Below are 129,596 nucleotides of genomic sequence, written 5' to 3' on the forward strand. Positions count from 1 at the left end.
TGGGAGGCAGAGAATAGATGGGGGCGGGGCCAGTCAGAATTTTTACTATCGATTCTCCAAACTACTCAAAATGTCCACTACCAGAACTGGTCAGAACCTGCTGAAACCCACCTCTGGCTCCAACCCAAATGGACATCCTCCCCCTCGATTCCATAACTCACAATAGGACTGGCTCTTTTTTATGCCTCCTAATTGTACTAATCTGTCAATAATGGAACCTGGTCAGGTTATAATTACAATCAATCAGAATAAAGCTGGAAGGAACCTTAGAGTCTTCTAGTCCAACCCTCTGCTCAAGTAGGAGACCCTACTTAATTGTTCTCACTGTTAGGAAGTTTCTCCTTAATTCCAGGTTGCTTCCCTCCTTGATTAGTTTCCATTCGTTGTTTCTTCGTCTAGCCTTCTGGTGCTTTGAAAAATACAGGTAGTCTTTGACTTACAACACAATTGAGCCCAACATTTCTGTTGCTAAGTGAGACATCGGTTACATGAATTTTGCCCCATATTATGATCTTTCTTGTCACAGTTGTTAAGTGAATCACTGCACTTGTTAACTTAGTAATGATTGTTAAGTGAATCTAGCTTCTGCATTGACTTTGCTTCTCAGAAGGTGGCAAAAACTGTTCACAGGATTCCAGAACAGGGCAATCGTCATAAATATGAGTCAGTTGTCGAGCATCTGAACTTTGATCATGTGACCATGGGGATGCTGCAGCAATTGTAAGTGTGAAAAATGGTCATAAGTCATTTTTTTCAGTGCTGTTGTAATGCCAAACAGTCACTAAATGAACTGTTGTAAATTGAGGACTCCCTGTATTGAGGGTGGACGTGAGTTAACTATCTGCAAAGTTAGTTCAAGATAAACGGGTGCTTCATTCTAGGAAATGCTAACTCCAGGTTGGTTGTGGAAACGCCTTTCTCCCTTTTCTTAAGTATATGCCCACTGACCTTCCGCCTCAGAGAAGGATGCTGATGACCTTACATCACTACAGGTTGCTAAGCTTGGGAATTAATTGGCAGAGGCGGCTGCAGCAGCTAAAAAAATAATATGGTTGCTATGTCCATTTGAATTAAGCCCTATTTCCATGGTAGCTCTTCCGCACGACAGCTTTAATAGCCAGGATGGAGGGAGTTGAAGTGCAGTGGAACTGCAAAAGGGTTTCGTCCATCACTATGGCAATACAGGGTTAGTCTTGAGACCCGCCCACCCATCCCCGGAAGCTGGCCTTATGGACCGCAGAAATGGGACAGCATCTCCAAGCACTAAAGTAAGTAAATATAATGTGTCCAGAAGAGTAACTGAATCAAGAGGAGGTCCCAGGCTGGGTTACTCAGGAGGCAAGGAGTATTTTTCTCACTGTGAAACAGCTCACGACTTTTTCTTCACCAAAATGTTGATGGACAAAAGGGATCTTTGGGCAACGGAGGCTCAACACCCCACAAAGTGACTTGCTAGAACCAAGAGAGGAAGTCAGAAAAATCCCCAGGCAAGGAGAAACCCAGAGACCAGAAAGTTCATTGCTTCAAACGTCAGTTTCCAAAGGAGATGAAGTAACATTTTTCTTGACATAAAGCCACCAGAGAAAGCAGAATAACATCAAGAGGCAGAACAAGGAGAGCTGCCTTCTCTGTTAAGGGCGCACAAGGGTGTGGTGGGAAAAGAGACAGAGAAGAAAAGTGTTTGGCCCTCTTCATTTCTGGACCGTGGGGAGATTGATTTAACCACCGTCTCCTGGTTGGTGCTGAGAGTTGCCCCCATGCTGGATCACAGAAATAGGATGGATAGCTCCCAGAAGGAAAGGGTAAGGTCTTGTCTTTGTTTTCTCATTCTGGGAACTCCAGGGTAGAACTGAGTTTTGCCCTTTTTAAGGCCACTCGCCAAAAATTAATGTATTGCGGCATTCTTTAAATGGAGGGGGTTACAGTGCAAAGCCTTAACCAAATGCATCTAGGTTTGTTGCACGTAGTGCAACAGTCTAGGGTTAGACGCAGCAAAGAGGCAAGGGAGATTTTTGAGTCATTACAGGTAGTCCTGTAATTTACAACCACAATTGAGACCAGAATTTCCATCGCCAAGTAAGATGATTGTTAAGTGAATTGCATTTGATTTCATGACCTTTTGCCACGATTAGTAAGTGAATTCCTGTGGTCATTCAATGTATCATGTGGCTGTTAAGTGAATCCAGCTTCTTCCGTTGATGTTGCTGGTCAGAAGCAGGCTGGGAAGGTCGCAAATGGCGATCACATGACCGTGGGATGCTGCACCTGTCGTAAATACATGCCGGTTATCAAATATCTGAATTTTGGGCATCTGACCGTCGGGATGCTGTGACAGTCATAAGTGGGAGGATCAGTCATAGGTTACTTTTTTTCTATGCTGTTGTAACTTTGAACTGTCGCTAAATGAATGGATGTAAGAGGACTACTTGTACCCCACTTGATTGCATCTAATACTATGAGCAAACCTTCATTGTGGATAGCAAAAGAGGCAGGTCAGTGGGATAGGAGAAAAATTCCATCCATTTCATTTGAAAGAATAGGGAAACTTTATTCTCTAAATTCAGCTGGATAACTTTATCGGTAGCCAATTATATAACAGCGAATTAGAGATATCTTTTCAAAGTAAGGTACAGGCTACAGAGCTGTCTTTCCAAGTTTATTGAACTATTGATTGTTCTGAAGTTGAAATGAGCACCCCAAGAGCCCAAGGATTTTGCTAGCCTTGAAAATCCCCATTCCTTGATTTAAGAAGTGAGATTCTCCTTCAAGGCATTTTGCTGTTTTCCCCATATTTTTTACTGAGCTCCCAAAAAGGACTGCTTCCATTTTGACACATCCTTCTAGTTGTCTTGCAATACAATCAGTTTATAAGTGAGGCTGAAATATAGCGACATTTCTAATATCAATCAAGCCTGAAGGTGAACTTATGTTCAAGCAACAACCAATTATTCTTGTTCTCAAAAGATCCAGGGAAACCATCTAGGGATACTGCTGAAAAGTTGAATTGGAGGTAACTAAATTTCTTAGCCTCCATACATTGTAACCATACATAGAAGTAGTAGCACCATATGAAGATGTACTTATATATAAGCCACAAGGAAATGAATTGCCTAGTCCAGGAATAAGATTTCAGGAAACCAGAATTAGAAGCACACCAAGTTTCAGACCTTGCAGATATTTTGCACTTTTCTCAATGTAATTTTAATGCCAGAGTTTTAATATTTGTTGTATTTTGATTTGATATAGACAGGTTCCTTGAATCTGCATGAAATGGGTAAGCTAATTAAGCAGTCAGAAATCATAGCAGGAGCTGCTGGGTTTTTGCATAGATGTGTTCCTTACTCTCCCATAAGATCCATTGTGTCAGAACGGATTTAGTCTAAATGTCCACAGGATTTTTAAGGAATTTTGCTAGTGTGCAGTACACTTCCTTGATCTAGTAATAACTTATGATGTGGTTGCAGTAACACAGGAAGGATGGTGTAGCTTTTCACTTAGGTCAGCAAAATATATAATGTTAACTCAGAGCAATTTGCTCTTAAATTAGGTTACTGTGATATGACAAACGGTTTTAAAAAATACTTTTGCTTTTTATCTAAAGGCTAAACATTTAAAGAATGGGTTCTGGAATTGGGTATGTCTAACTTAATGAAAAGAAGGACCAGGAGTGACATGATAGCAGTGTTCTAGTATTTGAGGGGCTGCCACAAAGAAGAGGGGGGTCGACCTATTTTCCACCTGAAGGCAGGACAAGAAACAATGGATGGCAACTAATCAAGGAGAGGTCCAACTTAGAACTAACGAGGAATTTCCTGACAGAACAATTAATCACTGGATTGGCTTGCCTCCAGAAGTTGTGGGTGCTTCAGCACTGGGGGTTTTCAAGAAGAGACTGGACAACCATTTGTCTGAAATGATATAGGGTTTCCTGCAGGGGTGAAATGTAAAATTTGTTACTACCGGTTCTGTGGGCGTGGCTTGGTGGGTGGGTGGGGGTAATGTGACTGGGTGGGCGTGGCCAACTCTTTTTTTTAACTTTTCAAAGCATTTTTTCTAATGCTTTGAAAAGCCTCTGCCGATCTAGCAACTCAGCTGGGATCGTAAGAGAGGCATTTTAAAAAATATCTCACTGCCGATCAGGCCACTCAGCTGGGATCATCAGAGACTTTTCAAAGCATTTTTTTTACCACCTCTTCGGCCAAGAGGTTGCAGAAAAAAATGCTTTGAAAAGCCTCTGACGATCCCAGCTGAGCCGTGCGATCATCAGAGGCTTTTTTTTTACTTTTAAAAGCATTTTTTCTTTGGAAGAGGTTGTAGAAAAAATGCTTTTAAAAGTTTTTTAAAAAGCCTCTGATGATCGTGCGGCTTAGCTGGGATCGTCGTGTGGGGGGGGGGCGCAGGGATTTATGCTACCGGTTCTCTGAACCACCTGCCGCCATCACTACCGGATTGGGTGATCCGGTCCGAACCGGGAGCATTTCACCCCTGGTTTCCTGCCTAAGCAGAGGGTCGATTAGAAGACGTCCAAGGTCCCTCCAAGTCTGCTATTCTGTTATTCTGTTATCTTTAGAAGAGAGATAAATGGGATAAATTTATCCCATTTATCATGGGATAAATGTTCTGGCATTGCAGAAATAACTGACAAGCACCTTAAAAGAAGTATCCCACCTTCTCTCTGGCAAGATAGAAAAGCCTTTCCTTTAATGAGGTGTCCTGCTACCACTTACAGAAACCGTCTTTCTAATGTGGTTGCATCACAAGCTTCCTCATAGATTTTTGTTGCTCAGACTTGCCATGATTCAACTGGCAGCAATTTTATAGCAGGTTTTGCCAAAACAGGGACGCTGTAACTATCACTTTACCTTCTCAGTCAGCAAAATCCAACGTAGCTGAAGGACATCGCATTAGGAAAAGTTATTTTAGAGGAGATGACTCATGAGACTTTGCTACCCTTCTTGCAGAGGTTGGAAACCTTCTGCATGGGGAGCATCTGCTTAATTCCATATTATAATCTTTTTCCAAATACAGAGTTTTTGGCACAGCCAGTGCATGTTCTGGAATCATCTGGTTTCCCTGCTTTTTCATGGAATTACTTTGGTGACAAAACAGATATGGATATGAGATCTATCCTCTGGGGAGAAGTAATTTGTTGGTACAAATTTATGATAATATGAACAATTACTGTACTGCACATCATAAATTACTAAGGCTACCACTTTAAGAACACATATTTGGGGATAAGGCTGGCAGAGCACAACAGAACTTATTTTTGAGTGGATGTATGTAGGCCTGCATCATAAGTTTTTATGAACTGGATGACCACCTTATAAACATTGTATAACAAATCCTTCTCCTTTAAAAATAAGATACAGATTGGGTATGGAGTATACTGGCATAATTAGAGAGTGCTAAATTTTAATTTGCATGTAACATGCAAGAGGATTATTGTTGACAATGAAGAAGGGATTAAGTTGTGGAGTGATGGTAGGTTTGTTCCATATAATGCACATCAGCAGAGGGTGCTGCTCTACTATCCCACACCTCCAATTTCCCTTTTGTAAGGGACCAACAACCTAATCAAGGAACTACCAAGAAGAAAACAACACTCCCATCACTACTGACAGGCAAGTTACTTGTATATAAACAGAGAGCAAACCCCACTCTATTCTAGCACTGATGATGTTACCGAGTTGGGTAATGAAATGTCCGCAAGCAAACAACCAAACTCAGAAAGCACTAAGGACCCTGCAGTTCAACCCTGAGCTACAAATATTCTTTTCTATTAATTTACCTTTTCTACAATATTTCTTCATTAAGCAGAGAGGTTTTCCTTGGGGTAAAAGACACTCCTAAAATTTACCATCCAAATAAATACTAGGAATCTATTTGCCTTTGGCTACTTCCAGTAAAAACATCTGTACGGTCTAAGTTTTCTGAGGTGTGGTACCAGGAGCTCAGCCATTTCAACGTATTTCAATTTTTTCCTTGAATGGATGAATGTAGTTTCAGGGAAGTGGACTGACAAAGATACTTCAAACCAGGTGAAAACCAGGTGAATCCAGCCAAACACTTTGTTGTGGGAGCACACGGGACATTCACAAAGCAATGGGAGATTGGACATTTTCTAGGATGAGGGAAAGGAAGGGAGAAATAACAATGGGTCAAATGGCACTAGTTCTCAGCAAGGAGGGCATCCAGTGAAAATATTGATTTTGTAAAAAAAAATCAACTTTATTAAATTTCAAAGAGAGATAACACACAAAATGACAAAAAAGGAAAAACTGGGATAAAAGGGGTCAAAAAGGGAAAATATGTGACCAGAAAAAACATATATTATCTTCCCATTTTCTTCAGTTCAAATACAAATATATAATAAAATGATCTTTTAATGAAGAAATTTCTGAATGAAAACAAAACACAAAAGTATCTTATAAGAATATACAAATTAGACAATCAAAATGACATCAGAATTATGTAGTAACAAAATAACCTGTAAATTTAAACATAAACATACAAAATATATAATATATGTCTAATAATAATAAAATATACTATGTTTCTACAATAATCTGGACTTTATCAAAGTCTTGGGGATATCAAAAGTGGTTCATCATTTCCTACGTTTAGCCTAGGCAGGGACTCTCTTCATTAAACACAAGTTACACGTTTCTATCCAAGCCATTCCAGGCTATGATCATCTGAGTAGCTCTACAGCAGTCTAATGGCCTGAGCATCACACAGAATCTGGTTGAACCATCATATCAATTTCCCACAATGGCTTGGACTTAGGTTAAATTGGGGCATTGTGGGAAATTGAAATTCCCACTAGACCCAAAACACTCGGATGAGATTGAATGTTCCTTTTACCGTCCACTGCTATGTGTTGTTGTTATTGAACAGGCCTTTCAAATCCATTAATAAAGCAGGAGGAAAATCACAAACACAGTGTGGAAACTACATGTGTGTGTGAGAGAGAGAGAGAGTGGAGGGTGGGGACTGTAGTCTATTACCTTCCCATTCCCCACAGTATCTAATTTTGTAAATCACAAAGTCTTCTGTGATTTCTCATGCTATTTCCTCTTATCGATATTGTCTAAGCAAATACAGCTTACCAAGTGCAAGATTTCCAGTCAGGAAAATTAGATTTCATGTTTTACATTCTGATGAGTCTTCCTGCTTCAGCTCATTCCATCAGGATATTTCTGAGCAAACAAAACAAACCAAGACACAAGTTCAAAACGACTGGCTTGTATTCCACAGGTGAGTGCCAGACTCACTGAAAAAACATATACCGTTCATGCCACTGAGGTAATGCAGGATTTGTAGTTCACAGAGTTCTCAAATATGCATCTCCGACCTTCATATTGTTAGTCCAACACTTTCTGGGTACTGACATCAGCTGTTGCACTCTTGCTAAACTAATAGTTAAGTGGAACAGACCAGGTCTTTGGTCATTACATGATCTTCTAAATATTAACTCTATGGCAGGAATAACCATTCAACAGAGGAAGAGAAATCTGTCAAAAAAAAAAACCTTTTTGGATCCCATACAAGAAAAAGGAAATTCTAAGTTTGTATATAGTTTGTTCCATTGCCATAATACAGATGATTGCTTTCTTCCACGACCTTTCCCAAGTTAATTTTAATGTGAATTTGGGCCAGGTTTGTGCATGGAGAGAGAAAATAAACCAGAAAATACTTTTTGTACAAATCAGCAACTGGAAAACAAGATTGTTCATTGAAAAGGATTACAAAGAAAGAAGGAAGCTACATTCATATGACCCATGAATGTGCCTCAAGAAAGAAATCGTGATTTATAAATATCAGAAGCTGAGGGAAGGGGAGATATTATAAGAAGCTCAAGTGACTATCTGACAACAGCCACAGCATATGGAAGATTGTGATTAGAACGTAAGAGGATGAAATGAATGTAGAAATGAAATGGAAGATAAATGGAGATGTTATAAGTGAAATGAAGCGAAAGGGGAAATATGTAAAGGTCAGAATGAAAGTGGGTTGTTTTTTTGGAGCAGTTGATGCAGAGAAGTGAATTGACAAGTTCAGTTGGGAATGAAAGGGTTAAAATGATTGTTAGAAAGTTTGAACTCATATCACCTAGATGACTGGAATTCATAGGAGATTGATAGCTGCATAGTATGCTTTAGTGAATGGTGATAAGAAAAGAACTAGAGATGAGTTTCAGGAAAACTGCAAGGTTCCGAATGAATGAAATTCAGAAGCAAATGTTCCTGAAACTCATCTCTAGTTCTTTTCTTATCACCATTCACTAAAGCATACTATGCAGCTATCAATCTCCTATGAATTCCAGTCATCTAGGTGATATGAGTTCAAACTTTCTAACAATCATTTTAACCCTTTCATTCCCAACTGAACTTGTCAATTCACTTCTCTGCATCAACTGCTCCAAAAAAACAACCCACTTTCATTCTGACCTTTACATATTAGATCACATAAATGGAGAAACAGGAAAGAGACAAAAGAATAAAGAATAAGTACTTCTGCCATCTGCAGACTTGAGAATGAAGGAAGGAATGACAATTGTTTGGTGGCGAGTTATTTAGAAGAAAGTCTGTTCATTTTGAATCATAATTTAAGTATTTGTAAATCTCCTGAAGTTGTCATAGCAACTGTTCTGCAGAGAAATCTAACTAGATGTTCTTTCGCTTTTATTCTTATTCTCCATTTGAAAATGTTCATTTCCAATAACAACTTTATTCTTGCTTAAACTCTGAGCAAACACAATCTCCTTTTGGCTCACCTCGCAAGGTTGATTGCAGGCAATCATTATGTTTACACTTGTTAATAGAACCAGGGCCCCGGTGCCCTAGGAAAAAGACATTTGGATTTCCGGGCTTAATATTAATACTAACTTAATTATCTGAAGATATGCATAGACACACCAAACCTTAAATTCAGATTATTAAAATATAGTGTTCATGTACTGTAGCATGCTATGGCCACAATTACTTTTTTGTGGCGTAATGAAGGGATGTCAAACCTTGGCAACTTTTAAGACCTGTAAACTTTTAACTCCCAGAATTCCCCAGCCAGCATAGGGAAGTTAAAGTTGCCAAGGTTGGACACCCCTGGTTTAACATATGAGTCTGGTTGCATTAACAACGAAGGAGATGACATGAAACCTGGTTACTTGAACTACCACCTGCCTTCCCATAACATTTGTCCGGCAGTTTTGATCCTGCAGGGCTGGCACCCTCAGATTCCTTCATTTATAACATGTCATCTCTCAATGACATTGACCCTTGAAGTACACCTTCTCACTGGCAAGGTTCCTCCTGACAACTCTTTCCCTTCCCTTCCCTTCCCTTCCCTTCCCTTCCCTTCCCTTCCCTTCCCTTCCTTTCCCCTCCCTTCTCTTCCCTTCTTCTTGTTAGCCTCTACTCTGAATTTGTTTAGAAGAGCTATGAAGACCTGCTCCTTCACCCAGGTTTTTAGTGAGGGAAAGTGAGAACTCTCCTTTATCATGCTTGCCATCTTTTTTTCTTTATTTTTAAAAAAGTTTTATTATAATTTTTTTGATTATTATGAGCCACCCCATGTCTGTTCCTCAAGAAGAAGCAAATGGGAGAAAGGCTCAGTTGATGAATGAATCCATCCATCCTATTACTTTGCATGTACTGTACTCTATTTGTGTGACCTAAGTTGACCTAAGTTCCTGACATACAGTAAATTTCCTTTCCAATAGCAAGTATTGATTAAATAAATAGATAAATTAATGAACAGGATGGTAACACTGGATGAGCCTGAGTTCCAATTCAGAGTGATGTCCTTGTTCCCTTTTTGGCATTTCCTTGACTATTTACCAGAAGAAACCGGTCACAGAGAGAATGATGATGAAAGAGCAGCTGGTGATCTGCAAATAACTGGAATTAAACTAATCCAAGTGAAAATCCATTAACACATAAAGTGTCACAGTTGGTTGATTTCTCTCCAACCCAGCTACAGCTACGCAACCTGTAGAGAGAGGGAGAGAGAGGATTGCCCATTGCAACGTTCTGCCATGGTCCAGGAAAAGGTTGGCTCATTAGCTTGAAAAAATATGTGCAAGCCACACGTGAGCACTCAAAGAATGTGTTTGTCTCAGGAAGCAACTGTTACACATTGTGGGAAGTTTATAAGGGATTTACAGAAAATGCCAAATTACTGTGTGTTCCACATCTGCAGAAATACAAATAAAATCAAAATGAACGTAAGTGTTTGAGAATAATTACAAGACAAATTAGGCCTGGCCTAATTTTTCTCCCCTTTTTAAAATTTTAAATTGAAATTTTAATTGGTTTTAAATTTATTGGGATTTTAATTGTCGTGGGCCAATATTATTTAATTTGGTTTTAAATTGTTTTAACTTTTGTATTTCTGTATTTTATCTTGTGCCTGTTTATCACCGCCTCAGGGCGGTGGCCCTGAGTCCTTCGGGAGTAGGGTGGTATACAAATTTAATAAAACTAAAACTAAACTAAAACTAAATATCTTTACAAACCATGTAGAACTAGACCTTCAACAGAGATGTTACATATTTCACGATATATGAAATACAGGAAAGAAATCATCTAGAATTAATAGACACACTGACTCTCTTTTTAAGCAATGTATTTGCATTTACAAAACAATTTGCCCAATTCTTTCATCGTGGCATCTGCAATTTCTCTTTGTCTGAAATTTGTAAATGTAGCAGATTTCCTGGCATGTTCTGCTCTGAGTAATATATAAAAAGGAACAATGACAGGAGGTGTACGTGAAGGCTCTAGATGCGAAAAGAAATCAGTGGTGTGATAATTTTAGGGAGAAGACAAACAGGCACTAAAAAGAAATGATAGTGTTGTGCAAGTCTTTGCAATTCTCTTTCTCACGTGAGACTCTCTCAGCAAACCTATCACTGCTTAATTCCATAGCTACTGATTCAGTCCTGTCTTGTCTTGTATTGTCTTTTACATCCTCCCGTTAAAGAAGGACGTGTTCCATTAGAGGTTGTAAATAAAGGAAAATATTGCGCAGCTACAATCTCAAATAATCAATTGTGAGATACTTGCTTTTCAGCAGCACTCAAGGAAGATTGCATTAGCAAGAGGCCAAGAGAGCAAGCAGAGAAAAGAAAAAGCATATCAGCAAGACATTTTTTCCCCTGTTTGCTTAATCCTCCCTGCTACTGCCTTTCTTCATGACTCCTGCCTCATCGGGGCTGCTGGAAAAGGAATTAACCACTGCCAAATGAATGTTATCGAGGGAGTATCTCAGGCAAGTATCTTGAAGGAATGAATTTCATCAGGACAAGAAAGTGCTAAGAACAACAGAGTGCCTAACCATGAATACAGGTAGTCCTGCACTTAAGACCACAATTGAGCCCAAAATTTAGGTTGTTAAGTGAGACATTTGTTACGTGAACTTTGCCCCAATTTATAACCGTTCTTGCTAATCGTTGCAGTTGTTAAGTTAGTAACACAGTCATTCAGTGCATCTAGCTTCCCCATTGACTTTGCTTGTCAGAAGTTCACAGAAGCTCACAAAACAGGACCGGGGGCACTGCAACCACCATAAATATGAACCAGTTGCCAAACATCCGAATTTTGATCATATGGGGATGCCACAAAAGTCATGGGTGAAAAATGGTCATAAGTCACTTTTTTCAGTGCAAATGGTCACTAACGAACAGTTGTAAATCGAGAAGTACCTGTACATGATACTTGGGTATCATCATGTTGTGATTCTTAATTATTTAAACTGACATATGGGAGGAGATGCTACACTTGATCTTAGCCCAAAGGCCGAGAAGCTTACCTGGCAGGGGAGACACCATGATCATGTCGGAGGAGGAGATTTGAAACAAACAAAATGTGCAGCAGTATTTTGAAAAGAAGCAGACAGGTGTGAAGAGAATTGTTCTAAGGTACATCGGGAAGAACTTTGGTAATTCTGGGACAACGACACCTTTCATACAGAAAAGGTTAACTTGAAAAGATTTGGCGCAATGTATGGGTAGACGGTGTGCATGTAGTTCTCCCTCCTTCCCTTTTCCCCTCCTCAGCAACCCTGTGAGGTAGGTTGGGTTGAAAGAGATTGACGCTTAAGTCACTCAGTGAGCTCCCATGACTGAAGACATGTAATTTATTTTACACTGCAATGCAATATAAATGAGAATGTATTGATTTGTTGTAAACTGCTCAGAGTCCCTTAGGTGAGACGTGCAAATATAGAAATTTAATAAAATAAATTGCTAATAGATAAAACTGCAAGACTAGGATTGATTAATTGGTTGATTATGTACCATCCAGTCTTTTTCAGCTCCTGGCAAACACATAAGATACAGGTAGTCCTCAATTTACAACAGTTCATTTAGTAACTGTTTGAAGTTACAACGACAGTGACCATTTTTCACACTTACATTGCAGCATCCCTGTGGTTACATGATCAAAATTCAGAGGATTGGCAGCTGATTCATACTGCATTTACGAGGGTTGCAGTGTCCCTGGGTCATGTGATCCCCTTTTGTGATCTGATAAGCAAAGTCAATGGGAAACCAGATTCACTTAACAACCGTGTGACTAACTTAACACCTGCAGTGATTCACTTAACAACTCTGGCAAGAAAGGTCACAAAACTCACTTAGCAAAAATGTCTCACTTAGCAACAGAAATTTTGGACTCAATTGTGGTTGTAAGTCGAGAACTACCTATAGTCTTTTCCTTGATGAACTGTCCCTAACCTGGTCTTCATGCAACTATATTTACAAACAAGCAATATATTCTGCATTTCTAAACCCTACAATAATATTCAGATTTCATTGACAAAGGAAATGCAGTTAAATTTCAATTGATTCATTTTTTTCTGCCTTCAAACAGTTGTTTGCTTTTCCAAGTCTAAAATCAACTCTTGCTTAATGCCAGTGGCTAAGATCTTATAAGGAACTAAACTGTGCCTGGGTTAGAAATCACAATGCAGGGTGAGGTTTGAGGGGAGATTCTAACATATAGGTTAAGGTGACTTTCAATGTTGGAGGTCTCCTTTGGTCTCCTGTTTTCTCTCTTATCTATTTGAACAGTGCATGTAATTTAGAATTACTCTTTTTCATCAGGTAAATATTTTAGTGCAACATCCAGGTCTCTAGTCAACCATTAACTCCAAGACCTAGTTTCCAAACATCCAAACAATAAATCAGCTTCTAGCTTGAACCTTTCAGACAGTAATTCATAACTGTGGTTAGGTTTTTGTGGTTAGAAAGTTACCTTTACATAGACAACTAGCACACTAGCACAGGAATAACAGAGTTGGAAGGGACCTTGGAGGTCTTCTAGTCCAACCCCCTGCTCAGGCAGGAAACCTTATACCATTTCAGATAAATGGTTGTCCAATCTTCTTCAAAACTTCCAGTGTTGGAGCATTCACAACTTCTGGAGGCAAGTCATTCCACTGATTAATTGTTCTTACTGTCAGGAAATTCTTCCTTAGTTCTTGACTGACATCTTTTTTCCCCTAATTATGGGTCTATTTTATGATCAGCATTCCCACTATTACTGAAGTTCGAAAGATGAGTTTGGTTGTTCAAAAAGCACTACTCACGTTCCCCAAATGTCAGCTCTAATTGGCACTTAGACAGGAGATCTCATGCGACAATGGGAAGTTGAAAAAAACACCTTGGCAGGAGGCATTGGATATCTCCTAAAGATATGAATTTCCTTGGTCCTTGGCTATGGAAATAGGCCTAGGATATGTTAAGGTCTGGCTGTTCCCATACAAATTGAGCCATACTGGAAATAATTTTCAAGAGTCCTGTCCTAGGTCCTTCCTGTTGTAGAGGGAGAGAGGTAACCGTTGAAGCATGCAAATATCCCTTTCCTGCTAACTCATTCTGCTTCTTCTCTGTTGACATTGAGACAACAGATAAAAACGATGTTTTCCATCTAGTTTTGGGAACCTTGAGGTTGAGATAACATTTCATAATGATCTGATTCAGTCTAGGTTGTTTCTAGATAATGTATCTTTTTTCCTACTATTTTTTTTCAATTGCTAAAGAAGTACATAAAATTGGGAGAACATCAAAGTCTATCCAATCCCAACTCTTACAAATGCCCCATAATGTTAAATAGAAATCTTATCTAACACATGATATGACTTTTTTCCTCTATCTCCATGTATAACAAAAAAAAGTCCTCTATTTTTTATGCAATAGTTTTGGTTTATTCATGGGTTTGATATGTATGTGGATTTTTAAATATGTTCATTGCCTGGATTTTTTTTTTTAAGCTATGCATTTTTTTAAGATATGCAGCCTCAGTCATGGGGCTGATGTGTACAATCTTCATACTTCCAATAAATAAACTGAAGTATAAATAAAGGAAACTAGACATATTTATGCTATAGACTTTATAGAAAATGAATAGAACTTAATGTTCAAACTTCATAGTTTTGCGTAAAAAGAATTAAACCTTGACAAGTCACACTGTAAAGGGTAAAGAAATTAGACATAGATGAATACAAGTAGATACGAAAACTATCTATCTATCTATCTATCTATCTATCTATCTATCTATCTATCTATCTATCTATCTATCTATTTATAAAATTTATAGGCCGCCCATCTTACCTCAAGGTAACCCTGGGCGACATACAATCATAAATATAAACATAAAGATTTTGGAATGTTTGTGGAAAAATGTTTGTTAGCAGAATGGTGATATCAAGGACTCATGGTAGCACAGTGGTTAGATTGCAGTATTGCAGGCAAACACCGTTGACAGTATGGAGTTCGATCCTGACGAGCTCAAAGTTGACTCAGCCTTCCATCCTTCCGAGGTTGGTAAAATGAGGACCCAGATTGCTGGATCTGTAAACCACCCAGAGAATGTTGTAAAGCACTATAAAGTGGCATATAAGTCTAAGTGCTATTGCTATCTCAATGGCTGAACAATTGCTTTAGACGGGAAAAGTTCATGCCTGGCCACAATCTTCTTTATTCCTATATTGATTTATTTAAAGAGCCATAAACGTACCAATTCCTTGATTGTTTGAATGGGTTTCTACCTTGTGCTGAGTCATGGCTTGTTTCAACATTGTTGGAGGGGTTCACCCATAATGCTGAGGTATAAAAGCATGATTAACAATCCATGTTGCCCAGAACCACCTAGAAGCTGAAGCCCTTCAAAATCCCTAGGAGGCTAAAGGATGAGTTGTCTGGAATGCTATTTGCATCATTCTTGTTAATGTTGCAATAACGGATCTCCGTTTTCTGTGCTATGGTAATAGCTCTTTGGCTTCTGCCTGATGAATCTTTAATCTTTGGGGTCTAGAAACGTTGCCCCCAGATCTGGGTGACACTCAACCTGGAGCTTAAGCAAACAAAAGAAACAAGCGGCTGAGTTGCCTTGTCAGTTTCAAAGACCAGGTGGCTGATGTGTTACAGGAAGGGAACAGGTTCCAGTCTCTCTCTTGCAGCACAGACCCTCTTTCCTGCTCGGAGAATTTTGAAGACTATCACCATCAGTGATGAAGAAGAAAGAGTTTGAGACCTTGAGACTGGTAAGGAGGATGCTCTTTTCCCCCAAACCTTTTCTCTTTGGCTTTAGGAAATTATTCTAAGGAAACTGCCTTATTATTTCTAATTTCTGAGTATGTAATCAAGGAATGGAGGTGGTGGGATTTCAGTGAACACAGAGTGCATCCCTCCTCCTGAAGTCTGTTCCTCTTGCCTTCAGATCTGGATTTCTCTACTAATTTGGGGCCAATTTCCCTGGAGTTCAGTTGCAAGTGGGAGTGAAGCAGATGTTAAGGCTATCAGAACATGGACAACTGTTAGCTATATTCAAAGAAACTGAATAACCACAAAGCACAGGATGCTCTTAAGCATGGTGATATATAAAGAGGATTTTAGTGCTCTGGTGTACAAATCGTACACCATTTGTATGATTGAGGTGTACCACTGTACACTGGGTTTACTTATCATCCTGGTTTATTGAAGAAGAAGAGTAGAGTAGAGTAGAGTAGAGTAGAGTAGAGTAGAGTAGAGTAGAGTAGAGTAGAGTAGAGTAGAGTAGAGCTGAAAGGGACCTTGGAGGTCTTCTAGTCCAGCCCCCTGCTCAAGCAGGAGAACCTATACCATTTCAGAGAAGTGACTGTCCAGTCTCTTCTTAAAAACTTCCAGTGATGGAGTGCCCATGATTTCTGAAGGCAAGCTTTTCCACTGGTTAATTGTCCCCACTGTCAGGAAGTTTCTCCTTAATTCCAGGTTGCTTCTCTCTTTGATTAGTTTCCAACCATTGTTTCTTATTCTGCCCTCTGGTGCTTTGGAAAATAATTTGACCCCCTCTTCTTTGTGGCAGCCCCTCAAATATTAAAATACTGCTATCACCCCTAATTCTTTTCTTTAGACTAGCTAGACCCAACACCTGCAGCCATTCTTCATATGGTTTAGTCTCCAGATCTTTGATCATCTTAGTTGCTCTTCTCTGAACTTCTTCCAAAGTCTCAACATCTTCTTTGTAGTATGGTGACCAAAATTAGTTGCAGTATTCCAGGGTTTTGTAAAGTGATACTAATACTTCACGTGATCTTGATTCTATGCATCTGTTTATACAACCAAGGATTATATTAGCTTTTTTGGCTGCTGGTGCACACTGCTGGCTCATATTCAAGTGATCATCCACTAAGACTCCAAGATCCCTCTCACAGTTACTGTTTTTGAGCCAGATCTCGCCTAAGTGTATACTAAGTGCAGCTCTTATGGTTTATTAGCCAATTTGGGTTTATTAGGGTGGGATTATGCTTTGCAGTAAGCCTAAACAAAACTAACCAATGAGGGAACCAAGTAATTTTGTCATGTCAGTATCAGCCATTCAGTTCACAGTTGATGGCAAAACATCTCTTTCACACACTGCTTCATAAATGTCTGGAATCCTCTACTATGAGATGGTTTTTTACTGGTTTTGCTTTAGCATGTTACACATACCCCTGTGACTTATGGCTGAGTGTGATCTGTGCAAACACTCTGAACTGGGATTAACCAAGCAATGACTGGATGGCGAGGTTCTCAAACTTTCTTGATTCATAGTACACTTAGTGTCTCCCTAATTTTTTCCTAGAGCTCTTATCCCAAAACTGCAAACTATCTTGAGCTAGTAGTTCATGTTCTTATGGTAACCTTTGAGTTTGCTACAACACCCTGTGGGTATCTTGGCACACAGTTTGGGAACCATAGACTTAGTGCAAAATACAACCCCACCAAAATTATCTGTTTAGAATGCAATTCTTGTTAAAAGCTATGAATGAAAGCCATCTATTTTTCACTAGTTCTCCATATTCAATAGACAGGACACTTTCTCTCTCAGATGCTGGAACAAGCAGTAGTGGGTGAACTCCTGCTGCTTTCTGATGCCTCGTGGTTCTAAGATTTCTAGTGATACCTAACTGATCATGGCTGGAAACAGGATACTAGGGAGTGTGAAATGTGCCCAGCAAGTGGGCACATTTCTCCTGTGTGCCTACAATAGCATGAAAGACTTGGGCAAATGTCCTTTGTTTCTGAAACAAAGTCTCACCAATTCTATAGAAGAAATAGATATCCCTATGAACCAGCAAACTATTATATTTAACTAATGTAAACTGAGCTGTGGTGGCACAGTGGTTAGAGTGCAGTACTGCAGGCTACTTCTGCTGCCCGTCGGCTGCCTGGAATTTGGCAGTTCGAATCTCACCGGCTCAAGGTTGACCCAGCCTTCCATCCTTCCAAGGTCAGTAAAATGAGGATCCAGAGTGTTGGGGGCAATAGGCTGACTCTGTAAACTGCTTAGAAAGGGCTGGAAAGCATTGTGAAGCAGTATATAAGTCTAAGTGCTATTGCTATTGCTATTGCTAAACTATTTGTTGAATCAGTGTAATATTAGTGTACTATTACTTGAATCAACATCCCTAGTAGCATGGATTTAGAAACAGGTGCTATCATTACCCCATCACAGAGGTCAAGAAAGATCACAGTTTAATGATGCAATAGTATTCCAACCTGACTCCAGTCTTCTTTGGTTGTCCAAAGAATTCTGAAAGACAAATGTAAATATTTACAGTTTGTACTATAGTTAGGCTAGTTTTTGAAGGTTTTAAAGAGCAAACTGATCAATAAAATGCTCCCTTGTCTTAACCAGTAACTAAAAATAGAAATGTGGGAGGAAAGTGCAGACTATTTTGACTGTGTGATCATTATTTAATTAGCCATCATTCCATAAGTAAACTTACACAATCCAGTTTAAGCGGACCAAAAAGTCGGACAATGATTAAAAAATATATATTTGTGCATCTGAATTAGAATTCTAGAATTGTGGATTTATGAGTTATTCTTAATGTGTTTTTTTCACTTGACTAATCTTGGGAAGCAGCTGTAAATTGGAATCAGCAGACAAAAAGGAGAGAGGGTCCCCCCCCAAATACTCAAGAAATTTGAAATGGAGAAAAACACAACCTGATTTTCTCTCTTTTTAGATCATTTGTCAGTTTAGATATTTTGTTGCCAGTCATTTATTCATTTCATTGATACCGGGTCCTTTAGTGCTAAATGCTATCTAGAGCAGATAGCATTTAGCCTTTTTAAAAATTTCACAACAAGGGAAGCTAGCCACAATTGTAGAAGAAGACATGGGTTGCCTAATAAACTCTGTAGCCATGGGAGAATTGGAAGATAATTTCCCTGAAAAGCACATAGTTTAGAAAGCAATTTATCAGATGCAGATACAAAAAAGAGAAGAAGAGGAGATCAAGGTTATCCACTTTCAAAGTATAGTGTGCTTCTTCTTGAACCTTTCTTGCATTTCTCCTCTCATAGGTGGAACAGATCCTAACTGAATTCCAGCTACGGGAAGAAGATTTGAAGAAGGTGATGCGTCGGATGCAGAAGGAAATGGATCGAGGCTTAAAACTGGAGACGCACGAGGAGGCCTCGGTGAAGATGCTGCCCACATATGTACGGTCCACACCAGAAGGATCAGGTACTTGTTGGCTCATTAGAAATGGATGATGGGAGATGCAGTCTTAAACTCTTATTTTTTAAATCTCCATTGCATTGTCCAAAGACTATCCTGGAATTATAATCCTGGGCTAGAAATAAGGTAAAGGTACAGGTTCCCCTCGCACATATGTGCTAGTCGTTCCCGACTCTAGAGGGCGGGAGAGCCAGTGCTGTCCGAAGACATCTCTGTGGTCTTGTGGCCAGCATGACTAAATGCCAAAGGCGCACGGAACACCTGTTACCTTCCCACCAAAGTGGTCCCTATTCTAGCACTAGGGCTAGAAATAGAGGCATGCAAATATTAGTCATCATCATATTGAAATGCCCATTAAATCAATCATGGGGTTCTTCTGGAGGCAATGATCCAGGTTGCAAAGGTTGCAAAGGTTCCAAAGACATAAATTGACATGGTGTCACACTCTGGGGTTACAGAAGTTGGAGATTTCCTATCTTTGGATCTTGGAGGTACCAATTTCCGAGTGATGCTGGTCAAAGTGGGAGATGATGAGGAAGGGCAATGGAAGGTGAAGACAAAACATCAAATGTACTCCATTCCAGAAGATGCCATGACAGGAACTGCTGAAATGGTGAGTTGATCATCAAGACAAAAGGAACCAAATGAGAGGTGGGCTGGATTTCACAACATGACAAACTTTTAAATTTATATGCCGCCCCTCTCACCGATAAGGCACCTCTGCATAGCAACTCAACAGAGACATAATCTATGGAACTTTATATATTGATCAAATGCCAAAAAAAGCTTCAAGTTCCTACAACTACTAGAAAGTCAGTGTGGTGTAGTGATTAAAGTGAATGAACTAATACAGGGAAGATCCAAATTCATGTTTCCCTCCAGTCATGGAAACTCACTGGGTTCCCTTGAGTTAGTTTCTTTTGATCAATTTAATTTACCTCATGGTTTGGTTGCTGTACCAATAAAATAAAGAGGTGCTCATTGAAGCCATGTTTAAGTCAACAGTTAAGCCAAAGTTGTGTAGAAGACAGTGTTTTAGCAGCTTTTACATATTATGAAAATAGCAAAATTATCAAAGTCCTACCCAGTTGTTGGAAGGATGAGGGTGCCTTGCTCTCACCCTAGGATGTTGTGTTTTGCTCATTGTCAAAGAACTTGAGTTCTTGAATAAGCATTTTGCAAAAAGTGAAAGAAAATGTTCACTAAAGGACAATAGAATATTTGTGTCTCTCCCTCAGCTCTTTGATTATATTTCGGAATGCATCTCCGACTTCCTGGACAAACATCAAATGAAGCACAAAAAGCTGCCTCTGGGCTTTACATTTTCCTTCCCGGTTCGACATGAAGACATTGACAAGGTGAGATTTGAAACGAGGGATTTTGAATGCTTTCTGCTTTTGACTGCATGACTTTCTCAATGGAGCTGATGAATCATTCATAATCATACATCCCTAAACTACTGGAGGGTGCGATGTTCCTTCTGTCTCTATATGAGGGAAGCTTGGGAGAAAATATGCTAAATCAGAAAACAACCAAATAAGTTAAACTCAATCCCTTTGTGCTATGGAAGCTCAGAAGATGATCAATTTCTATAGAAAATTACTTCTGTTTTAAAAAAAAGTGAAGCACTTCGGTGATGTCACTGTCAGCCTTGAAATTCAGCATAAAACATAGATAAGTATACAGGTAGTTTTTATTTTACCACCATTTGTTTAGCGACTGCCTGAAGTTACAACGGCACTGAAAAACTGAGTTCCACTAATGTGCAAATCTGCCAAGGGAAATGTGTCACTGTACTAGTGTAAGTGCATGCATTGTAGATGAGCTTCTAGACAGATTCTTCAGCAGTGAATAGACCATGTTAGCCATGAACCATTGTATGATTTCTGTAGGATCGCAGACATTTTGCAAAATTTTAACAATCCTGCATTGTTGCTTTTTCTCCTATAAGAATATTAAAGAGGAGTCAATATGTTTGTTACTACAGTAGCTGTTAATGAGAAAGTCACAAACCATTGTATTTCATAACTTTTTTCTTCTTTTTTTGCTCTTCTTTCTCTTTCTTCTTTCTTTTCTATTTTTTTATTTAAGTTTGCTTTTTATCTGAGGCAAAATACTCAATAAATATAAATTTTAAAAATCTCTTACAACAATGTGAAGAGTTTGTGAAAATGTCATCATTCTCACGTAAGATCTAGTCTAAGATGATCAAAACCAGACAATCTGCAATTATTCTCCATTGCTGGTACATGGTTGCCTACATCTGCAGGCTCTTCTGATTACAATGTAGCTTTTTTCTTTGCTTTAGACAAACTTTCCCTTGCTATATTGATCCATATTGTTTGTTTCAGCCGTGGAGTTATGCTTGTTTTGCAAAGTTTGGTCTGATTCTTTCCATGTCCTGATTTGTAGGGCATTTTGTTGAACTGGACAAAAGGCTTCAAAGCATCTGGAGCTGAAGGGAACAACATTGTGGAGCTTTTGAGAGACGCTATCAAACGAAGAGGGGTGAGAGGAATAATCATTTCATAATGTTTGGTGCCTGGCTTCTTTTCAGCTAATTCTCAGGGTCAGAAAAAGCAGCCTTCTAATACATTGGGCACCTGACTCATTGAGCATAACCCCGTCTACTCTCTCTCTAAAGAACTGTGAGACTAAAATAAGATGTTTCGATAAGGAAAATGTGGAAGAAGGGAGCCATAGAAATGACTGAACCTGTCCTGTATTCCCTAAGTTTAGACCGCCTTTTTCAGGAACTGTCAAGTAAGATGAAGAACTAGATGGACGCAACATTGTGCTTTGCTTTTAGCAGCAGAATATTTAAGGTTTCCCTACCCCAGATGGCAGGCAGAAGACTGTTATACTGCCGTTTACGAAGGTTTTTAAATTGGAAATGTCAAGAGTTAAACTTCCAGCATTATATGTGAAGGAACAACAAGATCTTAAAAACATGGCAGTGTCTACAGAGTCCTCTGAAATGAATCCATTATCCATCATCCCAAATGAAGGACCCTAGGAGCAAGGGAGAACAGTTTAGATAGAAGTAATCTTTTCTTGGAGACTGAAGGTGTGGCCCACCTCTTGATTATGTTACTTTCTGATTAGTTTCAGTTCTCTACAGGTACAGAACAATCCAGATGCATGACGTCTCCTAGAGTAAGGGGATAGATCTCTTCTCCAAAGAATTTATAGCCTATTATTCAACACAAGGGAGGGGGGAGGAAGTGTATGTGTGTGTGGGGGGGGGAATACGAAGGGTAGGAAATCTGTTTCCCTCTTCCAATATTCCAGATTTGCAAGAATGCTTACAGAATGGCCACCTTCAAACCCAATGACACATAACAAAAGGAACATAGCATTTATTTTGTGGTGTGGTGTGACAAATCCTCTTTTGGTTTTGTGCAGAATGTTAGGAAAATCCCAGAGAACTTTGCCTCAATCTCTAGCCAACTTCAGAGACAACAACCTCCAACCGCCTTCCAACATCCTTGGAGTTATCTGATGGTATCTTTCTGAGAAGGTGGTCATTCCACATGTGTTATTTCTTGATGTCCTTCTAGAAAGATAACAGTGCTTTTTTCAACCCACTGCAGGATTTTGAGATGGATGTCGTTGCAATGGTCAATGACACAGTAGCAACGATGATTTCCTGCTATTATGAGGATCACAGATGTGAAGTTGGTATGATTGTGGGTAAGTAGACCTGTCATATACTTTCCCTGGGCACAACCATTGTAATCTGAACAACTCCTTCTTGCTGATTCAAACTGAACCCAGTTTTACAGAGAGGCTGCTGTAAACCTTCCTCGCTTGATATTATCCTGGTGGCCTCCACTGCTCTTAGTCAACATGGCAATAAAATTGGAGATGATGGGAATTATAGTTAAACATGTTTGGAAGACAGCACTTATCCAGTCAGTGATATGATTTGTTGAACTAATAGTTCTCCAACAAATTCTGACTGCAGATGTTTGTATGGATATTGTAGAAAACCATGGACATTCCCATTTTGAGCTGTGGCCTCTCCCCAGAGCAATAGCTTCTAAAAAGCTGGGTGATGGGATGGAATGTTGTCCAGATTCCAGAGGACCAAGAGACATCACAATTTAGATTGTGTGGGAGAAAGAGGGTGAAGACGGCTCCTTCCTAATAGTTTCCAAAGTATATATTTTATGATGCTTTAGTCTGTCAAACTGCTTTAGTTTGGCAAGGTTTCTGTCTCTGGGTGAGGAACAGTGAAGGAAATTGCTTGGAAGAATCTCAATGGGTCTTTCTTGAGTTTTGGAGCCTGAGAGCACAATTAGTACATCTTTGCAAACGGTTCCATCCCCATCTGCTGCTGGTTTGTTTTGTGCAGACAATGAACCTCCAGCATTGATATATGTTGAACATTCCTTGATGTTCCTGTCAGATTTTTAAAATAACACAATGGGAACAGAATGAACAGTTTTTTCCTGTAACGGGCAGGTGCTAAAGAACTACAAAGTGAGGCAAGAGTTATGCTCCATTTATCTGAAGATGAATAATACTATTTGCAGTACAGAGAGTAGGTTGCCTGGAAATTTGTGTTTTGGGTTGCTTTTTTTCCCCTTTAGCTCAGGTGCTCAATGTGGCCAAATTCTTATGTGACTATTATGATGATGTGACTATTCTGGAAACAGCTGTTATATATCAAGTGGACATTGTCAAGCAGTACTTTTTAACAGCACCCAAGGTCTTTCTGACATTCTAGATATATATTAGTTGCAGCAACCATAGTAATGACTCTGCTTCACTTGATTAAATGCTATTAAGGGACTTGCAGGTGTTTTACAACATGGGAAGCACTCTGCAGAATTTCCTTCTGCTAAATTGTAAATTCTAATTGTTGTCAGTACAGGGAGTCCTTGACTTAGGTCTAGTCACTTAGCCACCATTCAATGTTCCAATGGACCTCCCCCAGGCTATTTACAATCCAGATTTGAAGTTCTGATTACTGCTCCCTCCCCCCCCCCCCACCCCCCACCCCCCCAGTCATATGATTGCATTTTGGGTGCTTGTCAACCAGCCCACATTTATGGCTGTTTGCAGCATCACATGAATACGATTTATAACTTTATTTTTTTCAGAAAACCAGCATTTTATTTCCAATTTCCAGCAAAAAAAAACCCCAGAACCCTACCCATTGTGAAAAATGGGTTCTCCTGATGATTGCAGTTTTCGCTTTACAAGCATTGCATTTGTTTAATGACTGTGCAAAAAAGTTATGAAATTGGGTGTGATCACATAATGATCTACATAACAACCAGCATGAAGTACAACTATAATTATGGTCCTAAATTGAGGACTACATGTATGTGGTCTTCATAACGTAATTCTATTACATTTATTGAAAAGAAGTACTAAGGGTGACATGATAACAGTGTTCCAATATCTAAGGAATTGTCAGAAAGAAGAGAGGTTCAACCCATTTTCCAAAGCACCTGAAGGCAGAACAAGAAACAATGGATGGAAACTAATCAAGGAGAGAAGGAACCTAGAACTAAGCAGAAATATCCTGATAGTTAGAACAACTAACCAGTGGACAGACTTGACTCCAGAAATTGTGGGTGCTCCAACATTGGAGGTTTTTAAGAAGAGATTGTACAACTATTTGTCTGAAACGGTATAGGGTTTCCTGCCTGAGTGGGGGTTGGACTAGAAGACCTCCAAGATCTTCCAACTATGTTATTCTGTTATCAACTTTAGCCTTTATATGTTCTTTTAGTAATCCACTGATATTAGCTGGACCTGGAGTAAAATGTCAGCTTCCAAAAATCTTCAACGTGGACCAGGATAATAGAGACATGTCAAGGGTCTCCCGATGATGCTTGGGCTTGGATTGACTGGGGAAATTTCTTTGCCTCTCCTTCTCTTAGGCACAGGCTGCAATGCTTGCTACATGGAAGAGATGGAGAATGTGGAACTGGTAGAAGGCAATGAAGGACGAATGTGTGTGAACACCGAATGGGGCGCTTTCGGAGAGTCGGGAGAGTTGGATGAATTCCTCTTGGAGTATGATCGTGTGGTAGATGAAACCTCACTTAACCCCGGTCAGCAGCTGTAAGGAATATGTCAGATAAAGTTAACTTAATTGATTATTCTTCTCTGGTGTACTAGGGAACAAGAACAAGGCACTGAAGCTTGCATGAAAGCTGTGGTCTCACCATAACATCTAGGCACAAGTCATGAGTTTGGGATGGTCACAAAGGCAATTCCTTTTGATATCATTCCCTTCCATGGTGTTAATTTTAAGATCAATGTTTCTCAACCTTAGCAACTTTAAGATGGGTGGACTTCAAGTCCCAGAATTCTGGAAGTTGAAGTCCAAGTTGAAGTTTGAATCATGGAGGTCCATCCGAAAATTGCCAAGGTTAAGAAACACTAGATTAGAAAGTAAGATCTGTTGTGCTTTTCTAAGCTTAAAGTAAGGGAGGGCAATCTTAACTCTTGAAAATTACTTTGTTTTAGAAGTAATCTGTTAGGGTTCATGTGCAGTGGTGAATAGGGTTTAATCCAGAGATAAGTGTGACCCACCTTCCTTCCTTCCTTCCTTCCTTCCTTCCTTCCTTCCTTCCTTCCTTCCTTCCTTCCTTCCTTTCTTCCTTCCTTCCCTTCCTAACCCTTCCTCTTCCTCTTTTCTTTTATCCAACATCCAATTTCTCTCTCTCCCAAACAGCAGATTGCCAGGGAAGAAACAGAGAGCTCTTACCAAAATCTGGACTGATTATGTGCACATTTTAATAAGTACAAAAATCACATGACATTCTTTGGGCTATATGTAGCCCATACTTTCTGTAGAGAAGCTTTGCCTAATCTGGCCACCTTAAAATGTGTTGGGTTTGGAGATCTAGGATATTCAGACAAAAAGGGCTATGGTGTAAGAAAATGCCCTAGAATAGAGGGTTTTTTTACTTGCAAGCTTGTCCAAGCTTGTTGGTGTTATGTTGGTAACTTCTAGATGTGGGAACATCAACTCCCAGAATTCTCAGTAAAGGCCATGTTGGCTGAGATTTTGAGAGTTGACATCCACATATCAGGAGGATGTTCAAGTTGAGTAAAGCTGCTTTAGAATAGAGGTAATAACATTCATGGTTTCCTTTCTTGGCCTCATAGTAACAAGCAGGACTTGCAAAAAAACCCTCTTCTAATACTGAAAATATCATAGAGCTGAGTTTTAAACTCTGGCACAAATGACCTGTGCACACATTGGTTACTGGAAAAAAAAAGTCAAGTTAAGCAAAGTGGGAAAGTGGTTGTTTTTCCTTTGTTCAGAGAAAACAACCCCCGTTGTTAGGCAATCAATCTTCCTACGAGTGGATTTTGTTCAAACAAACTGCAGTGATTTCATCTGACACACTAACACATTTAACCTTCCCTATTATACATATATAAATGATCTCCATGCCTTGTGGGTGTTGATGCGTCTGCCTCCCCCCCACACACCTACCTACCTGCACGGAGCTTCTCCTGTGTGTGACTAAACTGTACCTTCCTTTCTCCAGGTTTGAGAAGATCATAGGGGGGAAGTACATAGGGGAGATTGTACGACTGGTGCTGCTAAAACTGGTAAATGAAAACCTACTCTTCAATGGAAAAGCTTCAGAAAAGCTGAAGACCAGAGGATCATTTGAAAGTCGTTTTATCTCACAGATTGAAAGGTAGTCAATACTGTACAAAGTTTACTTGGGGCACTTTGGAATCATCAGGAGAGGCCTATTGTTGCCCTGCTAATAGTTCTTAGTGAAAATAAGTGGAAAGGTTGTTTTGATGTCATGAGCAGGTTTTTGAACACCCTGGAAAAAAATATTGCAATGCAGACTGATGATTCCTCCTCTTCCCACCTACAATATGTCAGGTATTTTAGTCCTTTGTTATTTAGTTTATTTTATCCATTTTTCTGCAGCTGTTTTATTCTGTTTTAGCTTTATGTTTCATATTAATAATAATTTGGTTTTCAAAAAAGAAGGTGCTGATTTGCAAAAAAAAAATCAACGTGCACATAAAATCTATTCTAGGGAGTGAATTTAAAATGCCGTAGGCTCTTCTAAAGTGGCTGAAATTTATCTGCCCGGGAGTACAAAAATTCCAACAGAGTCTCGTCCTCATCAATTTTCTTCTGCAAATATTATAGACTCTTCTGTTAATCAGCCATGATGAATAACAAGTCAAAATTAGCCGCAGCTTTCTAATTCAGATTTTCCATTGAGGCTTGACAGATTTTCACTGAACCGTTCATGAAATTTTCATGATGTGAATGGTTATAAATGACCATCAGTTAGTTCCATGGCTTGAGAAGGAAGAGATCTTTTTGATTTATTCATGCAGCAACAGATTTTCTGCTTTCCAAGGGAATATTGGGCGTCCTTCAGTATAGATTATCTCAAAAAAATAAGGAATGCCAAACATAGGTTTCCCCTGGAAATCGTCAGGCAGTAGGTTAGATTAGAAAGCCAAAAAATGTTCAGTCAGAAAACAATGACAAGTCATCAGCATAATGCTACCAAGAAAGTTACATGGATGTGTTCATAAAGTCATTGGGGACTGTCCGAGGGGGAATTTTACTTTTAGAGGGATGCAAAACAATCTCAGATCAGAATACTTCATCCTCATGTTCCACAATTCCACAATGGCCATTCCAGTTATACTGGAAATGGAACAACCCTCACATGGATGGTTCCAACCTTGAACCTCTTTGCACAGCTCTATTTACAATCATCACCTAACCACTCGGCTTTTCTCTAGATTCTCAGTACAGTCTTGCTTCCTATTCCCTTACAACTGGGTTAGCTGGTCTTGCTGTATCTATCTGATAGACATGATTCAGAAAGCTTTTCTTAGAATAAAATTAACTTGTCATTCTGCTGCCCTAAGTCTTTATATTTCCATTTTGCTTCCAGTGATACTGGTGACCGCAAGCAGATTTACAATATTCTAACCTCTTTTGAGCTGTTTCCCTCTGCAATGGATTGTGACATTGTTCAGATGGCCTGTGAGAGTGTCTCCACACGGGCTGCCCAAATGTGCTCAGCTGGGCTGGCTGGGGTTATCAATCGCATGAGGGACAGCAGGAACGAGGAGACGCTGAAGATTACAGTGGGTGTTGATGGGTCAGTCTACAAGCACCACCCTAGGTGAGCCCTTGACACAACCTTGGTTTCCTTTTTAAAAAAAATAACTTTCACTGAAGAAACAAAATGAAAACAATGGAAATGGAAAGAAAGGAAAGATTGTAAAGAAGTAGCTTCCAATCTTTTTGACAGCATTTATATTGTACGCTCTCTCTCTAAGGTCACATCATAATTTCCTTCTTTCTAAGTTACTCTTTCTAATCTTCAGACTCATAAATCACAAGTTCATTTCTCTCTTTTTTTCAGCAAAAAATCCATAAGGGGTTTCCAATAAATGTTGTTGTTGATGTCTCTAATGAAATAAATTAATTTTGTTATCTTTGCTAATTCTGTTATCTTCACCAACAATTCCTCAATTGTTGGTATTTCAAAATTTTCATTTTTGTGCATATAACACTCCCCAAATAGTAATCATATGTCAAAATAATACTCCATGGCTCTTTTCCAATTGCCTATCCATTAATCCCAGAAAGAAAAGTTTTGATTTCAGTTGAATGTTGATCTTTAAAATCCTTTGTATCATTATATAGTATATAATTGAACACAGAAATTGTAGGGGTTTTAAACTCCATCAAGCATGATAAAATGACCCTTCACGTTGCCCATATTTCCAGTCTAAATTTGAAAGATCCTTATACAATCTAGACAACTTTTCTGGAGTCTTATAGTAACATATATCATTTTATAAAAATTCTAAATTATAACATAATGAAAATTTCAATTTTTTAACTACATATTTTCTCACAATTCCATCCTATAGTGTGATCAAAATTGCCCATGTTGTCACACACACTTTCATGATACAACTTTGGTTTCCTGATGCACAAGGGCATCTCAAATGATCAAATATTTAACTAAGTGATACGATCATGCTGAAATATTGCCAATTGTGAAAAAAAGTCTAGGTTCCTAGGTGAAGATATCATGAGAGAATTTTGGTTCTCAGAGGAGTGCAGAAAATATTTGATCCCTCAAGCAAAACAGTATCCTAGCAATCAAAACTATCTCTTGAGGGACAAAAAGCCTAGAGCAATGGTTCTCAACCTGTGGTCCATGGACCCCTGAGGGGGCTGTGATGTAATCGCAGGAGTCTACAAAGGATTGAAAAAAATATTATGATTTAAATCTTAAGTCTTGGGCATCCAGGGCCATGGTCCATGGCCACAAAAGGTATTTAAAGGGGGTCCATGTTGAAGAGAAAGTTGAGAACCTTTTAGTGTAAATGCAAACTTTTGAATATGTGTTATCATCCCAATTTTCCCATTGTTTCTTAGAATCTGGCATCTTCTGCATATTAAAAACATAAATATGTGTGTGTATTCTTTTTTTTTGTAAACAAGTTTTATTAAAATTTTTCTTTCATCATACATATTTTATGAACAGAGTGTTGACCAGATCACATCTTCTACATTTTATATATATTAATCTTCTTAATTTATTCCAATCTTCCCATTTTTTCCATATTCATCCCTTTCATATAGTTCTTTATCACGAATTAATCATTTTTCACCATATCTTGTTATTTCAACTTCTGCCATATTGTTCTTTTTTTTTTCCAAGTCCATTTTACATATTTCCAATTTCAGTCATAATATTCTTTTTCCATACTTCTTTGTCTTATCTTAATTTCTCTTAATACATAATAAGCAGGACCACTAATTCCTAATCTCTTACAATAACATCAATTAATTATCTTATTTCTCCATTACAGAATATATTTCTCAAAATCCCCATCCCACTTTTTAACATTTCAACTTTGTCTCTTAATTAAAATTGTCTTCAAAATTAAGCCAAATTACTATTTCACATTTCATCTGCTATTCTGTTTTACTATAAACAATATACACCATCACATTCAAATCTTACATTAAAACCCTTTAACTTGACCATCCACAATTAATAATATTAATACTGTTCCCTTAAATCTACTAATATTTACCTTATTTCCCTTCCTCCTTTCCACTGATCTTCCCTTCTTTAACCATTTTCTCTTGGTCTCTCCAAAATTCCACTTCTTGATAATTTTCTCCTTTTATCCCATTCTCTTAACTACTTCTTTTTCCTTTTTGGTTTTGTTTTTATATTTATTATATCTTTTCTTCTGACTCCTTTTTCTCACTTTTAGATATAATATTCAAATAGTTCTCCCCAAGTTTTCTCCTAATCTCTTTCCACTATTTCCCTCTTTACCCTTTGATTGATTCTTTTTGGGGGGATGTCCCTATCCGCTCTTTTTTTGCCACTGTAAATCCCAGTGAAATCATCTAACTGCTTTTTGCATTCAATTCCTTTTCCTTCAATATTATTTTCTTGCTCCTCATTTATGCTCTCTTCTGCCACCTTCTCCCCTATTTCTTGTACTTTGTGTTCCAGCAAAATTTCTGACTTTTTATTACCCTTTAGTGATTCATGCATATTTTAAATTCAATTAATTCCTCACACATCCAAGACTCCATATTGCCAATTTAAGAAAATGTTAAAACTTTAAAATGTCATATTTAATTAAAATTTAAAATTCATTTAGTCTCTTTTTGTTTTCAAATAATGTCCAATTTAAGTATTTATCCAGTCCACTCCAAGTTAAATATTTGTATCTTCCACAGCCATTGAGAATTGAGACCAAGCAGTGTAGAAAGACAGATACTCCTTAAAAGTTCTCACAGTTTCCAAATTATCTTTTAGTGGTCAAGGTCACAGCTGTACTTTTTCTTCCTTCCAGTATATATTGCAGTACACTCTTTCAGCCAGCAGATGTGTCTCTCAAATCCACAATATTTTCAAGCCAACTAAATGTCAAAGCTGTCAAAAATATTTAAATCCACATAAAGAATACTTTTCCTCGGGTTCTTTTCTTATTTTTAGTTTGTCCAAATCCAATTATAGATACAAAAACTTTCTTGGGCTTTAGTATTTTAGCCTCCTCTTTATTCTTCTCCCTCCATTGAATTTCCCAAGTGCCAATTAGCCACTCATATCAGCTCCGGGACACCTTTTAATCCAATTCCAAATTTTCTTTTACCTGTGAGTTGGCCAATCACTCACCCGGTACCAGCACTCCATTTAAACACCACTCCTGCACAAAAAACTTAGTCTGGTTGCCCCAGCTTCAGACCCCTGTCCGAAAAGCTGCCTCTGACCTTTTGAGGAACTTTCCTGTTCCTCTTGGTCTTATGAGATGCCTCTCCTTCTTCACCGTCCCTACAGGACAGTTCTGGTCCGAAGACCCCCTGACAGCAGTTTGTCCGGCTGGATTTTCGCAAAGCTCATCGGAGCCCGCTATTTTTCTTTTTTCTTTTTTTCTTTTATTGAAAAAGTTTTCAAATACAAATTTTTCCCCCATTTTTCTCCCCCCCTCCTCCCTAACCCCCCCTCACCACCCATCCCCCCCTGTGACTTCTTCACAACAAAAACCTAATTCATAACAGATTATATAATATTTTACCATCCCCTTACTCCCTCCTCTAAATACTGACCCTTACTTGCTAATAATATTATTAATATTGTTAATTCCCCCTTTTACCATACATTTCAGAAATGTATAGCCCGCTATTTTTCCATCCAGTCTCACTGTGACACTTCTGGTTCCCCCCTTTGTGTGTGTATTTTTGACTTTTTAAATATTATCCATGTTGCAAATCCATGGGCCGTCCATGGGAATGAGAAGAGTTACAGCTGAAAAACCATAGGCAAACAGAAGATTAGAGGTGCTTTCATACATAACATTTAGCTTGACCCTTATTCAGCCAGGTTGGAGGACCTGCTGCCAAAGACATCCAATTTGCTCCAAAACAGCTCCATACTGTGATAACAGCAAACATCAGAGTACTAGGCAGGATATCAGAAATAATAACTTCTGTGTTTCAAACTCATTGTTGAGGCTTAAGCCAACAAATTGGACACTTGAATGCCACAAAGGGCCTGTCTACATGCCTGGGCTGCTTTCAACACAACCTGATTCATCCTGATTAAAATGAAACCTGAAATATAGGGTGGGTAGGAGGGATCCCTTTTAAGAAGTGGGCGGCTTACCAGTTCATGTTGTTAGAATTCTGCAGATCTAGCAGAGTGTTGTTCAATTTATGCTCCAGAGTTTCCTGAAACCCAGGCAACTGAATAAACTTAGCCAGTTTTGGTTTTTTAAAACGATTGTGTTAAATTCAGCTGTAGAGTTGCAACACTGATATCTGCTTTGAAGGGCTCTGAAACCCCTGCCTGTCCAAGAGGTTTCTTCTCGGAAAACACTGACTCTTCCTTTCTCCTTCTTCTCTCCCTTTTTTTCTTCTGTTCATAGTTTCAAAGAGCGTTTCCATGCATCAGTCAGGCAACTCACTCCAGGCTGTGACATCGCCTTCCTGCAGTCAGAAGAAGGCAGTGGACGAGGAGCCGCTCTCATTTCTGCTGTAGCGTACAAAATGGCTTGCATGATTGGCCAATGAAATGGACTATGAAAGGAAAGCTGTCTCTAGGAAAGCACCTCTTCTTCTCAGTGACCAGGATGTGTTCTTTTGGGGTGTGCCAGGAACAGGACCAGTAGGAGGAAATTATTCCTGGGGAGTTGAATGACCACTGGATAGAACGATGGCTGGATCAACATTGGGTTCCTCCTAACTTCTATTTGTAGAGAATGCAATTATTCTTTCAAACATCAACTTTTCCTTTTTCTTCAAATTCTCCTATAATGTATGAAGGCGGGAGGGGGATATGGGTTAGAGTTTAAGTAATGAATTGAGGGGTGTTCAATTTATATATTAAAACAATTCATTTAGTTCTATGGTGGTGTTGAGTGAACAGGAAGGAAGTTAATTTGTTGGGGTGGAAAATTGCTCAACAAAAAGATCTTGACCAATCAGTCAATAAGAAGAGTAAACCAAAAATTGTTTTTCCCAGTGAAATGATCATTGGAGCCTTGCTTTATAGAATGCAGAGCATTGCACGTAGAAGATAGCAAAGGAAGATATCAAGTCTAAAGTGTAGAATCATCCAAAATGTGCCACTGGTTTCTTTAGAAAATTTGATTCTAAGGAGATTAAAACAAAGGTCCGTATCAACGTGTGGTGGCTAGATATGATCTCCATTTCAATGTTTCTAGGAAATGTTGATGCTGATTTTCTTCCTCAGGTAGCTCTTAATTCTGTCTTAATGTGATTCGGGCTATATTATCTCCCCACTTGCGTTCAACCACAGCACAAAGATCTCCTGCCGTAAGAACCACTTTTTTCCACTGGATTCACATGGCACTGCCTTCATCTTGTCCCTAACCCATTTGAGACTGACATATTCATGGTTAGCCACAAATAGTTTCTCCTTTCCTTTGACAGATGCCTTGAAGCTGCTCCTGCTAAAATCTGTTAGACTTTGTCACCCTTGTCTTGGAGAGAACTCAGGGCGATGACTGGGATCAAAGACATAAGAAGCAATAAAGGGATCACAAATGAGAATGGCCAAATTCATATTCCTTATAGTTTTCTGCCAGCTCAACCATGGATGGAACTCAACTGACAAACAGAGAAAGGCCCTAAGTGAATGTGTCAAATCTGAACTTGAGATACCATCTCCAGAAATAGCACAACCCAGATATTTGAAGTTTCATTTGCTTTCATGAAATTCCAGATCTAGGTCAAATCCAGGAGGCCTGAAAACAAACAGGTTATTCTCTATACCAATATGACACTAGAAGAGTGGGAGAGAGGCAGAGTGACAGGTTCATTATACATCTGGCTGAATCCAGGGGTTAAATTTTTCCCTAGTGAACGTGAATGTGGGCTTAGGTAGGATCACTTGTGTTGGGTTTAATAGAGTTAATCTATTTGCAGTAGAGGTTAATTGCCATTTCAGTGTGATTGCCCATAAAACATTAGACACCACACTGCCTATTGTTAACAAGCATTGGAGGAGTCTTGGCAGAGTATAAAAAGTCAGTTCTGGAGCACCATATCCTTATCATTTCCTGATTCTCTTTTTAGCTTTCTTTTTTTAGCTCTGGTTCTATTTTTAGAGACTAAGAAAAATAGAAATCGCAATACTTCCTCTAAAAACGTAGATCCCAGACTGTTATTTGCTAACTATGAAAAGGTTTTGCAATTTCCCTACATGGCTGAATTTGGGCTAAGCAATGATTTGTTGATATCTAGATAATAAGCCAATTAATGTGGATGGGTTGCAGTTGGACAAAAATGCCAGTTAGTAAAGACAAGGATGATATGCGTTGCAGTGGCTGAAATTGATGATTGGGTGAACGCTATAAAGATTCTAGTCCAGATGTATTTGAGATGAAGTAAAGAAAGATGTATGGGTAGAGTAATGAAAAAAGTGGGGGGAGATCCTGGAGCAATTTGTATGAAACATTGGCTAAGGTTAAAAATGTACAGGCCCTTGTCATAAAATCAAAAAAGATAAATCAGAAAGATAAATTGATGAGCAGGTCAGAAACAGACAACAAACTGTTGACAACAGACACATCTATTTCCTGGATGTTTAGCAAAGATAGGCTGGAATACAAACATACTTGCACAGTTTAAAAGCACACATAATTCTGCTTTTTTAATGGAATATCTTGCCAATCTCCATTCCTCCTATTGAGTTTTTGGTCATACAGTTGCTTGGCTTAGGCACACTTGCTTTCTTATCACTGGCATAATATTGTTTATTTTCCTGTTTTGTTTTACTTCTGAATCCTGCTATTTTTTCATAGTTTTGGGGGGTCTTTTATATTAAAATAAATTAAAATATGGGTAAAAATTATCCCTGTGTCATTGTTTTCCAATAACTATTCTATGCACTAAATTGGAATACAATACATAACTGCAATATCTGTATGGTAAAGAAGTAATATACAGAGGAATCCCAGGCAGACAGACAGATATGAAAGTCAGCTTTACTCTTTAATTTATTTTCAGCCATGTAATTTCAGAATTGTTTACTGAAGTCGGGTAGGAAACATTCAAATATGCAAACAGTGATGATAAACTTTGGGAACAATTTAATAACATTCACTTGTAGGATATTTTTTAAAAATATGAGTATATATAATAAAGTGAATTGCTAGTTATTAATATTCCTAAGGAACATAACATATAAAAGCATCCAGGGAATGCATCCAAAAAAAGAGAGGATGCAAATATAAGAGACTGCTTATAATGTACAAACGCCAGTGTTTATGCTTCAATGGTAAATTTCAAAGTTATCATTTATTTATTTATTTATTTGTCAGATTTATATGCCGCCCTTCTCCCGTAGGACTCGGGGCAGCTCACAACAATAAAACAACCCGACAATAGATAAAGATTAAATAATATTAAAAACCAATTTAAAATCCTCAAATCCCCAAGTTAAAATCCACGGCAGATCAGGGAAGTTGCTGAAAGAGCCATATCTTTAGGTCGACGCGGAAGGTGCGGAGGTCAGGGGCCGTCCGGAGCCTGGTGGGAAACCCATTCCAGAGGGTCGGTGCGACCACAGAGAACGCCCTCATCCTGGGGACCGTTAGCCAACACTGTCTGGCCGAGGGGACCCGGAGGAGGGCAGCCCTATGTGAGCGCACTGGGTGGTGGGAGACTGGTGGTGGTGGGAGATCCGAACTTACTGCTCTGGGACGAGGAACCAAGAGAGGAAACCTGCAGCAAAGAGAGAAAGGAGCCACAGAGCAGAGACGACTTCCGATTGGCTATTCTGAAGATGTTGGAAGCGCCCACCAGCAAAGGGGAGCTCATCGTGGAACTCCAGGGCCTCCTGGAAAGCCATGGAGCAGTGATGGGCACCCAGGAACCAGAAAATGAAGTCGCCAGTCCGGCAAGGGAAAGGCTTTCTCAAGCTGAAGCTCCGGACTTGGAAGATTTCATTTCCGCGCCATGCTCCTGGTGGCCATCTTGGAATGGCCGACAACCAATGGGAGCCTAGATTTGAAAGAAATGGCGCGAACCTGCAGGGACCCCAACACGAGTGGGGAAGAACCCGAAAACCAAGCAGAGACAACACCGCAGACCTACAAGGGCCCACCTACCGGGCCCAAAGTGGAAAAAACAATAGAGACTTTAGCGGCAGCACTCGGCTCCGCATTCAAGCCTCCCGCGCCTTCAAAGAAACGCCCCGAGGCACCCCAAGGCCAAGGGGACATCTGGATGACCACCGGAACCCACGCAGCAACCCAGCCGACGACCCGAGAGACAACGCGCCCAGAAAGCGACCACCAGAACCCGACCACCTGCAGGACCGATCGACCGCAGGATTCACACTCGCCACCTGCTGCACCAACTTCATCGGACCCGGAAATAAGAAGAAAAAACAGCTACTTACCAGCCACGCGATCCCCGCCAGGCTTCTCTACTCTCCCGGAGACCACCCAGCATCACCCAGGATCTGCCGCTGCCGCCGCTGCCGCCGCCGCCGCCCCACCACTGTACCACCGAGTCCAGGGGATCCTCGACTTACGCCCACCACCGCGGCCGCACCACCGAGCTCCAGAGGTCCTCGACCTGCGACCGCCTCGCCTCCTCACCTCTTCCCGTTCTTCGCCCGAGATGCAGGGGCCCAGCCATGGCATCCGTCATCCAGGGAGGGCTACAGGCCCGCCAGGAGCGAGCCCAGCCTCCCACTGGCAGGCCTAGGCCTAGGCCTGAGAGCAACAGCAGAGAGCTCCTCACCTGATGATCTCCAGCGCGAAATGAGCTTCGCGCATGCCCAGTCGCCACCTGCAGGAAGAGAGAGGAACATAGAGATAAGTACAAAGAGCATAGAGATAAATCCATACAGACTAGCAACAAGCATCCCTCCAGCATATTGCGAGTTCCCTCACCTACAAAACCACCATGGACAGCTCCAGACTGTGAGTAATTTATCATACAGCTCAATGACTTTGCCTGCTGACTTCCACAAGTTAAAATTAGATGGAACTAATTTCTTAGAGTGGAATCATCAACTACAAATTATTTTTCTAAGAGAAAATATGTTATTTTTACTTGATGATCCACCCAGAAAACCCTGGATCTTTGATACAGATTGCCTGCACCACAGGGCCTATTACTTGCTAATAGCTAGCCTATCACCCAGCATATACCCTAGCCTTGGTCGCTACCAGACTGTGGCTGAGATATTGCAAAAAATATTTAATCTACTCTATAGTAAGAGTGCAGCCACAACCACCAAGATATCTAGGGAGTTCTACTCAGCTAGACACAAGGCTGGAACTCCCATGGGGGAACACATCCTTAAACTAAATGCCACCAGGGCAGAACTCATACAAAGGGGGGAGACTATCTCAGAAGATAGCATGAAGAGCATAATCATAAATTCCCTGGACTCTAGCTGGGAAAACTTTATATTACAACTAGATAGCCTCAACATAGAGCATCTCTCCCTAGAAACACTTACCAACAGGCTGATAGCGGAGGATAGCCTAAGAAGGGACCACTCCACGAGCCGCAGAGAGAGTAGACCCATAAAAAGAGTAGATTTTCAAACCAGGGATCACAACACCCCAGAATGCTTCATCTGCGGCTCCAGAAACCATTATAAGAGGGACTGCCCCAGAAACCAAAGGGACAGAGACTACAATCACCACAGGGAAAGGCAAGGCTGGAAGTCAGGGTACTCAGATAGGCGCTCACCAGACAGAAGGTTCAGGTGCAGGGACTCACCCAATCCCAGAGACAGGAGGGGACATAGAGACAGCTCCAGGGACAACCAAACAGGTTCACTGTATGGCCTTGGAGACCACCAACCCACACGCACGCAGCCAAGGAAAGGGAACACATGGCTCATCGATTCAGGAGCCACCAACCACACCACCACCAACAGAGACATACTAACATCATTCACACCGAAGAAATACCACATTAAGGTATTTCAGGTATTTCAGGACAAGGTACTGGTAACAGGAGAAGGGAACACACACATAGATGGGATAGGGAAAATAGAGGGGGTATTGCTCAAACCTGAGATACCCCACAATACACTGGCAACTCTCAAGCTCAGCAAAGACTTAGGCATTGAGACAACCTTTAAGGGAGGGAAAGCGTACATGACAAAAGGGAATAAGGACATAGGCAAAATCATCATCGAAGGGGGGCTCACATACTTACAACTCCAAGATTATCCAGATGCAAATGCACAACTAGAAGATAGGGAAGGCAAAACAGGTACCCTTGGGAAGACAAAAGGGGACAGGGCCAAGCACACCACTTAGGACAAACATATTCCCAATGTCAGCCTCCTCTGGAACCACCTGTGCTCCGCCGAACAAACACCACACGCACACACTCCAAGGTGAAGCTATCCGGTTTAATCGTAGCTTACACGGTGGTCATACAGTAAGCGCTGAAGTTTTCTGATGAAAAACAAAGTCAGAGACGCCCGATTCCTCCGCTTATCTGGCTTTATAGAACGCCCCCAAGCGCCCTGCCATTGCTCAATTGTGCATCTAAAGTGACCGCGCTATTTACTCCTTCAGGTTCGTTGTAGATTGCCAGTTACTTCCGGATCTCGCTGCCCTCGTATTGAAGGGCATTTGTTTCCTTTGACATCGTTTTATTGACCCTGTCCCCAGATTCCCTATACCGTCCACCACCTGATATCACCATGCCCTGCTAAACACTACAACACCCCCCTTCACCATGTCTCTGTTCCCTCTGTCGAGGGAATGGCTGACACTCGACATGCGCCCCCCCCACCTACCAGGTCTCTTCCTGTAGGGACATAAAAACATTCAGTTATTCTCATTAAGTGGGGAAGTGTCCACCTGGTTTGTTTGGATATGTTTCATGGAATTGTTTTAGTAATCGTGGAGCATCTATATCCTTCGTTTTCACCCATGTTGCTTCTGATATAGGGTATCCCTTCCAATGTACTAAATACCTAAGCTTCCCATGATATATCTTAGAATCGAGGATCTTTTTAATTTCGTATGAGCTTCCTGCCATGGGCCCTGGATGTGTTCCTGTCTCTCTTATTTTGGCTGCTGGTTTTAGGAGACTACTGTGGAATACTGGGTGTATTCTTTTCAGTAAGGGGGGTAGTTGTAAGGATACCGTTACGGGATTTATTATTTGGGTGATGGGAAAGGGACCTATATACTTTGGACCTAATTTTTTACTGGGCATACGCAGATTGATATATTTTGTAGACAAATACACTTTTTCTCCTATTTTGAAGGGTAGGTTATCTCGTCTCCGTTTGTTTACTTGGGTTTTGTATGCTTCAGAAGCTTTTTCTAATGCATTTTTGATGTGTGGCCAACTCTGTTTAACCTTCTCTGTCCATTCTTTTGGACTATGGGAACTAGTCATTTGTACATCTAGATCGGGGATGGCCGGGAACTCTTTTCCAGAAACTACTAGGAAGGGTGTATAACCTGTACTGCTGTGCACGGTATTATTATATGCTGATTCTGCGAAAGGCAAGAGTTCGTACCAGTCTGTTTGTTGGTATGACACATAAGAACATAGATACCTTTCTACCATGGCATTGGCTCTTTCAGCGGCTCCGTTGGTATTTGGGTGGAATGCAGAGCTCAGTCCCTGTTCTGTTCCTAATTGTCCTAGGAAACGTCTCCAGAACCGGGCGGTAAATTGGGGACCTCTGTCTGAGATTATACGTTTGGGTGTGCCATGAAGTTGATATACGTGTTGGACAAATAGTTTTGCTAGATGCCGTGCAGACTGTAGTCCTTTACAGGGGACAAAATGCGCCTGTTTGGAAAACAGGTCAATAATAGTCCATATTACAATGTGTCCTTTGCTGGGAGGCAATTCAACTATGAAATCCATGGCTATATCTTCCCAAGGCCTCTGTGGTTCAGCCACGGACTGTAATAAACCAGATGGTTTCCCTGACAAGGGTTTAGCTCTTATACAGACGGGACAGCCTTACATATGTCTCTACCTGTTTTCGCATACGTGGCCACCAGAACTGTCTCCTCACTAGATGCAACGTTTTCACGAAACCGAAATGCCCTGCTGTTTTTACATCGTGGCATTGTCGTAACATCTTATCTCTCAATCCTTCGGGGATATATAATTTATCTCCTTTCCACATTAGTCCTCTTTTCTGGGTCACTATCTGGGGATTGGTCTTCAACCAACTGTCTGTCACTAATTTTTTCCTCAACTCCATTACCCAGGTTGTGGGGAGCGGGAATACATCCCTTCCTTGCTTTCCTGTCTGTTTATAAGGTATTAAGGCTTGTGTTATCTCCTCTTTTTAGCTCTCAAATTGCAGCATGCGCGATAGGGCATCAGCTAAACAGTTCTTTCCCCCTGGTATCGCTTTCAGCTTGATGGTAAATCTGTGGAAATATTGCACCCAACGTGCCTGTTTCAGGGACAGTTTATGAGGTGATTGAAGTGCCTCTAGATTTTTGTGATACGTCCATACCTCAGATTCTACCTTAGTCCCTTCTAACAAATGCCTCCACATTTGCAAGGCCCATTTTATGGCATATGCCTCTTTTTCCCAAACCGTCCAATTTCGTTCTGTATCGGTTAGTTTTCGGGAGGTGTAGGCGCATGGTTGAAGAACCCCATGTTCATGTCTTTGTAGGAGAACATCCCCTACCACCACATCACTTGCATCTGCCTGTATTACAAAGGGTTTCGATGTGTTAGGATGTCTTAGTATGGGTTCATTAGTGAAGAGGGTTTTCAACATGTCAAATGCACGTTGACATGATATCGTCCAATTGATTTTTTGTTGTGGGTTGCCTTTCCCAACTGCAATTTTTCTCGTCTTTAAGAGATCAGTCAACGGTAAAGCCACCTTAGCAAATGAGGGGATAAATCTCCTATAAAAATTTGCAAAGCCCAGAAAACTTTGTAACTGTTTTCGGGTCTTTGGAGCCTGCCATTCCAACACTGTCTTAATCTTATTTGGGTCCATTTCAATCCCTTTTTCTGAAATCCTAAACCCCAAGTAATCTATCTCTGTCTTGTGAAATTCGCATTTCGATAGCTTTACATACAACTGAGCCTTCAACAACTTCAGTAATATTTGCCGTACCAGATGAACGTGTTCTTCTAGGGTATTGGAGTATATCAGAATATCGTCTAGATATACGAGAACTCCGCGATACAGGTGGTCATAGAGTATACTATTGATAAACTGCATAAAAACTGCAGGGGCCCCCTGTAGACCAAATGGCATGACTCGGAACTTATAGCTGCCCAAAGGGCAGTTAAATGTGGTCTTCCATTCATCACCCACTTTTACCCGGACCCTGTAATACACTTCTCGGAGGTCCAACTTAGTAAAGATCTTCCCTGTCGTGAGAGTGGAAAGCAAATCTGTCATAAGGGGTAAGGGATAAAGGGGTTCCATACAGACAGCGTTTAATCCCCGAAAATCAACACACAATCTTAGCCCTCCATCTTTCTTCTCCTTAAACATTACTGGCGCTGCCATATGCGTACGACTGGGTGAGATAAAACCCCTGGCTAGGTTCTGATCTATATAACGCCGCAATTCCTCTAATTCAAGGGGAGTCATGGAATACACGTGGGGTTTAGGTAGACTAACACCTGGTTTCAACTCTATCGCACAGTCTGTAGGACGGTGGGGTGGAAGGGCCTCACATTCCTTCTCGCTAAACACACGCCATAGATCTCTGTATACGTGTGGGACTTTTTCTAGACAGGGCATCTCCCTTCCAGTTGCTCCTACATCTCTACTGTCTTCAGGTGGATCAGGGCCTACTGCCAAGCGTAATTTGCGAAAAACCCCTTCCCACCAAATGGTAGGTTTCCACTTATCTAACCATGATAGGCCTAGAATGATGGGTTCAATCATTTTTTCTACAACCACGAATCGTACTACTTCCCAATGATTCCCGATCTCAAGTGTCACTGGCTCTGTAACATGGGTAGCCGGTTGTCCTCCTAGCATTGAACCATCCAATTGCTCAAAGTAAATAGGTTTCTGCAATCTCACTACACGAAGTCCAAGACTGTCCGGTATCGCTCTTCATAAAAGACAACGGGTGCAACCGGTATCTACTAAGGCCCCTTGCTGTTCCAGTCTACCTGACCCAGGGTGTTTTAGTGTCACCTGGATAACGAAAGGTCGGACAGGATCACATACCATAGGATCCGTGTGTTCCGTTTCTGCCTCAACGTTCCCCTCCTCCGTCGGCGTTCGGATGACGTCAGGAGAGCCACCATTGCCATCACGACCATTGGCCTCGCCACCTCTTGTTTGAGCCATGATACGAGAGCACTCCGATAGTCCGGAACGGAAACCTGCCCACCTACCGGAACCTGATGCTTGGATGTCTGGGGTCCGGAGAGGCAGGAGTGGGCAATCAAGCGCTCTGTGGCCCTCCTGGTCACACCGGTAACATCGGAATGGTTTTCGTGAGGCAATACCACCTCTTACTCCTATAGGCATATATGTTCGAATGCCTCCCCACCCTGTTGGCGGCTTCTCCAACATCTTCCATGGTGGGGTCACGGTGTCGCTTCGCATCCGGAACTCCTTCAGGCCTACATCCAATTCGACAGCCGCTTTATACCAGGCTGTTATGTAAGGACCAAGGCCCCTATAAATGCAGGCCTGATGTAGGTTTCTATCCAGCCCCTTATGGAAATGGTGAACTAATAAACGTTCGGGCCAGCCCCTCAACCAATTAGCCAAGATACGAAATTCCTTTACATAGTCTTTAGCCGCTCGTCCATTTTGTTTTAGTGAAACTAGATCGCTTTCGACAATGGCCTGGGTGCTGGCATTGTCCTCAAATCAACTCCGTAACGCTTCCAGGAACAGTCCCAAATCTGCCAGTTCTTGAGCGTGCATGGTGTGTAAACTGGCCACCCAGTCAGCTGCCTCACCCGTCAACACCGTCGTAACCACTATTACTCTGGCCCACTGAGAGGAATAATAGTGCCCATAAGCATCCATGTAGCTGATCACCTGGCTTAGAAAGAGGGCTACACGGTCTGGATTCCCATCGAATGTGGCTTGTAAGGGAGGGAGGCCCATGGTATTTGCTGTACCCAAGGCCCTGGGATCCATGCAGGTGCTGGATCCCATTCACGCCTGGACCGCTCTCCATCCCGAGGGGCTCTTCATTCCCGTGAGCGGGACCGTCTAGCAGCAGGCTCACCCTCCTGGTCCTCACGATGCCCCTGACTATGTGGCTGTAGTCGTGTACCTCTTGGCCAGTCCACCCAACTGCACTGGAAACAAGCCAACACCAGAATGGAATAAAGCAGTTGCAATCCTTTAATTAGGTTCAGCACAGCAAACACAGGCAGGAGAAAGGCACAAGCCGGAAACAAGGTTTAAAGTTAGCGCTACACGCAATCACAGTGTAGCGCCTTTTATATACGCAACAATAAATCAAGTGGCAATTAAACAGTTAACATCACCCCTCCTTCCCCTAGCTGGCCTGTAGGAGGAGCGCGCCTCTGTTATATCATAAGGCAGCGTCATCTGCAAACTCCATGCCCCCCCTATCTCCGATGAAAGAGTTTGCTTCGTTTTGTGCGTGAGTGGTAAAGACTTCTCAAACAGCTGATGACACGCCCCCGGAGAGTTCAGCAGCTTGCCCCCTCCTCGTCGTCCTCCCCAGTGATGGCGAGACCCAACCGAGGCTCGACAGGCGGCTCCTCTCTACCAGGAGTCCACCTGCAGGAAATAAAATAAAGATGTTAGCATAGCAACCATTCTACCCACTGGGACCTGGTTTATTTGGATATTTACGATGATACGACGGAGCAACCGGTCAGCATGAACGTCTGGAGCTGCCACCCAAGATGCTTGTGCTAGTGGATAACCCTTCCACCGTACTAAGTACTGTAACCTGCCTCTACGTAGACGTGAATCCAATACTTTATCTATCTCATATTGATCTGAATGACTCAGTCCCGGGAAAACAGGCTGATGTGTGGGCCTTTCCTCTTTGACAGGTTTAAGGAGGCTGCTATGAAAAAGAGGATGTATTTTTCCTAACAGTGAAGGTAGCTGAAGCATGACAGTGACAGGGTTGATCACACGTGTTATAGGAAAAGGACCTATGTATTTGGGACCTAGTTTCCTACTAGGTAATCGTAATTTCAAGTATTTTGTAGATAGATACACGTGATCCCCTACAGAAAACGGTTTTGGGTCGGCTCTTTTTTTATCAACATAAAGTTTGTATTCATTTGCTGCTTTTTGAAGTGCCGTTTTTACCGCTGGCCACGTTTGTCGGATCTTGTCGGCCCAACCGGAATGCATAGATACCCCTGTAGCTGGAGGTTCTACCTCAGGTATGGCAGGGAATTCTCTTCCATAGATGATTTGGAAAGGAGAAAATCCCGTGCTACGGTGGCTGATATTGTTGTACGCGACTTCAGCGAACGGGAGTAAGGCAGACCAATCAGTTTGCTGATATGAAATGTAGCAACGTAGATATCGTTCCACAGTGGCATTAGCCCATTCGGCTGCTCCATTTGTACTGGGATGGAAGGCTGAACTTAATCCTTGAGTAGACCCTATCCTATGAATGAAAGACCTCCAAAACTGGGTGGTGAATTGGACACCCCGATCTGATATAATATGCTTCGGGACCCCGTGAAGGCGGTAGATATGTTGTATAAACATGTCTGTCAATCGTCGGGCAGATGGTAAACCCCGACAGGGTATAAAATGCGCCTGCTTTGAAAATAGGTCTACTACTGTCCAAATAATGGTATTTAATTTAATTTAATTTAATTTCCAATTTATATACCGCCCTTCTCCCTGAGGACTCAGGGCGGTGTACAGCCAAGATAAAAAACATAGAATACAAATATTAAAACATTTAAAAATATATATAAATTTTGGCCCGAAAGTTAAGAATCACAGACTAATTAAAAGAATTTAAAAATTTTAAAAATTTCTTCTTAAGCCAACCCGGCTTGTTGAAAAAGATAGGTTTTCAGGGAACGACGGAAGGCATTGAGGTCCTGGATTCTTCTTATCTCCGGGGGCAACTGATTCCAGAGGGTGGGAGCCCCCACAGAGAAGGCCCTCCCCCTGGGGGCCACCAGCCTACATTGTTTGGCTGATGGCACCCTGAGGAGGCCCTCTCTGTGGGAGCGCACGGGTCGATGGGAGAACATCGGTAGCAGCAGGCGGTCTCGGAGATAGCTAGGCCCAATGCCATGGAGCGCTTTAAAGGTGATAACCAACACCTTGAAGCGCACCCGGAAGACCACCGGGAGCCAGTGCAGCTCGCACAGGAGTGGTGTTACATGGGAGCGCCATGTTGCTCCCATCACTACCCGCGCTGCTGCATTCTGGACCAGCTGGAGCCTCCGGGTGCTCTTCAAGGGGAGCCCCATGTAGAGAGCATTGCAGTAGTCAAGGCGAGAGGTGACGAGGGCGTGAGTGACTGTGCACAAGGAATCCCGATCAAGAAAGGGCCGCAACTGGCGAATCAGGCGAACCTGATAAAAGGTCCCCCTGGTAACAGCCGTCAGATGTTCCTCCAAGGACAGCTGCCTATCCAGGAGGACTCCCAGATTGCGAGCCCTCTCTGTGGGGGCCAAAGACTCACCCCCAATAGTCAGTGATGGAGTCAACTGACTATATCGGGATGCCGGGAGCCACAGCCACTCAGTCTTGGAAGGGTTGAGCCTGAGCCTGTTCCTCCCCATCCAGATCCGCACAGCCTCCAGGCACTGGGACATCACTTCAAGGGCATCGTTGGGGTGGCCTGGGGTGGAGATGTACAGCTGGGTGTCATCAGCGTACTGGTGGTATCTCACCCCAAAGCCACGGATGATCTCGCCCAGCGGCTTCACATAAATGTTGAACAGAAGGGGCGAGAGGACCGATCCCTGCGGCACTCCACAAATGAGAGGCCTCGAGGTCGACCTCTGCCCCCCTGCCAACACGAACTGCGACCGGTCGGAGAGAAAGGAGGAGAACCACCGCAACACAGTGCCTCCCACCCCCAACTCTTCCAGCCGGTGCAGCATGATACCATGGTCGATGGTATCAAAAGCCGCTGAGAGATCTAATAGGACAAGAACAGAGGAATAACCCCTGTCCCGAGCCCTCCAGAGATCATCAACCAACGCGACCAATGCCGTTTCCGTGCTGTGCCCAGACCTGAAACCCGACTGGAACGGATCTAGATAGGATGTTTCCTCCAGGAATTGTGGAAACTGTTGCGCGACCACACTCTCAACAACCTTCGCAATGAAGCGAAGGTTGGAGACAGGACGATAGTTAGCCAATATTGCTGGGTCCAGGGACGGCTTCTTGAGGAGAGGCCTCACCACCGCCTCTTTCAGGGCAGCGGGGAAGTGACCCTCACTCAACGAAGCATTAATAACGCCCTGGAGCCAGCCTCGTGTAACCTCCCGGGAAGCCAGTACCAACCAGGAGGGACACGGGTCCAATAAACATGTGGCCGCACTAAGTCTCCCCAAAATCCTGTCCACATCATCGGGAGTCACAGCATCAAACTCCTCCCAGATAACATTCTCAAGACTGTTCCTCATCACCCTGCCCTGATCTACCCAGTCAGAGTCCAAATCCCACCGGATCTGAGCGATTTTGTCATACAGGTATTGTCCGAAATCCTCCGCCCTGCCTTCTAAGGGATCCTCCCGCACTCCCAGATGGAGCAGGGCGCGGGTCACCCTAAACAGGGCGGCCGGACGATTCCCTGATGACGCAATAGAGGCGGAAAAGTAGTTAGACTTTGCCGTCTTTATCGCCACTAGGTAGGCCTTAATATGCGACCTTACCAGTGTTCGATCAGATTCAGCGAGACTGGCCCTCCAACCGCTCTCCAGGCGTCTTTTCCGGCGCTTCATTTCCCTCAGCTCCTCAGTAAACCAAGGAGCCGCCCGGGATCGGCATCGGGTCAGAGGCCGCAAAGGCACAACTCGGTCCAAGGCCCCACCAGCCGCCCGATCCCAGGCAGCTACCAGGTCCTCGGCCGAGTCATGTGCTAGATCCTCAGGAAATGGCCCAAGCTCCGTCTGGAACCTATCAGGATCCATCAGGCACCTGGGGCGGATCCATCTAGTTGGGTCTGCCTCCCTGCGGCGAGGGGTCGCGGTTCGAAGATCTAGGCGAAGGAGTGAGTGGTCAGTCCATGACAAGGGTTCCATGTCTATATCCCCTATAACAAGACCACTCAACCACTGGCCAGAGACAAAAATCAAGTCCAGAGTGTGACCTCCCCTGTGAGTAGGGCCATGAACTAACTGGGTCAGGTCCATGGCCGTCATGGAAGCCATGAACTCCCGAGCCACCTCAGACGTTTCACCGACGGATGGCAAGTTGAAATCACCCATGACTAAAAGCCTGGGTGTATCTACTGCCACCGTGGCTATCACGTCGAGTAGCTCAGGTAGGGCTGTTGCCACGCGGCAGGGAGCCAGGTACGTAAGCAACAAGCCCATCTGAACCCCACGGCCCCACCTCACAAGGAGGGACTCACATCCGGCTATCTGAGGCACAGTGGTCTCCCTCGGATCCAGATCCTCGTTAATAATAACCGCCACCCCCCGCCCCTCCCCTGGGCCCTCGGCTGATGGAATGCTCTGAAGCCTGGTGGGCACATTTCAACCAGAGGGACGCCGCCCTCCGGGCCCAACCAGGTCTCCGTAATACCCGCCAGGTCCGCTCCTCCCTCTTGTATAAGATCGTGAATGAGGGGGGCCTTATTAACCACGGACCTGGCATTGCATAACATCAGCCGAAGGCCCAGATCCTGAGTGTCTGAGCCACCTAGTCTCTGAGAGGAGCCATGGGGACCAGGGCAAGCAATTGCTCTCAAACAGCGAGTGCGAGCCCCCAACACATGATATGGTCCCCTGCTCCCGCCATATCTGCCCCTCCCATCTACCGTGCTGATGGTACAGACCTCATAGGTATCGTCCCCCATCCCTTTCCCAGTCCCTCGACCAACACCTCCCAAATCGTTACCCTGTGCCGGGCTCGGCTCTGACCCTGGTGGATTTCCCCCCCATCCCCCAGAGTCTTCTTCCCAATTTCTCTAGAAAGATCATTACAAACCCCCCTCCCAGAACCCCTTAAAATCTTAAAAAATTTCCCTAAAAAACCCCACAAATTCTTCCTTGCTCCATGCCATCTCTCTGGACTCCAAAGTCCGTCATCGTGATAGGCCCTCGATAATGTGGAGGGCCACACCTGCGAGAGGGGAGAATCTCGCAGGGCAAGGAGTTCCGACACCGAATACATATAATCATCAGGGGAGACAAAGTCCAAGGGAAGGGAGTACCACTGATGTTACAGACATAGGGAAAATTCTAGTCCATGGTTAGGCCATCAAGCCCATTGTCCTCTCACGGCAATGGCCAAGGAGGTGCATATCCTTCGACCCCGGAGGTTTCCAGGGCAGCCATGCTCTCACCTAGGCCACCCATGGAAACTCTGATGGAAATCCGGGCGTGAGGATAGCCATAGTCCGCCTCCCACTGGCCTTACGTCCATAGAACCGGTATCCCTCCTGGGATTAGTAGCATCCGGGAGACCAAGTATCCTGCTCAGAAGGAGGGTTAAGTTCGTAAATTCACGTCAAAGAGATTTTACATGGCAGGGAGTTCAGACAGGCTGGATGTAAAAGGGGGAAAATTCGGAATAATTCAGCAGGCCAAAGTAGATGGGTAGCTGTAACCGTAGTAAGGCCCATAGGCCTAAACTCGGTCCAAAGGATGGAAGAGGGAGGGGAAATTCAAGCCGCATAGGTTTGTAGTTCTTTTCCGACCCCTGCAAATCCCTCAACCATTATCTGATGGATAATGCTGCCCAATTTCGTTCCCCCCCCATCCAGCTCGTCCTGGGGGGGGGTGTCTCTGGGTCTCCATGGAGGTAGCCCTTCCCCCAAGGGTCCAACACTCTCCAATCTCCCAGAGCTCAGTCTAAGGCTGCTGCTGAAGAATCCTATGCTGTAGTTCAGGTCTGCAAGCCGCTGGGAGCCGCCCCGACATCAGCTGCCATCACCGCAGTCGCCGCCGCGGCTGCCGCCGCCACCATCGTCGCCGTCGCCATCGGCCTCCCCACGGACGCCCCCAGTCGCCCCCTGCCTCTAGATCTTCCTCGAGGCATCCAGGGGCGTGGGGAACCTCCGTAGGGGCCTCAAACGTCGCCGTCATCAGGGGGCCGCCACCGCCGCCACCGCCGCCACCGCCGCGACCGCCCGTAGCCACCGGTGCTAGTGCCGCCCCCGCAGGCCGCATCCTGCACGCCCTCACCTGCCAGCGGTTCAACGTCATCCTCCTCGGAGCTAGGGTGGTCCGGAGAGCTAACAGAGCTCTCAATGGGATCCCCAGGTGCTCTTCTTCCCAAACGGGGGTCATAGCTGTTCAAAATGACCCCCCCAAAGTCCCCCCAAGCCGAGGCATTGCCCCCCAAGGATCCGGAATTCAACGCCGGGACGCCATCTTAGGCATGCGCAGTTTGTATGTCCATTACTGGGCGGAAAGTCCACTATAAAATCCATCGTCACCTCCTCCCACAGATGACTAGGATCAGCCACCGATTGTAATCGACCGAGTGGTTTCCCTGACCATGGTTTTGCTGCTGCGCATGTTGGGCACGTTTTTACGTAACGTTCAATTTCACCACGCATTTGTGGCCACCAAAATTGACGTCTAATCAGGTGAAGTGTTTTAAGGAAACCATAGTGACCTGCTGGTTTGGCATCATGGCACCGTCTTAAAACTGTAGCTCGAAGCGGTTCTGGAATGTATAAACGATCCCCATTCCACCCTAATCCATCTCGTAGGATTACTGACGTTTGGTTTTGATTTACCCACGTATCCTGGCTGATAGCTATCCAAAGATTCATTAAGAAAGACGCTTCTTTCCGTAACACTGCCGCAACCGCATGCCCACTCTCAATAGGTGGTATAAGAGATTCCACTACTTCCTCGCGCTTACTGTTATATTGTGGCATACGAGAAAGTGCATCGGCGAGAAAGTTCTTTCCTGCTGGCACATATTTGAGTCTGAAATTGAATCTTCGAAAATATTGTGCCCAGCGTAGTTGCTTTGGGGACAGGCGTCTAGGCGTTTGTAATGCCTCTAAATTTTTATGGTCTGTCCATACCTCAAACGGGATAGTAGCCCCTTCCAGGATGTGAAGGCCTCCTTTTCCCAGATCGCCCACCCTCGCTCTGTGGTGTTTAATTTGCGTGAGGTATAAGCACAAGGGCATATCCTATCCTGTTCATCTTTTTGCAGCAACACAGCTCCCACAGCAACGTCACTAGCATCGGCTTGAACGATGAATTCACGAGACAGATCAGGGTGTTTAAGTACCAGTTCTCTGGTGAAAAGATATTTCAACTGTTCAAACGCACTTTGACATTGAGCTGTCCATTGCAATAACTGGTTTGGTCTTGGTTTTATCACAGGGGATTTAGTGCGTAACAGGTCTGTTAACGGCAAGCTATAGCGGCAAATGCGGGGACGAATTGGTGATAGAAATTCGCGAAACCAAGGAAACTTTGGAGTTGTTTCTTGGTTTTCGGTGCTTGCCACTCAACTATAGCTTGGACTTTACGTGGATCCATTTCTATCCCATCGCTTGAGATCCTGTACCCGAGGTAATCTATTTTTGACTTATAGAACTCACATTTCGAAAGTTTTATAAACAGTTTAGCAGCTAACAACTTCTCTAAAACCTGACGGATTAACACAACGTGTTCTTCCAAGGTGCGCGTATATATTAGAATGTCGTCTAAATAAACAAGAACTCCTCTATACAAATGTTCATGCAAAACTTCGTTGATAAGATGCATGAACACCGCTGGAGCGCCTTGAAGTCCAAATGGCATAGCTCTATATTGGTAGCTACCAAGAGGGCAGTTGAAAGTGGTCTTCCATTCATCGCCCTGTTTGATACGTACTCGGTAGTACGCTTCCCGTAAATTGAGTTTTGTAAATACCCGTCCTGTAGATAGCGTAGCTAACAAATCCTTCATAAGCGGAAGGGGGTATAGATTTTCTATACATACTCCATTCAAACCTCGGAAGTCAACACATAACTGAACCCCACCGTCCTTCTTCTCCCTGAAGAAGACTGGGGTAGCCATCCTAGATCTACTAGGGACGATGAAACCTCTAGCTAAATTTTTGTCGATATATTGTCGTAACTCGGATAATTCTTGTTGGGTCATGGAATACATTCGAGGTTTCGGTAACTTAGCCCCAGGCACCAACTCGATAGCGCAATCCGTAGTCCGATGGGGGGGGTAGTACTTCGCATTCCTCTTCACTAAACACGGCTGAAAGTTCTTGGTAAACAATAGGAAAGTCCGGTGTAAGCAACACCTCTGTGGAGGCACAGCTATTGTCCTGTCCCTCACTCGACTGTCCCACTGAAGAAGCAGGGGACGGGACAGCAGGTCCCAAAGGGATTCTAAGCTTACAATAACCTTCCTCCCACCAGATGTGAGGTTGCCATTTATCTAACCATGTGAGACCCAGAATAACTGGCTCTATCATTTTTTCAACCACAATAAACTGGATGGACTCTTGATGTTCACCTATCGCCAACAACACTTGTTCAGTTACGTGGTTAGCAGGCGCCCCCCCCCCCAATAACGACCCGTCCATCTGTTCGAACTTCACAGGAACTTTTAGCTTTTTTATCTGTAGGCCCAGAGCATCCACCACACTTCTCCGCACCAGACAACGGGTACATCCAGTATCTATTAAAGCACCATACTGAAAACCCGTTGTGCTTCGGGGATTCCTCAGCACCACAGGTATGACAAAAGGGAACACAGTTTTGCTCACCATAGGGTCCTCCGGCTCGTCGCCATCACTGTCCACCGACACCACCGGGAATCTCCCCGCCACAGTGGTTGGTGTAATATCACGAGCCTGATGGTCTACGACGGACTTTGGTCCTTGAAGTGCTTGGGTACGTTCTTGTGGCTGCTGTGGTCGGCCTCTGGTTGCTACCCCCATAGCCGGCTTTTGGGCCTGTACTTGTAACGGAGGTACAGGGCATTCAGCCGCTCTGTGTCCTATCTGATTGCAGCGAAAACAACGAAACGCCGGTCACTGAGACCTTTCAGGTGGGACGCTGCTGGGCAGAGGTACTTGAACCCGCGTGGTTGGCAGCTTTTCTGAGGCCCTCTCCGTGGGAACCCGTCTCTGTCCCACATTAACTTCTGACCGAGGCCTAAACTCCCGGAGTGTAATGTTCAGTTCAATAGCGGCTTTAAACCAAACAGCCAGGCGCGGAGCCAGGCCTTGGTACGCACAGGCTTGACGTAACTCACGATCCAGCCCCATCCAAAATTGCTGGACTAGCATCCGTTCGGGCCAGTCCCTTAAGCGACTAGCAATTTTCCGGAAATCACGTACATAGTCCTTTGCAGGAACACCCCGCTGTTTGAGGGCTACAAGATCTCCTTCCGCAATTTGTACACTGGAGTCATCCTCAAAAGCAGACCGCAGAGCTTCCAAGAACCTACCCACGTCCACCAGTTCTCTAGCATGGTTGCGATGTAATCCCGCCACCCAGTCTGCTGCATCGCTGGTTAACACAGCCGTAATGGCTACCACCATGGCCCATTGTGATGGATACCAGCGACCATACTGGTCTAGATGACTAACCACCTGGCTTAAGAACAACGCCACACGGTCTGGGCTCCTGTCAAAGGTGGCTTGCAGTGCAGGAGGGCCCCAGATTGGAGGTGGTGCCCACATCCCAGGAACCGGGATCCATGCTGGGGGTGGTACAGGCGGTCTGTTCTCCCCATCTCTCCCCAGGTCTCCAACGGGCCTCCGTTCCCCCACAGGACGTTGTGCCCACCTTCCAGCTCCTACCTCTCTTCTGGTCGATGGTTGTTCGGAGTCCCTGGTGCTATCCCCCCTCTTAGGCAGGTGGTAGTCCCGGTCTTCGATTTGGCCCTTTCCTTTTCCTGTTTCCTGTTCCCTTCGGAATTTGGGGCTAGCGATGCGAAACCGAGCCTCTGGCCTGGGAAGGCCCTCATCCTGCCAAGACGTGCCTTGTAACGGCTTCGCCCCAGTGGCCCAGGGTTGCCAAGACGGGGCGTCCCGGAAACTCCCTTCTCCAAACCGATCTCTTATGGCATCCATAGCACTGGGTTCAGGCCCTGTAGTATCATAGCCCCAATCTGCCTCTTCGTCGTCTGTCCAACGTCTCTCCCGCCAACCTCTAAATGACGGACCCAACTGGGGGGTAGATGGCCATTGGGGCCCGGTATGAGTAGAACTAAGCCACCAGCCCCCACCAGAAACCTGTCCTGAAGGGTCTAGCCCTTGACTCTGCGCACCAGCCGTCTCCACATAGTCCTCCTCACATGGCTGGCGCAGCTTGGGTCTGACCACCGGTTGGTGAGGGGTTGCTGTTTGTAGCTTCTCCTCTTCCACAACCACCTCCTCCACATCAGCCTCTAGAGGGACCTCCAACTCCGAATCACCTAGCGCCATCCCTTCTGCCATCACTGACAGCCTTTCTCGCTGGACCGCAGCTAGGGAACGTAGGCAGTTGAAATTGGTGGGTGGGGGAGCGCTAACTTTCTCTCGGCCAGTCCACCCAACTGCACTGGAAACAAGCCAACACCAGAATGGAATAAAGCAGTTGCAATCTTTTAATTAGGTTCAGCACAGCAAACACAGGCAGGAGAAAGGCACAAGCCGGAAACAAGGTTTAAAGTTAGTGCTACACGCAATCACAGTGAAGCGCCTTTTATATACACAGCAATAAATCAAGTGGCAATTAAACAGTTAACATCACCCCTCCTTCCCCTAGCAGGCCTGTAGGAGGAGCACAATAAATCAATTAGCAATCAAACAGTCAACATCATCCCTCCTTCCCCTAGCTGGCCTGTAGGAGGAACGCGCCTCTGTTACATCACAAGGCAACGTCATCTGCAAACTCCATGCCCCCCTATCTCCGATGAAAGAGTTTGCTTCGTTTTGTGCACGAGTGGTAAAGACTTCTCAAACACCTGATGACACGCCCCCGGAGAGTCCAGCAGCCTGCCCCCTCCTCGTCGTCCTCCCCAGTGATGGCGAGACCCAACCGAGGCTCGACAGGACCATGTATCTCCTCGCTTGACGAGGAACGCCCCCCGGGGAGCAGGGTCTTCATCCCTTTCGCCCCTGTATCGACTACGGTCTACTCACAGCTTTGGACTGGCCAAACGCACCCTGGATTCGGACATTCCGCCCGGTGACACTCCCACCCCATTCTGCCACATATTTGACTCGTCTGCCCCGGGTGCCCAGGGCTGCCAAGAGGGGGCATCCCGGAAGCTAGCTTCCCCAAACCTCTCCCTCAACATATCCATGGTGGTTACACTGGGGCCGGAAGAATAACTCCAGTCCCCCTCTTCCTCCTCCTCCGTCCATCACCTTTCCCGCCACCCTTGGAATTGAGGGGCTAGAGGGGGGGTAGCTGACGTCTGAAACCCCAACTTCCCCAGTATAATGGTACTTTGCCACCAATTCCCAGATGTTTTTCGAGCAGCTTCAGTCCCCAATGAATCCTGTCTTTCCTGCTTGTCTTCTGGCAGCGGGGGCGACACCACTCTCTGTTTGGGGGGTACCACTGGCTGTTCGCAATGCTCCTCCATCTCCACATTCTCCCCCTCCTCTGCCTTCAGCTCCGTCCCCAGATCCAACACGGTGGCATCATTCGTCACGCCCTCTGCCATCACAGCTGCTTGCAGTCCTCAGACAGAAGAATAAAGTGTCTCCGACTTTCTGTTAGCCTCCTCTGGAACCACCTGTGCTCCGCCGAACAAACACCACACGCACACACTCCAAGGTGAAGCTATCCGGTTTAATCGTAGCTCACACAGTGGTCATACAGTAAGCGCTGAAGTTTTCTGATGAAAAACAAAGTCGGAGACGCCCGATTCCTCCGCTTATCTGGCTTTATAGAACGCCCCCAAGAGCCCCGCCATTGCTCAATTGTGCATTTAAAGTGACCGCGCTATTTACTCCTTCAGGTTCATTGTGGATTGCCAGTTACTTCCGGATCTCGCTGTCCCTCGTATTGAAGGGCGTTTGTTTCCTTTGACATCATTTTATTGACCCTGTCCCCAGATTCCCTATACCGTCCACCACCTGATATCACCATGCCCTGCTAAACGCTACAACACCCCCCTTCACCGTGTCTCTGTTCTTCTGGCTTGTCACAGTCCCCGGAATCATGTGTCGAGGGAATGGCTGACACTCGACACCTGACACAGCACAAGGGGAGGCCATCCATTGGCAAACCCATCCACGATGAATGCGCCCACCTACTTCATAGGAAGTTGGGCCACGCCAGTTTCCCAATTATACAAAAAATGACTGAATGTACAAACGGTTTGCAAGTAAAGAATTGTGACAATTACCTAGAGTGTTCCATGTGCAAATGCTCTAAACTAAAAACAAAACCTAGACCAAAAAAGGCCTCTCGCACCACCAATTCGACCTTTCAGTTAGTCCACATGGACTTGGTAGGCCCCATGAAACCCTCGATTAAGTACAAAAAGAGGTTTTTTCTAACTATAGTTGATGACTTCAGTCGTTACAGGTTCATGTACACGATCAATCACAAAAATGAGGTGTTTCAAAAGTTCAAAGAATTTTACAGAAGGGTAGAAACACAACACAACATAAAAATAAAACAAATTATGACAGATAGAGGGTCAGAGTTCCTATCAAGGGACTTCTCCAATTGGACAAAGAAACATGGGATATTACACTTTACTTCGGCGCCTTTTTCCGCCTTCCAGAACGGAGTGTCAGAACGCAGGAATGGCATATTACAAACAATGGTAAGATGCGTATTAGAAGACGCAGGGCTGGGGCAACACTTCTGGGCAGAGGCACTCACATACTCAAACTACACACTGAACAGGCTATGGTCAAGCATGGTGAACAAAACTCCCTATGAGATTATGTACAATAGGAAACCCCAAATAGCTCACCTACACGTATTTGGGGTCACTGCGGACGTACATATACCAAAGCAGTTAAGACGAAAGGGGGACAAGGTATCAAGGAGGCTAAGATTTATGGGATACGAGTCTGGGACAAAAGGGTACAGGTTTATTGATAAGGACAATAGATTTATCGTATCTAGAACAGCAGTGTTCCATGAAAACACAAACTGGTCAAAAATACATCTCAACAAAGTGCTGTTCAGGCAGGAAACCTCAGATAATGTAAGGGCCACGAGTAGACTAGACACAGCTGAAACCGAGGCACACAAGAAACACAAACCCAAATACCAAGGGGTAGACACCAAGGGATGGAAAGAGGACCACCCCGTCATAAAGGTAGATGCACTCACAGAGAAGGAAGCCAAATACATGCATGACACAGAGACACTACCCGACAGGCCCGTCAGACACAACAGGAACAAAATGCCAAAAAAGTTTGAAGATTACATACTCTCAGTACACACAAACACCACGACACCCAACTCTTACGAGGACATTCTTAGGTTGCCACGAGAAGAAAGGATTAGGTGGGAGGAGGCCATGGACAAGGAGATGAACAACCTGAGAGAGCTAAATGTGTATACCCCATCCAAAGTACCAGACAACAAAGTACCCATTGGGACAAGGTGGGTTTTGAAAATAAAGGAGCTCGAGGACAATAAGACCCTGTACAAGGCTAGGTTAGTAGCACAGGGGTTTGCGCAAAAGTACCAGGAGGACTACACCAACACATATTCACCCACGGTCAGGGCCGAGAGTGTAAAGAGCATCCTGGTGATAGCAACAATTCTAGGACTAGAAATCTACCAATTTGATGTGCAGACAGCATATCTTCACGCGAAGCTAGACAAAGAGATCTTCGTCAGGGCACCCCCCGGGCACAGGAGGGGGATACCTGGTTGTTAAACAAGAGTCTGTATGGGCTGAAACAATCCGGTAAGAGGTGGTATGAGTGCCTAGCAAAAATCCTCAGGGACATGGGGTTCTCCGCTGACCTATGCTTCTTCACAAAAGGGGAGGGCACATCCATCGAATACGTGCTTGTTTATGTGGATGATATTTTGTACTGTGGCCAACATAAACAAAAATGTGATGATTTCGCTGACAAGTTGGGGAAGCATTTCGCACTAAAAACTCTGGGAAAGGTAAACAAATACTTGGGTGTCCAGATCGACAGAACGCAGAAAGGGTTCAGGGTCTCCCAAAAGGAGAAAATATTAGAACTATTACACAAGTGCAACATGAGGGATGCCAAGCCATGTGAAACACCCATGCAAATTGACTTTTTAAAACACATGAACGAAGAAGGTGAGGCATTTAAGGACAATACCCTCTATAGGTCTGTCGTTGGGTCCCTCCTATACATAGCCAACTGGACTAGGCCAGATATTCTCCTAGCGGTCAACCTCTTGTCTAGACACGTGAGCGATCCAAAAACGTACCACTGGGAAGGTGTAAAATGCGTGCTCAGATATCTAAAATATAGCGTGGATGCTTACCTAAACCTAGAGCCAGCGAACTCCAAAAGGCCCATATTAACCTGCTATGCTGACACTGACTGGGCAGGTGATACAAAAAGCAGGAAAAGCACATCTGGCTATGTATCCCTCATCAACAGCTGCCCAGTGCACTGGTACACTGGGAAACAAAACCTGGTGGCCACATCTAAGGCCGAAGCAGAATACATCTGTCTCTCCAAGGCAGCCAACAACCTGACGTGGTTTGACGACCTGCTCTCCAACATCTGGACTGAACCAATCTACCCCATAATGATACATGAGGACAACAAGGCAGCCATAGATATATCCATGGCAGACGCAGTGGGCCAGAGATCTAGACATATAGACATTAAGTACAAGCACATCAGACAGCTAACGAACATTGGTTTTATCAAGGCCATACACTGCGAAACTGCCGAGCAAATCACTGACATCCTGACCAAACCTTTGCAGAATAAACAGCACGCCTACCTAACTTCAAGACTAGGTGTACACACACAAAATACGCACACGGGGCCAACTGTTAGGCATTTAGAGGGGGATTTGTTGCATGTAAATGCCTAACGTTGCCCACTGGCTGAGTAAGGGTTAACTACACCCATCCACCCACCTAGACCCTCCTCTGACCCCTCCTTACCTCAGCTCCACCTCCCAGGTATATAAGATGTGGTCCAGATGATCCAGATCCACTTCCAGATGTATACCTGTAATAGAAACATCTGATTAATAAAGAGATCTGATTCATTGCATTTCGTGTTGGAGTCATTGGGTAAGATCCTTGGAAACATTTCACATAACCCCCATCCCGGGCCCGCCAGAGATCATTCACCATTTAAATGAAACCAAAACACAACTCATCCCATAATAGTGGCAACTGACATGGTAATCCTGCTAAAATACATGGAAAAATTCCATTGGCAAATGCACTTAGGGTTAGGGTTAGGTCTCCATGAATTCAGGGAGCAAAATGGACATCGCCAATGGATTTGGAATGCATGGGTATGCTCAGGAGGGCACTGAGTTTTAGTGCCTGCCTTATTCACATTTCCTGGTAAAATACATGGGAAAATCCCATTGGGGGGCAAATCCATTTAGGGGATTAATCTATTAGTTTATTGGCAGGCTCCCTCCTGAAGCTTGTGAAGGAAACTTTCTTTACATATGTGTCTATCAATTTTCTGGAAGTCTGATGTTTTAAATTTTGGTTCTAACTTAAAAATTTCAAGTTACTAATTTTAAAGATTGGAGGGGTGAATGGCTGGTAAACTCTTCCCCCATTTATTTATTTATTAGTCATATTTCTCTGCTGCCTACTCTCTGAGGACTCTGGGCGGCTTACACCAAAGACAGTATACTAAATAGCATATTGGCCCCACAAACTGGGTCCTCATTTTACCCACCTCGGAAGGATGGAAGGCTGAGTCAACCTTGAGCCGTGAGATTTGATCCACTGATCTGCTGAACTAGCAGTCAGCTGAAGTAGCTGCAGTACTGCAGTCTAACCACTGTGCCACCTCGGCTCTTTTTTGCAAATGAACTTTACTGCCCAGGAATGGGGGTGGGATGGCAGTTTACAATATTGTTTTTCTGCTCTTTGTTAATCAGCCTAGTGGGATTCTCACTGGTACATAATGAGTGACTCTAGCAAGTCTAGTAGGTTTGCTTTAAGTAGGAAATTCTAGTAGGTTTGCTTTAAATAATTTCATGGATAAAAATGGTGGTAAAGTGGGTGTGTCCTACAATCAACTGTTAATATATACAGCACCCATTTGGGGTCAGCCAGGAAAATTCTATTCCGAAGGGAATGCTCAACTTGAACATCCAACTTTTTTCCATCAGTGAAGCCTGCTAAACGCTATTCTCTGGGCCTTATCAATCGTTATAGTGTCAGAGCTAGAAGACAACCAAGTTTGGCTGTCTTCTGCAACTGAGTTCCTAATTTAGCTCACTAAGAGATAAGCTCTGAGATATAAGATGAATTAACACCAACTGGTCAACCTTTGTTCTTCAGGAGGAAACCCAAAATGGTGAGTAAGACCTCATATCCATTGTTGCTCTGTTGAATTTCTTGCAGACATCTTTCTCTCTCTCTCTCTCTCTTCCCCCCTCCCTCTCCCACATTAACTTTAAGATGAGGAGCCTACATATATTTTTTTCAGTCCTTAGTGTGAACAAGCAAGCCGCAGTTGAGCATTTATGCCTGCAAAAACAAAATTAAGCAAAAATGCATGCTTTAATCATGCTGGAAAAATCTCATATCTCAGTGAGGGTTGAACACAGTTTTTGTAGAAAGTCAATAAGAAATTGCTGAACAAAAATAAAATTGTGGCATGCTTTAAGGCATACTGCATCAGCTTTAACTGCTTCCAGGGATAATCCTGATTTTTTGAAAGCTGTTTCGTTTTGGTACTTGGATCTTTCGGATTCTTTGCTTTGCATTGAGACACCGTTACAAAGAAGGGTAGCATGGAAGCAAAGAAAGGGCTTTTTTGTAATGGGTAGGGTTCCTGCCCCTTCTCTCCATCCATCCATCCATCCCTCCATCCATCCATCCAGTGAGTTCAGTGAATCTACAGAGGGTATAAGAATTGAGAATGTCAGAAATGTTATGTATCTTGTTTCTTTCATGCTTTACAAGAATGTAGGAGCTAGTCTGTTTGGTTGTTCTACAGCAGTGTTTCTTAAAGTGTGGTCCTAGGACCCTTAAGAGATCCCCAAGACCCTTTCAGAGCTCCTCACAATATTTGCCAGATATGGAAGGTATCTGCAAACTTTTAAAATGAGGGCATTTTAAAAGTATTTTTATTTGCTGAAAAATATAGGTTTCTTTGGGAATAATATTATATGTTAATCTCTAATGAGTCTATTGCTTGTCTTAAACTGAGTCAATAAATATATTCCATGGAGTCATTAATTTTAATTTTTAATATGGTTAGTGTTGATAAATATAACCCATGGAAGCAAAAGCATTTTGAAGGGTCCTCCATAAGTTTTAAAAACAGGGAATTGTTCTGGGAGCAAAAAGGTATAAGAAACACTATTTTCTGGGATAACAAGAACACCTTGGTTTGTATTAGCTGGGCCTTAGGACTGTGGATTCTCTATTGATCCTTTTTTCTTTTTCTAGGCTAGCAGAAAAGCCGGGACACGAAGCAAAACTGCTGCTAAGCGGGCACAGAGAGGTTCTTCCAACGTCTTTTCAATGTTTGAGCAGTCACAGATCCAGGAGTTTAAAGAGGTGAGCAAATCCTAGGATCCTGTAGCTAAGAAATTTTCAATCAAAACTATCCAGCTTGGATCTGATACATGCTTCTTTTTAAAATATTTCTTCTGTCATGTTATGCTGTTCTCTTTTAATGCCATTTCAGCAGCTGATTTGTTGCAATGATGATTATACTGTACCTGTTGTTCCTTCAAAAGGGGAATTTTTTTTCTTGCAGACTGCTTGATCTAGCTAAGGATAATGATGTCAAGTGCCATGTGAATAATCAGATTTTAGCCATATAGTGACCTCACAGAACCAATAAGAGTGGAGGCAATATGTATCTTGAATGGGAAGATGTTTTGCCCTATTTGATAGCCAGTTCCCTCATTAATACGAACAATAAAAGGAAAGAGTGTGAAACATCTTGCAGGGATGTTTTAATTTTTAAAAAAAAGAATAAATACCTTCCAAATCCAGTTTTGGGGCACCAGCTTTATTTTTCATACTGGTGTTTATCATTTGCAAATTTTCAGAAAAAACATTAGGAAGATACTGCATGCAAGTGAGGGAAGGAATAAAAACACTTGTGGCTTCTGTCAAGCATCAAGGATTTCTAAGCTCTTAAAAGAGCATACTCACAGGAGAGATAACAGCCTGAAGAAATGTGGTTCCTGAGAATACAAGACAGAACATATTTGTATGAGTAATTGTGCTTAAGGAATCTGAGCAAGTTTGCTTATTCTCCAAGGCATTTAGTTGCATTGACCAGAATCGAGATGGAATTATCAGCAAATCTGATTTGAAGGAGACATACAGTCAACTCGGTGAGTGACTTTACTCTGGTTATGAAACAACAATCTGAGCAAGTTCAGGAATCTTTTCTTTACTAAAGATCTTAGCAGATAGAAATAAAAACAGCCTGGCACTTTCCTGGGACTTGACTGCCAGTTTTCCAGCAGAATGTCACAAAATTCTGATCTCTTCCAAACTTGAAAGCCGGATTCAATCAGCTAATATGTTTATTCATGGACATTGTATAGTAAATTCATGGTAAGGGTAGTAAGATGTAAAGGGTTACACTAATCAGGCCCTGGAATAGTGGAAAATAAATTAAACCATCTAGACCAGTGTTTCTCAACCTTGGAAGCTTGAAGATGGGTGGACTTCAACTCCCAGAAACCCTCAGCCAGCGCTGCTGGCTGGGGGATTCTGGGAGTTGAAGTCCACCCATCTTCAAGCTTCCAAGGTTGAGAAACACTGATCTAGACCAAAGGTGTTCAATATTAGCAACTTTAAGACTTGTGGACTCAGTAGTGGGATTCAAATTTTTTTACTACCGGTTCTGTGGGCATGGCTTGGTGGGCATGGCATGGCTTGGTGGGTGTGGCAGGGGAAGGATAATGTAAAATCTCCATTCCCACCCCACTCCAGGGGAAGGATACTGCAAAATCCCCATTTCCTCTTGATCAACTGAAACTCGGGAGGCAGAGAATAGATGGGGGCGGGGCCAGTCAGAGATGGTATTTACCGGTTCTCCGAACTACTCAGAATTTCTGCTACCGGTTCTTCAGAACTGTCAGAACCTGCTGAAACCCACCTCTGCTTCAACTCCCACAATTCCCCAGCCAGCCATGCTGGGTGGAGAATTTTGGAAGTTAAAGTCCACAAGTCCTAAAGTTGCTAATGTTGGACACCCCTGAGTTGGACTATTTATTTAATTTGTTCAGTACTGCTTACTCTGACCAGGAACAGCTTTTCAGGTCTGAGGTAAAGAGAAACATTTCTCATGTTTTCCTTTTCAGCTATCACCCCTGCTCTTGTTCTTTCCATGCTAGAGACAATAGGGATGTTTTCTTTGCAAAAACAGAGAGAGTGCATGTCCTTTAGGATTAAGTTCTGCTCCCCTCTGCTCTTAATTCCTTCTTTTGAAGAAGTAGTTACATTTCTCTGGACTGAAATGCAAAATTTGCAGTGGTCTTTCAAGTGGTAGTATAGTGAAGAAGGGAGGGGGAGATGGAATTTGCTTATCTGTAGCACTAGCTGTAGTTGGGTTATTTTTGGAGCTCTAAGTACTCCTCTTCAATTCTGGATGGTGTTACTGTTAATAAACAGTTCATCAGTTTCATAAGATGGAATGAACTTTCCCTTTTTATCATGCATGCAACGGCTGGTATACTGTGCCTTAATTTGACATTGGAAGACCCATCAAAGGGGCAGTCTTTTGTTTCAAGGCATTCTTTCTTTAGAGGAGAGGAAGAAAATCTGAAGGTCCTAGGGCTGGATGTGTCCCCTCAATTCTAGGATGCAAAATACCAAGATGTCTAAGTATTGCTTCTAAAATTATAATGTTTAATATGCAGAGAAAATGGTTACTGATAGAAAGAGAATATTTGTAGCTCGGGGTTGAACTATGGGGGCCTTGGAGCTCTCTGAGCCTGGTTGTTCGCTTGAAAACATTTTATTACCAAACTAGGTAACATAATCAGTGCTAGTGATTGTAAAATTATCATGTTGTATATGAACTGGTTCACTGCTTTGTCCTGGTATTGTCTTGTCCTGAAGGCCATGTTAAGGGAAAATATACCTTCAAATGATGCCATCTCTGAAAGGGCAGCTATTGGAAGTCTGTTGGTAAGTAGAGATGTTACCAAAATCCCCCAAATCTGATATTCTCCCCAGATGTTGGGAATCTGGATTATTTCCTCATGATCTAGAAGATCGCCAAGGTCTCTTCCAACTTTGTTATTTTGTACAAAAGTGAAAACAAAGCATTCAGGAATTGAGCCTTGTTCTGTTCAAACATTCCACATCTGCTATATTCTGGAAGGCATTTTGGACTCACAATTGGACAAAGCAGACAATAGACAATATACCCAGTTAGGAATGTTGACTGCGATCAGCTTTCTCTCTACAGGCAAACTGAATGTGAAGGATGAAGAGCTGGAAGAGATGCTGAAGGAAGGGAAAGGACCAATTAACTTCACTGTCTTCTTAACACTCTTTGGGGAGAAACTGAATGGTAAATTACATTATCACATCTTGGAATTTGCTCATTAATCATGATGAGGCTCAATATTTTCTTTTTGTTCCAACACTCCCAAATTTCCATTTCTTCTTAGAATGTTGACATCTTCTGTCATTTCTCTCCCAAGACAAGAGGGAACATGTTCCCCATACAAGATTCACTCTTAAGCTACAGTTAAGTGGCAGAGTTCCACTATTATGCATGAAGAAAACTCCAGATATCTCCAGGGGGGAAAAAAACTTTTGTTATTTGAAATCCTAAAGAGCTGCCGGCAGTCAGGGGCTGCATTTGCATCAGAGATGGGATTCAAATCCCGGCGCTACCGGTTCGCTATTGGTAGTGCATGCGTGCTCGCTTATGAGCGTGCGACACTTCTGCACATGCGCAGAGCATTTTTTATGACATCTGGGCGGGTTGGCGGATCCTCCCACTGCTAGCGGTTCACTTGAACCAAAGGCGAACCAATAGAAACCCACCCCTGATTTGCATCATATATTTAATCAGATTTAATAAAGCTTTAATAGATGCATTCATGCCACCTAAATTTGGTTAGATTTAATGGGATGTACATCTGCAAAATAAGTAAAGAAACTTGGGTAAGTGCATCTTTATTTTACTAGTAGGCGAACATGTTGCATAAAACCAGCCTGTTTCAGTGACTTTAAATTCAATGTATAGTACCAACCCAGGAAATCAATTAATTCAATAACCAGGTTAATAACCAGTCAATAATTCCTGGGATTGTGGGGTGACAAGCAGCATCCTAAAGCCTTGGATGCATTTTCTGGAAACCTCACAGTTGTTGTTTTAATGTGATAGAAGACGAGAAATATTAAATCCATGACAGTAAACATATTGTCTATTTTAATTCAATTTAAATAATATGAACTCCAATTTAGCTTTATGATACTATTTATTTAGACGGATGCTTCTGGCCAAGTGTATCCTCTAACTTGGAAAACATTGTGCACATGCCTGATTTAAGCAATATTGAGAGCCATCCATATCCAATGAAAAGAACTCCAAAAGGCAGTTTTATCTGTTCTTAAGTAACCGTATCATCTGTAGGTACTGATCCAGAGGAATCCATCCTTGCTGCCTTCAAACTCTTTGACCCAAATGGAACTGGCTTAGTGAACAAAGAGGAGTAAGTTCAAGAACTGTGTGTTTGTGTATGTGTTTTATTATCCCTTCAGGCCTTCTATTAAAAAAACCAAAACCAGAGTTCTGTAGGCAATGTTTTCAACAACAATGACACATTTAAACAACACTTTTTAAAAATTGTTTTCCAGGTTTAAACAACTTCTGGTAACTCAAGCTGACAAGTTTTCTCTCGAGGAGGTGAGGTAATCCTACTGTCAAAATCCCTTCTTTAGCAAGAAAATTTTTCTCACAAGTTCACCAAAGCTGGGAGATGCCTTTCTCTCTATATATCAATTGATCTATGCTTGATACTGATAGAATTTGGTTCAAAATGGATATCCTTGGCTACATGTTTGGACATGACACATGGGATTTTTAATTTCACTTTTCAGATCCTGAGGTTTTGTCATTTAATCATTGCATTTAGATCTATTTAACACATCTTTTTTCTTTTTTCAAAACACCTCACCAAATTTTGGAAGTTTGCTTTTGCTTTTTGAAAAACTCTCGGTGTTCTCAGGAGCTGTTAGAAAGACTGAAGACCCTGATGTGACCAATGGATTGTTTACCATTAGCCAAGGCTTTGATGGAGAGAGGAATCCTCAGGGATCTTACTGCAAGACCTTCAAAAGTTGATCGACTGTGATTTCCCATACTTATTCTAGACTCTCTGTTTCTTCCTATCTAGGTAGAGCAAATGTTTTCTCTTGCTCCCATGGATGTAGCTGGAAACATTGACTATAAATCTTTGTGTTATATCATCACACATGGAGATGAGAAGGAAGACTGAAGACTTGCGTAGGGCGAGGACTGGAGGCAACTCCCATTCACCGTTCCTACTTTGTTAAAGATTACAATAAACAATTTCATGAAAAACAATGAGACCTTGTTTATGACAGATGGGAGAAAAAGATGAAGAGTAGAGAGGATAGAAGTATCTCTTGGGTTTGCATGATGGATATCGTAATACATCTCATCTAGCGGGCACCAAATTGGGGCAAAGACATGGTTGCAGCTCACTGACTTGCTAAATAAGTCTTGGTCTTGTAAGTGGCAGACTTGGACATATGACAACCTAGGGCCAAGAAAAATATGGGTTGCTCACCTTAATATGGACTTCTTGAGTTTTGCAATGAGGCAATAGACTAGTTCCAGCTCCATTCTGGGATGCTCAGAAGAAATGGTGATTAAGCTGAGTGCTATCCATCCTGCTCAGCAAATGCCACCTAAGGCTCCTCCTCCTCTCTGCATAATGATATAGCCAGTCCTACCATCTGGTATGGTTTATCTGAGCACATCCCAGGATAATACTGCCTTCTTTTAGGAGGACTTGAAACTAACCGCTGCCAGATAGCTCTTGGTTTATTTTTAGCCCAGTGGACTTGGGCTAAAATGAGACTTTTTCAACCCTTACACTGCCACCACCAACCTGCAAAAAAAAAAAGCTTGACTAGATTTGGTGTGGAAGGAGAATAAACTCATTTACAATGAACATTGGGAGAGTAATAGCAATAGCACTTAGACTTATATACTGCTTCATAGTGCTTTACAACACTCTCTCGAAGCGATTTACAGAGTCAGCATATTGTCCCCAACAATCTGGGTTCTCATTTTACAATCCTCAGAAGGATGGAAGGCTGAGTCAACCTTGAGTCAGTGAGAATCGAACTGCTGGCAATCAGCAGAATTAGCCTGCAATACTGCATTCTAATCACTGCGCCACCCTGCCTGGTGAAGAGAGAAGGACACAAGGCATAATTATGATGATCATAATTCTTTAGATTTCTTATTAGCTCAATCATCTATAAGTAACTTTCTAGTTCAATCCCCCTGAGCTATCATTGAATCAGGCCTCATCCATTGAGCGGTGTGTATTTGTAGGAGGGAATAAAAGGGAAGCAAATGGCAAAAAGACATCTTAAAATTGCAATGTAAACTCTGCTCCCTTCGTACTTGCACTACGGTGTAGTTCTTTGCTCTTGCCCACGACAATGATGCGGTTGGTGTTATTGTGGTGTTATTATGTGCCTCATGCTGCACTCTAAACTTACCCTTGTCTTTCAGTTCTCCAAATTGATTGCAAGTGAGTTTTTCAAATACTGTTTCTGGGAAACCAGTATTTTGATTCAGTCTCTCTGGAAGGCTAAATTAGAGGTGAAGATAATAGTGTAAACAAAATTAAAACGCATGCTATTTGTCATATAAATATAAATAGCACTGACAAGGAAGCTCAGAACTGAGTGGAGGGGATGAGAGAATTTAACTCTTTCCAACTCTGATTCACACAAAATCACTTGTAATCACACAGGTTACAACCTGTATTTTAAAGGGAATGCAAGTCCTTTGCTTAACTGAATGGAAGACAGCCCTGACATTAAGATGCTCAACTTAAGGAGAAAAGATTAAAATTAAATTTTCATCTTCTTTTACCAGATTCTTAATTAATTTAAGACCTCTCAAATATTGTTAAGGTATTTGGTCTAGTTGTCTTTTCAAGTAGATAGCATATCTACTTGATATTGATATTGATATTGGCGTGCATAAGCACACCAGCATGCCTACCATCCCTATCCTAATGTTTTATTCATATCCTTTTCATGTATTTATAATTATGTTTACACTTCTATCTGTCATAAAATATATGCTTGATGAAATGAATAAATAAATTAAATTAAATACTTCGAAGAGGCAGGATTTTTACAACAGACTGGCATGAAAAAAAATAGAATCAGCAGATTTTTATCTCTGACAGAGATCATATATTTCCCTTTGAAATGGGAAAGAACAAAATAAAAATCACTCCAATAGTACACTAAGAGTGTTGACATCTACATGAAACATGGAGTGCTGATAGTCAATTGGATAAGAACACAATGAGGGAGTACAAAAAACAATGGAGGGAGCCGGGCCTTAGCCTTGAGAAAAGATGGGGATAAATTTTTCAGGTCATATATGCGTATCACCAAGACAGAAGACAGTTCTCCATTTACTAAAAGTGCAAAACAAGGAAAAAAGAAAACAAAGACTATACAGGTAGACTTTGACTTATGATCATAATTCTGTTACTAAGCAAAGTGGTCTTTAAGTGAGTGCCTGATTTTACAATCTTTTTTTGCCATGGTTGTAAAGTGAATCAGTGCAGCTGTTAAATGAATCATGCGGTTAAGTGGATCTGATTTCTCCCATTGACTTTTCTCAAGGCTAAGGCCCAGCTCCCTCCGTTTGTTGCTCTTCCTGCTGAACAGCTCTCCAACTTGCTTGTTGGAACCAGCTGGGAAGGTTACAAATGGTGATCAAATGACCCCAAGCAGGACAGGGAAACCCTGGTAAATACATGACAAATTTTAAATGGTAAATACACGCCCAAATTTTATTTACATAACTGTGGCGATGTTGCAACAGTCATAAGTGTGAGGACTAGTTGTAAATCTTTTCAGTGCCATTGTAACTTCAAACAGTTGCTAAATTGTTGTAAGTCAAAGACTATCTGTAATAGTGTTCAGATAATGAATTGAGGATTCCAGTTGAATCTCTTAATGGTAAGCACAATTTGAAATATGGAACCAATTACTTAAAGATGGGGTAATTTCCTCATTAGATGTGTCCAACCATCTGCCAGGGATGCTTTAATTTTGATTTATACACTGAACAGATGATTGAAGTTGAGGATGTAACTGGCCCATTCCAGTCTATGATTCTTTGAGCTGGAAGAGGTGTTGAAAATTGAGGTGAAGACTTTGAATCCCAGTGATTTCAGACATGGCTTTTGCCATCTTTCCTGGCTTTTTGGTTATAGCTGATTTATTAAAGAAATTGGTTCCTCAATTTTTGGCTTCTAAAATGAAGCCCATATATCAACAGATTGGAACCAGCTAATGGCTAACGTAAGTGTATAGATTAAAATCACAATCTATAGGAATTTTTCTTCAATTCTCCAAACACTTGCAGTCAAACCATATATATATTCTGTATTTTGTTTTTGTTTTTGTACATTATAGCAATCTCCCCTCCCTTTAAAGGTTAATACACATTTGGGATGATTTGCTATTTCAGGAGAATGTCAGAAAAGTTATTAATGTTCTCTGATCTCTGTTGTGATGAAGTGAGTTTGGTCTATCATTTCTAAACATCAAAGCATGGTATTTATCACATAATGAAATAAAACCCATTTCAAGCTGCACTCAAGGGCAGATATACAAAATATGCAGTACAATAAGCCCAAGGTAAGGCTAGTAGTAGATACTTTGGAAAGTGCTGGTTAGGCAAGATGTGGTCAAATGCTTCAATAGAAGCCAGATGTTCATTGATCCTGAACTCCAAGCCCAAATGACCATGGAGACCAGTGCCATGAAGATAACTTCTCTGACACTGTAGTTGAAAACACTGAAAGCAGGATATGGCCATGCTATAAATACTTTGTTTTCTTGAGAACATCTATTTTACATCAGAAATGAGGGCAACTGGTTCTTATTTCAGTTGTATCTTTCAGAGGAATGAAAATATGCCTTAGCACCAAATAGAAATACCAATCTAAGACTGACATTTTTTTTAAAGCTATGTTGTACAGGACCTTCTTTCCTTCCTCATTTCCTAGTTGAATTATTGTACAACGCACCCAAAGGTATCCGGGCACCTAAATGCAGCTGTTTTTATGCGTTTTGAACAACCTACAACTGTTAGATTTCTTCTAAAACAGTTTCTTATCCTGTCTTGCAATGTTCTAATTTAAAATACTAATTTCTCGGTTAAATGAAATGCACACTTGGACTTTAAAATTGCTGTTCTAGCCATTATCTTTATTTCCAGGCTGGAGTGACCCTTAGAATAACTTAATATTTATCTTCCAGGCTTTCACTGAAGTTTTCCCCTTTACTTTTTATGGAAAGAGTATTCAGTGCTTCTGAATTCAGTCCGTGTTGTGGTTCTAAAGGATTTTAAGGATACGGTTTTTCTTCTGTATATAAGGCGAAGAACCCACGTGCGAATCCAACACGCAACACAACGTGAAATGGATTAAGCGCATGCGTCGTTGAGAGCGGGGGGGGCGGACACGCCCCCTCCCTCGTGCCGCAGAGCCAGCTGTTCTAAAACGCCCTCTGCGGGGCTGTGTCGAAGGAGAGGCACCAAAAAAAAAAAGCGACCCGGAAACATCACTTCCAGGGCGTTATCGCTCTAAATTCGTGAGTCTATGGAAGGAGGAAAGACTGCGCGGCGCCTCTACGTCACTTCCCGTCGGCGTTTCTCATTCACAGCCTGATATCCGCCGTGGGATTCGGCGCGCTTTTCCTCTTCGCTCGCGGTCCTGCCGGGTTTCTGTGAGCGATGCGGGCTCGATCGGCGCGAAGGAGCGGCTGACTGCTGGCTTTGATCGGGGAGACTTTCTTTTCCTCCGGGTCAGTGCTTGAAGGAGGGGGGAGGGCGGGAATTTGTATGGCAGGTGGGAATTCGGCAAGTGAAGCACTGGGGTGAGGGCGGGGAAGGTGGGCTCCGCCGGCGATCGGGAGCCTTGGAGGGAAGAGCTGAGCCCGGTAGGTAGAAGTCTAACAAGGGAAGCCTTGGCGTGGTAGGTTGGCACGGTTTCTGCCTATTCTTGTTGCTGTTATTTTATTTTTTCCTCATGTATTAATCACCTAATTCCAATGGACTCTTGTTCCCTCCTTGCAAAGTACTGGCACGCAGGCAACAGAAGATAACTGGTATTTCCAATTATTGCATAATGCAATATGAAACGATGTCCCACAAGCAGTAGCTTTTACATTACCAACCTAAAATCCTGATATTTAAAGGGGCTCTTGAGTCAGCCCCAGCTTAGGACAGGAGTCAACGTGATAAATGGCTGCCAAAATTAACATCAGACCAACAGTCAAGAAGTAAACAGCAACCCAATCAAGGAATTGCCTAATAAGCTAACAGTAAATGCTCTGTAGGGCAACCCGGGGTCAGTAACTGAGGCGAGACCAGATAAAGTCAAACAGGAACGTTTATTGCTAACAGAACAGAGAGAGAGAGAAACAGAGCACAGAATAGGCGTTTGACAGCTATTTATACCATAGCTGTCAAACCAACAACCAATAAGGATTTAGTATTCTCCCGCCGGCTGGATGGTGCGCCTTAGCCAATCAGAGCCGCGTGTCGTAAGTGCGAGGACCTCGTCGTAAGTGCGAGGACTCAACAGTAAACAGCCCAAAGGAACCCCAACACTGACAGGGCAAGCCACTAGAATATAAACGGAGAACAAACCCATTCTACTAGCACTGAAGATGCCCCAAGAGGTGCTTTTTCAAGAGCCAACTGGACTTTCTTGTTTTTCTTTGAAGACATTTCTCTTCTTCAACTTCTTGGATGAGTAAAGAAGAACAAAAGTCCAGTTGCCTCCTGAAAAAGCACCTTTCGGACAACCATGACCTGGATGACTGAGAATCTCTACAGACTTTTAGCACTGATGTTACCTAGTTCAGGTAATGGAACATGTGCAAGAAAACAACCAACTCAGCAATGACTCTTCAACACCTTTTCCACCTAACTGTCATTTATTGAGATGGGTGATTATAGAAATTAATCGTGTTTTTAAAGGTTTAATTTCTTGTGAGTTTCAGCTGTTTTTTGAGATACAAAAAGTGGCAGCTGGTGAAGTAAGCTGCATCTCATGAAAGTTTATGCTTCTTAAGAAAAACATGTCAGAAAAGGTGCTACCAGATTCCTGAGCACTTCCCTGAGCACTCATCTAATTTCTTTGTCTCCAACAGAAATTTACATAGCTGCTTAATTCTGCTACACAATGTTCTCAGAGCAGGGTATCCAGTCTGCACAGGGCCTCTTGACATCCCCATCTGCAGTTGCTTCCACCTTTGCCCGTGTGCCCATCTCAACATATACCAACTGCTCCCAGAATTTCAGGCTTGGGGAGCGAACTTTCAGTCGGCAATATGCTCATATCTATGCTACACGCCTTATCCAGATGAGACCATTATTGGTGGACAGAGCCCGGCGTAAATGGGGTGAGCTTATCCTAATGAAGTCTTGTTTTGTAGACACTGTAGGACTTTGAGGATGTACGTAGTATCACAGTATTTTTTTTTTAATCTTGATATGTTCTTTTATAATATGCTAGTTTGGAACATCTATTGAACATACTTTTTCCTCAAAAAATAATAAATAAAAACTTACATTGTGAGCCCAGAAACTAGACAGATGTTAGGCTTTCAGCAGGTTGACTAGAAGTAATCCTTCTAATTAATTCCACATCATAGGCTCTTAACATTTTTTCACATTTAATCCATTGTCTACTTTTCCTAAAGGGAGCAACATTACAGTGAAAAAGCTATGCGACTTGCAGGTCTCAGAGAAGTGTTGTGTGGTGGGAACACTCTTCAAGTGTATGCAGCTTCAGCCTTCCATCTTACGGGAAATCAGTGAAGAGGTATGAGAAAAGAACTTTACAGGTTTCATTCAGGAAGCATGGGAGATATCAAAGGCAGACTGAGAGATCTGCATCTAAAGAACCTGCAACTGAGTTTCAGACCCTTTCAAGTTTTGCAATGACCTTGCTGGACTCACAGTCCTGGTACTTTGTATAATGCTAGGGTTATCAAAAAAAATTGGAAAGTGGAAAGAAGAATTCCTTGAACAAACTCCTCTTGCATAATAATTACTCAGGATGTATGAGCAAAAAGATAAATGTTCTATCTGGAAGTTTGTAAAACAGACATTATTTTAAAAACTGATCTCTTGCACAATTGGATTAACATTTAGCTTATTTTGGAAGGACAGTTGATGAGTAATATTAAACTTGTCCCAGTAAGACATTCCAATAGCATGCTATTGATGGCAAACGTGTTGGAAATTTACCACCAAAGATTGGCTGTAAAAGCTATTGATCAAATGAATAACATCATTATAGGATATTTTTTAATTTGTTTGTTTAATAAAACCTGCTTGCTGTGTTCCTGAGTGCCAACAAACATAAAATAGCAACATCTTAGGAATTACTATTAATGCATTAATCAGGACAGATTGGGAAATAAGTGCTATTATAAGATTATTTTGCTTTATGGATCTGGTTTTTTTTGTAGTTGATTCATTGCTGTGTTGGCAATGACTGAGCATATCATAAATCCACAAGGCTCTTACTGATGATTTCAAAAGTATTATTTCAGAATGTTAAGAGTCCTCAGTGATAAAAATGTGGGATGATTCAGCCATTTCCAATTGTTTGTCAGTGCATAGGATTTTGGAGAAGAATTGTGGGACCAGGGGGTAAATTGTTTTTGCCAGCAAATGCTACGTTCTCCCTGTGGAGGAAAAGGCTTCTGCCAGAGCTTCTGGAATTAAATGCATAGTGGAAACTTGGCTCTTTCCTGTTTATTGAACATGTCTTTCTAGATATAGCATGTTTCAATCTTCCCTTTAACTCTGCAGTCTGAAGTTATTTATTTATTTATGGACTGTAATTTTTTCTTAAAATGCCGCCAACATAAAACAGAACTTTATTTGCTGTAAAACCACTGGTGACAGTGATGGAGAAGCCTCTGCTCTGCTTACCATGGGGAGCAATAGAGAATGAGATAATTCCTAAAAATACTATTATCTGGCCTTTCTGAAGGTAGTACAGTAATCCTCGATTTACAACCACAATTAAGTCCAAAATTTTTGTTATTAAGTGAGACATTTGTTAAATGGATTTTGCTCCATTTTATGACCTTTCTTGCTACAGTTGTTAAGTAAATCACTGCACTTGTTCAATTAGTAACACGGTTGTTAAGTGAATCTGGTTTTCCCATTGACTTTGCTTGTCACAAAAGGTGACAAGGTCACAAATAGCAATCACATCACCCTGGGACACTGCAACTGTCATAAATAGCACCCAAATATAAATCATGTGACCATGGGGATGCTGCAATGGTCATAAGTATGAAAAACAGTTCAGAAGTCACTTTTTCCAGTGTTGTTATAACTTCGAATGGGCAATATATGAACTGTTGTAAGTCGAGGACTACCTGTAGAATAAGAGGGTATTAAAAATATATGTTACAAACCACAGCATTGCTAAAACTCAACTATCAATTTGAAAAACTAAAAAAAAATATCATTGATGGACATAGGATAATTCACTGCTTAAGCAGCTTTCCAGAACAGGTCTTGGCACTCCCTAAATGTAAATCTATGAGAGATAAGGATGTTGTATCCAAGGGCTGTCAAACTTGCGGCGTCACGTGATGTATCACAACTTTTCCTCCTTCACTAAAACAGGTGGGCGTGGCCAGCACGTGATGCATCTGGCCCCTGGCCACAAGTTTGACACCCCTGTTGTATCCCATCCAAGTATTTTATTCCTAGACTTAGACACCTGTGTTAAAGTTTCAGATCTTATCTAGTGGTCATCTGAGGCCCTAGGAGCCATATGTTCAGCTTCTATAATGCAGCAGCTGCTGACATTCAACATTGTCAGGAAGCTGATTTCAATGTTCTCAGAAAAGCTTGATAAGCAACTGAATCCATACATTGGTGCCTTCTTTGTATCAGCCAGTCTCCCTTCCTTATCTGATAGTTTTGGATTCTTGCAATTAAGAAAAATTGAACAGAAGACTGACAAAAAAAAACCTGTATTCTAGAATTGCAGGCATTCTTTTGACTGCACCCCACTACTTCATTTGGAAATACACCCCTTATCTAGAGTGGGAGAAAGGGTGAGATGGAGGGATGGAGACCATTAGGGGGAGGTGTAAGAGAGACTGGAAGAAACTTCATCAGTTTGCACTATGCTAAATTATTCATGTTCACCGTAGCAATCTTTTTGTGAGTCTCTGTCACACCCCAGAATGAAAAAATGCACAAAGGAGGTCCTTAGGCCAAGAAGAGATTTAAAGTTAAGCAGCTTAAATTTGTGCTTTAGCTCCTGCCAAGTGTATCAGAGACTTAGCATCAAAGCTGGTATGCATTTGCTTCTTCCTGATGGCAAGATTTTGTTCATCTTCACAGCACAACCTGCCTCCCCATCCTCCCCGCCTCAAATACATTCATGAGTCAGATGAACTGATCCTGGAGGATGAGCTGCAGCGGATCAAACTTGAGGGAGAGATACCGATTGACAAGCTGGTGACAGGTGGGCCAATGACCCTGTTTTGAGCTTCTTGTACTTGACATTTTTTGAATGTCTGGCTTTTGTGGAGGCAAACTTCCCATTCAATTGCTCATGTCTTCCCCTTTCTGCCATTTCAGGGACCATCCTTGCTGTCTATGGTTCAGAGAAGGACGATGGCAGATTCCTTGTGGAAGATCACTGCTTTGCAGATATGCCAACCCAGCTGCCTATGATGGGGCCCAGCACAGACAAGTGAGGCCTCCTATAACCTTGTCCTATGACAACCTCTGCTGAAGCAGTCCAGGGCTCTCTGTCACTCAGAATACAGGTAGTCCTCAACTTATGACCACAATTGAGCCCGATCTTTCTGTTGTTCAGTGAGACATTTGTTAAGTGAGTTTTGCCCCCATTTCTTGCCACAGTTGTTAAGTGAATCACTAAAATTGATCAGTTTATAACCTAGTTGTTAAGTGAATCTGGCTTCCCCATTGACTTTGAGAGTCAAAAGGTTGGAAAAGGGGATCACATGACCTTGCAACGGTCATAAGTGTGAACCAGTCGCCAAGCATCTGGATTTTGATCTCACAATCATGGGGATGTTAGAAAGGTTGTAACTGAAAAATGGTCATAGGTCACTTTTTTCAGTGCCGTTGTAACTTTGAACGGTCACTAAGTGAACTGTTGTAAGTCAAGGACTACCTGTAGTCTTTCCACCGATTGTCAGCCTAGAACTGGAATGAGGAACAGGCTCCCAAGTTTGTTCTCGCAAGTGGCCATCTTCAGAGATACAGTTCCTCAGAGATCTCCCCTTAATGGTGGATCAATCAATAATTACTTAACAATTTATTTATACTTGTGTAGGCCAAGATACTCACCTTCTTTTGGTGGTATGGACCTTGGAGTATCTGCGATGGCATCACTGAAACTTAGCAGCAAACTGACAAAACACCAGGCATCCTTTTTGGCAAAGAAAGTAAAATAGATGCATGAAACCTTGACTAAGCTTAATGCACATATTGTCCTTTTTCTTAAAAAAACACCAACCCCTTCCTCAGGGGATAAATGGACCTAAAATTGTTCTCCATCCACTGGTGACAGCATAGCATCTTTTCACCCTCCTGGCTGCTGGCTGCTCATTTACATGGACCTGAGAAAATGCCATCTTTGTGGTCGAGTGATCCTGGTGATGGGGCTCCTTCCCTTCTTTCCTTAGAGATTTCTAGAAGCCCCGACATAAGCCATTTCCGAGTACAAAAGCCACTCTGTTCTCTGACTCCCATGGCTTGTATTTCACCTTGCAGGTTTGTCTTGCTGGTGTCAGGCCTGGGCCTTGGTGGCAAGAGTGGAGACAGTCTCCTGGGCATGCAGCTTCTGGTGGACATGGTGACAGGACAGCTGGGCGCAGAGGGGGAGCAATCCAGCGCGGCCCTAATTTCTCGGGTCATTCTGGCAGGCAACTTGCTTAGCCAGAATACCCAGAGCAGAGACAGCATGAACAAGGTGAAGAAGGTGTCAGAAATGTCCTGTGAACCACACTGTTAGCTTATACATTGCATTTATGTTGTGTCTTTCTTTCACTCTCCATTCCAAAGGAGTGGAGAGTGATTTGTTAGGTTTATTTTTATCATACCATTATTGTAGTGTGAACAAGGTGGTGAACATTGCTAATACTCCCTCCTGCTTTCCCCACAACAACCATCCTCTGTGGTAGGTTGGGCTGAGAGTGATTGCCCCAAAAATCACTCAGCTTACATGGCTAAGGTAGGACTAGAACTCACAATCTCCTGGTGATTGGCCCACCCAGCTGGCTTTCATGCCTAAGGAGGGATTAAAGCTCACAATCTCCTGGTTTCTAACCTGGTGTCTTCACCACTAGACCAAACTAGCTAAAATGTCTAGTTTTGTTACTTCAGATGGAAGATCATAGCAAATTCGTTGATGATCTAAATATATGTGGGGCTTAATGGACATAAATTGATGTACCTTCTGAGGTATGGTTTCCCAATTTTGTAGTTATGATTCTTTTATGCTTGCAGGATACATTTAAACAGCAGTCAACCAATCCCTGTGAAAATTTCTCAAGAAAATTATTATGGAATCTTAAAGCAAATTGATGGCTTTAGTTTTTTGAGCCAGGATTCCAACTTGTCATAAAATCTCCAGTGGAATTTTTATGCTTTCTACCTATTCAACATTTTGGTTTATCTCCTATTTTGAGTTGGGAAGTTTTGAGCCTCTATACCTACCCACTCCAGACTGTGCTATCACTTTCTTTGTACATGCTCCAGTCCGTCTTTTGAATTTTGATGTAAACCTACATCTTGAACATCAGTACAGCCCTATTCCTTGTCATTAAAGAGACTTAACAAAGGGGATATTTCTGCCTTATGAAGGCAGGCAGGAGGGGGGAAGAGTCCTTAACTATTATCCTTTAGCTTCTCTTGTATTCATTCAGCATTTCTTTCATTTCCTTTTAATTCATACTTTGCTCTTTTTTTGTACCTTGTCATGCAGGCAAAATACCTCACCAAGAAGACTCAAGCAGCCAGTGTGGAAGCTGTAAAAATGCTGGATGAAATTCTGCTGCAGCTCTGTGTAAGTTTTGTTTTCAAGAAAGGGTGAAGAAGCTGTTCTGTTTTTCCCTCGGTCCATGGTGAGAAGTGTTCCCTGGACATACGATGAATGGTTGCAGGAACTGGGAATGGCTAGTCTAGTGAAAAGAAGGACCAGAGGAGACATGATAGCAGTCTTCCAATATTTACCAGGTCGGTAATTAACAAAGCCCCCCTCATTTGTGATCTTATTGTGGAGGGGGGTGTAGACCTGGCTGGGATTACGGAGACCTGGTTGGGCCAGGAGGGGGGGGTTTCCCCTCTTGAAATGTGCCCTCCAGGCTTCCGTGCATTTCATCAGCCGAGGGCCCAGGGGAGGGGCGAGGGAGTAGCGGCAATTATTAGAGAAAGTCTTTGTCCGAGGGAGGCCACTGTTCCTCAGATAGCCGGATGTGAGTCCCTTTTTGTGAAGTGGGGTCGTGGGGTGCAGATGGGTTTGCTGACTACGTACCTGGCTCCCTGCCACGTGGCGGCAACCCTGCCTGAACTACTCAATGGGATTGCCGGGGTGGCGGTTGATACCCCCAGACTTATTGTTATGGGGGACTTCAACCTGCCATCCATCAGTGAGACGTCAGAGGTGGCTCGGGACTTCATGGCTTCCATGACGGCCATGGACCTGACCCAGTTAGTGCAAGGCCCCACTCACACAGGGGGACACACTCTGGACTTGATTTTTATCTCTGGTCAGTGGCTGAATGATTTTGGTAGAGGGGACCTAGACATTAAACCCAAGCAATAGACAGATCATTCGCTCCTTCGCTTAGACTTTCAAGCCGCTTCCCCCCGCCGCAGGGAGACAGAACCGACTAGATGGTTCCGTCCCAGGTACCTGATGGATCCCGAAAGGTTCCAGATGGAGCTTGGGCCGTTTCCTGAGACTCTGGCACACAACTCGTCTGAAGACCTGGTGGCCGCTTGGGATAGTGCGGCCACAGGGGCTTTGGACCGCGTCGTGCCTTTGCGGCCTCTGACCCGATGCTGATCTCAATTGAGAGATGAAGCGTCAGAAAAGACGCCTAGAGAGTGTTTGGAAGACTAGTCAATCCGAATCTGACTGGACACAGGTGAGATCTTATATCAAGACCTACCTAGTGGCAATAAAAGCGGCAAAATCTAACTATTTTTCTGCTCTTATCGCATCTGCAGAGAACCACCCAGCTGCTCTGTTTAGGGTGACCCACTCCCTCCTTCGGGTGGAAGTGTGGGAAGATCCCTTGCAGGGTCGAGCTGAGGATTTTGTGCAATTCCTGCATGATAAAGTCGCTCAGATTTGGGAAGGCTTGGACTCCGACTGGGTGAGTCCGGGGAGGGAGACGGGGGTGAGTCTTGAGAATATTATCTGGGAAGAATTTGACCCTGTGGCTCCCGAGGACGTGGACAGGATTCTGGGTAGGCTTAGTGCTGCCACATGTTTATTGGACCCGTGTCCCTCCTGGTTGGTACTGGCCTCCCGGGAGGTTACACGAGGCTGGCTCCAGGGGATTATAAATGCTTCTTTGAGTGAGGGTGCCTTTCCTGCCACCTTGAAAGAGGCGGTAGTGAGGCCCCTCCTCAAGAAGCCATCCCTGGACCCAGCTGTATTAGCAAATTACCGTCCGCTCTCCAAACTTTGCTTTGTGGCTAAAGTTGTCAAGAGTGTGGTGCCATGACAGCTACCCCGGTACCTGGAGGAAGCTGTCTATCTGGACCCGTACCAGTTGGGCTTCAGGCGGGGGTACAGCACAGAAACGGCATTGGTCGCGTTGGTTGATGATCTCTGGAGGGCTCGGGACAGGGGTTGCTCCTCTGTCCTGGTTCTATTAGATCTCTCAGCGGCTTTTGATACCATTGACCATGGTATCATGCTGCAGCAGTTGAGGGTTAGGAATTGGAGGCACCGTGTTACGGTGGTTCTCCTACCTCACCGACCGCTCACAGTTTGTGTTGGCAGGGGGGCAGAGGTCAACCTCGAGGTGCCTCGCTTGGGGGGTGCCGCAAAGATCAGTCCTCTTGCCCCTTCTGTTCAACATTTATGTGAAGCCGCTGAGTGAGATCATCTGTGGTTTTGGGGTGAGAGTCCATCAGTACGCTGATGACACCCAGCTGTACATCTCCACCCCAAACCACCCCAATGATGCCCTTGATGTGATGTCCCGCTGCCTGGAGGCTGTGCGGGTCTGGATGGGGAGAAATAGGCTCAAGCTCAACCCTTCCAAGACCGAGTGGCTGTGGCTTCCGGCGTCCCGGTATAGTCAGCTGGTGCCATCGCTGACTATTGGGAGTGAATCTTTGCCCCCCACAGAAAGGGCTCGCAATCTGGGTGTCCTCCTGGACTCACGGCTGTCTTTAGAAGAGCATATGACGGCCGTAGCCAGGGGGGCTTTTTATCAGGTTCGCCTGATCCGCCGGTTGCGTCCCTTTCTGGACCGGGAAACCTTGCACATGGTCACTCACGCCCTCGTCACCTCCCATCTGGACTATTGTAATGCTCTCTACATGGGGCTCCCCTTGAAGAGCATTTGGAGGCTCCAACTGGTCCAGAATGTGGCCGCGTGGGTGGTTATGGGCGCACCTCATTACGCCCATGTAACACCTCCTGCGCGAGATGCACTGGCTCCCAGTGGTCTTCCGGGTGCAATTCAAGGTATTGGTCACCACCTTTAAAGCGCTCCATGGCATAGGACCAGGATATTTATGGGACCGCCTTCTGCCACCAATAGCCTCCCAACCGACCAGTCCACTCCCACAGAGAGGGACTCCTCAGGGTACCGTCGGCCAAGTTATGTTGGCTGGCGATATCCAGGAGGAGAGCCTTCTCTGTCGGAGCTCCTGCCCTTTGGAATGAATTGCCCCCGGATATTCGTAACATCTCTGACCTCCGGGTCTTTCGCTGTGCCCTCAAGACCCTACTGTTCCGACAGGCGGGGCTATCTAACTGAATGATTTTAAATTGGGTTTTAATATTGGGTTTTAAAATTTGGCCAAAACTATTTAATGATTTTAATTAATTTTAACTATGATATTGTAAATTTATGTTTTTAATCTTGGCTGTACACCACGCAGAGTCCTTCGGGAGAAGGGCAGTATATAAATATTATTATTATTATTATTATTATTATTATTATTATTATTATTATTATTATTATTATTATTATTATTATTATTATTATTATTAATTTTTTTGATGGCCTGCCACAGAGAGGAAGGGGTCAAGCTATTTTCCAAAGCCTCTGAAGGCCAGACAAGGAATAATGGTTGGGAACTGAACAAGCTTCCCCACTCTTCCCTTACAGATGTCCATCCCTGTTGATGTGATGCCAGGCGAGTTTGATCCAACCAACTACACGTTGCCTCAGCAGCCCCTGCATCGCTGCATGTTTCCTCTCTCAAATGCGTACACCACCCTGCAGCTAGTCACCAACCCATACCAGGCAAACATTGATGGAGTCAGGTAAAAACCAGCATCTTTGTTCTGTACAGGTAGTCCTCAACTTACAAGCACAATTGGGACCAGAATTTCCGTTGCTAAGCAAGGCGGTTCATAAGAGAGTCTTGCCCAATTTTATAATATTTTGTGCCACAGTTGTGAAGTGAATCACTGCAGTTGTTAAATGAATCCAACTTCCCCATTGACTGCTTGCCAGAAGTCAACTATTTTTTTTAGCACTATCGTAACTTTCAGCAATCATTGAATGGTTGAACATTAAGTTAGGACTGCCTGTATGTTACTGAGTTACCCTGAAAATATGTAGGATAAAAATATAATGCATAAAGTCCTTTCCTTGACATTCTACATCAGAGTTCCTTCTTATTCAAATATAAAACACTTGCCATTTTTCTCTGTAGATTTCTGGGAACTTCAGGCCAAAATGTAAGTGATATTTTCAAGTACAGCAGCATGTCTGATTATCTGGAAATTCTGGAATGGACCTTAAGGATTGGGCATCTCAGCCCCACAGCTCCAGACACTCTGGGTAATATAACTAAGAGATACATTTGCTGGGTTTGTTCATCTTATTTTAAGCTTTGCAGATGGGCTAAACCAACTCGCAGGTTGTTTGACCTGGGGTGTATTATGGGGGAATTAGTCTAGTTGCTAGCAAGACCTCTCAGATGTGCAATTTAAGTATTTTTGGGTAAAGGAGGAGGAGATAATTGCCTGTAGTGGAAGATCAGTGTCTGCTTCCTCCTCTTTGTGTTAATTTCTATAATATATCTTAAATATATGATTATGATTAAATATCTGATTGCTCTATCATAAAAGAGTGCCCATAATATCTAAAGCCAGTGAGAATGCAATGCAGAAGCATAAAACTCTGGGGTTGCAAATGGAGAATTCAGTACCTACGTTTTCAACAATATTTCCTAGAGATGTACAGTAGACCATTGTCTGTAGGTAGAATATCCTCTGCACAGGATAAAGCAACTGCACTTTTTCAGGTGCTTTATCCTGTGGAGCAGGTGTTAGATCCCTGCCCAGAACTGAAGCCTGTGTATTCCAATAGAACTGTAGGGGAGAGCAGGGAAAAGGAAGGCTGGATGTATGCTTTGGCAGGAAAGTTAGATTCCTTGAGGGGGTGTGGAAGGAACAGGGAAGATTGGGATGAGGCCCAGTGGGCTGAGTGCATATATGCTGCATTTGGATTCAACAGGAAGGGATGCAGGAAGGTGCCAGAAAAATCACTGGGTAGAAACACCCTGGAGAGAAGCAGCAGCAGCAGAGTGAGGTGCACCAGCTGAACCCTACATATCCTTTCAAACTCCCATGGGTTTTGGCCCAAACCCAAATCGGCCTAAATGATCTGTGTTTTTATGGCACGGTCACAGCCTGCCTGGAACTATCGATCTTCTGAAGCATGTCGAGTTGGTTCCATGCAAGGAGCTGATCACATATTTTGCCTTAAGGCTGCCTGCTGGTGGGCCATTTATTTAAAGTCCCTGATCTGCCTTGTCTTTCAGGCTGCTATCCATTTTACAAGACAGACCCCTTCATCTTCAGTGATTGCCCTCATATCTATTTCTGTGGCAATGCGCCCTCCTTCAAATCCAAGGAAATCAAAGGTAAGCCAGTATTGGCGGCTGTGTCCTCTGTAAAACAGGCTTGGCTTCTTCCTGGCTGAGACTTGGTGGCTTTTTTCCTAAGGGCGTAAGCAATAAATTGGAAGCCAGTGTCCTGCGAAACACAAGGTTCCACCACCAGATAGAAAAGAATAAAAGCAGGATGGGAAGCCCAGGATACATTTCTTGAGTTTCATTGTCCCAGCAAACAACTAGATTCTCACTTGGTATGAAGACATGATTTAACCATGGTTGATTTAATGAACATATTTGCTGGATCGTCCAACATGCTAAATCAGAGTTGGCAAAGATGTAGATTAGAGAACAAAGAACTTTTTGGTTGTTTTTCTGGAAAAAAAAAACATTTTGAAAACTGCTTGTTTAGTTGCTTTTAAAATCAGTAACTGTTCATATAAATATTAGGATTGACACAGGATATAGATCTGCTCTTTGGTCCCACCCACCCACCTGTGAAGTGAATTGCCCCATGATGGAGTTTGCTGTCTTTTATGGGGTTTGCTGCAGAAAGGAGCCTGAACCATGCAAAAAAAGGGGGGTGGAGAATGGCAGACATTGCTAAAACATAGAATATTCTCAATATACTATAGAAATTTCTCACAGCTCCTGTGCAGAGGTTTTGATGTAGCTTTTGCAGCTTTGCCAGCATAACAACCGGTTGAAAAAGCTCACCATTATGTAACCAGGATGTACTTGAGCCTACAATATTTTGCCCAAAAGTCTGGGGAGTGAGTTAAACTAAACTTTTGAAATGTTGCTTGAAATATTTGCAGACAACATTCAGATGCAGGATTATATAAATTGCTGCTATTCAATGTAAATCTTAAATCTCCCCAATAAATTGGATAGTTCAATGTTTTTGTAAGTACCAAGACCCTTTCTCAGCTGCACCAGTTCTGGTTTTACAAGTTGGCTTATTTTTATTAGATATTTTTGTTCTTAGTAGATCCCACAACAAGCTACATTAGCCTAAAGCCCTGGAATCTGTGTTATACTAAGAGCTTTGTCCATCCAGCCCACCACCACCTGTCCCAAGTGGTACTTTTGTCTACTGAAAGTCAAAGAAAAATTGCTGTAGGTCAGGGGTGTGAAGGCCCGAGGTCTGGATCTGGCCCGTGAGGTGCTTAGATCTGGCCCATGGAACCGCCCTGGAAACAGTGAAGGATTGGCCCACAGTGCGTCTGCCAGAGTTCTCAGGCCACCAACAGTGATGTTGAGCTGGCCATGTCCACCCCGGCCCCCTGAGGTCAAAGACAACCCTGATGTGGCCCTCAATGAAATTGAGTTTGACACCCCTGCTCTAGGTAGAAAAAAAATGTCAGTTCCCTGATTTGCAAGTTGTTTGCTAGAATCTTTTATATCTTTACCATCCCTTAATCCTTAAACCTTTCTGATGAGAGCAGGGCTTCAACTTGGCAACTTCTCTACAAATCACACTCTGCCATGGTGGTAGGGCATGAACGGGCAATGTGAGTACAGTTTGCAAACACGGGTGAATCTGGCATCTACCTTGGTGGCTCTTAAAAGCCAGTTGTGAGAGAGAGGCAAATGTTAATACAAACCCTGATAAAAATTAGGAAAACTTTCTTTAAAAACAACAGCAATCACGAATGTTTTTCCTAACTTGGGAAGAGGGGGACCCTTTCCTCATCTTTGCCTGTCCCTTCCAAAGTTCTGATAGTTGTCTTCACTTGTCTTCCTTCCTCCTTTGCAGGGGAAGATGGCCAGAAAGTCTTGCTGGTGACACTACCTGATTTCAGCTCAACACAGACCGCTTGCTTGATCAATTTGTGCGATCTTGCTTGTCAGCCGATTACTTTCTCAGCCTTTGGTGATGATGAAGAAGAAGAGATAGTGATGGAGACTAGTAACTAAGAGATATGGGCTTAGTTCTCCTTCTTTCTGGAACTTGGGAGTCATCCTTGTTCCTGCTTTTTACTGTAGAGTTTGACCTTTGATTCAGATAGATAGGAATACAATAAAATATTCCGGTTCCTTCATGTGTGTTTGATCTTCATGACCAAAAACAAGGGGAATTTCTTGTATAATTCATTTTATTCAATGAATACAACTGTTGGAAAACCAAAAAGACTCAAGGTGACCCTGGACTGCCTCCTGGGCAGCAGCTGCTTCAAAGTCATCCATGGATTTAGAAAATCTCAATCTTCCTTCTTGACTGTTGCAATCAAGGCAACAGCTTTCCTTGATGTTAGGACCACAACAAAGTGATACTGACTTTGTAACTGGGAGAAGATTAGGCTGTACCAGCTCCTCACTTTGGAAAATACCCAGAATCCTATGGGAATTCAAGCCGGATCAAGTGAAGAAAACTGAAAGAAAGCCATTTATGCCTTGGAAAGTTAAACTGGTTGGCATTTTGAGAAGTCAAAAATAGGTCTTCTTTTTCAAATCAATGTTCAAGTTAATCAATTTTTGCTCTGGTTCTAGTTATGGTCTTATTCTATGCTTTAAGAATTATTTCACTTCTTAAATAGAATTGGAAAGAAATCTGAATTTTTCATATAGCAGATCCCTTTCATAAATGACTGCAATTTAACAGTCATGGGGACACTTTGATAAAACTTTGGTTGTGCCCCAAATATGTGTCAGTGCTTGATGGGCTCCATTATTTCAGTGAATTTACATGGGGAAGCAATAGCTGTGGGCCTTTGGATAAAAGCCTAGTTTGCTTCTCCTTCCCCATTGCAAGAATCTTACACTATACTATAAAGCAGTGGCTCCCAACCTTTGGGGCACCAGGGACTGGTTTCATGGAGAAAGATTTTTTCCATGGACTGGAGGTCGTGTGGTTTTGCATGCTGCCTGCATCCCATGGATGGGGCTTTGCTTCTTTGCGCTGCCCAGTTGCTGGCATGCTGCGGACCTGTGCTGGCCAATGGACCGGGGGTTGGGGACCCCTGCTATAAAGAACAACATAAAGTAGGAATTAAAAAAAAAAAGGTTAACATACCAGAATATTAAAAGATTCAACCAGGTTATGTTCTTAGCTTGTTCCCTATTCTATAGTCATCCTGAGAGGTACAATTTGTTCACCTCAACTTTCCATTCAGTATTCCAACCCTATAAAGAAAGCTGAGCCTTTATATCCAAAGAAGAAAGAGAAAGTTGTTCATTGTGTGTGTTTGAAAAATAAATGATGCAAATGTGACGGCTCTTAGAGCCTGCTTAAAGCAAGGGGCTCCTGGTGGGTCCTAAAACTAGGAGAACATGCCTCCACATACTACAGTGAATAGATACCACTACCTGCTCCAGAAGAGGCAGAGTAGGCTTTAGGAATGTCTTTAGAGCGTTCCTGGCCTGCAGTCCTCACAAACTTGACAGGCTGATCCTAATCGCCAAAGTTCACTGTGTACGTCTCTGCTGTGGTCATGGGAAAGGCAGTGCCAGTCATCTCCACCTCGGTTACTTCCTCTGTTACTGTCTCCCATTCTGTCACCGTCTCGGTGTAGACATCGGCATCCCAAGAAGTGGCTGATTCTGCAATGGGAGGCTCTTGGCTCCACGGTGGGAGCGTGGTGCTGCTGAACCAGAAGGAAAATGCAGAACTTGGAGGAACGGTGGTGGGAATGCTTGTGCTGGCTTTCCGCAGCCGTTCAAGCATCTTCTGGCGCAGGCGAGCTCTTTGGCGCATCCTCATCCTCCAGCGCATGCGCTCCTTAGGTGTCATGGGTCGTCCCAGCATGGGCCTCCCAAGTGGGTGATTGCCATTCATGGCTATGATCTCTCGGATGCGTTTCCAGTTGGACCGTGACAAGATGAAGTTGCACTGGGTGGCTCCAATGTCATAAAAGACGCTGCAGGTTTTGACACTCGGATTGTAGCCCTCGGCCTTGGCTGTAACGCGGTATTCGCCAGGATTCAGGATGCGCCAGTAATCTCCTCCAGTTGCTGGAACACAAGAGAGCAATATCTGATTAGCCATGGTGGCACAGTGGTTAGAATGCAGTATCACAGACTAATTCTGCCTGTGATATTCTGCCCACTGCCAGCAGTTTGGCAGTTTGAGTCTCACCAACCCAAAGTTGACTCAGCCTTCCGAGGACAGTAAAATGAGGACCCAGATTGTTGGGGGCAATATGCTGACTGTAAAATGTTTAGGGCTGTAAAGCACTGAAATGGTATGTAAGTCTAAGTGCTATTGCTATGATGCTGAAACTGATTGCAGATAAGGAAATGTGTTCCAGTATTTGAAGGGCTGCCACAAAGAAGAGGAAGGTCAACCTATTTTCCAAAGCACCAGAAGATAAGAAGCAATGGAAACTAAAGAAGGAGAGAAGCAAGAATTTCCTAACACTGAAAACAATCAATAGTACATTTTGGTCCATCACTGGAGGCTTTTTGTCTGAAATGGTATAGGTCTCCTACTTGAGCATGGGGTTGAACTAGAAGACTTACAAGGTCCCTTCCCACTCTGTTGTTCTTTGTGTGTGAAAAAAGGCGCGTGCTTTGCAAGCAAAAAGATCAAGGAGATGCGTGTGCTAAGAAGGCTCAAAGAAAGGACTTGTATATTTGTCTTCACTATTCTACGCATACCTGTTTGCACATCATGATTGATCCCCATCACAGAAATGGATGCATTTGCAATGGGATCTCCTTGTTGATCTGTCACTGTGCCCTTAATACCACGATGTACCTGTAAGACAAAGTCTTTAGGGTAGGAGAATTATATTTTTATTTTAAATTGTTTAGATGTTGCCTTTCCTGTGATCATCCACCTCGGGCCTCCAGGACACACTTCTGAAAAGTCCGTTAAGCTATTATGAAAACTCGGATGCCTGATAAGAACTCTGATGGTTCATAGGATACTTGGTATGTATTCCAAGTTAGTGCACTAGATATACTTCGTTTTGTACGCAACCGGAAAAAAACTTGTTCTGGTAATTGCCATCCATCAAAATGCTTGAGGGTGCTCAGAATAAGAACAGTGCAGGAACTAACTCTAAACACTGTCCAACCATCCAATATTTCTACTGTCCTTGAGTAGCAGACAACAGAAGAACTAAGCGAGCTTTCAATGTTCCAGTGAGGTACATAAAAACAATGTAATTTAGCATATTAGGCACTGATCTTGAACTAGAGATACTTAGATTTAAATCCCCATCCAGCCAAACAGTTTATTAAGTGACATGGAGCCAGTCACTTAGCTCAAGATAATAAGCTCATTGGCTTTTTGATGGGAGAGTAAGTAGAGACTGCTCTAAACACCATCTTGAGCTCCAAAGAAAACATGAATTATAAATGTAATTTTAAAATGTGCATTAATAATTTCCCTTTTTTCCATTAAAATTACTATTTGGAGACAACACATGAAAAGTACAACTGTTTTCCATTTACTCTATCCAACCAACTGTGTGGATGAACAACTTGTTCTCTTCATGACTTGGTGAAGGGCACTCACCTGTTACATGCAGATAGAAGTAATGGTATATTACTGGTTTAATCCTTACTGACTGACCCAGCCTAGCTGAAAAGATTTGTTCATTCTGTGGACCAACTCTGCACCTCACCTGCTCCATGAATGTCAGAAGAGATTCCTTGTTGTTTTCCCACTCCTGTGGAAGTTCACTTTCATGGGGAAATTTGTCACACCCAGGGTAGATGGAGAGCTCTAGACAGTTGGAGTGTAGGTAGCTGAAATCGTTCAGGGCTGAAAGAGTTAGCAGGAAAAGGACATCACCCTCTACTCTCCACTTAAGGGCTTAATTCCCTTGACAAACTCACTTCTACAAATTGTACAAAGACTGCAAAGTCAGAGGATGAAGTGAAATTTAGAAAACCTGATTGACGTTTAAATCCTCAAAGGGTGAATTTCATGAGAAACCAAATTTCATGAGAGAACTGCTTAAACAATAAAGATCTCCTATTTAGCCTCATTTCCTATTGGAGGTCACACCGACCCAGGAATCTATCTAAATCTAGTGTCACTGCTTCATACGCACTCACATACACACACAGACACATACAAGATTACAATTCTGAAATTTCCTTATCTCATGCCTTTAAATTCTTCATCTTGCTATTTTCTCCTTCCTTTTTATGTTCTGCAAAATGGGAAGATATTTTGAACCAAAAAGATCAACATTGTTATGAAAAAATATAGAATGACTCACATCCTCTATGCAAATTCAGAACCAAGGAGCAGAGGACCAAAAACGGCATTAGACAAACACAGGTTGAAAGCAAAAAGAGGCAGGAGAACTTGAAAGAATCTTGTTTGAAATGTGTACATCCACATGCAGCTATGTATTATCAATAATGGCACTTCCCCTAACAGATCAGCCTGTTGAGATTCCTTCTGCTTTTCTTCCATGCTTCATACTTACTGCCTGCTTGTGGTTTCCACTTGGCCCCATTGACAATCCCCATTCCGTTGGTCACATCTTGATCGTGACAGCCTCCACGAAACGTTTCCGTCATTGTGAGATGGGCTGATGCATAGGAAATCGCCAGCCAGCGGAAGATGGCATGGTCTGGGGTCTCTTTGGCTTCTGGATTTTCCTCTTCATAGTCCTCCAGAGATGGTGGACGACCTACTTCATTCTCATTGATGGGCCGAGCCATGTTAAATGGATAGGTAATGAGTTTCTCGCCCCCTTGGAAGTTGGCACCAAGCACAAAGGGGATCTTCTCCATCCAGGCTAAGATGGCCCTTACCTCAACTGCCACCTGGGAGAAAAACGTTCCAAAGTCAAGTCATGGATGCTGGAAAGAATGGGATCACACCAGAATATTCCAATGAAAAATAAGTATTTTTTTTCTTGTAAGCCATGATTAAGCTTTTTTTTTTTTTCATTTTAAAAGTGAAGCTATATAAGTTCTACTTCGGTTTCCATCTCAACTCCTGATGACTTCAAAATCAATTTAGTTTTCTTAGTAATAGCACGGAACCAATTTCTTCTAGAATGCTTTTTCAACAACTAGCCTAAAGCCCTGGGATTATGTGGCGCCCTTAACCAAATCCTCACAAGGTCCAACCCTGTTCAGCTTTTCTAAACTCAGCCAGCCCAAGCAGATGAAAACAAATAAAAAAGGTCAGGTCACTCTTTTTAACTGATGGAAGCTTGTTAAAGAGAGTTTCAACTTAGAAGTAAGAAGATTTTTTTTGACAGGGACAACAATTAATAAATGGAATAGCTTCCCACAGAGTTGTGGGTGTTCCATCACTGGAGATATTCAAAAATGGACTGAACAACTATTTGACCAGGATGGTATAAGGTCTCCTGCCTTAAGCAGGTAGTTGAACTAGAAGCCCCAAGATTCTATATTCTATGTTTCTTGAACTGGATTATTTCTGGCTTTAAAAACTCACATACATGTTTTAAGGGCTGGTGGGTTTTTCCTGCACCAGATGCTCACCCATCTTCTTCCATCTGTGTACTTACTGCAGGGCCGGATTTTCCTATAGGCTAACTAGGCTTCAGCCTAGGGCTTCAAGATCAAGAGGGGCCTACATTCAAATTGTTAGCAAAATTAAAATTACACTTTCACTATAGGTGAAAGGGCCTCATAAGTGGAATAGCCTAGGGTCTCTTTTCATCTAAATCCGGCCCTGACTTACTGCAGCATCTTCTGCAAGGTAGTGATCAGGAATTGGCATGTGGTGGTTGGGGACTCTGTGTGGTACCCATTTTCTTTCTTCCGCAGCCCATAGGATGCTGTTGAGATCAGGGAAGTTCTCAAAGAGATCAAAGCCTTCTTCATTCCAATGTCCCAGAGCCCAATTCCCTAATTCTGAGCCCTGAAAAGAAGAAGATGATGATTTTATCCATTCAATTGTGTCCAACTCTTGGCAATTCTATGGGCCTGGTCTCTCCATATCTTCCAATCTTACACTACTTCTTTGAGTTTTTCTGTGCTCTGGCTGGTGTCAGCTTTGATGATATCCAGCCACCATATTTTTTGGCAGCCTGGTTTCTTTTTACTGCTAACTCTTCCAAACATAATTGTTTTCTCCAGTGAATGACATGGCCAAAATGACATGGCCAAAATGCGGGGAAAAGAGGATATGCTTGCATAATCATATTCATGGCTAAACCTTACATTTATTTTTTATTGGTTTTTTGTTGTTTTTTGAGACAGCCTCAATCACAAGTAGGCCTCCCTATTTTTGTTCCCTGTGGTGATGATGCCAAAACAGCTGTCTAGGAACCATTAAGGTGTGTATAAAACTAACATGGCAGTTGTCAGGCTGCAAATTGCTTGGATGCTTTGTGCTCAACTTGGGCAGAAGACCTAATTCTGAAATGGCTCAAGCAGCCAACTTTTTTGTTTTTCTAGTAAAGAAAGCAAGGCACAGCTATGCAAAGCCAAGGGAGATCTTAGTGTGCATAAATTTAGAAAGTTAGCAAACTGGTGCATTTCCATCTTTTTTTTTTTTTTTTTTTGGTAATAGCCCCAACTCTTCCAGTTTGGGGTTCCCTCCATATGTCTTTGGATTCCTTCAGCTCAGTCTACAGAGTCAGACTCACCATTTGGCTGGCAATCTCATAGCCATCAGGATTAAGCGATGGGACAAGGTGGATGCGGGTTTCCGTCACCAGGTTCCGGATGCGTGGATTTCCATCCTTGAACTCCTTGCATATAAACTGCATCAGCATAAGCAGCAGCTCCCGACCCAACACCTCATTGCCATGGATGCCAGCTGTATAGCGGAATTCTGGCTCTCCTATAATAATTCAAAATGGAAAGTTGCTAATACTCCATTAGAAAATGCAACAAAGAGTCCATATTAACATCAATACCCATAATGCTATTCCCTTCCCCTGGAAGCTGTGTTATGCAAAAGGCAGAAAGAAAGTAGAGGGCAAAAGAAATTAGAAGCACATTTTATAAGGTAATGAAAATCCACTACTTGATCTATTTATTTTCTTTTCTTTTTATGAGCCTGTACTCCCTTTATTTGGAGTGGAGTTGGGACAACTGAATGGAGCTAAGCGTTTACTGGCTGGATGCCCTTCCTGACGCCTTTGTGGAGTTCACAGCAGATATTTTCTTTTTGTGTCCTGATAGAGAAACCTCTGCCACTGCCTAGGATTGAACTCTCAGCCTCTAAGGAACCATGTAGCTCCCACTACTTGATCTAATATTATACTATTTATTGCTTTGATTATTTATGACATAATCTCTATCAAGTATGACTTTAACATGATAATTTTTAGATCTGCAGGTAGTCCTTGACTTAGAAGTATTTGTTTAGTAACCATTTGAAATTACAACAGGACTGAAAAAAGTGGCTTATGACCAGGGTTGGTATTGACTTACCTTCGCTACCATTTTGCAAATGTGAGCACACACGTGCGCTTGCTTTGCTCACGCGTGATACCTCTGAGTATGCGCAGGACCTTCTGTACATGTGCAGAGCATCAAAAATGGGACATGATGATATCTGGGCAGGTGGGCGGAGCCTCCCACAGCACTGCTACCGATTTGCCCGAACTGGCTAGAACCGGCTGAATACCACTACTGCTTATGACCAGTCTTCATGTTTATGACCATTACAGCATCCCAACAGTCATATGATCAAAGTTTGGGTGCTTGGCAACCAGCATGTATTTATGACAGGTCCATGGTCATTTGATTGTCATTTGCAACCTTCCCAGCTGGTGGGAAAGCCAGATTGACTTAATGACTGCAAGACTCACTTAACGACCACACTGATTTGTTTAACAACCATGGCAAAAAAGATAACATAATTGAATGCTACTAGCACTTAACAACCACCCTGCTGATAATAATAAGTAAAATTTGTGTGTTGTATTGTACATGTATGTCTGTTATGTCTTTGGGTATACACAGAGATTCTTCTCTTGAACTAAGACAAAAAGATCTGTGATCCGATCTGCATAATACTTGGGGATGTCTGCGTCTTTGGGACCTGGCCTGCTGAAGGCAGTGGGATTCTTACCCAGTTCATGCTCGCCTGGATTATCGGATATCTCCATAGCATAGATCTTAAGTCCTCGAAAGCTTTTGCCAATATTGTAGATGCGGGTGATGGTGGGACATTCTTCATTCACTACTTTCATAAGCTGCAGGGAAGGAAAACAATGGTACTCCCAGCCAGAAAATTGAAGATAGAGAAGCGATTAGAAGTAGGTTCATGGAAGCTTTTGAAGCATTCACATCCTGCAATGGTGCTGAGCTCCATCTAAGGAGAATTCATAGGACATACAATCCATCTCAGACACACTGTTGTGCTCAAGTTGAAATCGAAATGAGTGGATATATCACCTACTATTCTTTACCTCTTTATTTCTAACCTGCCTAAATCCTGTCTTCAAAACAGCATTTCTTGAAGAGTAAAGATCTTTTTCAACATGCATATTTACCTGTCTCATATCCTTGTAGTTGTGATGGCGAAAGTCCAGGTTGTCCACTGATGTCATCACTTCATTTTGCAAACTGTAATAGCTGTGGATGCCTGCAAAAAGAGAGGGGGAGAAAGAAAGGAAGGACAGATTAAACATGGCAGGAACTTTAATATCAAATCTTCTCTCTCTGATACCAAACCAATAGCTGCTTATGACCCAGTCAGAATTTTAGCTCCACTTAGACCAGTTTAGCTACCCTGTTTCCCTCAAAATAAGGCATCCCCTGATAATAAGCCCAATTGGGCTTTTGAGCGCATGGCAATAAGGCCAAGCGCTTATTTCAGGATTCAAAAAAATATAAGACAGGGTCTTATTTTCGGAGAAACACAGTAGCAGCAGACCCCTAAGAGCTTAGTCTTTCCCATCTCCTTCCACAAATTACCTTTTTTTTAAAATGGTCGTTTTGAACTGGACAAGGGACCAAGGGCCACTGTTTCTTCCATACTTACTGGAGAGGGGACAGCCCAGAACTTCCAATCTTATACAGAGGCTACCATTCCATGTCAATGGATAGAGCCGAATATAACGAGCCACCTTCGGTTCCGGGAATTCGGTCATCACAGGAGTGTCTTTGTCAACATTTCCATAAAAAAGCTAGAAAAGGGAGAAGGAGAAAGAGGGACAGCTGCTTTTTTTTTTTTTTTTTTGACAGTCAAGAAGATCCAGCTACTATAGAACTGTATCCTTGAGCCTCTCATTTTATTTTTTTTCAAGATCATTCTAATGTACTATAGCGCTTCAGAGTCCTTTGGGCATATGCCCATTAAAAGAAGTATTTTTTAAAAAAAATTCTGCCAAACTTTTCATATCAATTGGTGCTCCCTTGAACAATTTTTAAAATAATTTTGATTGTCCTATGAGTTTGCACCATCAAATCTGATCATTTTCTCTGCAGTCCACTGGAAATTAATCTTGAAATTGATAGACAGATTTGCAAATAAAGGAATTACCAAAGTAAAGAGTGACTATGGGCCTCAGACTTTCTCAACCCCTTGAAATCAACAGCACAGTACAGGTCCTGGCTAATCAGGATAAAGTTTTTAGTACCCCAGGGCTGACTTTTTCTACTTTTGCATCTTTCAGCTTGTTGGGATTAGAACTTCCATAATTCCCAGCCAGCAGAGTCACTGCCAATTTTGGGAATTTCTGTTTCAGCCCATCTGGACCCTCTCAGGTCAAGTGAGGTATGAATAAAAGAACATTGTTAAAAGACAGATCATTTCACATCAGGCACCAGAAGGATTTTGCAAGGTCAAGTACATACCATTTCTTCATAACCATTACTGTACATGAGCCAGTTCTGGCTATCGTTGCTAAAGCCAATGTAGAAAGTGGTGACAAAGTCCTCACTAGGATAGAGAAAGAGAAGGCTGATCAGTGGGAGGTAGGAAGCTGGCTGGAGGCAACATCAGCATTCTCGACTCTCCTCCTTTTAAGAAAACCAGAATTCTAGTCTTGATGAAGAGAACCTGAATATAGGAGTGATGCTTGGAAAGGACTCAAAAACTGGGAGATGGTCCAGAAAACTTCCACTAATCAGGAACTGGAATGCCCCAATATAGCAATAATTATACAACAATTATAATGTTTTACTTAATACCGTACCATCATGTAGAATTCATTGTCCTCTTTAGTTGCAGAATTGTAGAGCATGCAGAGATCCAATACAGAGCAAGCAATATATTGTGGTGGTCCACTTTTCCCATCCACATCCATTTATTTCATCCATTCAACTGATCCTTCAAGACCCCACACATACAGTAGACTTGCCCAGACCCTCACATACTGGAGCAGAGAATCCCGGCCTTGGGTGATGACTCCCGTGAACTTGGTAATTCGTCTTGTATCCACCTGGATCCACTGTATGCTACTGTCATCTTCTGCACACCATGCGCCATCGAAGTAATCATTCTCATTGGATCCAGCCTGGAGGGGAAAAATAATAAGGAAAGCACAGAAATACATCTTTAAATCAGCATTGAACTGATTTAAAGCATGCAAAGCATGCAAATTGTTCAACTTTCTGGGAAAAGATGTGTTTTAACAGATTAAAAGATTAACAGAGTTTGAAGGGACCTTGTCGGTCATCTAGTCCAACCCCCTCACCCAAGCAGGAGACCCTACACCATTTCTGTCGTGTGCCAAAAACGGAGGGAGGTTGCACACATGGGTGCCCACACCCATAATTCAATGGGCCCCACCCACTCCCCACACTTTTGGCAAGCGATGGCACGGTGGGCCCGGTAGGCCTGTTTTTCGGTCTCCCCAGGCTCCAGAGGCTTTCTAGAAGTCTGGGGAGGGCAAAAACGGCCTTCCCCACCCCTCCGGAGGCCTTCCAGAGGCCGGAAATGGCCTGTTTGCTGACTTCCGGTGGGACTGGAAGTCGGGAAACAGGATCTTTCCGGCCACTGGAGAGCCTCCCGGAGTGGGAAGGCTGTTTTCATCCTCCCCAGACTTCTAGAAAGCCTCTGGAGCCTGGGGAGACTGAAAAACAGGCCTTCCCCACCCCTGGAGGCCCTCCAGAGGCAGGAAACAGCCTGTTTCCCAACTTTCGGTGGGCCCAGAAGGCCTGAAAATCAGAAGGCCGGTGTGCGCATGCATGCCGGAACTGAGCTAGGGCAATACTCGCGTGCCCACCGATATAGCTCCACGTGCCACCTGTGGCACGCGTGCCATAGGTTCACCATCACAGGTGTAGGGTCTCCCGCTTGGGTGGGGGGGTTGGACTAGATAACCTACAAGGTCCATTCCAACTCTGTTAATCTGTTAAGGTTGAATCTCTCCTTAATCAGTTTCCATCCATTATTCCTTGTCTGGCCTTCAGGTACCTTGGAAAATAGCTTGACCCCTTCCTCTCTGTGGCAGCATCTCAAATATTGGAAGACTGCTATCATGTCTCCCCTGGTCCTTCTCTTCACTAGACTAGCCATGCCCAGTTCCTGCAACCTTTCTTCATATGTTCCCTCCAGTCCCCTAATCATCTTTATTGCTCTCCTCTGCACTCTTTCTAGAATCTCAACGTCTTTTTTATAGCGTGATGACCAAAACTAGATGAAGTATTCTAGGTGTGATCTTACTAAGGCTTTATAAAGTATTAGTACCTCCCTTGATCTTGATTGAATCCCTCTATTTAATGCAATTTAGGATTACATTGGGTTTTTTGGCTGCCGCCGCACACTCTTGGCTCATATTTAATTGGTTGTCCTCTAAGACTCCAAGATCCCTCTCAGTTACTGCTATTAAGCCTGGTTTCACCCAGTCTATATGTGTATTTTTTGTTTTTCTTGCCTAAGTGCAAGACTTTTATTTTTCTCTACATTGAATTTCATTTTATTAGATAGAGCCCAATGTTCAAGTCTGTCAAGATCCATCTGGATCTTGAGCCTATCATCTAGGGTGTTGTCTATTCCTGCCAGTTTAGTATCATCCACAAATTTGGTAAGTTCCCCTTCTAATCCCTCATCTAAGTCATTTATGAAGATATTGAAGAGTACTGGGCCTAAGACAGAATCTTGTGGTAGCCCACTGTTTACTTCCCTCCGTGTAGATGTAGTACCATTAAGGACTACTCATTGAGTGTGGTTTGTCAGCCAGTTACAAATCCATCTGATGATGATGCTATCTGTCCCACTTTTTTCTATCTTATCAAGAAGTAGATTGTAGTCTAATTTGTTGAATGTCTTGCTGAAGTCAAGGTATACTATATCCACAGTATTTCACTGATCCATTAATTTAGACACTGTGTTGAATGAAGCGGGTAATTACCAATACCCAGAATCGCTGGGAGTTCGGCAGCAAATAAATTTAAATTATGGATGGTCACCCAATCACTAGATATTTAAAATAGATTTGACATTTTGTCCACCTATTGACCCCTTCCCAAGGATCTAGGATAGCCAGATGTTGTTATTTAATAATATTTAATAATATCATTGAAGGATGCAAGCTGTGCCTAGTAAAACTGCCTTTTGCAATTGACTGATAGTGATTTTGTCAATGCCAATGATGTTCAAGTGGTGCTCTAAATGCTTTGGAATTGCAACCAAGGTATCTACATTGCTACTGGTACTATCTTTACTTTCTTCTGCCATAGGTATTCTACTTCTACTTCTATTTTGTGATTTTTCTCCATTCTTTTTCTTCTCTTCTGCTTTCTCCAGATATTACAATGTCCACTATCCAGACTTTTAATTTATATATTAATATCATTTCAGAGACATACATTTACTACTTCAGATATCAATTCCAGGAAATACCTGCATATTGAGACGTCCACGCTGAGCTCCTAAACCATGTCGCAGCATGGAAGAAGACAAGATCTGATCATCCTCAATTCGATGAGATTCCATTCCAATGGGAGGGCATTCTGAAAATCCAAATACACGGGCAGGTCACACTTGCAGTCACTTTGATAAGCAGCTGCTGCATCAGTTGTCTTAAGAAATTCTAAAAGCAATACTTTTAAACAGTTATATAGTCAAGCAAAGACTTTCAATGGCAAAATACAGAATGGTTAGGATTTCATAAATAGATACAGTCAGTTGCATTGATGCATGTGCAGATAGTTCTTATCTTACAACCAGAGCTTTCCTCCCCTCTTATACTAAACAGAATCAAGGTTGGGTTGCTTTGAGTCCCTTTCTCATACTTCCTTCTTTCCCAGGACTGAGATGCTTATTTCTCATTTATTTTCTCTTAACGGTTCTTCTACCGACTCTTGCATTCCTTTGACAGCATGATCTCTGCACTCTTTTATACTTACTTATTTTCTCTTCTGGAGTCCACACATTTTCATCAGTTTCCCATTTTTTCCCTCCTGTTTTCTTTGGCTTCCCTGCATGCAAAGAAGAGGCAAAGAAGTTATTCAAGTAGGAAAGAAAGCAACCAAGAGGATAAAGACAGTAATTGAGAAACTGATGCATGAAAGGGAGGCACTGGATAGATAAAGGTTAGAGGTCTCTTTCTCCAATCTTCTGAAGTCCAGGATCCTAGGTTCGTTCGTAGGAGCTGCTTGGCAGAGCCTAAGCACCAATTATTCTGCCTGAATATAACACCAAAGCAAATAATCTTTAAATTACAAGCTCAAGAAAATGCTTCTCTCTTCTTTCTGAAGCTTACCCACCTTTCTCCTTGCTTTTCTCCTCTGTCCATTTGCTCTCCTCTGTTCCACCCTCCTCTTCCTCCTTGCTACTGCCTCCTCCTTTCTTAGGCTTCTCTGATTCAGAGAAAAGAGAAAAAGTGTTAATATTTGGCATTGAGATTCCCAACAGTGCAGACTCATTCTTTCTCAAGTTCTTCTTTGTTGGGGCAAATGTACAAATAAGGAAGGTAAGTAAAGCAGACTGATGGAAGTGCAAAGCCAAAGTGGTGGCTTACAGTTGATGGAGAAGTGATGATTATGTAGCTGTGCTAATTCATGGAAGACATTATTGGGGCTGAGTTGCAGGGATGCCAATGTTGACTCCCTTCCTTGCTTGAAATCAGATAGATTGGGAACTCAACTTGGGATCTGCCACATCTTGGGTTCAACCAGTTCATCCAATTCACATTCCTTCCTAACAACAATCCCCTTCCTGCAGGCTCAGGCCAACCCAGTTTCCATGTCCTCATTTGGTTTGAGTTTCTCCTCATCTATCTCCATCTCACCTTCATCTGTTTCGCTGGGAAATTTTTTGGGCTCCTGGGGAGGCAGACCATAATCCACTACAGAGGAAAATGAAATCAGAAATGCAGTTAAAGGAGCATTCAGAGTCTCCACAGTTTCATCATCCTTTCAAACTGAGCTATTCCAACTTCATGATAGATATATTCATAGGGATTTTTTCAAGATGGATTTTTTCAGCATGATTCAAAGCTGTCTCCATAGCCTAGATGTTCTCCAGAAATATGGACTTTCCAGAACTCCTAGCCAACATAGTTAGGAACTTTTGGAATGAGAAGTTTCAACATATTTGTACACTATTATTTTGGATAAGGCTGATCTAAAGATCATGGTGCAGCAATCACATCTGGACTTGGCCACTTCAGAAACTTATGTATATTGTTGTATATTTCTGAGAAGACAGAAAAAAAGTGGAGCAAATAAATACTCCATTATATAATCATTAATTTAACTTTTCTCCATATCCTAAAATGTTTATTTCATGACCAAGCTAGCGAAGCCCAGTATTAATAAAGAAGTTTACAACCTATACTGTAGTCACCTAACTGGTCTTCAGAATGGGGAGAAGGTGAAGAATATTGCCTTCTTCCACCCCATGGTCCCAGCAAAATCAGTTATAGAGGGAATTTTTTTCCAGCAGGGAAAGAAATAACACAACATTCTCTCTTGCAATTGCTCAGCTGTTCCATATTAATAGTTTCATAGTAAACAAAGAAGTGTACATAAAAGAAAATTCTTGGGCCCCTTTCCAACTGGAGGTTCAAGAATACCGAAATGGATTTGCGTCTCTTGAAGACCAAGTTGACCCTTCAGATTTATCTCTTCTGACAAAGGTCCACTATACACTTGCTGTGTTGGGAAGTCTCCTGGTGTACATTAAAGCAACATCAGGACCCATTCCACCTTCCTAGCTGAAAGGGGGAAGTCAACTGAGGAACGTCTCTGCATTGTTTCATATATGCCATTCTTTCTCAGCCTGGTTCTTCCTGGATGTGGCTCATGCACAAGATAGAAAGAAAATTGTAGCCCCACACATTAGTCAAGCACCAATAGGGAGAATTCTGTTCCAAGCCATGTGCTTACCTAAGAACTCCAGTGATCGCTCAGGAACAAACATTAGAGAAATTGCAAAAGAATCTATGTGAAGGAGACTCATCTTGGGAGAAAGAGATTAATCAGCAGAATAATGCTGATTACTCTTCTTTTGTGACTCTTCCATAAAAGACATGAAATAGCACATACCATCTTCATAATCTGGCAGCTGTAACCCTCCATCATAGTGATTCTCGAAAGGACGGGTGGGAGATTCCTCCACCTTCTCTGCTGAGCAAAACAGAAACAGAAGTTGGATTCCAAAGAGGCAATAACTCTTTGGTTAAAGTTTGGAATAAGGCTGTCAACATCCAACTTGAGTACTCCAATAAAAGTCCAGGATCATTTTCGTTTATGAGAAACCTACTGGTTTATTGAATACATAACATGATATTACTGAGGTAAAACTAACTCTGAATTTATCTAGCAGCAGTTCACAATATTAAACAATGAATTTCCCAACCCAACCCCCAGGATCCCAAATAGAGTATGTAAACAAGTTCTCTTATTATGGGAACCATCTGCCTTTCTCTTCACACGTTGTTAATATGTCCTTGAAAAGTTTCCACATTTTCACAAGCTTCTGTGGGACTGCAGGAGTTTCATTTCTCCGACTAACCCATTTATAATCAACACCTCTCCCACTTTCTATAATGACAAGTTGAAACAAATGAGGCATGTAGCTGCCAATGTTTCACTCTTGACAAAGGCATTTCTAAGTAGACCATGCTCTTTTTCTGCTACCAACTGACTCAAGATTAAGTGATTAGAAGCACGAAACATGTGGCTGGCAGTCTTAAAATTGGAGACTATGAAATATCTTCTGTCTCTCCTGTAATTCATAGCAGGAGGAAGTGGGTGAAGATTCCCCCTTGCCCACTATATGAAGTTGATCAGGAAGAGATTATCCAGTTAAGATTAGTTGTGCAATCTGAGTGTGTGTGCATGCATGCACATCTTGGAGTCAGTGTTGACTCTTGGCAGCTGTGTGGACCAAGTCCCTGCAATTTTGTTGGCAAGAATTCAGAAGTGCTTTACTAATGCTTCTTCCTAGGGCTGAGAGAGAATGCCTGGCCCAAGGACACCCAGATGGCTTTGTGTCTAAAGCAGGACTAGAGCTTTTGGACTCCCAGTTTTTAGCCTAGTGCCTTAATCACTGCATGAACCAGGTTCTCTACTAATCAGAAGTTGAATTTTTTTTCTAAAAAGAATTGATAGGCTTCTAAGGTCACTGTGTTCCATTTGTGTCTGAAACTAAATTCCTGAAGTGTTTTAAGCTTTATGAACTTTCAATATGTACCTAGATTGGGAGGGAAAACTCTTTCAAAGGAAGTGGAAAGAAATAGGCTAAATATCCCCCTAGAGTGGTATTTCTGAACCTTGGCAACTTGGAGATGTATGGACTTCAATTCCCACAACTGAAGAGAATTGAATCCACACATCTTAAACTTCTCAAGGTTGCCCACTACAACCCTCAGTGAGAAACAATAATAATAACAATAATATAACAATTTGTCCTACCCATCCACCAAAATGGCCATCTATTGTCGATGTTGTAAAAACAGTGGCTTTCCAAGGATTCAATAACCTTCCCAGCATTAACTTAAAACCCCAAGCCAATAAAAGGTAATTTTATTCCTTGCAACCCTGTGAAATGTTTTATCACCAGGGGGATGAGAAACATCTCCTTGCCTGCCTCTGTTTTTCAACCTCTTTGTATTTTCGAAACTTCTGGTAAAATGATAGGGAGCCCAAGGACTAGCAATAGCAATTAGACTTATATACCGCTTCACAATGTTTTACAGCCCTCTCTAAGTGTTTTACAGAGTCAGCCTATTGCCCCCAACAATCTGGGTCCTCATTTTACCCACCTCAGAAGGATGGAAGGCTGAGTCAACCTTGAGCCTGGTGGGATTTGAACTGCCAAATTGCAGGCAGCCAGCAGTCAGAAGACATAGACTGCAGTACTGCACTCTAATCACTGTGCGACCGACACCTACTTGGTTTCTCTTCTGGTTCCAGCCTGGGTCTCTCAGGTTTCCTTTGCGATGGTTTTTTGGGTTTTTTCTCACGTCGGACATATTGATCTGTACAAAGAAAAAGGATTTCATCAGAAGGAGGCAGGGTGATTGTATTTTCTCTTCTTAAAGCTATGGAAGGTTTCAGCAGTTTGTTTATTTATTTGTATCCTGCCTTTATTATTTTTATAAATAACTCAAGATGGCAAATATATCCAAACACAGCTTCCTTCCCCTATTTTCCCCACAACAAACATTGGGTTGGGCTGAATGAGTATGACTGGCCCAAGATCACCCAGCTCCAGTGGTGATTCGCCCTGGTTCGGGCAAACTGGTAGTGGCAGCGGCAGGAGGCTCCGCCCACCTGCCCAGAAATCATCACGGACACTCTGCGCACATGCAGAAGGTTCTGCACATGCATAGAAGTGTTGCGTGCTTGCTTCGCTTGCACGCACACACACGTGCTCACAGTTCTGAACCAGTAGCGAAGGTAAGTGGGACCCACTACTGCCCAGCTCCCTTTCATGCCTAAGATGGAACTATAACTCATGGTCTCCTATGTCAGCTGGCTTTCATGGCTAAGGCAGGACTTGAACTCACAGTCTCTTGCTTTCTATCCTGGTGTCTTAAACACTAGACCAAACTGACTCTTTCAGTTAGTGAGAGGGGACTGTTACGTTGGTTAAAATGAACCAGTGGTTTATCAGATCTAATGTCATAATTTGGGAGTCCTCCAGACACAGCATCCAGGACCTTCCACAATGCTCTTGGAGGTGGGAACTCAAGGAGCCGAAGCTCACATTACTTGAGGGAATCCAGATTGGGGAAGATAGTCATATCCAATAAGACAGACTTTTGATGGCTAAATTGACCAGAGAGTTTTCGAGGTCTTATTGCAACAGATTTAAGGCCAAATGTCATGCTCACACAACATGGGAAAGTCAAGAACTGAATCAGACATTTTGGGCTCAGAACAATTGCAAATGTAGCTATCGAAGCAGCAGAGAATCTGGTTTTCCCAAATTGAACTACGAGATGGGCAGAAAATAAAATAAAGAAAATTATTGTGAATCCATTCTGGAGCCTAACACAACTCCAGCAAAATCCTGCTTGCAACTGCATCTCTTCACTTAGCCTCTTTTTGACAGCAGTGCTGGGAATAGCCCTCTTTTGTCCACTCAGTCCTGGAGGGGCAGGGAAATGTGCAAAACAAGAAAAAAAAAAAGCCAAAATTACAGGAAGTGCCAGTGAGAAGTGAGCATATATAAAGTCACAATTGTCTAACTTTATAGGACGTAAATGGAGAGATGAAAACATTCAAGTCTTGCGGCTTCCTAGTTCAGTGGCCAGTATAAAATAAGGATATAAGAAAATGCTTTTCTAGCCAAGCCTGATGCCGGGTAGCTCTTCATTTGTTTTGGCAAAATCTCTCTCTTCTGTCAAACATTATTCAGAAAACTCTGGGCATTTTCCACTCATGTCAGCCAAAATAAAGCCAGAGCACATTGTGGTGGAAATGAAGGGTAAGTCTGAAGGATGAGGGGGAGGGAAGATTTCTGTGGTGCTGAACTGCTTCCTTCTATGAATGTTGGCACAAATCTAAGCCAGATTCAAGGCCCTGCAGCATTGTAAGCATGATGATGATGATGATGATGATTACTACCCATCCATCATTTCTGCCACCATGTACAAAATGGACAGACTGTTTCACAGCAGAGATCAAGCCAGGAACCGCCTTCATTTCCAACTCACAGCATGGAGCTAAAATAGTTTTTCTGAGCTCTGAAATGTTCTCTTTCTCTTTTTCTCAAATGCCTAAATGCGAGAAACTGTTTTCTTCTGAAATGTGGCATGGGGAGGTTCCGACGCAGATGTCTGCAGGGCACAGAAACAGGCAGCATAGTGCTCTCTTTATCCTTTCAAAAATTCAGCACAAATGGACCATAGTCACTCTTGATAGAAGATGGTCATAAAAGACAGTCTAGATTCTCACCAGGGTGGGCATAAAGAGCAGGAAAGAACAGACCGGCTTGGTCCAGTGAGGTGAGGCTTGACAACAAGCCATAGCAATAGCACTTCCCGTGTTTCCCTGAAAATAAGACCCTGTTTTATATTTTTTTTGAACCCTGAAATAAGCGCTTGGCCTTATTGCCATGCGCTCAAAAGCCCGATTGGGCTTATTATCAGGGGATGTCTTATTTTGGGGGAAACAGGGTAGACTTATACACCGCTTCACAGTGCTTTTACAGCCCTCTCTAAGTGGTTTACAGACTCAGCATATTGCCCCCAACAAGGAGACTATAGCCCTTGACTTATAACCATTAATTTAGCAACTGTTCAAAGTTACAACAGCACTGGAAAAAGTTATTTATGACTGGTCCTTGCACTTATGAATGTTACAACTTCTCCATGGTCACATGATCCAAATTAAGGTGCTTGGAACTGCAAGTATTTCTGACTTTGCAGTATCCCAGAATAATGTGATTGCTGTTTGCGACATTCTCAGGCAGCTTAAAGTCAATGGGAGAAGTTGGATTCCCTTAACAATTGTGAGATTCCCTTAACAACTGCATTGATTCGCTTAATTATGGCAAAAATGGTCATGAAATTGGGTGTGATTCATTTAAGAACTGTCTTACTTAGCAATGGAAATTCTGGTCCTAATTGCCATCGTAAATTGAGGAACTATCTGGAGATAGCAATGTTTCTCAATCTTGTCAGCTTGAAGCCGAGTGGGGTTGTCTAGGGAATTCTGGGAATTAAAGTCCACATGTCTTAAAGTTTCTAAGGTTAAGAAATATTGATATAGAGCAAAGTTCAAAATATATGAAACACAGGTATGTGACCTGCAAAAACAATCAGAGCTGGGACCTCTTTCGGGGGGCAATTAGATCACCCAAAGATTGTCCTATAGCAAAAACAATTGAAGCGGCATAGCCTAGCAGACCCAGTTGTAAAAATGACTGGCCATGCCAACCCAAAAAGACAACTTCTGGTGAATCCATCAGAGGGTCACTTCCTAACCTTAACCCAGAAAGTTTCCAAAATCCCACTTAACCAAGCAATGAGATACTAGTTCTGTTGTTTAGTCAGCATCTCTAGAAGCAGGGAGATGTCTACAGAGATTCTCAGTCATCCATGGTTCTCCCAAAGGTGCTTTTTCAAGAGGCAACTGACTGAACTGAACTGAAGAAGCTTCTTGGATAAGAAGCAAAACGTCTTCTAGGAAAAACAAAGAAAGTCCAGTTGCCACTTGAAAAAACACCTTTGGGATAGAAGCAGGGAGGATTTCTGGAACAGCAAGTCTGTGTAGACCCTACAGTACTAATTCAGCATAGCCTCCACCAGTATCAACCAATTCTTAGCTCCCAAATTCTTAGCCATCATAGCTAATATAGTTAGGATTCTGCAAGCTGGAAATCCCCACATCTGGAAAGCACTAGATGGGGGAAGGCTGACATGACTGATCAACAGGACCTCTCCAGGATATGATGAATCTTTTCCACTCCTGGAGATGCTGGAAATTAAACGCAAGATCAGTTGCATAAATATATTTGTTCTACCACTCAGCCAAAAGGCTAAACTCTAAGTAGAGGCTCTCCATAAATACATTCCATATCAAAGCCAAGCACGGATTCTGTAAACTTGAATTAATTATGCTGGTCACAGGGCATCAAAAATGGTTTCAAGGATCCTCTGACATGGAAATGTCATTAATCTTTCACATTACCTTTTTTTTTGTCACAAGAAAGATCACCAGATGTTCATACACAACCCAAGAAGCTTTGTGGCTAGGAAGACTAGGAAATTTTTGGCCATAGAAAATAATTAAGAGTATGGGAACATCTGTTCAGAGGTCCTGAATTGCACACAACAACATCAGATCATGCCTGAATCAAAGAAACACAAAGAATCTGCTATCCTGAAGCCATGAACCCTTGCTACTCCTCCACCCACAACAGAAGATGGCTACTCCCCAAGAAAGAGTATGATCCTTGGATAGGGTAAGTGAACAAGAATAGCACCGTACAATCATCGTAGTCCTCACGCTCAATCTGTTCATTGTAGTCCAGTGTTGGCGGCTCTTGTTCTACAGGAAATTCTAGAGAACAAACAAGAAGCACAGACATTTCCTGAGTTTGGGTGTTGTATCCAAGACACAAAGCCTTTGGAAGGCAAGAGTTAGTTAAAAAGAGAATAGGTTTGATTCATTTCAACCATCCTTTCCCAAGATGGTGCCCTCCTTCTGGGATAGATCTCAATTTCCTCCATTCTCTGCGAGGAAGGACAAAATATGTAAGACATAGATGTATTAAGTGGTCTTCCATGTAGTAATACATCAGAGGTCTTATATTTTTAGCTCTTTCAAAAACTCTGCAAATGTTTTGACTACACTTGTCAAGACACTTCAACAGCAAGTTGAATATAGAAAGCTTAACTTCTTCCCAAAGTGATAGAGCACAAAAGCACAGGAAAGGAAGACACAAATCACAATTTGTCTCTCACACCAGCCCTGCTTCAGTAAAATAATAGCCACTTCTATTCCATGCATCACATTAACTATAGTAGATAGTTCTGGCTGGACCTCAAATTCTTTTGAAATCCTGTTTCCAGCATGCTGGCTTTTTGCATAGATGACAGCAGTTACATTCCACTCTGTAAGAAAATTTATAGTGAAGGTCTGGCCAGATGTAGAACCAGGAATGCATCTATGCAGGATTTTCTATGATAGCTAAGAAAAACTGATCTAATCCCATGGTGGGATTCAGGAGTGCCCTTAGGTATATATCAGTCTCTGGGTTAAGAGAACAAGCTAAGAAGTTTGTTTGCAAGAGGAGTGAAGAAATAGCTTCCTTAATCCACTTTGTGGTCTTGATTTAAAGACAGCAAGAGATCTGAGAAACAGCCAACTTTGGAAATTAATGTCTTTACCTGGCTGACCTTCCTGATCTTTGTCATCTGGGGGGGTCTCCTGTGGCTCCGTTGGAGATTCATAGACATCAGCTGAACAAAAAGCACAATCAAATTAACAGGGATGTAAACATATACATACCTCCATAAAGGATCCATTTGATTCTTGCTCTGTACAACCCTCTGATCTATTGTTATTTTATTCTTTTAGGGGTAATTTACAATCTGCACACTACAGGTCCACCCAAAGCTTCTTGCTTGCCACTGAATTCACCCAGGGCAATTTGTTGTTAAATCCAGTGCTTCAATTTTAATGCATTTTAATGCTTGAAAACCCATTAAAATGGGAACATCATTTCTGGATTAAATTTCACCCTTTTCTAGCATGGTCTTATCTACTGTAATCCTTCAGAAAATCTGTCAGTCCCAGTATTGTTATTACCTTGAATTTAATCATCCTTGCCCTGTTCATATGAAATCTCTTTGGCTTCTTTCTACCAGGATGACTCTACATTATTGCAACTTCCTGATGAATATAATATTTTATCCTAATCAACTGTATTCATACCTTTTCCCTTTTTCTAAAATTTAAATTCCTTTCCCACATAGCCTTAGAAGCAACCCTTAAATACCTGTTGACATGTTATTACTATACCCCATAATCTGATTCTACTTACTGTGAAACCTGGATGGATCTTGTTTCTCAGTTATTTTCTCAGGATAGAGAGCTGTAGGATAAAATAGATGGAGTCAAAGATGAGCACTCTTTTTTCACATCACACTAAGCCTTGATTGTTTGGGGGGTTTTTATGTGACCAACTAACCCAGAAGCAAATATATTGCTTTAAGGGTTAGTGTGATGTGTGATACAAGGCAATGAGTGTGTTTGCACAAAGCACTAAACCCAAATTTAAAAAAAAAACCAACTATGGGCCCCTGAACAAGCTAGGAACCATTCAGGGTCAATCTTGCAGATCTGCAAAATAATGACGGGTTGTTTGTCCAGTTTGTGTCTGAGGATAACAATTTTGCAGTGCAACATTCAGTAACGTAAGCTCAGTTTGGAGGTAGAAGAGTGAAGATAGAAAATTGCTAGGAGGGGACAATTAACTGGCCAAACGGTAAAGAGAATTTAAGAAGGAAATTAAGAAGCAAAAGAGAGTAAGGTACTGGGTAGATCTTATGTATGTGACTAAACTGGCATGTCTCATCATAAATTGTGTCTTAATGCTTTGGAAATAGTTCTGAAACAGAATAACAGAGTTGGAAGGGACCTTGGAATTCTTCCAGTCCAACTCCCTGCTCAAGCAGGAGATTCTATATCATTCCAGGCAAGTGACTATCCAGTCTCCTCTTAAAAGCCTCCAGTGATGGAGCACCCACAATTTCTGAAAGCAAGTCATTCCATTGATTAATTGTTCTCACTGTTAGGAATTTTTTGCTTAGATCTAGCCTGCTTGTCTTTGGGATTTAAACAATTTAGAGAAAAGACAGCACTGCAAATCTCCAAGTGGTGCTTCTTGGCTATGTGTGGGAGAAAGTTTCTGCCTGGGCCTTTGCTTCCAAAATGCCTAATCATTGCTTTCAACTAATGCCCTTCTCTAGGGATTCCCAATAAGCATCTTTGCCCCAGGGTGCTTTCTCTTAAGAAGTAAGAGAGGAATGAGAAAGTAGGTTTAAAAAACAGGAAACAGTTCAGGAAACAGTTGATGTGTGGGTTCACACATCAAGTCTTAACATTATGTGCAGGCTAAGTCACTGTGTGGTGAAGCCAAGAGGTTGTAGGATGGATGAGAAATGCCCTGAACTTACATTCGCCCCCTTCTTCATTGACTCGGGAGAGGTCATGGGGTGAATCTGGCAATCCATAGCCATCTTCAACTCCTGTTGCGGGTGGAATCAGTGGTGTTTCTGGAAAGTGATACCTCTCTTCTTCTGGTGGAACTGGAGGAGATGGCCTTTCCACCTTTTTTCCTGCTGCTGGTTTCTTGGTGGCCTTGGGACGTTTCTCCTTAGGTTTCTTGGTGGCTTTGGGACGCTTCTCCTTTGGCTTTTTGGTGGGTTTGGGAGGCTTCTCCTTTTTGGGAGGCTTTGGCTTTGGGGAGCTTTTGAGTGGTTTTTCCTTTGGCTTTTTTGTAGGTTTAAGTGGCTTCTCCTTCTTCCCTTTCTTGGGCTTCTCTGTCACTCTCTCCTGTGTTACTTTGGGAGAGAGAAGATTGTTAGTTCTCTACATTTCTAAATAAAATCCAAGAGTTGGAGAATTTATTACACTGGGCACATCCTAACGCTTATTCAACCAAATTCTTGGTTATAGACAATGGGCTAACTTGCGAGCCACCAAAAGTTTTACCCAAACATCCCACAAAAAAACAACTAGAATCACCATCAAGATAAAGATATGATTACCACCATTGCTCTTTTCTCTCTGATTCAGTAACAAATGGATGACGCCATACTCTGAACACAAAACTAGATTTCATTTCAGGTTTCCTTATGGAATTTTTTGAAAACTTTTATTTCTGGAAAATCCTGAACATGAAGGCCTGCACTAGATCTGGGCAAAGGATCTTGCTCTATTAATCCAGGCTCTCCCTGGACAGACTGCTAATGATGAATGTCAACTCATAACCCCAAGAGAGCAACAGCCTCATTCCTAAATTCTGAACAGCATTTCTACAGCCTGTGGGAAGAACAACCCAGGCCAGTTTGGGCAACCAGCTATAAAACAACTTGGCACTTATGGTATACCAAGAGCAGAAGTCTTGCCCTGCTGGCAGGCTGTCTCAGAAGCCATAATTTTCATATCCCCTGACATCTCTCTCTCCTTCTGCGAGGAGGTACCAAGTCCATGACTAAAGCAAGGTCAGGAATTTGCAGAAGATAAGAACAAGATCTAGCTATCTAAACTCTTCCTGCTGTATCCAAGCCACAAAAGAAATCAAGGTTGGAAACTCTACTGTAACCAAACCAGGATGGAGAATGGCAAAGAACAGCAAAGAGTTCTTTGGGGCCATTGTGCCTAAGAAAAGATCTGCTTCCAATTCCAACTGAGTCATGTCCCAGCTGTGATATCCTTCCACCCAGATCCAGACTGCATGGGCAAGTCCTACGTGCCAAGCTAAGCAACTGCAGTTGAGATTCATCAGCAATAATCTACATGGAACTGTCTAGCTAGTTCATGGTTCCTGCAGGGCAGAAGACAACAATGTTAAGAAAGGCAAGCAAAACTATCAACTCAGAGGGATTAAACAGATGGGAAAAAATTAGGAATGCAGTAAAATCACTTGAATGCATCATCAGAAGGATGTTTCCAAGAACCGATTGGGCTTTCTCCAGCTGATTAGAGCTGTTGAGAAGCCTCACTTGAAAGCACCACACACATTCCCAACTAAGATCATTTCTGTGTAATGAGGAAAACTGTGTACAGTGACATAGTACAAGCTCCTCTTCTGCTGCCAGCATATACTCAGCAGCCAAAGCACACGGCTCCCACAAAATTATCTCCATTAGCAGAAAGCATCATGGCAAGTCAGTGCTCCTATTAAAGACCTCTGCCCCCTTGTTTGGCAGGCAAACTTTGACACCCCCTGAAAAACAACAGAGCGCTTTCCTGACGCTTGAAGAAAGTACAGAAAAAACAGTTTAAGCCTTAAAACAGATGAAATGTATTTTTAAAGGAAGAAAGCCTTTCGAGCTCTTGTTTTGCCTTAATGGAAATCAGGGGAAAAGATTTCATGCCGAATTAGGTACAGGTAGTCCTCGATTTATGACCACAATTGAGCCCAAAATTTCAGTTACTAAGCGAGACGGTGGTTAAGTGAGTCTTGCCCCATTTTGTCATCTTTCTTGACATAGTTGTTAAGGGACTCATGCAGTTGTTAAGTTAGTAACGTGGTTGTTAAGTGAATCTGGCTTTCCTGTTGACTTTGCTCGTAAGAAGGTTGTAAGAGGGGATCACATGACCCTGGGACATAGCAACCATCATAAATAGGAACCAGTTGCTAAGCATCTGAATTTTGATCATGTGACCATGGGGATGCTGCAATGGTTGTAAGTATGAAAACCGGTCATCACTTTTTTCAGTGACATTGGAACTTTGAACAGTCACTAAACGAATGGCTGTAAGTTGAGGACTACATATATATGATACAACTCACTGTATTTTCGGTTCCTCCTAACTCATGATGTCTGATCTCAGGCCTCCAGAGCATTGTTCACACTTTGCCTAAAGTAAAACCAAAAATCTCCTGTTAAGCTGTATGATTGGGTATTATGGTGGGAACGATGGAGACCCAAATATCAGTGTCGATTCAGTCTCACTTTATGATCTTGAATTGATCAGTACTACTCAACATCCTGCCTCATAGGATTGTCATGCAGATAACATGATAACATGCAGAACACTCTCCAGTCAGAAAGACAGGGCAGAAACCATATAATTTTTTTAAAGCAGGAAGAAAAATTGTATATAGGTAGTCCTCAACTTATGACCACAATTGAGCCCAAAATTTATGTTGCTAAGTGAGAAATTTGTTAAGTGAGTTTTGCCCTATTTTACGACTTTTCTCACATTTTTAAGTGAATCACTGCAATTGTTAAAACTGTAACTTGGTTAAGTGAATCTGGCTTCCCCATCAACTTTGCTTGTCAGAAGATTGCAAAAGGTGATCACATGACCTTGGAGCACAGCAATGGTCATAAATGTGGGTCAGTTGTCTAGCATATGAATGTAAATCACATGACCATGGGGATGCTGCAATGGTTGTAAGTGTGAAAAATGATTGTCAGTCCCTTTTTTCAGTGCTGTTGTAAATTTGAACCATCATTAAATGAATTGTTGTAAATCGAGGACTGCCTGTACACTAACTTGTGCCTCTTGGAAGAATGGAAGGTGAAATGGATTTTGTTGTTTGTTGTTGTTAGTTGTGAAGTTGTGTCCGACCCATCGTGACCCCGTGGACCACGTTCCTCCAGGCCTTCCTGTCCTCTACCATCCTCTGGAATCCATTTAAGCTCACGCCTACTGCTTCAGTGACTCCATCCAGCCACCTTGTTCTCTGCCGTTCCCTTCTTCTTTTGCCCTCAATCTTTCCCAGCATTAGGCTCTTCTCCAATGAGACCTTCCTTTTCATTAGGTGGCCAAAGTATTTAAGTTTCATCTTCAGGATCTGGCCTTCTAAACAGCAGTTAGGGTTGATCTCCTCTAGGACTGACGTGAAATGGGTAATAAATGAATATAATGTACTACTTATGTTTCATAGTAACACAATAAAGCAAATTTTTGGACAATACGTAATAACAGGCTTTTATCTAGCTACTGGGAACAGGGCTATCATTCTGGCAGGATAGCTTCCAAGAAGAAATGGAACTGTGAGTCAGATTCCACAAAAGGAAATTTAACTAGCTGAAATCCATTAATCAACTTTCCTTGTCAAGGGGTTCTGCTCCTATTCTAACTGCAGGCAAGAACTTGCAACAACTTGCATCAAAGGGAACAATCAGCCAGTTTAATGAAGATCAGATAGGTTGTGCAGGGATTTCTTGCAGATACAGATGCAAGAATTAAATCTGTACCTCTACACAAGTACACATAGGGAGATACCTTGGGATAGAGACTACCCTTGGGGGCATGTGTCTAGCTAAACATTTCTTCTCACAAAGTTGCAGGTGCACAATATTTTTTCCTGTTGGAAAAAAGTTCTAAGTTTTCTAAGTGATCTAAGTTCAGTCAATGTCTGGATGGAACTGCCTGAAGACCTAACCAATCTCGCTAAATCATAGTTTTACCAAGCTGTATAACAGGACTCACACAACTCTATAAAACCCCGTTTTCAAAGTATATTAGCCATGTTCAACAAGGGAGCTCTGTGGCAGAACTGAAGCTTTTTCTGTCCTGAGTTGTGAATGTTATGCCATGTGGTGAAGAATTAATAAATGCTAATATACTACTAGTCATAAAACATTATATGAGTAATAGGCAATAACTATAGAAGGAGCGGCAGCTGTTCCATAAATATATGCTTTAAAAAGAAAGGAAAGATCACACATTGGCATGAACCACCTCCCTCCTGGGACATTTCTTGCTGGTTTCTGGGCTTTTAAGGGAAGGTTGAAAAAGAAATTGAACAGGAACAGCTCTCTTGAGTAGACACAAATGGACAGTTAACTGCATAGTTTGCTGATTTCTCAGTGCATGAAGTGGAAAGGAAAAAACATTGTACCCACAATCATTCCGTGCACAATTCTTGCCTTTTTCCTAATAATAAACAGTAACAATTTTATAACAGCCTCAGTTTTCATGGGCTTCCTTTAGATGGGTTACTAACTCCAATTGGCAACTAAGGACAGCAAATGAACCCCAACAGGAAGAATGGACAATGACTTCACTCCTAAAATTAGGAGTATGCTTTTTGCTTTTCAATCCCCATTTTCTCTCCATAGGTAGATCAGCCAACGGAGGACAATGGACTCTTGTTCATGAGAACTTCTACCGCAATAAGTCTTTAGGATGCAAGAAAGCTATTCTGCTGTATCCACAAATGTTACAAAGGCTGGTGTTCCTTGAGGGACCAACTTCTCCAACAAAATGTTGAGTCAAAAAATCCTCAGCAACCTTCTAGCAACCATGGAGGGCAACGTAGGTTGATTTATTTGCATTTATTCATCTCAGGTTTTCTTATCCTGTTTTCATTTGGGGAGCTCAATAGGACATCTAAGAGGGTCTTTCTCATTTTAGGAAAAAAGTTGGATTGAGATAGGGTAGCCAGTTCAGCGTTAACGAGAGTCAAAGTTTTCCCAGATTGTAATCCAGCATCTTCAATAGTAGCCATATAAACTTCCAGACCCTGAGTTCCTAGGTAACAGTAACATAGCACTTCTGGACTGGGATGGAGAAGGAATGAAACACAAAACTTTCCTAATAAAATATTAGCACATCCAACTTTCAGTATCTTCCACTTAGTAAGTGAGCTTTGATTATCTTAATTTACTGTCACTGTATTTAGGGCAAGAGAAGGCTGTGACACAAAACTTTTTTTACTTTCTCCACTAGATACCATTGTGGAAAGTTTAAAATTCTTCATGTATCATGCTACAACATTTAAATGTGGTTTGCTGACTATGAGAGAATTGGTCAGGTTCACATATCATGCAAAACACAGGAAACAGGGATACTTTGGCTTTCCAGATGTTGTTGGATTACAACTCCAACTATCCCAGCCAGCAAAAAGAGATGCTGTGTGTTGCATTTCACAGCCTCAAGAAGGCCACAAGTTTTCCATGCCTGGATTAAACTGACAACATTGAGCCCAGAAGCTGCAGCGGCTGGATTCCCACAGCACGTCAAGTCAATCAAAATAGATTATGACTTAATAAAGGAACCCATCTGTTAAGTCAAGCCACTGATCAACTGCGTCTAATCAAAGGTTGCCATGTCCAGGGGGCAAAAATTAGATAGCAGCAAAATAACTCTTTGTTGCCACTAATGATTTTTGCAGCCCAGATATATGGGAAGCCTAATCTAATCCAGAGTACTCTGAATAGCAGTTATCTCCTGGCTGCAAATCTTTCCTATCATTTCTCCATCCAAATGAAAGCTTAGGATTTACTTCAGGTAGTACAAGCAACATTTCTCAAGCTTATTTAAGTTTAAGATCAGAATTCCAGCTGGGGAACTCTGAGAGTTGAAGTCCACACATCTTAAAGTTGCCAAGGTTGAGAAATACTGATTGTAGAGAAGATCTTTGATGACATATTGGGTCTCACCTTCTTCGACCTCTGTTGGAGCTTTCTCTCTTTCTGCAGGATTCAGGTTTCCTTGATTTTCAGGAAGCTCCTCACCAACAGCCACCTTTCCTGTCTCTGGCCCTTCTAAGTCCTCATCCACCTCTCCCAGGAAGCCTTTCAAGAATTCCTCAATTTCATGGTCGGTCAACACAGACTGGGGTTCCACAGGACTGGGGTTCCAGAGACACAAGATTCCCACCAGCAGGGAAAGAAGCAACGGGGGACCATCACCTTTCATTGTGCAGATGCAGATAGATTCCAATGGAGGCCAAGGGTCTGGGAAGAAGTAAAGACAGATACCTCCAGGTGATCTGCTATCTGTTTTTCTGGTATAGGAAGTATCTTCTCCTAGAGGCCACAGCTGAGTGGGGAAGAGAGGCTAGGCTCTAGAGGCAGCCTGGACCAGAGGGAAGGAGAGAAGTACCAGCCCAAGAACAGGGTCCAGGAATTGACTTGCAGATGGGAACGAGAACGAGGGAAGTCGGTTTTGGTAGAAGAAATGCAGGGTCTCCTCCTCCCGGTTCGCCCTTGAGCTCCAACCGAGCAGCTTCGAGGTTTCAAAGCTCAGCGGGCGACGGCAGGACTCGTGCGGCAGCTTCTAACGGAGCCCAGAAGCGGCTCCCCAGCGGCGAGGGCAAGCCGGAGCGCCGAGAAGGGACAGCGCCGCTTCCTTCCTCGCCCGTCCCTTCGAGGTCCCGCTTCCCGCAGCCTCCGGCCAGTCCTTCAGTCCTGCAGCGGGCAGATCGGAACTGGGGACGCCGCCGTTCCGCGCAGATGCTCTTGCCCCGAGCTCGCTCCCTCTGCTCTTGGCGACCAAATGCGGGGAGGGGACCAAGGGACTGGGGAGCGACGGAGCGGGGGAGAGAGTTGCTGGCAGCCGCGGGGAACCTCCAGATCCAGTTCGAGCCAACGTAGCTGGTCTCCTCCCCTAACTGCGGTCGGTCCCCCTCCCCGATCCCATCCCAGCGAAGGGTGGGTCTTGGGCTGCTTCGCCACGTGTAGCCAGTGCAATTCAACTCCGCTCCTCCGTTGCTGGCTGGGGCTGCGCCGTGGCTTTCCTCCTCTGCCCCCCAAAGACGCCGAGGGAGGGAAGGAAGGTGCCTGGCATTCCTTGAGGGAGCGCTGTTTTCTTTCCTTGGGGGGGGGGGGCGATTATGTGATCGGGAGTGCCACATAACTGAAGGATGGAGGAAGGCAGAGACAAGCAAGAATCTGCCTACCCAGCCTTAGTTTTAGCCCCGTGGAACCAATCTGAAGCTTCTAAAGAGCAGTGGGGATAGAATCAGCGGTGGGGAAAAAGCATTAAGAAACTGCCCTAGATCAATTCAGGACATCTGTCAACTTAGCAGATAATTAGGTCATGTCTGGCTTACAAGGGGACTGACCCATTATTTTCCATGCCCCTGAACTGTTTAGTTTAGCCAATACTGTTTGCTGTTTGCTCAAATTGGCCGCAATCCTACTCCAGACAGAGGTCTTCTTCATCTGTTTACTCAATCTCCTCTCTATAGAGGCCTTCTTCACCTCTTTTCACTGGATATAGATTGTCCTCGATTTACAACCACAATTGGGAACAGAATTTCTGTTGCTAAGCAGGTGTTGTTAAGTGAGTCATGCCTGATTTTATGACCTTTTTGCCATGGTTGTTAAGCAAATCACTGTAGCTGATTTGCAGAGTTGTTAAGCAAATCTGGCTTCCTCCATTCACTTTGCTTGTTGGAAGCCAACTGGGAAGGTAACAAATGGTGATCAAATAAAGCTGGGACCAGTAGTGGGTTTCACTACCTGTTCACTATCAGTAGCACAAGCACACGGCGCTTCTGCACATGCACAGAGCGTTTCTGATGACATCTGGGTGGGTGGGCGGAGCCTCCCTCCGCCACCGCCACTACCTGTTCACCCAAAGTGGGGTGAACCAGGAGCAACTCACCACTGCCTGGGATGCTGCAACTATCGTAAATACATGCTGATTGCCAAGTGCCCAAATTCTGATCACATGACTGTGGGGATGTTACAATGGTTGTAAGTGTGAGGACCAATTGTAAGTCACTTTTTTGGTGCTGTTGTAGCTTTGAACGGTCACTAAATTAACAGCTTGTAAGTCAAGGGCTACCTGAACTGGTCATCAAATCCCTGAAACTCTCTGGGTCAAAGATGAGCTTTGCCACTGAGTGGTGAAAACAATATTGCTGCAACTTCTCAGGACCAGAATAGCATATTATGCCTTTCAACTGAGCATCTGGAACTCGGGACGTTCTTTTGTGCTTCCCCAGAGTCCTATTGATGGCTTCAGATCCATTACACTGAAGTATTGTGCAACAGAGGCTGTGTCCTTCCAAGAAGAAACTGGCCACAACGCTATAATTGTGGCGTCCTTGGGGCTATACTTTTCCATCCCACATTTGCAAAGACTTTGCTTTGCTGTGCATTTTTGCCACATGCAGACCACAGGCTGCCATTTTTATTGCACACAGCCTCATTAATGGCATCAGTTTCAAAAGAGTGGGCGACTCACGCTTGAGGTTCCATGACTTGCCACTGCAGGACTGTAGCCATTGCCAGGGGAACATCACTAAATAGATTCTGGATTATGAAAAGAAAAAGTTCCAACACGGTTAGCAGATCATGGGCAGCAGTGATCTGACTGGCTCTAAAACTGTATCTTGTGTTGTAGCAGAAAGGCAAAATCATTGCAATTATTTGCCAGTGATTTTTCTCCATAAGGTATCCTTCAACAATTGTCCCTTATTGGACTTCCAAAGTCATGTTTGGAAGAGAAAGTTTCTCTGAGATAGCTGTGGGGGAAAGTGAAGCAGAAATGTAGTGGGCAGTTAATGAGATAAACATTCTTCTCTGCCCATAACATGCATCCATTCTAGACTCTGCCATTTCAGCAAAGAGAAGGACGTTGGTAAAGAGGATCTGGACTTGTGATAAGCGAGGGAAAGGTCAGCCTATTTGTCTGAAATGGTACAGGGTTTCCTGCTTGAGCAGGGAGGGGGTTGGACTAGGTCCCATCCAATTCTATTATTCTCTTCTGTTATTCTGCTGGAGAACAAAAAGCAGAGTAAAGAGTAGGGGCTAGAGAGACCAACCATCTAACATTTAGGCTTACATCTTAGATTGAACTATAATTTGCTTTAACCCACTTATTGAACAAGCTATAGTGGTCACTTTCAAGTAGTAGGCTGTGGCATTATTATTTGCATTCATCACAGCTTCATACTGTATGCTAAGCCAATACAAGTCACATTGGTATTAATAAATTGTGTGAAATAATGGACTACTTGTCAGGTTCCCTGTGGGTAGATTCAAGGAAGGGCTTCAGAATGAAAGTCTATGGAGATTCTCAGTCATCCAGGTCATGCTTGTCCCAAGGCTGCTTTTTTCAAAAGGCAACTGGACTTTCTTTGTTTTTCCTTGAAGACATTTCACTTCTCATCCAAGACGCTTCATCAGTTCAGAAAAACAAAAAACAAAACAAAACAAAGAAAGTCCAGTTGCCTTTTGAAAAAAAGCATCTTTGGGATTTCAGAATGAAATAACAACAAAAAGGAGACAGGGAATTGAAAGCTATGAAATGTAGAAAGAGAAGTCAGAAAATACAAAGAGAAGAGGAAGTCATTGAGGTGACTTTTGGACTCTTGATGGTTTACAATCTCTCTCATCATAGAAGAAATTATTTTTTATTGCTTTTGAAAACCTACACAAACAAAACAAGTTAACTTGAATATAAACAAAGAAAAATAGAAATACTGTCCAGTGTTTTGCAGTTATGAATGACATTTGGATCCATTTATAGTGACATCATGAAAGTCATTAAATGGATCCAGCCGCAGTTATAAATTGGAAGGAAATACAATGGCATGACAACATTAATCATGGGATGCAATGCCTTTTATCTGAGTAGGCATTGGTCCACCAGACATTTTTTAATGTAGTGGTAATCTCCTTGGATCACTGACATAATTTCTTGTGACTTCTACTAATCCTTTGCAAATGGTGCTGGACATGGTTTTGTTTATGTACAAAATGTTAGTGCCATAGTAATGACAAGAATATCCTGTTAGATTAGGTTTAAGATCCACTGCATCTAGCATCAGGCTTCAATAGAGATCTGTTGCATGAATCTGAAGATAACAGCAATGGTTTTCCCTCCCACTGGAACCACCACATAATAGCAATAGACTTATGTACCGCTTTACAGTGCTTTACAGCCCTCTCTAAGCAGTTCACAGAGTCAGCATATTGCCCCCAACAATCTGGGTCCTCATTTTTACCCACCTCAGAAGGATGGAAGACTGAGTCAACTTTGAGCCAATGAGAATTGAACTGCTGGCAGTTGGCAGAATTAGCCTGCAATATTGTATTATAACCACTGTGCCACCACAGTTCTAAAATAAATAAAATATTTTACCACTTAGGCAGAAACTCTCTTAATTCTCTCACATTCTCTCATAGTAAAACCAACAATCATAAACTAAATAGCAACGATTCCATTTCTTTTCATGATAATCTTCTCAGATAGTCAACTCAAATTGCTTTGTGGCAGCATAGCCAACATATAGCCAGTTCTGTGAACACCCATGAATGGACTAATTTTCCTCTTAGAGTTATGCTGTGGCTGAAGTATGTTTTTAATAGGCCAAAACTGACATATCCATGAAGTCATACAGTCAAAGGAACCTCTTTGTTTGAAATGCACAATTAGGTGATGAAGAGAAGCAGCAAGCAATTGATATTAACAGCTGAATTGGGGGACTTTCTTCACAGAAGTCTTTGAAAACCATTTCCTTATCATCCAGAACAGAAGGAACAGCTACTCAGTCATTTGAGTTTCATCTCCATTCCACTTGGCTGAGCTTTGTTCCCTTCCCTTCCTTCTTCTATTGGGATATTTCATTTTAAACTGCAAATCAGAAAGCATGCAGGATGGATGGATGGATGGATGGATGGATGGATGGATAGATAGATAGATAGATAGACTCTAATCTGCTGTCTCTAGCTAAAAATTAGCTGCTATTGAGTAGGGTTCGGTTCATGGTGACTACATGGAAAATGTTGAAAATTTTATCTCAGTAATAACCTGTAGCTCTTCCAAGGACATTTCATAATCTCTTTGATCCCATCCATCTATTTTATCCATTGTCTCCCCCACCTCCTATTTCCCTCCACCATGCCAAAGGGCTTGCCCATTAATCTTTTCACAACACAGGTCCAATATATGAGTATTTCTGGCTGAAAAAAAATGTTCCTTGGTGTTCTGTTTTTTAAAAATGACTAAATGATGCTGTCCCACACACTTGGCTCTGAATGAAAGCACTCCTTCAACCTGCTCAGTGAATTCCAGTGCAACATTACAATAGAAAGATGTTTACTCAGAGCTCATGAAAAGTGACTCTATTTTCCAGAGATACCCATCCTTAGCATGATTCCCATATTGATGTAGAACTACACCTTTGAGATGTCAATCTGCAGAAGGTTTGAACTGGAAGAGTGCAAAAAATGGGATAGGCTGGGATAGACTGACCATTCTCTCCTCTGTATTTGTTGAGTTAGTTAAGCAAGTCCAATATAGTTAAAGAGATATATTGACATGTAGCCCTATTATTTCCCAGGATAGTATTTCCCAAGCTGGAGATCTCTCAGACAGCATAGTATTCTGGAATATGTAGTTCTAATACATCTGGAGGGCTCCTGGATGGTTGAAAACTGCTCTAGAAGTGAAGAAGCATCTTGGATGAGAAGTGAAATATTTACAAAGAAAAGACTAAGAAAGTCCAGTTGCCTTTCGGAAAAAGCACCTTTGGGAAAAGCATAAGTTAATGTAGATGTTTAACATTCAAAACTGTTGGCTAGCAAGGAGTTAACAGGAAGTCTTCTCTGACGCTGGAGGTGGGTTGATTACTAATATTAACTGGGCTAATGATGAATAGCTCTGGCTTTAATTAGAAGCAAAAAGGATATTTCAATCCAAGCATATCCTCCAAACTCACAAGGAAATGAACCTAAATAACTTTGAGCTTTGTTTGATGATCTCATTGATAAAATAGTTTTGTCAAGGACAAACAAGGCAACACATAGATGCCTTAAACTTTCCTTGCATGCAAAAGAGTCATCAAAATGTTGGTGTTTCCAGAGTAACTTTTTGCTACAAGGAATTGAATACAAGTGGGGAGGGTAAGGCAGTCCACACACTCTTACTTGAAATAGCATAGGCCAGGGTTTCCTACCTGAACAAGGGGTTGTACTAGAAGATCTCCAAGGTCTCTTCCGGCTATGTTTTTTTTTTTTTAAATTTGATTTATATGCTGCCTTTCTCCGGAGACTCAGGGCGGCTTACAATGTGTCAAGCAATAGCCTTCATACTTTTGTATATTTATACAAAGTCAGCTTATTGCCCCCACAATCCGGGTCCTCATTTTACCTCCCTTAGAAAGGATGGAAGGCTGAGTCAACCTTGAGCCTGGTGAGATTTGAACTTGCAGTAATTGCAGGCAGCTGATGTTAATAACAGTGCTTTAGTCTGCTGCGCCACCAGGGCTCATGTTATGCTATGCCAAGCCATGCCATGCCATGCCATGCTATTCCCATTCCCATTCTACTTATGGGATCTTGCTATTTTATCTTGTATTTTTTGGGAGTGTCTGCAGGACTCAGCTGATCAAGGCTTGGACATTGGCTGTGGAAGAGAATCTGAAGATCTCAGTCTACTTTCTGAGGTCTCCAGTTAAAGGGAAGGAGGACTGAATATGTTGCACAAATCTAATCCGTGCCTATGAAAATACAACCCACGCATGTTTACTGATTTAATCTAAACCCCTGGGTTCCTGCAACACACATTACCTAAACTAGCAAGCTGTGCAAATCCAGCCTCTGGTGCGTTGCTTGAACATGCACATCCAGAGGAATTATGCAGAAAGGAAATCTTGCTCTGATCAGATTGGGGACCTCAGACTTGTTTTCCTTAGAAGATCCTGAAGCAAAATACAAAACTGAACATCTGCTCCTGGAAGGCGCAGCCCAAGGATGTCATCCATTCTATATACTTCTGATGTTTTCCATACAGCGATGACAACCAGGACCCCCATTTTCAGAAATTAAAAGCAGGTTGTAGGTATTAGGCTTGCCTGCATACAGACAATTCAAAGAGGATCAGCAGTCAGGTTTCTTGTGCCAAGGTTTTTGTTTCTTCCATGACATTAGGACTGACAGCCCCTCCTAAGCAGTTTTCTTGTATCAAACGGTTCTCAAAATATTATTATGATGTGAAGAAGAGACCAGCAAGCCATAGTTTTACATTTCCACCAGTGCGATTCACACATTGAGCTTTATAGACGTTTTGTTCCAATCTTCCTCACCTGAATATTCTTGAGGTGGCTGGAAAATCTAGGTACTGTAGCTCAACAGGTAGAGAAGTGGGGGAGCTGCTGGAGCCCTTTCTATGGGCTTTAGAAGGAAATAGCACCATCTTGTGTTGCCTGACTGCTATAACTTCCCATTTTATCCAGGGCACAAAGCGAAGATTTTTTTAAAAAGCATAGTTTGTCTTCATCAGAATGTCACCTTTGGGTACAACAGTAGAAACTGTCTGAGATTTGGGAGAATAATGCACACAAAACCCCTTATGAGATATAAATATTAGTTGTAAAGGATAGAAGAGCCATAAGCCGAGAGTTGGAGATATTGGAATTGAACCTAAGAGATTTTAGGAGCCTTATGAGCTATTGTGCTTCGGTATTGTCTAAGCTTTGGAAAATAACTGATTTGGCTTGATAAGAGGTATTGATGGGAATGTTAATACTCAGAACTTGGGGTATGCTGGAGCCAAACTTAGTTGCCAAAGTTGCTTGCAAATTACAAAACAACATGAGGTTTTTATTATATTATTCCAGTTGTTCAAAGTGGCTGTGGAAATATCACCATGATCCTGTGCCATTTGGTAGAATCTTAGTAGATTCATCTGCTCAGCGGAAATCTGTCTTAGGATGTGAATGGTCTTAGGGACATTAAGTGGATAGTTAAACGTTATAAAAAGCAGTGATCTGTCACACGTGATATAGAATGAAGGTTGGCATGAACTTAAGGGACTCCAGCTCAGGTATTCTATGGGTGGAGATGTCTGTTGGCCCATTTGGCAGGCTAAATCTGCTCACCCATTTAATTTCCTACTCTGCTCTAGAGCAATAGACAGGGACAATGTGGACACTTAGATTTAAATTCCTCTTTCTGGCACTATAAGAAGCAATGAAGGGGGACCAGATCAATCATTGGCAATGGGTCTTGGAAGCTACCCAGATTTCCCAGGAGTTGAAAGCAGGTCCCTCTCAGATCACACTGGTGTGCCCCTTTTGTTTGCAAAGCTCAGTTTGTGATCAGGAATGCAGAGGCCATCCAAAACTTGTGTTCTGCGTAAGGAGGCCTACTAAAGGATCAAATGGGGATTGTTGTGTTTTTCATGAAGGAGTGCAGGCAAAGCTTCCAAGAGCAACATAACTCTTTAGTCAACACATTATATAAACAGATTATGAAACAGGAAGAATTCAGAGGTGAAAATCAAAGAAAGATGAAGCAAATGATTTACTCAGGGAACTGAGGCCCAAATATAGAGAGGATTCTGGAGCAATCCCAACCTTCTCTAATGGAGAACGTTTTAAGAATCTTTTGCCCTTGGAGTCATACACCATTCATATTTGGATTAGATGACCCTCAATTTTCTGCTCAATGCTAGACCTTCAGATATTCCCAGAAAAAGCTGGTCTTTCATTAGTTTGTAAATCTGGAATAGGCACCTTAACCCTCAAATCTTAATAGCATGTGCATGAGAATCCCACCTGCTTTGGATCACTGCTGCTTCCATTGCAACCCTCCAGCACCATAAAATTGTCTTCCTCTTGGACAGTCTGAAGTAACTTTTCCTTATTGATTTTTTCAGAATTGTTATCCACTTTGGAAGATTTGCCTTAACCCAGCCTTCCAGATGTGTTGGATGCAACATTTATCACATCTAATTAATGATGCTGAAGAGGATCAGAGCTATAATCACACCAATCTGGAAGTCAACAGGTCAGGGAAGGTTGCTTCGATACAGCCAGAATTCAGGGAAATAAACAAATGTCTTCCTCAACTCTATTCTAAAATGTTATTAAACCTGAATGGATTCATAGGACCCTGAAACTGCTGGCTTCATCAGTTCAGTCATTCATTCCATGAATAATCATGGCAAACTGGACAATAGGCCATTCTGCTGAGTTGTAGAGTTTGAAATGCAAGAGTTTATTTTGAAAGACTAATAGCCTTTCCCTTTGGAGAATCATTTACCGGTATATTATTTCATTTCCCTCTTATAAAACTAATTTGTCTTCTCCCAAAAGTGTTTTTTCAAAAGGCAACTAGATTTTATTTTTTCCTTGAAGACATTTCACTTCTCATCCAAGAAGCTTCTCTAATTTGTCTTCTGTTTTCTCATAATGGCCAAATGTAGCTGCGTTTTCAGGCCTTTCTGCTAAACAAAATTCATAAATCAATTGTTTTATATATACAATTTATAGGCCACACAACTCCCAATTACTCTGGGCGGTTTACACTGAAAGTAAAAAAAAAAAAAAAAAAGAGTACAAAACTCAAAGAAGAATCCTGAGCAGTCCTAGAAGTGACATAAAGTCAAAGAAAGTCCATCCAACTGGAACTCAACCTTTGTCCTGCTCTAGCGCCTGGGAAAATAAAGTCTTTAATAGCTTCCTGAACGTCATCAGGATGGGAACCATCCAGTTCTCTTTAGAACTTTATAAATTAAACTAGGACTCTCACAGAACACACAGACACACAAAACAATCTTACTCTAGATTTCTATTCAGATGAACGTTCACATCTACCAGTAACTGTCCATGCAGCTCCCTCGTTCTCCATGGAAAACACTTAACCGTTCTGTTTCAGCTCCTAATCAGCACCAGCAGCCGCTCATCGAAGGGTAATTGGCCAGCGAAGCTGCTTGGAAACAAAGATATGCTCCCAATTAGTTCTCCCAGGAGAGCCTTCCTGACATGGAGTTCTGAGGAGTCCAGCACAGGAGGTCTGTGCATACATTTCATTAAGATGCTGCTCTCTGTAGTGATCAATATTTTCCTACCCTTTGGAGGAAAAAACAAATTATGAAAGAACTTTTATACAAGTTGGGAGGGAGAGCATGATGAGAATTCTGCATTCTGGAATTCTTTTCAATCTCTATCAGAGCTACCAGAGAAGGTGACCTGTTTATTCTCATGATGTGTCTCTTTGTGTTTATGTATAAGTGCACACTGGGAAGCATTAAGTGGGCTGCACATGATCCGCTTTGGGTCATGTGCTTGGGTGGGAGGAGGCAGTTACCTTTCCTGCTATTGCCCAGCTGTGTCTCCCAGAGGATGCATTAGGGAAATGGTGTATATGTCACAGCTCTCAGCCAAATCCAGCCTATTTTCAAAATTGGTCTTATGTTTGCCAGCATTTCTCTGTGTAGCAAAGTTGTTCTCTTTTCCAAATGTGATCAGACTGAATCCCAAGTCGATTTAGGAAATTTCTTTCCAACATTCCTCTGGATTGGGAAGTATAAAAGGGAAATAAAAACAATTCATTTCCTTCTAGGTACAGTTCCTAGAATTCAAAGCTTCCTTCCTTCCTTCCTTCCTTCCTTCCTTCCTTCCTTCCTTCCTTCCTTCCTTCCTCCCTCCCTCCCTCCCTCCCTCCCTCCCTCCCTCCCTCCCTCCCTCCAATTCTCTGAATAGATTATTATTCTTAGTTCAAAGGATTTAAAAAAGCAAGCAAACAAACATACAGGAATGAAGAACTGGGAGAAAAGAAGCCATGCAGATACAGAAATAATGCACTGATTAGAGGGCATTGAATCCAGCATCCCAGACCACAAATGAGATGAGCTGGGTTTCTGAAGCACTTTGCAAAGTATTAGAAGATTGGGGGGGAGGGGGGCATACAGCTTTTCACCTTGCTCCTTTTCCTGCTCCCACATGTGTCCTTCCTTGATTTTCAGGTGATCTTTGCTGGCTGCACCCCCATCTGGTGCTTACAAAGGACAAATGATGGGTGGAGGAACAGAAAAACATTCCTTCTGACTCAATGCATTTGTGCCAACTTGTCCCCTTCATCCTTGATTTGCAACCACAAAAATGTATTATCAGTCTTACATGCCTATGAGTAGAACATATAGTTTGAAGGTTGGCCTCTTCAACTCCCAAGAGCCTAGCCAAGAAGGTGCATGATGAGGAATTCTGGAATCTGTATTCATCAACTTCAGGACAGCAACTGATCTTCTATCCTGAGATAGTTAAACTCTCTTTCACTCTGATGAGAATTGATAGCATTGGATCAGGTTACTATCCTTTGCACAAGTATCAGATTGTTGTACTATCTGAGGAAGAAAATAAGTTGACCTAGACATTGCCTATACACAGCAATAGTTGACACTTTGGACTCACACATTGCACCAAGTCAAAATGTAATTTGACTGTTGGTGGTTTAGTATGTTGTGCAAATCCAGCTACTGTGGTTTGTAAATCATGCTTTAAAAAGCCACAAACAAACCCAATGAACTCATTGGCATTTCCAAGAGCTACCATCTCTACATTTCTGGATGGGTGGTGAAGAAGTATGCTAAAACGCAGCAAGGAACTGTTGCAGAACAGTCTATAAAATTGAATTGAATCCAGTTCCTAGTGCAGTACTTCTCAACTTTGACAACTTTAAGATGGATGGACTTCAATTCCCCTGGCTTCTGACTGGGGGATTCTGGGAATTGAAGCCCACACATTTTAAAATTGTCAAGGTTGAGAAGCACTCTAGTTTTCTCAGCAACAATAGAGAAGTGCTTTGACATCAGATTTTTTTAACAAAGAACTTTCATTAAATGCTCAAAATATGAAGGAGAAGAAGGGGTCATAATGAAATCCCAAGTCCCACTGCCTTACTTTCTGCAGTTTGACCCAAATACATTTCCTTGCATTGCTGCCTTAAAGCCGTAACTCAGGGTGTGGCTACTTTCCTATCGTTTTCTATAAGGGGAAAATGTGCAACAACAATCATCACAAAGAGGAAGAAGAAATGGGGCAGAGTGGGAGTTTATGGGATGATTTGCGGCTCTCGCTCAGCTCAGCTCAGCTCAACCCAACCCAACCCACCTCCTAGACTAGAGCAGTGGCTGGGGAAAAACAGGAGAGATGTGTATATTGCCTTGAGGAAAAGTGAGATAGAAATCTAAAACATTAATCTGTTAGAAGGGCAGATGCTATGGATATGTGTTACAGATGGAAAAGTAGAAACCATTTTTATATGTTAAGTAGAAATGCAATTATCATGGCAGGGAAGACAGTGAAAGTGTGAATTGTATCTTTGCTAGGCATTTTGAAGTTATCGTGGACCTGATATGAATTGCCTAGCTGCAACATTTGCACATTGATGTTGCAATGCATATGTCATGCACTCATTAAACACGACCTTGATGTACCTACTGTTATCCTTTTTTGTCTTTCAAGAGCATTTGGACTGAACAACTTTTCAACAGAAGATGCTTTAACTAAAGGACTAGGGTTTGTGATACCCTGTCATCAAGATCTATGATTCAAGAGCTTTTTGGTCAAGAGCAAGCTAATTTCTATACAACGTACATTTGCTTCATATATTGTGGTAAGCAGTTATGAGAGGGCAGCGTTGAAATTCTGGAACTTGGGGGGTTTGTAATGCAAAACTTCTCTCAAAATAAAAATGGTACATAGGGTATATACATTTTATTGCTGCCACAATAAAATTGGAAATGGGAAATATGTCTTAAAATTAAAAATAGACTGTCATAATTGCATTTTATTGCTGGCAGCCAGATACCAGCCCCCAAAGTAATTTTAAAAATGCAGTGCTTTTAAAAGGGTTTGGATCATTGCAAGGGTGCTTTAAAATCTTCATCAAGTTTTAGGAGAATTTTATTTGCAAAGGAGATGGTGTTTACTTATCCATTTGGCAATTGCATTTAAGAATAAAACTGAGTTTCATAGATTCTTCATAACTCCAAAATCAGTGTTATCCAACACCCTGGTTCATTGGTACTCAATGAACAACCAACCCACAACCACACACATGGCAGCCTTCCCTAATTCATGTTCTCCGCATGCCACATCTGGAAGGCACAACATCTGGGAAGGCTTCCATATTGTGATCAATACGCTTTCATTGCAAATGATTTTTGGATCAAACATTTTTTTAAAATTTTGATTTATATGCCGCCCTTCTCCGGAGACTCAGGGCGGCATACAATGTGCTAAGCAATAGCCTTCATCCTTTTGTATATTTATACAAAGTCAGCTTATTGCCCCCACAACTGGGTCCTCAATTTACCTACCTTAGAAAGGATGGAAGGCTGAGTCAACCTTGAGCCTGGCGAGATTCGAACCTGCAGTAATTGCAGGCAGCTGGTCTTAATAACAGGGTGCTTTAGACCACTGTACTACCAAGGCTCGATTTACTGCAAGACTTCTTAAAATAAGATGTACGTATTTGGGAAGTCAAAGGGAAAATATATATTACTTTCGCTGCATGTTTAAAAAGATGGGTTTACCCTTTATCTGGAAGAAAATGTAACTTTGTGACTTCCACTCCAAAAACAGCTCCTTAAATTACTACTTCCTGCAGCTGTTTTTACTCCATAATAAAACTAGACAGGAGCCGTGTTCTTATTTAATGCTTGACTGATACAACAACTCATTTGAAGCTCATGTTTTGCTCTTGGAAATGTATCTACCTGTCTTCTGCTCTCTGTGTGGTTGAGAAGATCTGGGAAAGCCACTAGCTTGTCCTCCATCAGTTGTATGATATGTAACAGAGGGCAGGGAGCAAGTCTATACTCTGCTCCTGGATGTTGAATGTTGCCGGTGACAATAGCAGAGAAGTAACTTTCTTCATCCAGCTCAAAGAGAGGTTAAACTAACCAGCAAGAGGGAAGATCAAAGGCAATTTCAGTTCAACTATGGAAATAACCACAAGAAAAAAATTAACAGACCATTCTTTGGAGAAGTGCTTCGAGTTAATTTCCAAAACCCCATACTGCTTCTCCTAGCCTCTAGCATAATGGAACATTTTGTTCATCTGATTCAATCAGGCTGATTATTTTTTCTTTAATAATGAACACATTGTTAGATTTGCTGGCCAGTCATTCTTTTTTTAAAAGCAGATGGCTAGTTTATGGGAGAGTCTCCTATAAACTTATTCAATTGGGCAGCTTCCATACATGCAAGACAAAATTTCCCCTCAGACCAGAGAACATCAATGGGCAATAGAGGGTGAAATTCAGTGTGTTTTGAGGGCATTTGGTTAGAGAAGGCTGCTGTAAGGATAGATCCCCTTATCTAATAAGGCCTTTATTGCTGGCTATTAAAATAGCAGCTCAGTTTGCCATTGTCTCAAGAAGGGTGGGACTGGATCCACATATGACTTATGACCACAACTGAGACTAGAATTTCCACTGCTAAGAATAGAACAGAATAGAATTTTTTATTGGCCAAGTATGATTGGACACACAAGGAATTTGTCTTGGTGCTTACGCTCTCAGTACATAAAAGAAAAGATACATTCATCAAGAATCATAAGGTAACACTTAATGATAGTCATAGGGTATAAATAAGCAATCAAATCATATTAGGAAACAGTCAATATAAATTGTAAGGATACAAGTAACAAAGTTACAGTCATACGTGGGAGGAGATGGGTGATGGGAACAATGAGAAGAGTAATAGTAATGCAGACTTAATAACTAGTTTGATAATGTTGAGGGAATTATTTGTTTAGCAGAGTGATGGCGTTCGGGAAAAAACTGTTCTTGTGTCTAGTTGTTCTGGTATACAGTGCTCTATAGCGTCGTTTTGAGGGTAGAAGTTGAAACAGTTTATGTCCAAGATGTGAGGGGTCTGTAGATATTTTCACAGCCCACTTTTTGACTCGTGCAATATACAGGTTCTTCATGGAAGACAGGTTGGTAGCAATTGTTTTTTCCGCAGTTCTAATTATTCTCTAAAGTCCTCTGA

The 129,596-nt window shown here is 42.4% G+C and overlaps 4 protein-coding genes, 1 long non-coding RNA gene and 1 pseudogene across 9 annotated transcripts; 3 read left to right on the top strand and 3 right to left on the bottom strand.

The window, feature by feature from the left end:
- Positions 1-2,182: 2,182 nt before the first annotated feature.
- Positions 2,183-7,377, bottom strand: LOC132712379 (uncharacterized). Its single transcript, XR_009623049.1, has 3 exons — positions 7,293-7,377; positions 7,113-7,202; positions 2,183-2,265 (listed from the first exon to the last, which is right to left on the bottom strand). It is a non-coding gene; the product is annotated as an uncharacterized LOC132712379 (long non-coding RNA).
- A 4,288-nt stretch (positions 7,378-11,665) lies between these two features.
- On the bottom strand, positions 11,666-11,813 carry LOC117677075 (U2 spliceosomal RNA; annotated as a pseudogene).
- A 3,703-nt stretch (positions 11,814-15,516) lies between these two features.
- On the top strand, positions 15,517-34,885 carry GCK (glucokinase). Its single transcript, XM_034436948.1, has 10 exons — positions 15,517-15,549; positions 18,839-19,001; positions 19,454-19,608; positions 20,234-20,353; positions 21,408-21,503; positions 22,589-22,688; positions 24,893-25,076; positions 26,519-26,674; positions 27,914-28,147; positions 32,436-34,885. Exons 1-10 carry the CDS (start codon positions 15,517-15,519, stop codon positions 32,578-32,580), a joined length of 1,386 nt encoding a protein of 461 aa, XP_034292839.1. The 3' UTR covers positions 32,581-34,885.
- Positions 34,886-59,431: 24,546 nt separating this feature from the next.
- MYL7 (myosin light chain 7) lies at positions 59,432-65,806 on the top strand. Of its 2 annotated transcripts, none has more exons than XM_034436951.3 (7): positions 59,432-59,581; positions 60,682-60,792; positions 61,508-61,583; positions 63,674-63,778; positions 64,853-64,931; positions 65,077-65,130; positions 65,616-65,806. In XM_034436951.3, exons 1-7 carry the CDS (start codon positions 59,579-59,581, stop codon positions 65,617-65,619), a joined length of 432 nt encoding a protein of 143 aa, XP_034292842.1. In that variant the 5' UTR covers positions 59,432-59,578; the 3' UTR covers positions 65,620-65,806. The 2 variants fall into 2 exon arrangements, with proteins under 2 accessions (XP_034292842.1, XP_034292840.1); XM_034436949.3 differs by having other exon boundaries at positions 65,077-65,125.
- Positions 65,807-69,946: 4,140 nt separating this feature from the next.
- On the top strand, positions 69,947-84,678 carry POLD2 (DNA polymerase delta 2, accessory subunit). Its single transcript, XM_034436956.3, has 11 exons — positions 69,947-70,320; positions 71,674-71,925; positions 72,226-72,347; positions 74,906-75,029; positions 75,146-75,260; positions 76,310-76,508; positions 77,523-77,603; positions 80,896-81,053; positions 81,449-81,576; positions 82,562-82,663; positions 84,393-84,678. Exons 2-11 carry the CDS (start codon positions 71,706-71,708, stop codon positions 84,551-84,553), a joined length of 1,410 nt encoding a protein of 469 aa, XP_034292847.1. The 5' UTR covers positions 69,947-70,320; positions 71,674-71,705; the 3' UTR covers positions 84,554-84,678.
- Positions 84,679-84,714: 36 nt separating this feature from the next.
- On the bottom strand, positions 84,715-115,687 carry AEBP1 (AE binding protein 1). Of its 4 annotated transcripts, none has more exons than XM_034436953.3 (22): positions 114,517-115,687; positions 108,565-108,951; positions 107,430-107,480; positions 106,774-106,845; positions 105,872-105,943; positions 101,824-101,910; positions 99,974-100,051; positions 98,716-98,772; positions 98,192-98,284; positions 97,832-97,903; positions 97,326-97,435; positions 94,856-94,995; positions 94,334-94,418; positions 93,519-93,663; positions 93,028-93,119; positions 92,604-92,727; positions 91,168-91,364; positions 90,258-90,437; positions 89,023-89,365; positions 88,207-88,346; positions 87,233-87,332; positions 84,715-86,587 (listed from the first exon to the last, which is right to left on the bottom strand). In XM_034436953.3, the coding sequence occupies exons 1-22, from the start codon at positions 114,773-114,775 to the stop codon at positions 86,028-86,030; spliced, it is 3,444 nt and encodes a 1,147-aa protein (XP_034292844.1). In that variant the 5' UTR covers positions 114,776-115,687; the 3' UTR covers positions 84,715-86,027. The 4 variants fall into 4 exon arrangements, with proteins under 4 accessions (XP_034292844.1, XP_034292843.1, XP_034292846.1 ...); XM_034436952.3 differs by having other exon boundaries at positions 99,974-100,054; XM_034436955.3 differs by lacking the exon at positions 98,716-98,772.
- Between the last annotated feature and the right edge of the window lie 13,909 nt (positions 115,688-129,596).

The sequence above is a fragment of the Pantherophis guttatus genome, chromosome 9 (genome assembly GCF_059756535.1).
Source record: "Pantherophis guttatus breed Tessera chromosome 9, ASM5975653v1, whole genome shotgun sequence".
NCBI lineage: Eukaryota > Metazoa > Chordata > Lepidosauria > Squamata > Colubridae > Pantherophis > Pantherophis guttatus.

Excerpts from the sequence above, each read along its gene's own strand:
- MYL7 (XM_034436949.3), top strand. Across the intron at positions 60,793-61,507 it reads AGATCCAGGAGTTTAAAGAG|GCATTTAGTTGCATTGACCA; the intron begins GTGAGCAAATCC and ends TTATTCTCCAAG. Across the intron at positions 63,779-64,852 it reads CTTTGGGGAGAAACTGAATG|GTACTGATCCAGAGGAATCC; the intron begins GTAAATTACATT and ends TATCATCTGTAG.
- GCK (XM_034436948.1), top strand. The coding sequence starts at position 15,517 with ATGAAGAAGAAAGAGTTTGAGACCTTGAGACTG. Across the intron at positions 15,550-18,838 it reads AGTTTGAGACCTTGAGACTG|GTGGAACAGATCCTAACTGA; the intron begins GTAAGGAGGATG and ends CTCCTCTCATAG. Across the intron at positions 19,609-20,233 it reads TGACAGGAACTGCTGAAATG|CTCTTTGATTATATTTCGGA; the intron begins GTGAGTTGATCA and ends TCTCTCCCTCAG.
- POLD2 (XM_034436956.3), top strand. The coding sequence starts at position 71,706 with ATGTTCTCAGAGCAGGGTATCCAGTCTGCACAGGGCCTCTTGACATCC. Across the intron at positions 75,030-75,145 it reads GATTGACAAGCTGGTGACAG|GGACCATCCTTGCTGTCTAT; the intron begins GTGGGCCAATGA and ends CTGCCATTTCAG. Across the intron at positions 81,577-82,561 it reads CACAGCTCCAGACACTCTGG|GCTGCTATCCATTTTACAAG; the intron begins GTAATATAACTA and ends CTTGTCTTTCAG.
- AEBP1 (XM_034436952.3), bottom strand. The coding sequence starts at position 114,775 with ATGAAAGGTGATGGTCCCCCGTTGCTTCTTTCCCTGCTGGTGGGAATC. Across the intron at positions 97,904-98,191 it reads GGAGAAAAGCAAGGAGAAAG|GGAAGCCAAAGAAAACAGGA; the intron begins GTGGGTAAGCTT and ends CTTTGCATGCAG. Across the intron at positions 94,419-94,855 it reads GGCCGGGATTCTCTGCTCCA|TGAGGACTTTGTCACCACTT; the intron begins GTATGTGAGGGT and ends TCTCTATCCTAG.